This window comes from Parasteatoda tepidariorum, chromosome 3, assembly GCF_043381705.1.
Source record: "Parasteatoda tepidariorum isolate YZ-2023 chromosome 3, CAS_Ptep_4.0, whole genome shotgun sequence".
In the NCBI taxonomy this organism is placed as follows: domain Eukaryota; kingdom Metazoa; phylum Arthropoda; class Arachnida; order Araneae; family Theridiidae; genus Parasteatoda; species Parasteatoda tepidariorum.
Genome location: NC_092206.1, coordinates 49,743,517 through 49,874,563, shown reverse-complemented (window position 1 = coordinate 49,874,563; position 131,047 = coordinate 49,743,517). Strand labels below are relative to the sequence as shown.

The 131,047-nt window shown below is 27.6% G+C and overlaps 3 protein-coding genes across 9 annotated transcripts; 2 read left to right on the top strand and 1 right to left on the bottom strand.

The window, feature by feature from the left end:
• The first annotated feature begins 10,244 nt into the window (after window positions 1-10,244).
• LOC107455395 (Synaptotagmin 4) lies at window positions 10,245-59,085 on the top strand. Of its 2 annotated transcripts, none has more exons than XM_016072948.3 (5): window positions 10,245-10,621; window positions 46,814-47,315; window positions 52,791-53,166; window positions 54,432-54,555; window positions 55,680-59,085. In XM_016072948.3, the coding sequence occupies exons 1-5, from the start codon at window positions 10,582-10,584 to the stop codon at window positions 55,985-55,987; spliced, it is 1,350 nt and encodes a 449-aa protein (XP_015928434.2). In that variant the 5' UTR covers window positions 10,245-10,581; the 3' UTR covers window positions 55,988-59,085. The 2 variants fall into 2 exon arrangements, with proteins under 2 accessions (XP_015928434.2, XP_015928433.2); XM_016072947.3 differs by lacking the exon at window positions 10,245-10,621 and adding an exon at window positions 27,450-27,739.
• A 2,971-nt stretch (window positions 59,086-62,056) lies between these two features.
• LOC107455378 (Lon protease) lies at window positions 62,057-93,388 on the bottom strand. 3 transcript variants are annotated; one of them, XM_043047348.2, is made up of 21 exons: window positions 92,484-93,388; window positions 92,312-92,400; window positions 90,790-90,906; window positions 90,624-90,652; window positions 89,130-89,302; window positions 88,835-88,967; window positions 87,445-87,503; window positions 85,867-85,950; window positions 85,648-85,779; window positions 82,871-82,959; window positions 79,618-79,756; window positions 77,652-77,774; window positions 77,516-77,571; window positions 76,502-76,589; window positions 74,451-74,573; window positions 71,939-72,055; window positions 70,541-70,681; window positions 67,091-67,256; window positions 65,697-65,908; window positions 64,136-64,300; window positions 62,057-62,272 (listed from the first exon to the last, which is right to left on the bottom strand). In XM_043047348.2, the coding sequence occupies exons 1-21, from the start codon at window positions 92,934-92,936 to the stop codon at window positions 62,129-62,131; spliced, it is 2,832 nt and encodes a 943-aa protein (XP_042903282.1). In that variant the 5' UTR covers window positions 92,937-93,388; the 3' UTR covers window positions 62,057-62,128. The 3 variants fall into 3 exon arrangements, with proteins under 3 accessions (XP_042903282.1, XP_042903281.1, XP_071034716.1); XM_043047347.2 differs by lacking the exon at window positions 70,541-70,681 and adding an exon at window positions 68,485-68,625; XM_071178615.1 differs by lacking the exon at window positions 70,541-70,681 and adding an exon at window positions 68,485-68,625 and having other exon boundaries at window positions 93,054-93,156.
• Window positions 93,389-93,523: 135 nt separating this feature from the next.
• Window positions 93,524-126,532, top strand: LOC107455394 (RAS p21 protein activator vap). Of its 4 annotated transcripts, none has more exons than XM_016072944.4 (24): window positions 93,524-93,930; window positions 95,732-95,881; window positions 97,613-97,748; window positions 98,272-98,342; window positions 99,198-99,315; window positions 101,832-101,916; window positions 102,453-102,597; window positions 102,890-102,965; window positions 104,700-104,847; window positions 104,966-105,063; window positions 106,753-106,826; window positions 107,247-107,334; window positions 108,914-109,149; window positions 111,089-111,165; window positions 112,606-112,778; window positions 114,879-115,038; window positions 115,371-115,513; window positions 115,786-115,901; window positions 120,260-120,346; window positions 121,434-121,501; window positions 121,631-121,728; window positions 122,375-122,452; window positions 122,536-122,658; window positions 124,997-126,532. In XM_016072944.4, exons 1-24 carry the CDS (start codon window positions 93,755-93,757, stop codon window positions 125,072-125,074), a joined length of 2,802 nt encoding a protein of 933 aa, XP_015928430.1. In that variant the 5' UTR covers window positions 93,524-93,754; the 3' UTR covers window positions 125,075-126,532. The 4 variants fall into 4 exon arrangements, with proteins under 4 accessions (XP_015928430.1, XP_015928431.1, XP_071034717.1 ...); XM_016072945.4 differs by having other exon boundaries at window positions 93,546-93,930; window positions 115,374-115,513; XM_071178616.1 differs by having other exon boundaries at window positions 93,755-93,930; window positions 104,981-105,063; window positions 115,374-115,513.
• The last annotated feature ends 4,515 nt before the right edge of the window (window positions 126,533-131,047 follow it).

Genomic DNA, 131,047 nt, shown 5'->3' with positions numbered 1-131,047 from the left:
ATATATATATATATTCTTCAATGATAAGTTTTTATAAATACAACATAATGAACAGTAGACTCAAAGATAGAATTTCGTTCTTATGATTTAATTTTGTTTGCTCATCTTAGAATATTCTTCACAACGTAAAGACTTTAAATTAAAATCATAGATCACCACTGTTTACGGGAATTTCGTTAATCCGCCGTGCTCTAAATCTAGATGAAAATTCATTCAATTGTTGACAAAAAGCAAAATCGATTTTTCAACTTACGTCACAACATTTCATGAGTCGTCATCAGATAATGTGGGCGTAAAAACCTAATTATGTGCAACGATTTTCAGAATTTTTTGTTTCTTCCTTCTGACTGTGAATGTGACTAGATATAAATATTTGATGCCTAGTAGAAGACATTAATCATATGACATTGGGCATAAATTGATGTGACCACTTAAATTAGTCTTTCTGATAGATGAAAGTTAATTAGCGTTTCTGAACAATTGAAGCAAACGCGTTTACACTAAATAGATAAATAAACAAATAAATGAAATAACAAAGAACGCAGATTTTTTTAGAACACAAACACAGCAGAAAAGTTTTTTTTTTAAAAATTAAGAATGAAATTACTCGTTTACAAGAGCTTTTTTTAAAGTCTAAACTGAATAAAAGTGTCTATCTTAATTTGTCAATCATGTTTATTTTCATTAATTCATTAGTTTATTCTTTAAAAAAAAGACACTACTCATAAAAGAAGTTTGGAAAACGGAATCAAACGCTGTGTCCATTTTCGTAAAACATGCATTTCGAGCCATGCTCATTTTCTTAAACACGTATTTTAAGATTCCGAACTGTGTCCAGATTTAAAAATTTACCGACATAATGCTTTATTTTTTGCTCATTTCTTTTTCTTAATTTTTAAACGAGCCTTATATTTTTACATCTATGGATGTTAAAGTTGCATGTTAATGTACAAGTTCTTCTGTTAAATTTTTTATTAATAAAGTTTAAAAATAAATTAAAGTAATGAATTTATAAATAAGTTATAAACAATAGTTAAAAATAAATTTCACTGATACTTTTGTGAACTTTAATTAGTTGTGGACCTTTATACAATTAAATGAGTTGAAGCTGTATTGATAGATCGATTGATCTGTACCTTCGCCCATGACGTATATTTTTCGAATCCTTGTCAAAAAGGAAGTGAAAGTACACACAACTAAAACTCTACCAAAATCTTACAAGTTATTACTAAAAAGGCTATACTGGAAACATCAAAACATGTTTCATAGGTTTAAGAAACAGAAAAATGTTGAAAGGTGGTTATTAAAAACATCTATAAGTTTCTTCTGGTAGTCAAACTGGTTTTGATCCTTTTTATCACACTTTCTTTACATGTGATTTAAGAGATTTTGATTGAGTTTTTTTCTCTTAATTTTCTTTTAATTTACTACGCTTTCATATTTGATAAGGATTCTAACTGCATACATTAAGGGAGGACATTGCAGAACACTCTGTATACCTCAATTTGTTTTTTTAGTTCTTAACGGAATGGAAGCATTCTATCAGGTCCAACTTATTTTCCATTCGAAGAGAAACTGTTATTTTTATGTGAAGAATAAAAACGAAAATATTTATATTTTAGTGAAAATGTATTACTTAAAGTAAAGACTTCCCGCAACAGCCTACTGTGGGCCAGGGGGTTAAAGCTTTATAATTTCATAACCAATGGAATGACTGTAACGATGTGGTCAGCATTGCGCACTTGCCGCCTTTACTACCCAGACAGATTGGTTCTCATTGATCTGAAGCAGGTACAGGTTCAAGCAGCCATTGAAGGGTCAAACGTCAGTTCTTCACAATGTCATTTCAGAAATTTATTGCTTTATAATTTTAATTAAATATAATATAATGCAGTGATTCTCAACCACTGTGTCGCGGCACTTTTATGTGCCGCCGAATTCCTAAAATGTGCCGCCAAATATTAGAAATGATAAATTAAAATTATAATGCTTTTTTTTTATTACGAGTAAAGTTTAAATGAAAGAAAAGTGTATATAATATTATACATATATGTATACTTTTTATAATTTTACCACGCTTTAACAGCGTGAACATCTTTGTCGGCGATTGTCTTGCCTCTGATAATCTTAAAATAAGTTAAAATAAGAAGGAAGTGGTTAAATTGTCTTTGACACACAATTTTTAAAAATGTTGGAAATTTAATGACTATTAAAATTAATAATTAACAAAGGCTAAAGCAAGCTAAATATCAACTTTCAAACGGAAATAAAAGCTAATCATTAAAGTAAGCTATGCAATTAATAGTTATAAAAACAAATTAACAAAGGATAACTAACAAAAAAAAATAAGCTGACAATTAATAATAAGCAAAAAAAACTAATTAACAAGAAATCACAAAAAATAATGAATAATGTAAAAAAACTAACAGTTAATAGCTGTAGAAAACAAGCTGACAATTGATAACTGGCAAAAAAATAAAATAATTGTTGCTAACTAATGAAAAATTAGTCGAAAGAAATAATTAATCCCTAAATAAACGTGCTGTTGTAGTACATATAATTTTATTTCACATTCAAAATTATTATCACAAACTATTTAACACAGTGTATTATAGTTAAGTAAACAACATTTAAACTAATTTTTCTCATTGTGTGCCGTCAAATTTCGAAATCGTTAAAAGTGTGCCGCCACAAAAAAAGGTTGAGAATCACTGATTTAATGTAATTAATTATAATTAAAATGTAATTTTAAATTTGATAACAAAATCTGTGATATAAGTAATAAAATGATTTTTACCACGGCATTCTCGGCCTCGAGCCCAGTAAGTAAAAATACCATATGTCGGCCTTGTTCCATTAAGGCTTAATTTTACTACTAAAAGTACAGAAAACTGCTCTGAGACTCATTGCCACAAGTTGATACCCCTAGGTGGCGTATATGGATGCTGTGGTAAATAGAGCTCTGATTAAAGTTACTAACAAAAATTAGTCCATCAATTAGAAGAGTTTTTAATCCGAACAGAAAATATTATATTCTTATAACATAAATAAAGGACTTTAATGAATGCTAAATCAAACATCGAATATGTTAAATGAAAAGTAAGGTTCATTGCATTTAGTTTAAACAAAACCGAAAAATATAGAATAAATAAACAAAAAATATCTTAATTTTCTCCGAGAAGAGAAAAATAAGTTATGTCCTTACTTCCCCAGTATTGATTTTTGGTTTAAAATTCCTTTTTTACAGAAAAGAATAAATGGCGTTGAGTGTGTAAATACTTTTTATGCATTAAAGTTGAACCCCGTTTAAATTTTTATGTATGCTAATGAAGACGAAATGGTAAGTAATAAGCAAAAAATGTAAATTTGTTACTGGCATCGAAGCATTTTACCAATTAGCATTTTTATAAAAAATTGTTACCTGAGTTTTTTTTTTTTAATATATCTATTGTAGTTTTTTCCAGTAAGCAATTAATTATGTTCATCGTTGCAAATGTGAGCGAAAATGTCTACCTAAGAATTTGTAGAATTTTTTTTTTTGGTAAATATGCTAAAATAAAAGATTATTTTCAAAAATATTGATGAATTTGTGCATCATTAAGCGATTTTGTTAACAAATTATTTAGCAGGAAAAAAATTAATAATGTGCCCGAATTACAGACCGATAATATTTTTATGTCAAGTTTTTATCAGGATTTGTATTATTTCATTAATAATCTTTCTAGAAGCTTATAAGCTTTAATTAATAATTTATCATTATTAATTTCTCATCACAATGTTAACAAAAAATCAGTATTTCAGTTAAATTATGTATTTTTTTTAAATTGTTAATTATTTTATCATTACCGTGGAGCTTATGACTTAATTGAATTTAATGCAGACAGTTATTAAAAAAAAATCTTTTTTGTTTTCTGTTTGGACTTAGTAATAAAATAAGCCATTTATGTCATAATTGAAAATAAATAACATTTTGTGTTCTCAGATTAAATAATGGCAATATATAATTGGCTACATTATTCTCTGTCAAGTGTTTATAAAATGTTAAAACAATATTCAAGGAATAAAAACTACTCGGATATGAAAGATGATAAAATTAATTGTTTAATCTTAAATATTTTTTTAAAAATATTTTATGAATGCTTCAATGTGAATTATTTTTTTCTGTTAATAAAAGTTTGGAAAACGATACTACTCATGAAAGTGTGTCTAATGCAATTATAATTCTTTAGTTTGAAAAATTAAACAAGAAGACGCAGAGAAAAACAGATTTTTATGGCGCAGTTTTAGTTAATAGAAAACTAAACAATTCTTGAACACATTATCAGATGAAAAAAGATTTGTTTGAGGATATTTTCTTAATTGGCTGAACATTAATTTCTTCGTTTTGAGTGAAAAAAATCAAAATCTAATAAAACAAGCGATATATATACATACATACATATATATATATATATTTAATATAAACTTTTTAGAACACCACACGCATCAATCTTTTATTGACCCTGAACTGAGTAAGTATAGAATTAGCTTGTTTATCTGCACAAAAAATCAGTTTTCTGGTGTTATTGAAAAGGTATGTTGTTAAAGGTATGTTTAAATCTTTCTATACATTAAAAAACAAATCTGCACATATTTCTTTTTCTGAGCAGAAAACAAAATAGATTGTAACACAAACTGAGCATAGAGTTAACAGTAAGATTAGACTATAATAAAAAAAAAATCTTTTGTCCTAACCTTTTTTTTTTTTTTTTTAATAAAACTGGAAATAAAGAACAAAGAGTTAATGCATTATTTAACATAATAAAGCATAATGTAAAATGCTAGCAAAATGTTGGCTCTAATGTTGCTGAAGATTCATAAACAAAAAATGATATCTTGGAAGAAAATAAATAACTTCAGCCATAATTATTTTAATAATAGAATAAGGAAAAAATATTTTATTCCTTTTAGGTTCATTTTTAAAGCAATAGGTAAGGGACAAAAATTTAGTTAATATTGCGTACGATAAAAATTAAATAAAATAAATAAAGACAAAGCAATATAAGCGTAATAAATATTTACCCTGAAATCACGAAACTTATTGATTAATGGTTCGTGAGACAGAAATTGAATGTCTTTCAAGAAGTAATATGTTTTGTTGGTTGAGCTTTTCTTATTGGCTTTTCTTTTATTAGGTGGTTCCACAGGATATATTCCTTTTAAAATGCATAATCTCCTGTAAACCCAAAAATACATTTGTTATTATAGGTGTCAACATATTTAATCCATAATGTCNAGAAGCTTTTTATGTTACATGTATATATATATATATATATGTGTGTGTGTGTATATCTAAATAGAAAAAAGAAAATGAAAAGGTCGAATAATCTTAAACAATTTGAAGTAGTATGAGTGGAAGACACCATTAAAAATATTAAACTCAAGTGTCTACATTTGTAGAATTTTTTTAAAATTTTATAAAACTAAATACTCCTTGTTTTTAATCAATTTATTGCTGATCAAATTTTTCGCACAATAGACAAAAAAAATGTAATTGCAATAAATTTTGGTTTGCGTTGACACTTTTAAAAGCAAAGTACAGGTTGTATTTTGGGATGAAAACTTTTTATTTATTTATTAATATAGATTTCCCAAATGTGCGAGCTCTTTAGTTTTAAACTAGTAATCATTTTAAGTCCTTTAATAATTTTAAGTCTGAAAGTTTAAAAAGAATAGTACTAAAATATATTAGACAATGGATTAAGATTCAATGAGGGCCCTAAAGGATGGGGCTCATTTAATCGATCATTTAAAATTTACTATTTTAGCCGAAATCTTCGAGAAATTATTTTCCGATTTCGTATCCCCTTGACGCAAAATTTTAATTAAACTTATTTTTCATACTTTTTCCATTACTTTGTAATAATTTCGATCAAAATAAGCTAAAAATATTATATTTAGCATTTTAATAATTTATGGTTATGAAATACAGCATGAAACAGTTGTGTCTCTTTTCAGCATTAAAGGTAAAATCTTCGAAGCACGGCTCACTTCCAAACAATAATTTTTCAAATTTTCATTTATATTGCAGTTATTTAGATCTGAGAGAAACAGTTGAAATACCAAATCAAGAAACCTGTCAAGTTGACCACCCTTGTAAGTTGGGCACCTGCTTAAGTTGACCTCAATTATCAAGAACGGAATTTTTCCTATATAATATGAAAAAGCAAAACCTTTCTAACTTGACCACCTGTCTATCTTGTATATTGACCACTGAAATAAGTCAATTTTGTCTAGGAGTATTATGAAATTCTATTCTATAACCCTCATAAGTTGACCAGGAGAAAAAAATTCAGAAAATTTTCTATCATTTTGGCAATGTGTGTTAAAATTTCACTTGTTTGGTGAAATAGTGTAAAAAGCTAATCTAAAGCCTTTTGTGTGTTGACCATCAGGGGAAACTGTAAGGGGTCAGCTTTTGACCATTTCTTTCATCCGCTCATTGAAAACAGGTGTGTTAGTTGAAAAGTTGCTCTTCCAGTTGCAATAGTGAGCATTTGAATATAGTGAGTAGTCCANGGGGAAACTGTAAGGGGTCAGCTTTTGACCATTTCTTTCATCCGCTCATTGAAAACAGGTGTGTTAGTTGAAAAGTTGCTCTTCCAGTTGCAATAGTGGCATTTGAATATAGTGAGTAGTCCAGTGCAATAGTGAGCATCTGAAATATGCTTTGATCCTTTATTTATGGTCTTTGATCTTTAAGTGTAGTAAATAACTTTTAAAGTGTTCAAATAATTTTATTTTGTTAAAGTTTTAAAATTACATGTTTTCGTGTTCTGATATTTTAAGAAATTATATTTATTAAACATTTCACATGCATAACTAACGAAATAATTTTTTAAAAAAAAATTCGCTAAATATTAGAATTATATGTATCAAATTTAAGTTCATTCAGGTTTAAACACATTTCTTAAGATATTCATTTACATATTTTCTGAATAAAATTTTTAAGTCAAGTAAAAAAAAAATTTAATGTATAGCAACATGATACAGGAAACGAAAAAGTAAACAATGACCCACCCCCTCTATAAGTTGACCACTTGTCTAAGTTGACCACTAAAACAATGCACCACAAGTGGTCAACTTACACAAGTTTTACGTATTGATAAATTTTTAATATGAATGAAAAAATATTGTCATTTTTTGGATTTTATGTGCTTGTACAAATATAATTCTGATAATCTAACAAATTTATTAGGTTGTTTTTCATAATTAAAAGAAATAAGATATATTTTTATAATTAAAAATACCTAAATATATTTTTGCTTGGATAAAAAGCCACCGGTGTCTCCCATCAGCGTCAAGGAAATAAGGATTACATGTAAAAGTTGTTTTTCTGCAATCGTATGCTTCACGCAGTGAAAAAAAATCACATTTTTTTCCCGTTCCTTCTGCCTTTTCCTCAATCAACTGGGTGTGAAAATATTGTTACTTTCTTATAAATCAGACAACTGTAATATCTTTTGTTTAAGTTTTAAATCTTATTTAGATTATAAATTAACAGAAAATAATGTTACAGAAAGTGCAAATCTATGTATTTAAATTAATATTAAATGATTTTATTATTTTGATGAGGACAAAGTAAAAAATATGGATTTTCATGTGGGAAAACCTGATCATACTCCACATTTAGTGGATCTATTCGATGAGAATGCTCAGATAGGTCATCATTTTTAATTGATTTAATTATGCATCCAAAAATAATTTATTTTCTCATACTAACAGTCAGATGTATTTTTAGGGGATCGAGAGATATACTTTAAATATACAGATGAAATGATGAAATATTAAATAAATTTCTAATTTTTTTACAACATTCTTTTAAAAAAAAGAGCCATTTTGTGTGGAATACTATTACGTGTTGTTTTTTATGTTAAGGCTTTGAACACTGTAAACTATTTCCAAGATGCTCTTTTGTTTTCATTCAATCACATATTATCACGTGAATGCATTTGAGAGTCATATCTGAAATCTAAATATAAGATTTAATTATATAATACGCTTATTTCTTTAAAAAATATTTTAAATTGATTATTTATGATAAGTAATTATTTTATGAAAACTAATTATGTTTATATATAAATTATGTACATAAGGTTGACTTATGTTTTAATAATTAAGGATATTTATTCTGAACCTTTTTGTTTAAATATATAACTGCATTTTTTTTGTAACAATTAGCTAAATTTTTTATTTATATGAGAATTTTCTACCGAACTTTTATTTTTAATTTCATGAATTAAATTCAAATCAAGTTTTTTGTGTTACAGGTATTCCTAAAATTTTAAAATTAGGAAGTAAAATTGGTATAAAATAAAGTTTCTTAATTAAAAAAGAAACTCTGGCCTTTAAACTCAATTTAAATTGTGATTCAATCATCTAACCCTCATGACAACAGTAACTGCTTTTATAACAAATAAATGTAGGAAATTATATATATGATGAGAATTTAATGATATTTAAAAAATTTACTAACTTATAAAATGAATTTTAAGGAAACAATTTCCTAAAGTTTCTTTCTATTCAAATAACACTTAAAAGTCAGTATAAATTAAAATACTTTGCGCTCACAAATATTATTATGATTTACTTATAATGTTAATTCTTCTTACAATAATTAAAAATTATAATTAGACATGAAATCATTATCTACAGGGTAACAAAAAAGTATAGGGATCACTTTTGTGGCTATCTACCACTAAAGTTTTAAAACTTTTTTACATATATAGCTTACTGATCTAAAGCTCTGCTATTAGACTTTCAATTGCAATGGTATTTCATAAAATCACAAAAATGCCTTTGAAGAAATTTGACAAAAAGCTAATTGGTCAAGTACAAGCATTTTTAGAACTTCGCTGGAGCCACAGGATTATACAAACCCATTTTAAAAGGAAAGGTATTGCGATTTCACTCAGCCATATCAGTCACATAAAGAATTCGAAACTCGGATCGATGAAAAATAATGCAAAACCAAAAAGAAGTGGACGGCCAGGCATATTGAAGAAATCAGATTTGCAGAAGCTTGATAACATGACATCAAAACCGGATGCACCAACACAGGAAAGCATGGCTAAAGCTCTTAACGTGAGTCAGCAAGTTGTGAGCTATCAACTAAAACAAAAGTTGGGAAAAAAATGCTATAAAAAGCCTAAATGTCATCATTTAAGGGAGAGATTGGTGCAGATTAGGAGGCAACGTTCATGGCCCCTCTACAAGCTTCTCCGTAAGGACAGATGGCGAAAGTTCATTACAACTGATGAAGCTTGGATCTATCTATCTGATACCAATGCTGAATCTTAAGTTCAATATCTTAGTCGCGGGCAGAACAGGCGAGACTTGACACCATCAACCACGGTGCCTCATCCCAAAGGCGTAATGGTTTGGATGGGCATATCTGCCCATGGTGTGACCAAACCTCGGGTTGTGAAACCTGGGGCCAAAATAAATTCTGAGTATTATATACAGAAGATATTAAAGCCCTTTCTTAAGGATGATTACTGCAGATTGTACCCTAATGGTGATGCTGTGTTCCATCAGGACTCTGCCCCATCGTATGCATCTAAGGTCACCCAGAAATTCCTAACAGATCAGCAAGTGCAATTCCTGAGACCAGAATAATGGATTCCAAACAGTCCTGATGCTGCACCATGCGACTATTTCCTATGGGGACATCTGAAAAACAAACTGAATAAGCGAAGAATTTCTACATTGAGAGGCCTTCAAAGAGCTATTGGAGAAGAGGTGAAGAAAATCCCCCAGGAAATCATTTTGCGGGCTTTAAAATCATTGCCGAAGAGTTATAGACAAATCTATTATGCCGGAGGTCGACATATTGACAAGCATCGCTGAATTTATGTAATAAATTTTGGAAATATAAACATTCAAAAATGATCCCTATATTTTTTTGCTACCCTGTATGTCTTTTTTTTAAGTCTCGTTGTTTTTTATTGTTCAATACAATTATAAATTATCGACTTCACTTTCGATAACTGATTTGGTAAACAAACTCCTAAATGTTTCATATTTACTACTATCAAAATAATAGCCTTATTTTTCTGAATCGACAAGATTGAAGAAACACATCATCTCTTACTCAAAACCAGAAGTAATTACCATCTCTTGCGTTCTTCCGCGAAAGATTTATTTGGGCGTAGTAAAAGGTGTGTACATCAGACACCAAGGAGTCAGATTGGAGCCGGCCGCCCGTAACCATAGAAACGAGGCACACAATGATCGACCCTACGCCCCAAGGGCTGCTCAGAAGGCCACTTCTACATCAACCGGGCATATACCCTGTTTTTTTAGCGTGAGTGAGTCAGCGAAAGAAACAAGCAACTTTGGACTGGCTATTATTAACAAGAAACGTAATAAATCGCGTATAAGAAATCAATTGAAGAGCCATTGGATCTTCCAGAAGTGATAAACAAGAGAGAAAAGGTCCGATCTGACCATTTTTCTCTTTGTACGTAAGCCATTTCGCCCATATGGTATGAGTGTTACGTAAGATATTTTCAACAGTTTGTAGCGCATTCGTGAAAGATCATGCCTCCACCAGGTCCTGTTGATCAGATCCATATAAAAGGTGAGATTTATCATCCATGAAATTCGTGAAATGTTTTAAATGTGTAAAATGTTTAGAGTTTTCATAGGTTTAAAGCCATTTGTATGCTTTTTTGTGTATTTTTATGTTAGGGTTGATCTTTATATTACGACCATATGGGATCAAATTTATCCCTCTACTTTGCGGGTATAAGCATGATTAATGCTCGTATACACTTTGAAAAAATGTATAGTCTATACCTTTTATGTGTTTTAATTATAAAAAAATCTTATATTTGAAATACAAATACGTAAAAAGTGACAAATATTATTAAAATATTAATTCGTAAAGTTTAAACACTAAAAGATAAAATAACTGTAAAATTACTGTTAATAACTGTTAATTAAGGTTGCTGCTAATATTTTTACAAAAGTTATGATCAAAATAATTTGATTAATATTTTTTTATTGTCATTTTCAATTCATTGATGTAATATGGAGGGAGGAGGCATTTGATCATTCCCTTTGATCTCTTCTCCTTGCACCAAAAAAGTTTAGTATTGTTTTGAGAAGAAGAAAAAATATGTTCAAGTAAGAAAAACTAATGATAAATAATTAAATTTTATTAATAATAAATTACTTACAAACTAATTTCTTAATTGTTTTTTTCCCTAGAAAATAAAGGATGCGCACCTTTTAGACTTGCGTAGTTTAATGCCTCGTCCTTTCATAATATGATCTTTTTCTTCCTTTAATTTCGAATAGATCAACAAATATTGATGTTTTAAAATTATTTTGTAAATTATTTAAGAAATGGAATTGAAATTTGAATGATATAAATTGTTTATTTTTCATTGCATGAAAGTAAGAAATCTGTAGATTGTTTAGAATTTAGTTAAGTAAACATGATGTTTTTTGTCACAGAGAGTATTTATAATAAAACACTAGTCACGTGGTTGGAATCACTAATTAACACTCATGTAAGTACCCTTATAATATTAAAGTAAGAATCTTTTAACATTTTTCTCAGACATATTCAAAACTGTTTTTATGATTTAAATATCGTTGAAATTTATAATTTATGAAAAATTATGAAATTTGGATAAATACATAATGCAATGAAGATAAGTTTTTCGAGTCAAAATAAGTTTCAAAAACCACCATAAGGTGGCGTATCATAGCTGTATAGACACCATACACAAATAACAATCAATATTTTTCCAAACATTTAGCATCTTCTGCTTGAAAAAGATGCTCAAAATGATGGCCTCTATTGTTTGCAACTATCTAGGAGCATAAAATCGCGTTTTCAGTCGTTCAAATCACGTGTGTTGGGAATGTTACGCACATGGAATGCTTTGTTATCTTTAAGTTCTGTTAAGTTAAGTGTTATCTTTAATAAAAGTTTTTGAAGAGTCCCTATAACTTAAAGTCACTAAGATTCAAGTCTGGTGATCTAGGAGGCCAAGCTGTAGCTAATTTTCTTTCCCAGATAAAATTCCTATAATTTCATTATGCTAGTACCCGGTTTTCGTGAAATTCTGCTGCATATCTTTGTAAAGAGACTACAGACAAATGCTAACTTTTATCATGGACACCTTTTTAACGTATTACAATTACGATCATTTATTAACTCAAATTGTTAAAAATTGAGCCAAAAATAGGGAGAATTATCGTAATGTCAGAAAACTTTCGAAAGATGTAATTATGGCACATTTCATTTTTTCTATGCTAGATATTTATTTGAGAAAAAAAATTAAAAAATGCTGCGTTGAAAATATTTTTATAAATTTCACTTCAGTTATAACTAGAAATTAGAATTATTAATAGGTGTTTTATTTACAAACATGAAGAAAACTATTTTTATGAATTTACATTCGGTACAAAGTTATTCCTGCGGAAGATACATACTTACAAAATGTTTTTAATTAAAATTTTAATTATTTGAATGTGTCATGTGGGGAAAACAGTAAGATTGCTCATTATGTTAATTCAGAGATTACGAGTCAATATATTTTAATTTCGTTGTTAATCAACACAATTATCAATGTTCATTATTTCAATGTACATTATTTCAATTACAATTTTAATAAATATTATATTATTGAAAATAATGATATGCACTCAAAAAGTATCTTAAAGACGTTTGAAATTTATTTATTTCCCGAAACAAGTTTTCAATTCCTTGATTAAGTTTTTAATTGCAAATGCAAGATAAAAATATGATTGGGAAAATGCAGGATTTACAAGCAGGATATTCCATAATCAGCATCTTTGATAAATATTTTGGAACCCTTGTCAAGAATGGATTAAAAAATTATAATCATATTAGAGTTCATAAATTAATATTTAAGCGAGGGAAAAAAAGAAGCACTCTATCAATCTCTATCCAATCATTATAGGAAAAAGAAAGGATTTAAAGCATTAAAATGCTGTTTGCTTTTGAGGTTTGCTTGAAACAGAGAGGATTATACCCATGTGTCCATACCATGTTATACCATGTGTATTATACCAATCTTGTGGTGATTAATATAAACACCTTTAAGTTTCTACCTGCAATCAAACAATTTTTTAAATTTTTAACTCTGCCTTCTTCAATAGTGTTTTGAAACATTTAATTCCAAATAATTATTAAATAGTCTGAACTTAGTGCGCTTTTTGAATTCTTACTTTTTTGCGGGCTTTTGTTGATGCACGTCAGTTAAAATTGAATGATATTTTGAATTTATTATGATCATAACAAAAACATTTGTTCACGGACATGCAACCTACAACATAGTCAGAAAGCCAAATCGTGTAATTTTGGGAAGTTGTTAGTGCAATGTAATTAAGTTAATTAAGTTGGGATGTTGGTTAATACTAATATATAATTTTTACGACTCAGTGTAATTTGGGTCATTTTAAATTTAAATAAATTTTTGACAGTGTTCCTGATAAAGGTTACTGTCTCCAATGTTTTGATTTTTAAATAATTTTGAGTTATATTGTTAATACTTCGCCTTGTCACACTGCGACGCAAATGCTGCGGGTTGGTTATCCGCGGCATACCCATTTATATATGTTTCAAAGTAACCTTCCTTAATGTCCTTTTATACTTGGATGTAAAAGTTTCAGAAAATTTTTTAAAAATTCTCACTCTGAGTGTTCTCTAACTCTGATCTTTGGGTTTCCTAAATAACTTTGACTTCCACAAACATTGTTCATTTAGCAATTTGTTTTTCTTGTTTTAGAGATTGTTAGGAATCATTCACTATACTCTTCAGTTAAATCTTACGCATGAGCTTTGTTTCCAAAAATGAACATTTTGCTGCAAGGATAAAGTATAAGGATATTACAGACATTAAAAACTTCAGATTTGAAGAGCATTAAGAAAAGGACTTTAAATATTGGGAATAAAGCAAGACACATAAAAAGACATAGGTCAACTTGCACTTATGATATCCCATGATTATATGTAATTTTTATTACTGAAATAAAAGTCGAAATAACATTTTTAAGCATCCAAAGTAGTTTACTATATGCTTTTAGAAAATGTATATACACTATCGTGTATATACATTTCTCTTTTAGTTCATAGTTTACTGTACGCGTTTAGTAAATGTATGTACATAAAATTTCTATTTTAAAAATAACGTTTGTGCAATACCTTCTTAATACATTAGATACAGTAAAACTTCCATGTCAGTTTCCCTCCCCTCTTATTTAACGGTAATTAAATCCCCTGTTAATTGAAAATGATTTTAACTTATCGAGTAACAAAAACTGTGTCATACATACCACAGCACAACTAATATACAGTTTGAAATTTAATTTTGAGAAAAAAAATTAAACATTTTGATGTTGTCCCAGGATTGTTTTCCGCTTTGTTAGTATAATTATTGTATTAAATTATTTCTGCTGAGTGGGCAAAAATGAGTCCCATGGCTTTCTGGATGTTCTATTTTTAGATAAGATTGTCATTATTACATTTGTTGCATTCCAATAAGATAAATCAAGTATAGATTATTTACTTTCCCCTCTGTTACTGGCATAAGTGTTTTAAATATACTCTTTCGAGTGTTCTTTTAATAAGCGATAAGATCAAATTAAGAATTTTAGTTTTATAGAAAATTTTTTTTTTTCAATTGAACCTGTGTAAGTAAATTGATTTACAGTTTCACCTCTGTTATTTCCTTGTATTGACTTTTAATTTAGTATTTTATTATACATTAAGTTTATTAAAAGAAATATAGGTCGATATTAATATTTGTAAAATTCAGTAATTTGCGATGCAAGAGCATTTAAAATTTAACGCTTCTGTCAGCTGTACCTTCTGTTGCCTTTTCCCACTCAGTTACCAACCCTTTTTTGAGATTTATTTCTTCATTTAATTTAATAAAAAAAATTAGTAATTGGCACTGTAATTTTGACTGGAGAGTAAATTGTTTGTTTGATCTTTCAGGTAACTTATCTTTTTATTTAAGTACTTTTGAACATTGGTAACAAAAGGGAACTCAAGTTGATGTTTCATTTTTTAACTTTATGTTCCTAATCAAAAAATGTACTGATGTTGCAAATTTTTTAGACAATAAACATTTCTATTACAACTGAAATTTTTCTAAGTAGAAAGTCGAATATTTAATTTAAGAAAAATTTTAAAAATGATGCATATAATTTTGTTTCGGCTCTATAAATAAGAATCGTGCTTAATGTCTGAACACAAGAAGATACTTGTGTTCAGAAGATTCTTCTTTATAGAACTTAAACTATAAAATGTCCCTTTCTGTACCTTTATTTGTGTTTTATTCACATTTTGCTTTATTTATACATAGCACAAAGTACTCTATTTTCATTTAAATGTTTTTTCTGAAGATTTTACTTCAAAGGAATAATATAAATGAATAACATCAGGTGGATGTTATTTCGAAATATTTTATTTAATTAATTTACTGGATTTCTGGTAATTACAGTTCTGGAAATTAATAGATACACCTTATAATATCAGTGTTTTTTTATATTTAAGTATTTTTGTTACAGTTTGAGCTGTAAAAACTTAAATTTGCCTGTAACGAGAATTCGATGTAATAGTACTTTTCCTGCTACTGTGTATTTCCGCTATAATGAGCTTTTACTTCAAAAAGAAATCGCATTGAATTTAAAAATAGATAATAAAACAATAAAACTTTTTAACGTGAGCTCATTCTTTAACATTAATTTTTGCAAACAATGAATTTGCAATCGAAAAATAAAAACAATAAGAATCATTATTATTTCACTCTGGAAAACATGTTTTTTTTTTTCATTTTTAAGATTTTTTTCCTTCAAGAATTTTATTGTTCATTTATGGTTGATTAAATGTATTTACAGCGCCTAAGAGTCTAGCATTCAAGTTTTGCAGACTAAATAATGGGAAAAAATTATTATGTTTTATTTTCCTGAACTTAATTCAAAATATTTAATAGTTGAATAAACTCAAAATGATGTTTTGATGTGATTTCAAGCCCAGACATTTTAAATTATTAAATTCAGCAAAATAGAATTTAAAAAAATAAAAGAACATTTTATTCCTATAAAGGAAATCAATGCTCCAGCGAGGGAGTGGATGATAAAAGGATGAGAAACAACAGATGATGCCAACTGGAAAAAAGAAACTATTTGATTTTTCTTTTCGCTCAATTTCAGACGTAGAAAGTTTTGAAGTTTCATCTCGATAATCTTCCTTCTTTTCAGTGTTTCGAAACTTTTCAACCATTCTTTTTTCACTTTCGTGCAGCATCTAGCACTTTTTTCTTATTCCTTTCTTTTTTTTACAAAATAATTACATGTGAGCTAAAACGCAAGGAAAATAATGGATTTAAAAGTTAAGTATTCTAAGATGGAACGTTTTGTTTTGAAAACAAGAAGAAATTGAATTATTAAAATCTTAAATAAGGAAAAATTTATTCCAATGCATAAAATCGATGTATCAGAATTTAATGCTTCTTTTTAAACACTATCCTTATTCGTTCAAATGCATATTTATATATTTTTTCTTTTATCATATTAAAAAAAATCGCGTACATATTTTTAAACTGCTTTTATTTTCTTATAGTAAATCATTCAGGCAAGCTTCTTTTGGTATATTATAAATCATCTCTAATGATTTTTTAAAGAGTTTGAAGGATCCGTCAACCTCAAAAACTTAAAACTATCATACAAAAAAATTTCCTTTATAAAAAAAAAACTTGATAAATTTCCATTAAAAATAACCCGAAGTCAAGATGTAAGCGGACAGGAGAAAAACAGTATTACAAGTAATGCCAACTTCGGATTAAAGTTTTTCTAACCGAACTATCAACGTTATCGCTTTCTACTTATCTTTCGTTTACAAATGTGTACCCCCTTAGTTTACGCTCTACATATAAATTTCACTTCCTGATATTTACGTTGTTTGAGGTTTGCATCCGTCTGAATAATTGAACAATGCTTTGGGGATTTTGATTAAGAAGTTAGTTTAAATTCGGAATTTAATTAGAGTTTTTTTGACAAACTTATTCGTTAGCAACTTTAATGCATATTTGCTTGAAATTACAAATCAACATTTAATACAATGCTTATACCAGCAAGTATTCAATTAATTCGAATCGATAAAAACCACATTATTGAAGGACTTCATTAATTTGATCGCCTACTCTTGTTTGCTATTGAATTTTAATTAAGGGATTTTTACTTGCGGAAAATTTATTTGTTGGTGGAAAAATTCTTTTTTCGGTTAATATTTATTTAAAATTTTCTTTTGAGGGAATTTTGAAGTTTTATTATGACGGATTAAGACGGTAATACCAACTTCATACAACGTAATTTTGAAGATAACATAAGCTTTTTTAGAACTACAGATACTTCTATCATAATCTATTATATATAATTCTTCTACACAATTTCTACTTTTTCTTATTTACTGACCTTTATATAAAGTCTCCTTACTTTATTAAATGATAATCTGGAATATAGCTCATAATTCCAATTTATTTATTTTTATAATACTAGTTAACTAGCATAATTTGGGTTTATAGAAACACATTTTAAAATGGTAAGTATCGAGAGCTAAAATCTAATGTAAATTTTTGTTTTGAGTTTCCAGTATTTTCAATACATGCCAGTTAGTTAGCCAGTTGAGTTTCCAGTATTTCAGTATTTTTATTGTTATCTTTTATTGTTCAATGAATACACTGGCGGACAATTTTTTTTCTGTTCCATGAGAATTTTTTACAGATGTTAGATAATTTCGCATCTCTGATTTCAAATCTGCAATTAGTTTTTTCTCTCTTCAAGTTACAGTTTTCTTTAATCTATTTTTTTGTCGAAATGTACTAGTTTAAAAACGTTATATATTAAAAAGGGGTCGTAGAAATATTGTGAAAAATTTCTAGGAGAGTTAGAGCATATAATTAGGATTAAAATTGCATAGGAACCCCTTCCTGAAAATGTCGTCATACGCTACTGTGTATTAAACTGTTTCTTCGTGCTTCTGAACAAGTCATAATAGGGACGCGCACCTAGCTGCGTATGTCAACTTTTCGGGGCATGGGTTTCTATGGAGTTTTAATCCTACTGATGTGTCTTACCGCCCCCAGAAGTTTGCCTCAACATTTATGCCATCTTTATTTCATATAAGAATTTTGAACTTGCAGATTTCGACAAAAAATAGACTAAAAATGTCATTTTAAAATATCTGTAGCTCGAACAAAACTGATTTAAGATTTAAAATCTCCACATCCGAATTAGGCAAGTTCAAGTATTTGTCCCCAGTGTTATTTATCAGGCAATAAATTTAATATTTATTACTACATTAACAATTTTGATGAGAAAATTCATGAAAAAAATTCGTGCTTTTTTAAATGACCTATATATATATATATATATAAGCTAAAAAATTGAGAAAATATGGGAAAAAATACAAAATAATGACAAGAGAAAAAAATTATTAGCAATAATATTTTAAAAGAATTTAAAAGATCATAATTTTTAATACCTTAAAAAAAAAATTATTTAAAATTTGGAAAACAAAACTAAGAAAAGATATAATCTCTTCATCAGCTCACACGATTATATCCGCAAAAGGAGTGCTTTCTAATATTGTATTAATATAGCCAAAGCAAAATATATCAATACAACAGTGTGAGGAGCACTCAAAAAATTTTAAACGAAATTGGAACACATTAAGTAAAAAATATGTACGGAAAANTATATATATATATATATATGCATGTATATATATATATAAGCAAATAATATATATGTTAAAAAGCATACCTATTTACCTTAAAACAAATGTTCAATGGATAAATACTTCATTTAAGGATTTTCTCTGAAAATAAAAATCCTTAAGCAGAAATGAATAAATGTGATAAAATCATTAAATGTTTCTAAAGTAACATCCAATTTTCCTGAAAAAGTAAATAATCGAATACATTTCATTTCGTTGCAAAAGAAATCGAGAATCCCTCATTTGAATTTCTAAAATGAGTTTTGGAATCTGGTTAGCTAAAAGTAATTGTCTCAAGAACAACAAGATTCAACGATTTTCTTACGTTTAATTATTTCTATTAATGTGTTAATTAGGAAGTGAAGCCGCACTCTTCGAATCCTTTTTGCGGCAAAATTGTCGTGGAAGTCTCAATAAGACCCTCTAATCAATAGCATTAGCAAACAAATTGATTACAAGTTGAAACAATTTCAGCGTCTATTTTCGTTTGGATTCACACATTTGCAAGGAAATTAGAATGCTAATGTTACGAGAAAGTACTTTAGCTGAAAAGGAAAACGATACAAAAACTTACATTGGAAGAAAAAGAACATTCTGAAAATAAATGTATTCTTTTTCATGGAACAATACTTTTCGTATTTGAAAAGATATTTTCTCTTTCCTCAATATAGAGTACAAATTGTATCCCCGAATTAATTTAAACTTTGGGGAAAAAAAACTATTTGAAAAACTAAAAAACATAAAATCCCAGGATTGAACTTGTTTTTTTGGCAACATGAAAATAGTTTATTAATCAAATAACTGACTAAGGTTTTAAACCTACTCCTACACTTCAATGAAAAGCCAGTACTCTATTTCAGACTGAGAAAAAAAGTATGGTCAAAACTACTATATTATGGATAAATTTACTGTGTTTCTGTCTCTATGGGAACATCAAAAACCTTGGCAATTTTTAACCTAAGCGCTTTGGTTAGGATTTTGGTTAAATTAACCATAAAATATAGTATTATGATATGTGATAAAATTTAGTAATTATGACAAAATTTCATGATTTTATCATATTTTTTAAGAGGAGGGAATAAAAACCGTTTATTTGGTTAAATTTGCTCTTTGGTTTTTTTTTGTTGAAAATCTGTGTTAATAAGATCTACAATTTTGAAAACCAAAGTTTCCTGAAAACCATTACCGTATGAATAAAAAAAATTACCAAATGAATAGCTTATAAATATCATAGATTTTGGTTTAATTATCAGAATTATGATGTTTTTTACCATTACCATCATACAATACAGTAATTATACTTAATTTTTTTTTCTCAGTGCAAAACCACTCTGTATTTTATAGAATTCTGTATTGGATATTTCCTAGAGAGAACGTATAGAAATAAAATAAAAATTTGTAATACGGGATTGCGAACAGACAAAGAGAAATTAAATCTAAATTCTTGATTTTTTTTTAGTATAATATAAACATTTATTATGATTAGCGGGCGTAACTAAGAATTCTCACCATGGATTCTTTATATGCAGTTTCAGATATTTTAGTATATTAGAAGACATTTCTTTTTAACAACTTGAAAATGAAATTCATTGAAAACAATATTTTTTTAATCGTTTGCATGATTAATTTTTCAATTTTCTACTGATTTATTTAAAAATTTAAATGTAATGTAATTTCTGTTATTCGTAGAATTTTTCTTTTATTGACTTTACAGTTTTTGTTTATTTAAATAATAACAAATTCAGATTTCTGAAAAATTCCCTTCAAAAAACATTATTCTCCTTTTCTATTCAAATCTCCGCAGACCATATTTTTTTAACAGTAAATTTAATAAGTTTTAAGCAGTTTATACTTGTAGTCACTTAGAGTTCATGTGCGGTTTTCTATTTACAGCTTTCGAATAAAAGAATGCTGATTATATTATCAGAAAAAAAGTTTACATTTATTTATGTGAATGTTCAGAATAAGTAGTTTGACAAAAGTTGTTTGTTAAATATAAGATTAGAGTTTGTATTTTAGAAATTGTAGAATTCATTGTAGTTTTTATAGTACATAGATTGCTAATTAACCGGTATGGTCGAGAAATGCCTCGTTTCGAGCAAATGAATAACCCGCATAATCGAATTTATATATAATCTGATTAAAGCTTCTAAAAAAATAAGAGTAGTAAAATTATTATATGACATTAATAAATATTTTTTAATACAAAAGGAAGAATATATACTAGATATACATTTTAGTGTTTTATCATGTTATTCATAAATTTTGGCAATTCATTGCTGATTAAACCACAAAATCATGGTTTAATCAAAATTTTTATAGGTCTCGGTTTTCTTTGTCTTTTCGTCACGTATAATTGAGTTTATTCACAATTTAAGTAAATTTCTTCAATAAATGTCCTAAATGGCAGGGAAAAAATATTATACAATAATCGAGTTTTGAAAAATTATTATACGTATAATCGAGTTTATTCGAAATTTTATTAAAAAAAAATTCTTTTTTAAAATTTCTTAAATAGGAAATAATTTAAGGATTAATAATATAGGAATAATAACTGTTCAGGGAGATAATAAATCCTTATATAGGATATAAGTTTCTTAATAGGATAGGAAAAGTACTGTACAACAAGAAGAGAATGCACTTACATTTTGGTATTAAAGCACGTTATTTATGCATTTTGGGAATTCATTGTTGATTAAATCAGAAAACCATGGTTTAATCTAAATCTTCATAGGTCACGGTTCGTTGTCTTTTTGTCACATATAATTTACGTACCAGTACGTACCATGATAATCGAGTTTATTCGACATTTAATGCTAATTTCTTCTCTAAATGAAAGGAAAAGCGTGACTATGATAGGAAAAACGCTATTTCGGCATGAAAAACTTCTCAACTCTGTACAACTCATTCGCAAAGTGCATTTCCAACCATTATCCTATTCTTAACTTTTCTCCAGGTTTTTTACAAAAGAGTTTGAAATTAAATAGCATATTTTGATACATATTGATTGGCTACTCTTGTCCTGGCTCATTTCTCAACAGCTGTGAATGACGTCATTTCTTGAAATTCATTAAAAGCCATTTCCCGTTCCAGAAATAATCCGAGCTGCTGGGATGCTCTCCTTTCAAATCGATTAAGGGGATACTTTAATGGATTAAAATTACTTAGAAGATTTTAAGATTTTAAGAAAATTGTTTTTTTATAGCAATTTTGCATTTTTAGACAAAATTTTCTTTTTTATGGTTTTATTTGCTACATATAATCTGGCATTTGGTGCAAAAAGTACTGACATAACTTCTAAGAGCACACTTATTGCATGTTCTGGGTCTAACACTATTGTGCACATATTTTCAACACTAACGTTCTCAGTATTCTCAGTATTTGTGTGCACACACCACAATAGTAATTTTTTGGTATAATTTTTTTGGTATATCACACATCATGTCGGAGATGGGAACGTTAATTAATTCAACCACTAAAAAGCACTAATCAATTTATAAGGTTAGGAACTTGTTTCTTAATTTAAGCTAGATTCATTTGGAGGTTATTTGAGAATATCCTTACCTCACGTTATCCCCTTCTTAGCAGAGTTATACATAAATGTAGAAAATTAATAAGAAATATAAGCACATGATAAAATTTTTGACTGAATATAAAACAAAACTTATAATGAACCATAGTAAGATAATTACCTGAATAAAGTCGAAAACTTTTTTTGCAGTTGTAGTAGTTACATTTCGTTTACGACCAAAGTATTTTGATATTAAATCGAAAGATGTTTACCAATTTTAAATTCGAAAATAATTCAATTCAAATAGTTAAGTCATTGTACAATCCTAATTAAATTTTTAATAATAATGTGTATAATATTCTATAATGTATTCCAAAACTAGAATATGAAACATGTTACACGATTCTCAAATTTTCATTAATATGATAACTAGGCTGCTTAAGAGAACGCTGTGTTAAATCTTTCGCTTCCATAGATTTTAGGAATCTAAATGAATCGAAGCTGATGTTAAGTTAATAAAGAAAATGCTAATTTGTGACACAATTAAATTAGAAAAAATTAAGTGTTCTTTGTATCATTTAATTTTTTAGGTTTTTTGGTTTGTTTGGTTTTTTAAAAACAAAAAAAAATCAATTTTTGTTAAAATGTGAAACCATTTTAAAAATTACACCTTTGTCTGTTTTTCTAGATAATTATTACTTCTAGTAAATGCAGGCACTGTAGCGATTTCTGTACTCATATGTCATACTAGCTCCCCAATATGTCTACTACATCAGGAGACAACATTTTCACTTCGTCATCGTATCTGAATCAGGATCATTATTGACAAGCCAGTCATCTTGTTTATTTATGATGCGTTTAACATTTTTTTTAACCTCTTGTAAATCTATATAGTAGTAATTTTCAAAGCAAATATTTAATCCAGCTATTTTAATTAAAATTGTAAAAAGAAAACTTCGTCTGTATAATTTCTTTTTTCCTTTTTAGGAAAACGCACGTTTGTCTCTACCTTAATTATCCTTTGTATCACTTAAAAAAATGGCTATTTTCTTCCCATATTTAAACCTTAATATATTTTATGAAAAAGATGAAAAGACAATGAATAAATATTAAGTTTTTATTGACATTTATTTTTTGCCATCATAAAAACCATTGTTATAAAAATTTAAATAATCAATTTAATAATATTAATCACTCTCATAGAACTCAACTTTCTATTTGCGTGCTACAAAACTTATTTCTTAGACTGCTGAGAAGGCCTCAATTTTATCTAGGGTAATATATCACGTCTGAGCATAAACAAGAGCATAAAAAACTGTTAATTTCGCCAAATACAAATTTTCAGACTTCACAAATCTCTTCTCGAAGGACAATTTTATGAACTAAAAAGAAAAGTGCAGACATAGTCTTTCATAACATTTGCGCTGAATTAACTTTGAAAAGTTTAAAGACTCTCTGTTGTGTGTAGAGATGAGTATATCATATCCGTGGACATATATTATTGTCATGATGATCAGATCACTATTTAAATTTGAAAAATAAATTAGTGCATACTGTTACATTGAAAAAAAAACTATTATATTATCGTGCGAATTAAAGTAAATTTACTTAATATTGAAAAATTTATTTCAACATTTCAACTATATATATGTACTTGTATTTGGATATAGTCATTGTGTGAAAAAACAGGCAAATTATTGAATGTCATAAATAACAAGTTAAGTTCGAAAAATAGAATCAAAGGTAATTAAATTAATGGGTACGTGATCATTAAGGAAAGTGGCACGCTATCGTGGGATAACAATAACCCAATAGGTTCAAAAGGTCACAAAGTGTGAGGTTTGAACAAATTGGTATCACCAAATTTGGAATAAGGGTGAAAACTAAGAATTAATCAAAATTCAAGATTAAAAGATACTTACAGATAAATATCATTCTTATTGCATTAGCTTTATACTCCTGACAATATTAGTTTGATGATAATATTACGAAATTTAGCAAAGCTGAATATTTGTAAACATTTCAACTGTCTGTAAATGTTTTACATGCAATATTTATGCATACAAATTATTTAGTATTAATGACTCAAATTGATTTAGGTGTATACAAGCATTTATTATGAGTAGAGCCCGGATTTTGATGACCTGAAAAATATAAACTAATGCCCTTAAAAAGTGCAAAAAAATGCCCTCAAAAAGTGCAAAAAATGCCCTTAAAAATGCTCTAAAAATGCAAAAATTGCCCTCAAAATGCCTTATGACATGACTTGAATAAAGTAAAAATATTGAACTAAAACAATGTTTTACTCTTCAAAATTATTATGAGTCATTATAAAAAATATAAAGCAATGCAATACTTGTTCTACGTTCATTAAAGTTTGAAAAATATGTTTTATATCCTAAAATAACAACAAAAAAAAAAATGGAAAATGTATTGACTCCAAAACATTTTAATTTTGTATCGAAACTTTAATGAATATAACAACTTCCATCTCATAATATTACTAAATATCAGAATTACATTGGATTAGTAAATGATTTTTGATATTTTGAAATGTAAACGAGCGTCTCTTGCCTGGAAGTAAATTTTTGTAAATGGAGAAGCTTCTTTCAACGTCTACTGATGTTATTGGTGCGTACTTGAAAAAGACGGTCTCATTTACTGACAATTCTTCTTCAATTTGAAAAGATGTTGCTTCACCTGTTAATATCCTAGAGATTTTCTTCATTGTTTGGAAAACCACTGTTCTTTTCCAAAACTTTGTTCAATTTAGCTGCTACACTCTGTGCTATTTTTCCTTTTGCTTTTTGCAACACTTGACTCACTACGTCAATATGATTTATTGCATCGCAAAGTTCCAATTCTTGTTTCTCCAAGCTTGTAATTGTCGAGGATACAATAGCAAAGTTAGATTTGATAAATGATAAGTTTCCTTCGATTTTATCAAAGGTCAACACGTTTTGCGCTATCTTAATTGATGCAGCATCTTCTGAATCAAGACAAATTATAAGACAAATCTTGCATTTCATGAAATAAAAATGCCCCAAAAAATAATAAAAATTGGAAAAAATTAACAGTAACTTAAAAAATGCATTAAAATGCAAAATACGTCCCAAAATTTAAAAACAAATGCCCTATAAATCTAAAAAAATGCTCTAAGGGACAAAAATGTCCAAAAATGCAAATGTCATCAAAATCCGGGCCTTAATTCTGAGCAACATTTGTGTGATACTAGTCCATTATGACTCACAGAAATTATTGATTTTACTAGTCCGTAGACAATTTCACTGGCTCTTTTTCTAAACCCTATAAGCTTACAACTTAAATATTAAATAAATAAAAATGTTAAATAAAACTTTTAAATTGTTGTTAACTAATTAAAAAATGCAAATGAAGCTTTGCATAAATCGAAATTTTATTGCAGTCTAACCCCGCTATAATAAACTCGGGATGTAGTGAACGCTTTGTTGTAGTGAATGCCTTTTAGTGGGGCTCGTTCGAAATGTTATTTAACTAATGTCATTTCATACGGTTATTATTAACAGCTAAAAAATTAACTGTTCATTTATAGAAGATTTAAATTTCGTTTTTGCAGTTGTTTCAATAAATGTCACAAAATTGACTTTCAATTAAAAGTGAAGTAATACACATCATAAAAGAGTAGTTAAAATGAATTATTTCGCAGGAATAAGTAGTGCGAATGGTAGAGCGAATCGATCGCAAAGAAATTCCAACTTTTAAAATCAACTTATTTTTACAATAATTCCAGCTAATGTTAAAAATGAGCAGTTACAGTTAAAAATGAAAAATAATACGCATAGTAAAATAGTGTTCAAAATTAGTTATAATTCGCTGGAATAAATAATGCGAGTGGTTATAAAAACAGGCGAATGGTAGAGTGAATCGGGCGCACAGAAATTTCAACTTTTAAATTAACTTTCTTTTAAAAAACGTCGGAAATAAAAAACATAAGCATTTAAAAAGGTTCCAGAAATGAAGACAACGATAAACGGCCGAAAAATTCACTATAGGGGACAACCACTTCGTTATAAAGAGAATATTTTGAATGTTATTTATAATTCTGATTAAAAATAGGGAGAAATTCACCGTAATGAAGTTTTATGGCAGAGGGACTCTAAATTTTTTGTTAGCTAATAATTTTTAAAACAAAGTCTGTGCTATTGCAACCACTTTTTGCAACATTACTACTGCAATATACTAAAAACCATTTTTCCAAAGATTTTGGATATAGTGAACCATCATTTATAGTGGACTTATTGTTAGGTCGGCAGACAGTTCACTATTGCGGGTTTCGACTGTTTTGTGTTTTAATAAACTGGTTAAATGTCACATGTTTACCATTAGTTGAGCGTCGTGTTAAAAGTAAAATAAAAGTGATTAAAGTAAAATTAGACGAAGAAATACAAAGAATATGTAATATTATTCGCGGAATATTATACACGGAATATTATTTCGAGATGGTCCAAATCAGACATTAGTAGTCCCAGACCATCGTTAAATTTGAGCCCTGAAAAGTGTTATAAAGTAGTAATTTTCAANATTACTTTATATTATGTATTTAACTCTTCTTTTGTTAACATGGAAGAACGTAAATACTTTTCGTTCCGTAAAAGATCCTTAAAGGAGTATCTTAATTACACATTTTAGGTTTCTCAAGTCAGGTTTCGGGGCTTATTTAAACCACATATCTATTTTCCATCTTAAAAAATTCTATTTACCCTAAAATTAAAAATCATTATAATCACAGGAAATTGGTCGCCATCAGATGTTAATGTTTTTTATATTTATATTATAAGAACTTACGATGTAAAAATCATTATAATAATATGCTGAGATATTTGGGAAGGAAATATGATTAATAACCAGTTTTCCCGGGGAAAATCTCTTCAAAACACTTTAACCTTTGGGAATTGAACGAAATGCAGGTAAAAATGACGTTTGGTAGTCATTCTTCATAAAACTTCTTTCTTCACACGTAGAGAGAGTATCTGCTTCCACAGATTTCTCACCACGGGTATTTAGTAAGTCATGGCTAAAAGCGTACACTCACCCACAAATGGGAAAAAGAAATAATTTCCCATTGGTCGGCTGTTGCTATAGCAACCGCCTCTACGTACTTTAGCTGAGCAAGCGCAATGGGGAAAAACCAGTCAATTCAATGGTTCGATGGAATATTCCTTATCTTAATCGGAATATGTGAAGAAACATTAAAACACTATTCACAATTGTTTTGAACTAATAGGTTCTTCTAGGGAATATGTACGGCATGATTGGGTGTATGAGTTAAAAAACAAACAAACAATCGTGTTGACATTTAGAAGTAGATATAAAAACTGACATGCATTTACGAAGTATATTGGCAGAATCGAGAGAAGATGGCCCTGAAATTAAAGCAGTGGAAGAAGGTTTTTTTTTATTCCTTAATACTTTTATTATTTTTAAAAAAATTTCTTTTTATTTTCGAAAGCAATAGAGATATTTTTAAGTTTATCTATTTATTGAATATTTTTCGCTATAAGTTATTTAACTTGATGATTTAAAGTTAATGATATGATCAGTTGTAATAATAAACAATATAATTAAATTGAAGAGAAATTAAATACCTATTAAAGAAATCTGTTATTGTAAGAAGAACTATGCTATTCTTCTAAAAGCAAATTATGTTCTTAAAATTTATTCATCATGACCAAATATTATTGAAAATTTTTTCGATACTATGAAAAATATCATTTATGAAAAATATCATCGATTTTATGAAAAATATCATCGATTTTATTAAAAATATCATTGAAAATATCAAAATATCAAGTTTCACTTAGTTATTTTAAATTTATTATTTATCACAATATTATTTATATAGATTATTTTTTTGCTTATTACTTATTCAAAATTTATCATTTGGTTTTAATTCTGATTTAACTTTGTTAAGATTTTGAAGTTAAACAGTTAATTATTTATAGTATATAATTAGCAGATCATTTTATAAAATCTATTAAAGCTTATCTTTTCACGCTTAAAATTTTATTTCTAAAGCATGAGATTTCAGTAGTAACAGAGAACAGAGATAATTCTAGTCATTTATAATTGCATGTATATATATANATAGATATATATATATTGAACATACGACAATTTAACACTTACTGTATTTATATACTTACTTTATATTTAAAGGCGCAACTTTTTAGCGATTTTACGATAAAAAAAAGTAATAACTTAGGTAATAAGAAAGGGTTGAACCTCCCGTTGGGCCTTACCTGTTATTTTTACATAATCATTTTCGATTGTTGGTGAATTTTTTATATTCAATTAAAAATTTATTGAGTTAAATATCCAAAAATTTTAATTGTATTAACATAAATTTTGTTTAAAATATTTAGTTCCCTGTCTTATTTATAATAAAGTTTAAACTTTATTCACGAACTTCTTTTAAAATTCTTAATTAAATTTTGGTCGCAATAAGAGAGTCTTCGAATATTTTTCGCCGAATAAATTTTTAAAAATTTTGTAAAAAGTTTATTCTTAATATTCCTTTACTATTGGAAATTATTATTGATTATTCATCTTCTTAACTGCATGCGCTGATTGAACAAAGATTTTTATAAAATTTATTAAAAAACATACTTTATTAGAAAATGTTTCTGCTTCTTATTTATTGTTTAATAGTTTTAAAACATTACTAGATATCTTTCTCATAAAATACTGTATAATAAAATATAATAGCAGCTATCATTTTACAATATAATAATCAGAATATCATAATCAGAATAATCATAATCAGAGACGTATTAATAACAGTATTAGAGTTGCTAGGATTGGATAGCGTGGCGAGCTAGGAATGGAGCTCCTAAGTTTCTTTTAAATGTTTTTACATAAAGGGTACAGAAAAATTTCATTATAACTTTCATTAACTTTACGAAGATTGCAATCAAAGTTTTTTACATCTTCTTTGTGTATTAAAAATCATATTACATGATTTTTTTGACCAACGAGAATTATTTTTAAATAGTGTATATAAATAAATGTTTTTTAAAAATTGTTCTTTTTTTTTTGTTCGATAGTATAGTGAAGAAAATTATATCAAACACTCAGGGTAATTATCGTTTTGAACTTTATTAGCCTAAATTAATATTAAAAATTATCAAACATTGTTGAACGTATTTCTGATTATGCAAAAACTATCACTTTCCATTTAATTATAAATATACAATTGTTACATAAAGTAGCAAAACATAGTAACAATTACTTTTAAAACTAGTTTTGATGCTTAATTGTATGAGATCTATTTTAACGTATGGATTAGATTCTTTCAATGGTAACCTTCCATAACTTTTTGGGTATGAACAGAATTTTTAAACGATACAAACTAAATCTACCACTAAAATTAAATATGCGTTCAAAGCGTTCATTATTTTTTTTAATCAAATATTCATTTATAAAAATTAAAACAACAGCAGTAATTTTTCTATAATTTTTGATCAATAATTTTTTGCAGACTTGGTAGTTTTAAATAAAGTTTGTTATATATATTTGAAATATATTATCAAATCCCTATTTTTTCTTCACAATTATGGTATTTGATAGAAATAAAATTGTACTTTCCTTAATTCCTTATCGGATGTAAATATAACTTTTTAAAACTATACAGACCTAAATATCAGCTCAAATCATATTTTATTTTTTATCAAGATTTAAAAATAAAAATTAAAATTAAATTAAAATAATTTTCTCAACAACTATTTGAAAGCTTGATTGTTTTAAATTAACCTTAAACTAGGGGTGTTTTGGGAATATACGCATTATCAAATCATTATTTCCGCTATACAGTTTACGCATTTAACGGATATGAAACCACTTAATTTTTTACAAAGGCTTTTTAACAAATAAAAATTGTATTTAACTGTTAAAATAAAATAAAATATATTTTTCTGAGAGGGAGAACATTTAAACTACATTTGTCTCATATTTAAAGAAAAAATTATATTTTAAAATTAGCACAACTTAGAAGCTCGGGCAAATATTTTTAAGTCCACTTTTACAGTGAAAGAACTTTTTTACCCTATCTAAAAGCATCTTATTTTCCCTGCGTGAAGATATAGGTTGCCGTAAAACAACTTTTACGTGCTACTTTCGACTATTGCATTCATTTTAGAATTTAAATTATTTTAAATGTTACGGCCTACTTTAAATTTATTTCCCTGACGTTTCAATCTATCGTGATATATCAATACATTGTGAAACAACGATATTTTTAAATATTGCTATAATAGTATTTTTAAAAAGCATTCTCACTAAGGTGAAAATCTTGCATTACAGAAATAGAATATTATAATATTATAGAAGAATAAATTTATTGTTAATGAATAATATAGAGGCCACAATTATCAGCAATAGACAATTAAAAACATAGAATACGATAATATCGCAAGTATTATTAATAACATAATTATCGAATACACTATTGTGGTTGGTTTTCATATATTTCATTGAGATGACAAAAATATTAATGAATGTGAAAAATAATATAAATTAATTAAAATCGCAAACTCGCGATATATCGTTAAATATAGATATTTATTTATGATACTATATCAAAATTCCCATAAAGCAAAAAGTGAGAGATAATGACCGATAAATTATTCCTTAAAAAGTATTTTAAAGTCAGGATATTAGACATATTGTAAACCTTTTTATGATATAAAAGTCCATGTTTGGCTAGATTTTGAAGCACAGAAATAACCCTCACTTACTTGATTTCAACAGTTCTTTTATGGATCATAACACAATATTATAATCTTTATCATTCAAACAGAATAAAAGAAGAAATTAAAAAAATTGTTATATGACAACTACCGTATAAATATGTATTATTCTATATAGTTATTCTAGTAAATCATTCTATACAGTTATTAGTAAAATCTCATTCTTTTAAACTGAAACCAATTATCTATATTAAGATAAATATAAATCATTGTTTTTAAATTTATTTCTTTGCTTAAATATAGTTCTACGCAATTTATTCCTATAATTAAGCATTTTTTCTGACTTTAGCAATCTGCTAATTACTAACAATTAACTATTAAAATTTTTTAAGGAAAAGAAAGCTTTGCTAAACTTATAACTTTTTTAGTCTTAGTTACTTATATAATAACCCAAACTGAAATTCCATATAGTTGCAAACTCGACATACAATTTTAGCCTATGCCGACAAATAATTTTAGCCTCACCAGGTATATATTGTTTCTAGGATACATTCTTCATAACTGAGTATCAATTGAATTATTTGATAGTCATAATTTATTCCTCAAATTATCTTTTATTTTTCAAAGCAAATACAGTCTTTTTACTAAGAAATCTTTGGTGTGATAAGAAGAACATATCAGGGAAAATAAGAAGAAAATGTCAAATTTTTTTTACGTTTAAATAGCTATTAAGATATTTTTAATATTTCGTGGCAGAAATAATTAGGTACAATTAAGAGTTTTTTTAATTTCTTGTTTACCCACTTCATTATCCTTTGTTTCGAAAGAAAGAAAAATTTTATTTTGCTAACGGGGTTTAAAAATTTTCTTTATTAAGACAGAAATGACTTAAAGTCCTAAAAACATTTATGGAATTCATGGCTTGGAATTTGATAGAGTAATTACTAACTGCAGAGGATTGATTATTCTTATTCGTCTTTACCTATTATTATTGTTATGGATGAGTTTGCCTTTATTCGTTTTAACTTATTCCTTCTTATATAACAAAAGAAATAAAAACAGTTCTTAATAATTGAAACTAAGGGGATGGATGAAGAGTCTAAGTGAAATTTTAGTAAATTGACTTTAAAATTTATACGGCGAAATTACAAAATAAAGTTATGCATTTCCTTTTATTCTCCTGCACAAGTTTTCACTTGGCAAAATCTATAGTAGCTATTATTAACTCTTTTGAATAGCTCTTTTGAGCATTTAAAATAACTACCAAAAGACGGGTTTTATATAGTTACTCCCCTTAGAGTTTGATGCCAGATTGCTTAGAATCTTTTCAACTTCGAAATTACACAACTGTCACTTAGAACTTTCTCTGAGATTTGCAAAATTTCTAGTATTTTTTAAGCAAATTTATATTGTAAAGTTAACCCTTTGGCTACTAACGGGACTCATTTGTCTTTAGTATTAGTATTTACTATTGTCTTTAGTATTAGTATTTACTATTTGTCTTTAGTCATTAGTATTTACTCAGAAACTCACTTTGAAATTCATTGTAATATGTCCCAGTCGTAGAGTGGAACCAAGTATACGTGTTTCATGTGTCAAATATCCCCTAGATGGCCCTACCTAGATGGCGCTAAAGAGTTTCTTGCATAAAATAGCATTGTGATTTTGCGCTGGGACAGATATATCCCATTAGTATTCTTCATTGGGACAGATATATCCCATTAGTTTTCTTCATTGGGACAGATATATCCCATTAGTATTCTTCATTGGGACAGATATATCCCATTTGTATTCTTCATTGGGACAGATATATGCCACTCGTATTCTTCATTGGAATTGTTATGTCCATTCATATTTTATTCATATTTTCTCAAATGAACATAGAAAAAAAACAAAAAACAAATATGAGTTACCCAACGTGTAATGTCGGATTATGCAAAGATTGCTTCACCCTGTATCATACTATGTAAAAAAAAGTTCACATAATTTTTCCGGAATGATAGATGTGCTTGTAGTAAGTCGATCACTACAGGTGGGACACATGCATCCCACCATTAAGTACGGCCGGGACATATATGTCCCAGTCTCTAAATTGATAACCGCTTGTTAGAAAAATCCCAAATACTAAATTTGCCTTATTTGTGACCTATTTTGTCCTTTTGANATCATACCATGCAAAAAAAAAGTCCATATAATAAATTTTTCCGGAATGATAGATTTGCTTGTAGTAAGTCGATCACTACAGGTGGGACACATGTATCTCACCATTAAGTAAGGCCGGGACATATATGTCCCAGCCTCTAAATTGATAACCACTTGTCAGAAAAATCCCAAATACTAAATTTGCCTTATTTGTGACCTAATTTGTCCTTTTGAATAATAAACGGGACAAAAAATCATTTTTTAAAATTAGTAGTCAAAGGGTTAAATAAGATGAAAATAAGATCTTTTTTGGTAAGTCACAATTTTTTTCTCCAAAAAATCTCTCTTTGAATTGTGATATACTAAGTTTTTCCATTAGAACTGATTTAAAAGATAATATGAAATTCTTACAAAAATGTGAGTCATGATATTTTATGAGTTTTAATTAATAATAACCAATATACATTAGTTTATAATATTATCTCATTTTTCTTATGTTAGCTTACTTATTATTAAGGGATGAGAGAGGAATCCCAGCTATCACAAGAACTGCAGTTTTTAATAAAAAACTAAATATAAGCGTACAATATTCTTCAAAAAATTCTTCACTGATTCAATCTTTTTTCATAATCAAAAAATCCTAGAGATGCAACAAGAGAGGGTCATTTAAATTTTAAAAAAGTATTCGGGATATGCTATTTGAAAGTTTACTTTAAACTTTTCTTTTTGACTTTAGAATGCAATAGGAGTTTTTTCGTTCTAACTCTTTGACATTGCTCTACATTATAAAGGATTATTATTAATTTTTGTTAAAATATTTTAAAGGAATCACTGCAATTCGTCCCCAGTTGCACTACATTTTTAAAATTTTAAAATTTAAAAAAAAAATCGAAAAATGTGAAAATTTTGCTATGAATGAAGTTATTAGTTATTAGTACGCATAATGATTAGTGCGCATAATGATATTAGTACGCATAATGAGCGCGCCTTACCAATGGTGATTGGGTGAAAATTAGTTTGATATTAAGAAGAAACACGCGAGGAATCTTTTTATGAATTACGGCTAAATTAAATAATTTCAAAGCGTGCATTTAAGAAATCAACCAAAGGGGATAGTAGTCAATCTAGAAACTAAGAGTTACTAAGAAATACACACAAAATAACAGAATTTTAAATTTTTTATCGTGACTTTCACGTAAATGTAAAGATATCATTTACTTTTTGTTTTCCATGAAAAATTCGGAAGTAATATGTGAAATTATCATTATTCTTTATTAAAAAATAACATTTTTAAAAAATGGACAATTATAATCAAATTAAAAATCTATTTAAAAAATTTTTAATTTCCAGCTTTATTCTTTCTGATCAGTCAGATTAAAAAGGAACTCTTATAATATAGACTAAATGAAAGGAACGGTCTTCTGTTAAAAATATCAGAAAAATTGATCAGCATATTTTAGAAATGCAGAATTATAATGTGATTTTCTTATAAATCATCAAAATATTAATTCATTTTACATGTTTGTCTGGCGCATTTTTGCAGCCAAGTCTCGAGAGGAAAGTTTAAATAATGGCTTATTTGAAATATTTGTAATAACGAAATTCCCAAATTTATGACTAAAATACATGATTATTTCGGAATATGGAATTTCAAGAATGAATTTGCATGGAATTCATTATTACTGTATGTATTCTTTAATGTTCTTTTAAGGCTTCCAAAAGCTTCTAAGAATTTCGAGTTTTTTGTTTTCCCTGCGGAAAGATAACATTTGCAGAAAAACAACTTTTACATGTATTTTACTAAAGCACTCTGAGTCGAGGGCAAGCGTTAAGTGAATGAAAGTAGGGTATAGTTGACTTAATCCTATAAATTAAAAGTGCTTTTTAATAAAATCTAAATATTAAAAAAAGACAAAGGTTATGCGTACTTACATATTTTATTTTGGAGCTGATCAAACACTCAATTAATCAAGCTAAGCAACGTGAATAAGATACAAATAACATCACAAAAATGGACATAACCTCAAAAGACACTATTGCTGACCTTAACAGATGTGGTATTTATCAATTTTTTTGTTAGTGTAGTCCTCTGTATGTTGAACAAACCAAACGTATCCTTAAATTTCGACTTTTCATGGAAGATACTTTCAAAAATCAGGATGTTGAGAGCTGCTCCATCGCCCTACATTGTTGGAATTTCTATCATAGGTTTGAGTTTCCTTCTGCTAAAATCATCGACATAAAATTCTTAGCTATTGACCTTGACTTCTGGCTATTCTATTCCATACTTCTAAACTTCTAATATTTTAATTAATGATTTTTCTGGTAATTTTATTGGATTTTCTTTCTCAAGTTTGTTCTTCTTCCCCTATTGGTTAACAACTTGTTTATCTACCATTTTCTTCTGTCATTTTATGTTTTGTCACTGAGTGAAGTTCTTTTTTATTAAACCGATATTTGTGCTTTTTTTAAAAAAACTTTTTGCTCGTTGTTAAGATTTATTCATAAACGCGAAAAAAATTTACCCTATCTTTATTTGGAGACAATCGATAGATTAAGTGACATCCAATAATGAGAACAAGTTCACATTTTCGTAGACTCCCATAAACCCACAGTTGCAGAAATTTTGTTAAAAAAAAGGGAAATTATTTTCACCACAGAGTCCGTGTACTTGACCTTACCACTGAAAAAAAAAAGCATTACTATTACAATACCATTTTGAAGCGCGAAATCATTTTATATTCCTATTTAGTAAATATTATCATATCTTACAAAAGCAAATTTCTCCCAATACTTGATCCAGGATTTCCCTTGTCTTCTGGATTGGGTTCAAAATTACAAGGCTGCGGAGTTTTGCATTAGTTGTCATAAAAGCAAAATTGAGTAGGCTGTTCAATAACGGTTATGAAATAAAATAAAAATCTCTTGCAATGAACCGTGGTGGCTCTGGGGATAGAGAGCTCGCCTCTAATCAGGCGACCCAGGTTCGAACCCAAGTGTTTGATAGTTGCTATGAACTCTCACCGACCACAATGCTGGTGTAAAATGCTCGCAGTGATAGACAGATCGTGGATTAGAATCCCTTTGCCGTCTGGCTGTTCAACGCCGGTTCTAAATTAAATTCTTTTTTAAAAAATAGAAAGAACTTGAATAAATTATAAATTGAATAAACCAACACTTTTAATAAAATAAGTAAAAAAATAAAAATTAATTTGAAGTTTCATGCAAATACATTTAAGGGCCCTTATGATGTGGGATCCTCGGCAAGTGCCCTTCTGGCCGTGCTATAATCAGGCCTTGATGTTTTCAGATAGTTCTACAATCGACGAAGCTGTGATGGGATTCCTAAGCTATCGCTTTTAAAAAAATTTCCAAATTTATCTGGTACTTAAAAACATACAAATTATTTGAAATTGCAGTGAAAATGGAAAAATTTAAAAATAATAAATGTATCCCTATACGTGATCCAGGAGTTCCCTTGTCAAAATTACAAAGCCACGGAGTTGAACAATTAGTCGTGGTTAACTCAAAACTGGATCAGCTATTCAACGACGGTTATAAAATAAAATAAAATCTCTTGCAATATAATAATAGGTTTGAGTATAAAATATCTTAATTTATATTTCCGCTTTTTTTATAAAATGTAAATAACATCGAATTTTATTTTTTAATTTTGAATACTCAAATATCTGCATTTGAACTGTGCAATTTTATTTTTTCTTGATAAAATTAAACTTTGACTAAAATTATTGAGCACAAAATTGAATTATACTCACGTTGAGAATGACATAATTAGTTAAGCATAATAAGTTTTAAATTTTTTATACTAATATAAAACGAAGTTTCCCGCTTTGCGAATACACCATTCTAAGATATTTTCTACGAAATAATAATTAATATTGAAATAACGATTATGAGCAAACTCTAAGTACCTGAAATAGCACTTTCATATTTAAGTTATATTAAACAAACCAGATTTATGTATTTAAGCTTAAACCTTTTTTTTCAGAAAAAGGAAGGAAAAAAACTGAAATTGCAATTCAAACAAAGTTGTAAATGTAAATTATAAATGTCTAATTTATTAAAGTTTCAAATCGAGTCTTATATCTTTAAATCTTTATGGTTAACTCTTTTTTTCAACTGCTAATTAAGCAAGAATTTTATAATTAAGTTATCACTAAATATTAGGATGCGAAATAGTTCTTTGTTTTAATATCTAAAGTTATCTGGGGGTTCATACTCGACAAGAGCATCTGGAATAAAGTATAGGGGAGAGTCGGGTAACCCCGTCCACTTAGAGATTATTGCTTATATTTCAGTATAATATTGAGTAATAATCAATATTTTTGTATGTTTTTATTGTTTTATCATCTAATTAAATAATACAAAAAGAATAAACCAAAATAAAAATAATTTAACTTTAAAAAATGGAAATTTAAAAAAACATGTTTTTCAGCTCTTTTCAAAATGTGTCGGGTAGCCCCACCCAGTTACAAAAATTATGTTCTTTGACTGTTTTTTCAGGTGTAAGTGAAAATGATCAATATATTGACAATAGATAAACCTCGTTTATCATTTTTATCACAAAATTATTTTATTTATTACATATTTATATACTTTTTGAGAATTCTATCATTTAATAACATATACCAGCTGCATAAATACTTGAAACTTCGAAAATAATCTCTTTTTAATATAACAATTAATGTCCGATGGCCCATTGACTTGAAAAAATATTCTATACATATGAAATTGACAGTGGGCGGGGGTACCCGACACTCCCCTACAGGTTAAAAAAAATGAATATTTTAGTATCAATTATCAAAGAACATATGTGATTTAAACCACTTATGTTACTATCAAAGTGATCCTAGATCTAAACCGTCCGGACTGTATGGTGGTCAGGGAGCTGACCACAAGTCAGAAAGGCCCTTCTGTGTTCGAATCCCAGATTAGGCATGGGTGTCCTTTCCTTCTCTTCTCTGTATTATCTGTCCTTCTTACTGTGGGAGCAACGTTTGGCCCACCTAATATGATGCCCCTGAAGGAGTGTTAACAAATATAACCTTCTGATACCCGAATGACGAAAGTCAATATCCGGGTGTGTATTAGGGTTAAAAACAATGTAATTTAAAGTACAGGGAGCTAACCTAAAAATATCCTAAGTAATTTTCTTTTAACAGTCGGGGTTTTTCATGTACTATCTGAACTGCTTCAGTCAATTGAATCTTAATGGTTCAAATGTTTGAACTTCTTTGCCAATCGATCTGGGGGGATCACCCCTTTTTGCAATTGTAGTTGTTGTTGTTGAAAAATACGCAGTTGTTAACTTATACTTAAGCGCAATTCATTCGGTCCGCAAAGTGCTATATTAGTTAAATAGTGCTAATTATTAATTAATTGTTGAAATAAATACGAAAATATTATTCGAGTAAAATTAATTTTTTCCGACAGATTTGAAAAAATTTAAATTGAAAGAGGAGTTAGCTATAATCTGAAAAATATGGTCCCAATAGTTCAGTCGCGAGAGCTATTGAAAGTTTGGTTATACTAATGTTAATTTCACATGCAATCATAAAATTCGTTTATCTAACGCAATTTCATATAAAAGAGGATTTTTTATAATTATTTTTCATTTAATTGTAAGGTATACAAATTTTCATTATTTTAAATTATGAAATTTTAATTAAAAACAAAATACAAAATTTGTATTTCTTTTTAAATTTAAAATTACATTTGTACAAAATTGGTCGAATTCAAATTTAAGATGCGAAATTTTAAAAAGTCTTATTTTTAAATTTTTGAGTTCTCAAGAACTACTCGATAGATTTTATTCAAATTGTGAATTTTGTCATTAAAAACTAAATCGTTTAAAATAATGAAATCATTTGAGGAAATAGCAATTCAAATTTTTTTGTTATTACTAAATAAGGCAAAAAACAATCAATAATAATCCCAAACTATTTTTTGCATGCAATTATCTTTAGTTAAACAAGTTTTATAAGTGTATGCAAAAAGTTTTCGATTAGCTTTAAAATTAGATATGTAAAGACTATATTTTGATAGCTATATAAAGGTATATTTATTCAGAGTAAATATGTTCTTGTATCTAATTTCTTAATTTAATTGTTAACAATAATTAACTAGTATATTCGAGATCATCCATTTCAACCATTAAGATTTGCACTCAGTCCGTACGATTATTAAAATAAATTTTTAGTGATATTTAGATATTTTTCTTGATGAATCACTACGACCAGTCTGGTCAAGTAACTAATAGATTTCGATTATAACAGGAGAGAGAAGATCACAGGTTCGTACCCTGAAATCAATAAAGAATCTCAAGGTCAAATACACTTGATGGTTGAGAATGTTTGAAATGAAGGAAGCATAGTATTACAGGCTGAATAAAATTGCAGTTAAAGATTTCCTTACAGTGTTTATTATTTGTTTGAGGAATATATTTTATGCATTCCAGACTTTGAAAAACAGGAAAGAAATTGAAATTTTTCACTTGACATTTCAAACATTTCTATTAAGGAACAATATAATTCTAATAAAGTTTACACCATATTTTAATTCAGTTATTTACAAACTGTTCAGTTATTTATTACAAATGGAATGAAGACTGATATAATTCAGAAAAAGCATAATTTCTCCAACTCTGAAAAGTAATGATTACAACTTTTTTTTATTTTACATAAAATGCTGTTTAATTCAATAGTTTAGCTCTAAAATCGATTCCCCTCTTTTTTTTTATAAAAAGGAAAGTGTTAAATATAAGTTTTTTCCGATTTAATTATAAGCATACTCTTGTTTCATTAAGTTTGGTTTGGAAATTTCAGTTCTTTCAAACAAACAAAAATATTCTAGTTAATATAATCCTAGTTTGTAATTACAAAGTTTGCTCTTTTGTATTATTGCCATCGTGTGCTTTTACATACTCTAAAATTGACCATGAATTCTTGGAATTTCCATGAATTGGAAATTTCAATTCTTTCAAACAAACAAAAAATATCCTAGTTAATGTAATCCTAGTTTGTAATTACAAAGTTTGCCCTTTTGTATATTTGCCATCGTGTGCTTATACATACTTTAAAATTGACCATGAATTCTGGTAATTACTTTTCTGACAATAATATTTCCCTCAAGTTAAACAATGAAAAAAAATCCTAACAAACTCCTTTAGTTGTTTTATTTTTATGGTGCATTAAGTCTATATTAAATTAATGTTCAGTTAGTGTTGTAAATTTATGGGTGGTTTGATTTTTGTTTTTAAGATATCTGGCTAAAATGGACTATTTAAAAAGCTATTCTGCACCGTGCACACTTTCAATTCAATAGTATACATCTTATTTCTCTAAAAACTAAGTTATCTTTCAATCTCAGCAATACATTTTATTTTTTATTTGTTACTTTGTTTTATCAAATCATTCAAAAACACTTCTAAAACTTTTTTTCATTATCCAGTATTGAAAACTGCAGTATATGTTTTCATTTATTGTTCAGAAAAAAATTACAAGTAAAATTAAACTGCTAAAATATACCTCTTAAAAAGTTCAAATAAAAACACAAAAATTATGAAAAGCGATTTCCTAAACTTTAATAAAAAGCATTTAAAACAGCATGACGACTGATTCAAACATATGATTTTTTTTTCTTAGTAAACATTTGTTTTTTTTAACATAGAAGAGTTTAATTTTTATACCCAGCACACATCAACTGTGTTTTTATCAGCTCTCTCAGATCCATCTGATGAATCTGATGATTTGGGTTCAAAATATGGCCTGGATTCAAAATAATCCCACTCCAAAGAAGAACTTTGTCGTTCTCTTGCTGATGACGGTTTGCGTTCTGGTCTTGATGTTGCGGTCCCTGATTTAGGCAATGTTGTTTTTCGTTTCACTCGTCTAGCAAAATTCGTATTAGGTTGAAATCCAGAAACTATTTCACCTTCGTGTTGAGAAGGGTAAAGATTTTCATAAACAGAAGGTGTAGATTCAGGAGATTCGCAGAAGTGATCGTTTAATCTAGATCTCAATACAGATAACGGTATGTTCTGCGAATTCGAGTTTATGCCTGTATCATCATCATCATCATTCAGTAATGCTGCAAGATTAACAGCACCTGTACCTGAAAAACTTTCTCCATTCATAGTTTTAGGTACAGTTTGCAAAGTACTTTCCCTCAAAGTTTCCTTTGAAGTGTGATCAGATAGTTTCATCGGATTTTTCTTTCGTAACACCACAACTATCAATATAACAATTGCGATTATCAACAGTAACACGATTATAAATGTAATCACTACAAAAAACACTATAGTAAGAATCTGAATATTCGAAAACCCTTCGATGTGATTATGAACAACAATATGAGAATCATTTTGGCTCATAATTAGGAGAACGATAACTCAAAACATGACAAATTTAATTTAGCTACATAAGCTTTGCAAAAAATTGTCATTGTTTGAATACAGCACCATAATTTTCACATATCAGATACTAAAAGCTGTTGGGTGTAGTAACACAAAAAATTAAGAACGCATGCATATTTTCAAAAATCCATAATTAGGATTCTTATCCACATCTTTTAGTTCGGTTACACAAACGAAGGAGTTCTTTGAAAAAAACATGAAAACGCACTAAAAATGCTTCAATCAAATGTTAACATTAAAAGACTTAGTTAATTAAATAACAATTTCTATTATTAATTCTAATATTAATATTTATAAACAAATATTTTGCGTTTCCAGATCATGGTTTAGGCATAATACGTGTTGAAATTTTACAAGCTTTGCCACTTCTTCACAAAATATTAAAATTTAGTGGGGCCTACTTTTCTGAATGATTTTGCAAATCTACCAAACGTTCTTTAGCGTGGAGGTAGCAGGTTCAAATTCCACCGTAACCCTGGATGTATCTTTGCGATGTCCTTCTCTAATTTGTACCATTTGTTCTTTAATGTGACAAGGGCTTGCGATCCGACTTTTCCATGATCACACAATCATGCATATCTATATGCAACAATAAATGAATATCATTTAGTTTACATCAATCTAGAATAACATCAGGGTGGCTGAGAAACTAAGGTCTGAGACTTTAAAAATGAAGACCACAGGTTTGAGCGCTGAGCTTACAGTACACTCATAGCTTACAGGTGAATTACAAATAATTAGGTGAAAAAGGATCAACATCCACTTCGAGAAATATGAGTTTACGATTTCGAATTAAAATGAGAGTTTATTAAGTTCGTGTTCTACAATCTAAATCGTCTTAAAAACAAATTTTAGACGACAATTGCGTAATTGTTAAAGCAAATAAATCTTACAGTTTTTTTAATCGATTTCCAAGGTAATTAAAATTCAAAACTCTAAGAAAGATTATGAATTAGAGTCCCAAATTAACAATGAACTTTAATGATTAAAATTGAACCAGAAGTCGAAGAAAACTTTTTTCTATCTTGTCTAGAATCTTGGTTTTCAGGCAATTCTGAAATGTATAAACAAATTAGGCGAGAAGGTATTGTTTTTTCGTAGAGCCATGAAGTGTGAAAGGAAGCAGGTTCAATTCTCGTATCTCGGATGTATGTTTGTAACTTTATACAATTTGTGGTATCTGTTCTTAAATAAGCAAGTGTTTATAAGCCTTTAGAGCACACAAGCCAGAAGATTTATGTATAAATGGGCGACCCCTTGGGGCTTGTATTGTTTTTAGAACCGGAATGTACAAAGCACAAAAGCGAGAAGCAAAGATCCTCTTCATCACCTTCAGCTTAACTTTTAGAACGGTATAGTGAACAACAGAGGCATATTATAGAAAATACACCTCTCTAACTAAAATAGCTTAAAAAAAGCGATGCGCCATTGTTAGACATCTGGGCCTTTTCGCCTTCTCTTACTACTAGCACTGCGACAGTTTTTGCGACATTTTCCCATTTTTAATCATAGCAATTAAAAACTCGTACAGCTTAAGTTCTTCATTTGACGTATAAGCATTTAGTATTTGAGCTGAATACTCTTAGATGTATATTTTCAAGAGTGTGCATTTTCTAGAAATACCAATAAAAATTCGTCCCGCAGTGAACTGATCGTAATGACACGGTTCCCAGTAGAACACCGAAATCAAGCGTCACTGGCTGCGGTCAGAAAGTGGGTGAGTGATCACTTTGATCAGCCTGCGTAGGGACGGAGGATACGCTGTATCGGTCCTCGTTAAACTGTTCTCCCGTAAAGTGCTCGACTCCGCGCGCAGGTCGTTGGGCTACCAAAGCAGGGAAGCCATTCCCTCTTTAGAGGATCAAAATTGCGGATCATCCTCAGGGATGCTTCCCAGACCGTCGCCAATAGCCCATTGAGCAGCTCTAGTGCGACGTAAATAAAATAGCTATCTACCCACCAAAATAAGTTATATTTTCTGTACTTTACTTTCTATAAGCATCACTAGATAGCAGCACCAGTTACTACAGTTAATAGTTCCATAAAATTTTTAATTTATTGAAATGAAAGATATTGATCTATTTCACTATAAAATTTTCTTTTTTAATAAAGTGGGCTTCCTTTCAATCCTTCTCCCATGAAAAATGGTAAAAACTACTTTAATCACCCTTGAATAGCATAGAAAGCGACTTTTTTGCATTTTATTCTTGAGAGAAATAATGAAAAACTTTTATTTTTATCATTGTCACTAGATAGCAGCATCATTAGAAGAAAACGAGCTCGCTTTAAATTTTATATACCTTTTGAAAGGTGGAGAAGTGCCTTTTATTTTCTCCTCTTCGGTGAAGAGCTTAATTGTTGTCCATGGCTTGGACTGGGATTATATTCCCAGTCGTGAAAGCTGGGTGACTGGCAGTTAGATTGTCTTGGTTTGGAGTCAAATCTAAAACAGCGTCCAAAATGGTTGAATCTTCTTACTATGCATAAATAGTAAATGTGTGCTGCGTTTCCTCACTAAATTAAATTTACATTTACGAACTTAAATTGGAAAAGAAAAAAATTTTGAGTATTGAATCCTTTTTTTTTTTTTAAATTTTATGATAGAAATTAGAGTTTCAAATTAAAGTAGTTTACAATTTCTGGTGTATTTTTTTTAGAAACCACCTATAAAATAGTACTTTCACCTCATTGAAAGGGGATATATCAATTGATAGTAATTATAGGCAGGGAATGAAGGTTTGATGTCATATTTTTTTCGATAGTTAACTCGTAATAATTATTGTCTTCTACTGGCTGAATTCAGATTTAACTGTATTAAAAAAAAGTAAACAAATTTCACTTGACTCACTTTCTAGTATCTTATTTTGACGCATTTGCAAGTTTATTCTCTGGTGAGAAGATTAATAATTCAGTGATTATTTGTGCAAAATAATGTAACGCAACTAAATTTATAAAAATTTTCTTTTTTATGTTTCGCTAAGTTTAGACAACTTTTACATCCTCAATTAAGCCATCATTTAATTGCTGATGAGTACGTCTATTGTCAGTTTTATCAATTTTAACATGAAACCATGAAAGAATATTTTCTTTCTCATTGCCTACGCTTGAATGATTGATTATATATCATATACAGCAGTGTTCCCCAACCTTTTTATCATGGCGGACCTGCCAACGTTTAATAATTTTACCGCTGCCCGCTGGGGGGCGGGGGCGCTGATTGTTTACATTTTAGATTATTTTAATTTATTAATTTTAATTTAATTGTATTTAAACATGCCATCAAAATAAAATACAGTTGCACCAAAATATAAATATAAAGTGATTTAACATTTTAACTTACTAGAAGTTTTAATCAATGAGATCCCTGAGCTTGTTTCTTTGCAATGAGACGGTTCCATCTGGGGGTCATCGGAGACAATGATACATTACAAACTTTAAAATATTTATGTCACTACCTTCGGGGGCCACTTTTTTTTAAATAAATAAAATTTTAATGGAACACAGATATTTTTAATTTGGGGTATAAACCTGGGAATTTAAATTCATCTTCAATGGAATGGGCGGCCCGGTACAATTTGATCCACGGACCGGTACTGGTCCGCGGACCGGGGGTCGGGGAACACTGATATACAGCATCAAAAAATAAAGAGATATTTTAGAACTTTAATTTTCAAAAAAATATTTAAATGCCCATAGTCCATATTATTAAAAAGAACAAAATATGCCACTGAAGCTGAAGATGGCCATTATTTGCTTTAGCTGTACCAGCGATTCAGAATGTTGTTGTTGTACACATGCCTAAGCTGTGTTCACGTTATCAAAAAGTCTTTTCTTTTCTGATCGAGTGAATGTAATACTACATTTCTTTAATTCCAATCTGTAGCCCTATTTTAAAAAATAAATTAATTTTTACAATGCACGCCATGAAGTTCGATCTAAAATAAAGTCGAATAACAATTGTAATCGGAGGATATACACACAATCACACAATTTACAAAGCCAATATGCAACCTAATCTTATTAAATTCAAATTTGTTTATGACCCTAACACAATCAGGTAAATATTATTATTATTGAAAAAATTAAGCTTAATCTAGAAAATAGCACATGTAAGGTATAATGAATCTACCTAGTTTCAAAAATCAGCACATATAAGGCAGAAAAAGTTTAAAAGCAAAAAATCATGTTAAACTTTATTATTAAAAATTCTGTTAAACTTTATTAATAAAAATTCGGTTAAACTTTATAATTAAAAATTCTGTTAAACTTTATTAATAAAAATTCTGTTAAACTTTATTATAAAAAATTCTGTTAAACTTTATTAATAAAAATTCTGTTAAACTTTATTATTAAAAATTCTGTTAAACTTTATTATTTTTTTATTCGCTTGTGGATAATTTAACGGAATAAATGAGATTTAAAATACGAAAAAGGGGGTCTAAACGAGCAACTGGAGTTTTGAGAAATTTAGAATTTATTTCTTAAGTATTTCTTGTCCTCAGATATTTTTTTTCAAAACTACAATTGACTAAAGAGCACTATTTAGAATTTTTGAAAATAATAATTTATCCTTAGATTATATACCTGCAGATTGGTAAACAATTTTTGTTAAAGAACTGAAACAAACAGTAATTGAGTAAGTTCAGGAATTAAAAAACTATTTATGAGTCTCTCCTCTTAGTAATTTCTTAAGCTTGTTTCTTATAATATTTTTTTTAAATTTTAGTTGCAAAAATTCTGATGTTGAGATAATTATTTTAAAAATCTTAATCTGTAAAATAATCTGCTGATGCTGTTATAATCTGATGCTGTTATAATATCGTCTGTCGTGCTGGGGGGATTCTGCTATCGACTTATGCATATCTAGGATATACCTAGGGGATATACTTAGTAGTTTTTATCAGACTTTATCTTAAAAATTTATGCCACTTCCCATAGTTAAATAGCAATTAAAACTTGCAAAAAATTTATACAAAGCAAATCGTTTTAAAATTCGTGTAGAAATGGATCGTGAAGTGTACACAAACTAGTAGAATAAGATTTACTGTCTCAACTTAAAGAACAATCTCTACTCCCATTATTATGAATTTAAATAAACATAAGGATCAGGGCTAATAAATATGAGTTATGAATAAAATCAATATAAGTGCTCTATAAATCTATTTATTCATGTTTAAAAAATAATTTAAATTTTCTTTCAGTTACAACACCTGCTTTGATTGGAATATGCCTCGGAAGTGCTTTCTTCCTCGTCACACTCGCAGCCGTGACCTGTTTTTGTTACAAACGTCGATCACCAAGCGCATCGGCACAGAAGCTCAGTTCAGTCTTCAAAAAGCACCACCCTGATAAACCTCTCGTTTTGCGAAAGCCGACAGCGGTTAAAAGCCCCAGTAGTGGTTCGGTCAGTGGGTCAATCTTAATTAAGAAAAGCCCCAGTCCTACTCAGCCGAAAATCTCACCACCTGGCACCAGAACTTCACCAAGTGGAGGAAACAAATCACCTTCGAGCAGAGATGCTGACAAGTGCTTGGTGGGTTCGAATCATTCGTCAAGGCAAAACTCACCCATCACTGAAGACAAGAAATGCATTGACAGCGAAAATGAGAAGTTGAAAAACAACAAAAATGAAGAGCTGGATGAGTGTAAGGAAAAAGAAGTTTTAGTTGAAAAGCTATGCAAGCTAGGACAATTACATTTCAGGTAATTACACTTTTTCCTCTTTGAACGTTTTTTAACAGGTTTTGAATTATCAAATACTTAAAAAAAATGTTTTTTTATTTAAAACTCGATTTCTGAGGTACTATGAGACCGATTGCATTCAAATTTTATATTCTGTTTTATAAAATTGCATATTTAGAATGATGTAAAAACTTGTATACCTATTGTCACAATTATTTTTACTACTATTTTCAAATATAAAAAAAATTATTAAAATCATTTTTTGCATGCTAAGCAAACTGAATAATTGCGCGCAAAATTTTTCGAATTGCTTAAAAAGCTCTCACAGTGAAATTAACATTAATGGATTCAAACTTTCGACCGCTCTCCTCACCAAAACGATTGGGATCATATTTCCCAGATAACGGCTAGTTCCCATATTTTAAAGATCAGGAAGGCCGGGATAGCCTGGTCAGTAGGGCGCTGGGCCTATGTCCGAGAGCTCATGGGTTCGAACCCCGCCGGCCGAAGACTCCCCGTGTAGTAAAGTGACTGATGCACGTTAAATCTGTCGAGTCACAAAAGTCCTCCATGTTCCCATAACAAATCAATACCTCTGGGGGTACTGAATTAGAGATCGATCGTTCTCTGATTCAGGTCAAAATTGCGATCTGTGGATGAATGAAAGGATGTATGAATGGGTCCGCCCTATAAACGGGTACGACTTATGGTGTGGCAGAATTCGAATTCTTGGCCATAGATCGCGCCACTGAAAAACAAGAAACGCAAACTCTCTGCCTTACATTTGCTTGGCTTTCACCAAGCAGGCTTGTCCGTGTGGCAAGTGGCATTAGAAACAACAACAACAACAAAGATCAGGAGGCCAAGTCCGTTGAAAGAAAGACGTGTTTATTCAGAGAAATATAATTTCGTTACTTAAAATATCATCTGTACGAATTAATTAATTAGAATACTTGAGATTACCTCTTCAAATCATTAAGATTTAGTACCAGTGCGTGAAGATCCGATCACTAGATCAAAAGTTATTCAGGATGCTTCGTTAACAAACTAGCTATTGAATAACGATCTAGTAACAAATACTATACTATTTTCAAAATTGATTACTTTCATGTCTGAAGAGTCCTGAGCGGAAGAATGCATCTCAATCAATGCTCAATTCCGTGATCTCCTTTGCTTCCCACGTATCAATATCCTCTTCCTTCAAATAATCACCTACCCTTTCTATATTGTCTGGCGTGATGTAGCAGGAAAATAATTGGGCTCCCTCAACTCTTCGGAAAAATAACACTTAGGGTTCAGGAATCACAAACAAAGAGCGAGCAGCATGAATATAAAATGCTTTTCGTTTGTTCAATAATATTCACGCCCACACAAGGATGAAAGTCAGAGCTTAAATGGCAGATGAAGCTAAAAAAAATTTCAGTGTGAAAGTTTGTTGAAACTCATTTTGTGTGAACATATGGATATTCCTAAGCTTCTGAAGCTTAAAACTAATGAAGAAATTAATTGGATATTAAAATCATTTCCCCCTTTTTTTTCATTTGAAAATGAAGAGGTGTCACTTATAAAATCAAGTAATAACTCTCTGAATTCCGATAATTACTATGGCAACCATTCTAGTTTTTCCTTCATTGTCTGGAGCTTTACATCTAACACTTGAGGTGTCATAGTTTCATTTTTTGGAGATACTTTTTTCATGGAAGATATGAGAACAAAATAAAGTTAGAGAAAATTCTATTAAAAACTGACAAACTTTCAAAGTCATAGCCTGCTTATGCTCCTTAAATACTATATCAAGCTATTTTTTATTTCCCATGTGTTTTTTATTTTCCATGGTAACAATGTTTTTTTTTTTTAAATACATTTTGGAAATATTTTTATTCATTTTTTTAAATCAAGTAATTACACTCAAACTATCATAATCCATTTATTAAGTTCCACTATCAAGCAACCGTTTGAATGATAGGAGGCCCCACCTACTGGTGGATCCTCGGAAAAATTATTTACAATTAAGTATTGTTAATCATTATTCTAAAATTATTACAAGATATGGCGAATTCCAAAATAACTGAATTTCGTAGTTATTAGGCAAAAGATAATTTTTTTTTTCAAAAGCAAGCCCTAAGAATAAAGGATGAGACTAATACGGTTAGTTCAGTTAAGCGTATTAGTGTGGGCGCCAGAGCCAAAATTTAGTAAGTATCATTGGCGGTATACAGATTAATCTGGTTATTTTAACTATACAGTAATTAAAAGAATTTAAAAACATATATCAGCCTAAAATATAAGCACTATAAACCTTTCAAGTGTCTCCAAAACAAAAAAACACGATTCTATACATATTATAAAATTATGCTATCGAAGTTTTTCAAAATCAAAATACAGCGTTACGAAACTATAGACTTTTCCTATATCAAAGTTGGAATTTTGTATTATCACTAGGAGTCTTCACCCCTTATTCACACCACTAACCAACCCTCATGATTACTTCACATTTATCATTGATAAAAATTATGATATATTTCGCGATAAACCAAACAAATTGTATAGAATTTTTATCTTAATCATAAATTCGAAAAGACCTTCTGCGTAACAATGTGCAATACTTATTAGATGTTTTGATTTGTAATACTATCGATCTGAGTTTGATTTATATCTATTCACATAATTTAATTTCGGATAAGTACGGGCAATATATAGCTGGATCCTATAGCTTCGAATAATCCTATATACAGAATTTTGATACATTATTTATTTACTGGGCCAAATTTTTGAAATAACATTTTGTGTCTTTAAGACGAGCATTATTTATGCAAAGGAGAAAAAGTATTTTTCCAATTGTAAGATATGGATAATAAAAAAAAGAACCCAATTATTTTTTAAGAGAATATGATATGATAAAAGCATTCATCCAGAAAAAGAACTCGTTTAAGTTCTTTTAAAATATAAAAATATCTATGAAGGAGATTAGAATTTTTTATATAAGCAATTAGTTTACAGCAATAGATACTTAAAAGAGCATTTAAATGAGAACTAAGAAAATTGTGAAGCATAGTTGAGGAATTCGTAAAAACATATTTTCATAAATAGCACAATTAAGAGCAAAAACAAATATTTGAAAGAAATATTTTATTTACTTTCAAAATAAAAGCTTTAATAAGTGCAGTTTTAATAAATTACCCTGTTTCTTTTTCAACTGTTTTCCATCTAAACATAATCTTGCTTCAAAATTAAAGCCAAATACAAAGAAAGCCATTCTTTTTCATATAAAACGTTCCACAAATAATAGTTTTAATCATTATTTAAAGATTCGAAGTTTAAATAATTGTTAGGGAAGAAATTGCTGTATTTTAATCGGTAAGCTTTTGTTTTAAACTAAAATTTCTTGAGATTTAACTCAAATTTATTATTTGTTCAACAAGGAGAAAAAGAAAATATACAAATTGTTTGAACAGCTTTCTGTGAGGATGGAAAAAGTTATTATTCATTGTCAATTTATATTCCATTAAGCTTTAAATCTAGAAAGTATTATCTTAAAGAATCTTTATTATGCATTTAAAAATAATCGTAAAATAAACTTTATCGAATATTTTATGTACTATCTTTAGAAATTTGTGTTAGAGCAAAGCTATGCATTTATTACTTTAAAACCATTAGAATTTAAAGAAGATAAATACACTGGTTATCATAAATTAAGGAAAANCATATGCAAATTTTGCACGGTTTGGCTTACTTTTGAAAGAGTTATTGCTATTTTTGTGATTTTTCCTTAATTTATGATAACCAGTGTATTTTATAATCATAAAAAATATGAAAAATTGTTATTCGTGTATGTATCCGCCAATTGCTTAGAAACTTCATTAGAAATAGTTCATTTTGCCAACTGTTTTGTGTTTTTTTTTTTATTTGTGATAGATCATAAATATTTTTTTTCTTCTCCTTTTTTTAGAAATAATCGTGTTAAAAATACTTCTGAAATTTTTTGAACTGATTTATGAACAAAATTTGCTGTTTTAAAAGTTTTTCGCAAGTTATACTTTTGCTTAGTGATGAGATTCAATTCATTCAAGAATCGCTATTCTTATATGTGTACACATTTCTTAAACAAACCGGTACAATTAGGAAAATTTTGACTTCGCATGTTTTTATTTTAATTGATTTATAGTTTTATCTAATTTATGTTTTGTTGTTTAACACTATCCTTTCGAAAATTGCAGCAAATGACGTTTTTCCCCCCAAAAAACATTGAAACTGTTTTTGAATTAAAAATGGCTTCTCTGCATGCAATGAAATCGCAAATCCAAATAATTTGCATGTTTTTAAGTACCAGCTTTAAATTTGGAAATTTTTTAAAAGCGATGCTTATCTATTAAATCCCATCACAGCTTCATCGATTGTAGGACTATACAAATTTATAAAATATCAAGGCCAGATTATCGTATGGGCAGAAGGGGCACTTGCCCCAGGATCTGACATTGTAAGGGCCCTCAAATGCATTTGCATAACATTTCAAACAAATTTTATTTTTTAATCATTTTATTAAGAATTTTGTTTTATTGAAATTAAATTTCAAGTTATGCTTTTCTTTTACAGTTACATTTTTGGATGTTTTATTATATGAAGAGACTTAAAACTTATTTTGAGATACTTAGATAACTTTTTATCAAATTCGAAGCAAATTTTTCTAGTATAATTGCTCTTAATTATTAATTATTCATTGAGCTGTCTTTTCATCACTTAGTAAATAGTTTAAAGCTTTAATAATTGCTATTCATGTTGTTGTTTTCTTATTTGCCTTGCATGTATTTTTTTTTTCTTTGAAAAGAATTTTATTTTATCTTATAACCGGTGTTGTACAGCCGACCCAATTCTGAGTTTATAAGTCCCAATTCTAAGTTTGGACCAAACATCGGGTCAAATTAGTCTTCTTGTAGGACTTTTTCGATGGAACTAACCAGCGTTTGCATTACATAGAGAAGAAAGCTACGAAAACCTACCACAGTTACACAGATAGAGAGAGAATTCTAACCCGTGATCCGCCTACCACTGAACATTTTTTTATATCATCACTGTGGTCAAGGTTCATATCAAACAGCTACTTCTGGAATTCGAACCTAAGACACCTCAATGGGCGGCGAACGCTCAATCTCCTGAGACACAGTGGCTTTTTGAAAAGGATTAAGAAATCGGTGGTTATTTAAGGGTCCTCAGTATTCTGAATAGGGCCTCAATCTCTCTTTATCGGAACCTAAATAACATTATTGGCTTAAAGGATCACTAAGTTATTTTCTGTCTACAATGTACTGTGTCTGTGTCAGCGGCAAGGAAACAAACAAATTAGAAAAAAGGGAGATAAGAAATTATCTTGCGTAATTTTGTAAAATTCTTGTAAAGAAATTGTTGTTTTTTCAGAATTATTTTATTTTTGCATATATTGTAATTCTATAGTTAACAAGAAATTTATTTCTTCCTCCACTTAATCAATTTTCTCTGCAGGTTGAAGTATTCTTCCGAAAAGCTATCCCTTCAAGTCAATATAGTTAGATGCTCAGATTTACCTCCAAAGGATTCAAACAACGGGTCTTCAGACCCTTACGTGAAACTTCAACTACTTCCTGAGAAACAACATAAAGTGAAAACGAGGGTTCTCCGAAAAACCCTTGACCCTGTCTATGATGAAGATTTCACGTTCTACGGCATCACCCCAAACCAACTACAGGCGACCACTCTCCATTTCGTAGTCTTGAGTTTTGACAGATACTCCAGGGACGACGTCATCGGAGAGGTTATCTGTCCCCTATCTGGAGTAGAAATAGAAGATTCCGGGAAACAAGTGGAATTAGTTAAGGAAATCACACCTAGAAATCTTAAAGTAAGTAGTGATTTTTAGGAAATGTTTTTTTTTTCTTCCTTTCTTTTTTTTCATAAACCATGCGTGAATTTCTGCAAACTGGATTCGTTTTGACATGTATTTATGATTTAGTAAAAAAAAATTCCTATGTATTAATCTGTGCTTTTAAATATAATAGTACTAAATGTAAATGTCAATTCATATTTACAAAAAAAGAAAGAAAAAAAAACTTGTATAGAAAAATTAGAATTGAGACCTAGTAGTTAAAAAGTTATAACCAACATTTTTATAGTTTTGAGATAAATAGATTTTCCTTTCATAGGATACAGCAGAGATGTATGGTTTCCTATAAAAGCGAACTAGTATAGTGTTACCGTGCCTCGACAGAGACTCGTACAACTTGAGAATGAAAGCTCTTGTTTATTATTTAGGGTAGAGAATTTTATTCCTGTTTGTTCCTAAAATCTTTAATTTTCGCATTGACTATTCAAGTCAATGTTGAATTTCGCGAAATTACCTAAATATGTTCAAACAAGGCTGGTAAATTTATTCCATTCTATTTGGGCAAATCTTCCAGGAAGAGAAATGTTTTATTCTAGAAGCAGAAACTATTGTTTTATCGCAAATAAATACTCAATACACATAATTTATTTCTAACCTACAACCATTAATTAAGAACAATATTCTTACGCGTTAACTGTTAAGCGACAGTAAAATAAAATAATTATCAGTAAAGATAATTTAGTTATTTTATTAATGTTTCAGTTTTGCATAAATGTATTCTTATTCATCAAAATGTCTGTATTTATAAAACATAGTACCTTGAAATGTCGATAATAGAAAAATTTTCAAATTTCCCATGCATTATTTGCGTAGAAAACTTCTTTTTAATTGCTATATTTGTGTTAAAATGCCGCCTCTAATGCTGCAACTGGTACGGACTGAGAATGTAAGCTATTATAAAGCTTATTTACTGAAAAGTAAGAGCTTTATGAGATATAGTTAAAAAAGAACCATGGATAAAAAAATTTGAAGAAATTTTTTGGTCCGAATTGTCATGTTTCGTGAGAATCACCCATATATTAAAGGCGGTGATTAAGGATTACTCTATATATCAAATTTGACTAGGGTATATTGCATATTTTGAGTTAGCACAGTTTTCGTATACTTTTCAAATTTTAAATTTTTATTTATTTTTTTTCCTAGATCATTTATGAAATAAAACTTTTCAAGCAATGAACATCAAATGAAATGTGAAAAAAAAATTGTCTTTATTATTTTTATAGATCCGATACCAAGGACGTGGTGAACTTTTAGTTTCGCTGTGCTACCAACCGGCGGCTAATAGACTCACAGTTGTGGTCTTAAAAGCACGTAATCTTCCCAAGATGGATTTCGCTGGACTCTGCGGTAAGAAAATGTTAAAATATTTTTTTAACTCTTGCAAAAAATTCCCTGATGCGCTCAACTAAAACAGTTGACAGCAATTCAGTGTGAAGCGTTAAGAGCTTGATGCCTTTCAGAAATCGGAGCAATATTTTTTTCCGTTTCTATGACACGTACAACAAAGGTTTTATTTAATTTTTTATTTTTATGATAATTATCTACCGACGCGTACAGATGCTTTTGTCGGCTGCTGTGGCAAAAGCCACAGCGTGCCGACGTGCACAAAAGTCTTGACGTGCGTGACACGTCTTTCAGATGCCACAGGTAAGGATATATGTTTAAACAAAATCTCATTTTGATATAAGTTAAATCATTGACGAATGTTTCGAAAGACATTTTCGTGGGATTCTTATTTCTTTATGTTCTTAATTAATTTAATTCTTCTATGTTATATTAACTTCAAAAAAAGGGTTTAATTAAGGCTGTGGATTTGAAAATATAAACAAATCAATCCTACAATATTTGTACTTAGTTATAGTCATTAGTTTCTTACAAAAAACTCATTCCTTTTTCACTGATAACAAACAGCTCGTATTCATGAAAGCGAACTACAAGTTTTGGAGTGAATTTAAGTTCGCATAATAGCTGTAGGAGGAGATTTGTATAAAATTCTTCCTTGTTGGGGCCTAAACAATCCAGTATGTGTCAAAAAAATTCTGCGTTTATTTTAATTAGCGATGTTTCAGAAAATAAATTAAATGTTCCCTCTTCCAAAGACACTAACCTTTTTGTGCACCAGCTATTGACTATGACCGGACATTTTATTAACGCTTGAGATCTAGTTTATAGGCAATCTTCAGTCGTGACGCTTTTGCACTAGATTATGTTCATTGAGCTATATCTGTTAATGCAGTACAAGAATAATTAAAATAGGTGATTGTCTCTATTTTAATAAAGTTAACACAGTCGAAAAATTCTACGGGTATTAAGTCAAATGCTCTTTCTGGGGAAAAAAAATTCTGTTTTATTTTCTTAAAAACCAAAATAGCAAAGCACACCAATTATTATAATTTAAAAAAACTTAGATTCAAAGAAATATTTTTGTACTTGAAAACGTTGTTTTAAAAGCATTCTATTTACTTCCTTAGATCCATATGTAAAAATTTATTTGCTCTACAACAACCAAAGGATTGCCAAAAAGAAGACACATGTAAAGAAGCGAACTACCAGCCCAGTCTTCAATGAATCTTTCGTATTTGAGGTTCCTTACAATGAGGGTCTCGAGAATATCAGCTTGGAGTTTTTGGTTCTCGATTGGGACAGAGTCACTAAAAACGAAGTTATTGGAAGGCTAGAATTGGGCCCAAAAAGCGGAGGCCCCGCACAACAGCACTGGAATGAAGTGTGCAATGCTCCTCGTCGTCAAATAGCAGAGTGGCATAAGCTGAAAGAATGATAAATCCCAAACGCAAGAGAACTGTTTGAAATGTAAATATGTATATGTGTTTAGTGTAAATGGTGCACCATTAGCATCTGATATTATTTATGTCTGTTGATTGTTCGTGGTTTATCAGGGTCAATTTAAAATTTGTTTCATGTAGTTGGTTGTAATATGAAAGTAGGCATTGAACAGTTGAGGATTTTAGTGGTAAAGTCTGGAAATTGTTGTGATGTTTTTGCGGAAGAAAAAAAACCCATAACATCTTTGTTGAAAACTCATTCGATTGAATATTTAACCATTAATCTTACATTTATACCATATTTGCGTGCAATTTTTCCAAACCAGTTATTTGCCGAAAACAAATGTGTTTTAAACTGGTAAAGGATAGTGCTGTATTATTTAATATTAAATGTTTTTATTTTTAATGCTAATTAACAGTCTGTTTGAATAAAAAAAACATTGCAGACGTTTAAGTTACTGCCCAATTCTTTTATCATGAATGCTTCATATGATTCTAACATTAGTGTTTAAAAAAAATAAATTCCAACCAAATTGAAAACTGAGTAAATGTTTTTGAGACTCAGTTCAATAAATATTATTAATTGAGTTAATGCCATCCTGTAAAACAAAAACAAAATAAAACTAATTTGGATGGGCAATGAAAAAAAAAATAATAATTTGATAAAGCTATAGATTTATACCGTTCTTTAAAAACACAAATTACTTTAAATTTTATCTTCCTTTTTTGTACACATAGATAAATAAAATATACTTTGAAGTACTGAAAGTTTTTTCAACGAATATATTCAAATAGCCAATTTCAAAAAAATTAATATAGAACAAGTAAGCTATTAATGACCATTAAAATTTTTATTTTGCTATATTTTCAAAGCTAAAATTATAACGTTCAAATATAGGTTAAGGTCGAAAAATGTGAACTGGTGATGGCAATTTCATACTTCAAATATTACAGATATAGCAGTCGGGAATTTTATGTTATGTCCACATTATGCAGTCTCACTTTCATAAAAAAATAAATAAAGTGTGCTCTCTTTCAGACTAAAACAGAATTTGATTTTCTTATTATTCATTATTTTGTAACTTTTAAGATACACTTTCATACGTTAAAAACATGGTTAAAAGGATATCTTCTATTCATAAGGGTTTACTTTTAGCAATAAAAGGAAAGCTTAAAAGTTACGATTTTAAAATAGTATGATACACTTTTCAAGGTACCTTTTATTATCATGTACCTTGTTGTTGGACTAGCTTCACAGCTTAGTTTAATTAAAAAGTGAAGTTATACTACGTGTGTGCAAACTTGTAAGTGAAAGCAACACATCATGATTGGGAATGTAAAGCAGCATCTATTACTAAATTGTGAATATTCTTAAAAATATTAAATGTACTGATCCTTCTTCAACAAACTGTTAAATTTATAATAAATCTATGCAAAGCGTTCATGAAGAAGCTAATCAAATTAGAAAACTAAGAAACGTCTTTATAAGTAGGTTACGAATATTACATTACTAGCATGATGAAATGCAAGACATATTACGAGTTAAACAAACATAGTGTGTTATTTATATCTTTGAAAAATAAGTAAATATTATGGCTTCTGGTGCACCTCCAACACTATGTATTGAACAAGTTTAGACTCTCCGAAATGACATGTTTGTCTTTCATTCTCAGTGGCTTCTTTATAAAAAGAAATATGTTTTATGATATATTTTTGTTTCATAACCCTTGAAAATGTTTACAAATTTAGAACAATGAACCCTCACTTTGTCTCACCTCATGTGCTTCGTGAGAAAATAATATATGAATTACATTTTGCAAACAACCTTTGAACAAAATGAACAATTTAATACCATATTTAATAAGTGTACAATGTAAATTTTTGCATGTCTGGACTATGGATTCCTCCGGCATATATGTGCAGTGGTTCATTTTGTAAGTCATAGAGCTTGAATTAAAATTTACTGCGCTGATTAATACTATTTTCAATACCATTTTTAGTCTATATGATGCAATGTTAGATACTCTTTCCCCGTTACTATCATGTAAATGTCAACCCGCATTGTTATCTAAGCACCTACGCAGTGTTTTGGTGAATGTGAGAGCATCTAGTGCAAATGAGTGCAATACTGAATGTATCAAAAAAAGTGTTCGTGGGTCTCGTTACACAGCGATGAACAGTTTAATGATAACATTATAATTCATAATTGAAAAATACCCCAAAATCCATTCTTAAATTCCCCCTTAATATTTCTAACCAAATTTTTTTAAAATTCAAATCACTTAATTTTGAATTTGCAACATATTTATCAATTATGAAAGTATTTTAGAGAAAGAAAACAACAAATATTTTTAAAAAAAATGATAATATAAAATGTTATAGAAATTAGAAGGTATACATTATTACAAAAGTTTTCGTTTAATGCAATCAACCTTTAGAAAAAAAAACTTTACAAAGAAACATTTAGCTTTCAGAATTTATCAAATAAGTAAAACATTTTTAAGCATTCAAAAATGTTAAAAGTATTACTATAAGACTTAGCTCTTTTCAAAATAGGAGCTTAATAATGCTACCATAAAAATTCCTTCAATTACTTAAATTTATAATTCTTTTTATTCTGGTTATCATCAACTTTATTAAAATATCCTAATTTGATTGCAGTGAAAGCAAATGGAAATATAAAAAAAAAAAACTAATATTTAGTATGTAGGAATAAAGAATTACATATGTTGAGCTATAATGAGAATGATAAGGTATGATTATAACTTTTGTTTTTAATTTAATTACTTTTTACTTTCAAATAAACTAAAAATATGAAATGTAAGGTTTTTTTCCCATTCTGGTCTATGCATGAATGTGTGCTTGATAAAAAAGTAGGCTTCAAGTTTTAAGTTGCTGATGTTCCTCGCATTTTTATTATTATTTATGTTATGGATACTATATCTAAAAATGTGTAAAAAGGAAACAAGATTGTAAATGAAAAGTGTAACAATGCAAATAACTCATGCAGAAGGGGCAGAGAAATCAAAATGAATGTTGATATAACTCTGCCTTGTAATTTTAAAAAGTGAATAAAGAAATTTGTGATGATTCATTTGAAGTGGAATTTTTTTTTTTTTTCACAAAAAAGTTTAAACATAAGAACAGATCTAGAATTCATCATGGCTATCAACTATGTGATTACTTAAATCTTTAAACAGCATTAATTAAACTTTAAATAGGTTTGATTTTTTTAAAAAAGCTTTTTTATATAAAAATAGTGAATATTGGAGGAAAATTTTATAGATTAATTGTACGATTAATAATACGATTACTAATAATGTATTAATAATACGATTAGGGCAGCAAAATATAATGGAATTTGTGACTTAAAATTATTTCTAAAGATTATATATATATAAATATATTTCAATGGCAGGCACTTTGGTCTTATTTCCCATTGGCCTCAGAATTGCTACTTTCTTATCGTTACCCAGTGGGCACCTGTGGCTAAGTCACAGCGGTGGAGTAGCGACCCCCACATCATACAACAATGTAACCCGTTAATAGGGCGGGTTACATTCTCACAAAAGAAAGGATATAGAACAGAGAGAGAGAGAAAGTTACATCCATGCCTACGGTGGAATTCGAACCCACAACCACTGGCCCTGTAGTCCAGTACAGTAACCACTAGACCATTGATCGGCTTCTAAAAATTATATAAACCGTTTGTAATTAGTTTAGTATATTAGGTTATCTTTTTGCCAACATAGATTTTTTTAAAGCTTCCTCATGAACTTGGTGTTTTTTTTATTTAAACGATTGAAAACTCCTCATGCACCACAAAGTATAGCACGAGGCTTACAGAAGTAAGTAGAAAACAAAAACAAGAAAATTTACATTAAAAACAAAATTCCGCAAGGCAGCAAGATTTTTGGTAGTTTTGACCAGTTCTAAAAAAACAGGCGGCCAACAAATAGAAAGACGCCTCAAATCAGTCTTTAATTTAATTCAGGCACTCACATACAGATTGCAATGAAGAAGAGTGTGCTCAGCATCCTCATCAACATTGCCGCAAGCACAAATTCCACTGGTCACCAGATGGAAATGAAATAAATATCTCTTAAAAATTCCATGTTTTGCTAAAATTTGGGTTAATTTCGGCAAGTCACGTGTGCTATATTCTTTCTCCGTTAATGGAAAAATTCATAGGCGTTTTTGTAACAATGGATTGGGGAGAATTTTTAACTGTGACTTTCAAATTAGTGTCTGCTTGCAGAGTTTCCGTCTTATCAGATATACGTCTGTAATCATCTGAAATATTACTTAAAACCCTTTATATATTTCAAAGCATTAAACAACATTTTTAAAAATATTTTTTAAAATAGAATTGAATATTTTGATTTACAAATTATTTTTAACGATTTCAGATTCAATAATGAAGAGTTTTTATTTTAAAGATTGCATTATTTAAAATTTCAGGCTCTTATGATTACATATTTGAAATTGTTACAAAATGACCCAAGTACTTTTAAAGATTCCTCGTGAATGACACTAATTTGAAATTCACAACGCGAATGGGGCGTAGCCACTGAAAGGTTTGAATGCTAATGTTTACCTCATGAGTAAGGTTAACTCCAAAGCAAGGGCAGTAGTTCAGTCATGTAATAAACTCTTCTCTGTGCATGTTGGTGAAAGGGAAAACTTTTTTGCACGCTTACGTATCATTTTTTGTTTATATTTAGAGCAATGATGAAGCAGCATCACCAGGAAAATATTTATGTCTTGGTTTTAAGCTCTGACAACAATTAATTTAGCCACCTTACAAAATGAAAATTTGCCCAGCTGCCTATCACAAATCTTTTTTACAATTTCGATATATTTATGCATCAAAAAACACATCTAACCTGCTCATGAAACATAAGTCCGTATAAAGAGTATTTCTATAAAAACAGTTAATAGATAATATAATTGCAATTACCTTGAAAAAAATTATAATTAATTAAAGATAGTGGATTTATTTTGAGAAGTAATAAATAACAAACATGAATTCAAAACAACTACTGATCAAACTGTAATCATAGTTTTGGATTTCAATCCCAAAATTACTTTATAAATGCTAATGAGTAATTAGCAACATCTGCTTTTTTAATTAAAAACCTGTATACCATTGTTCAATTAGCATATTATATGTAAGAAATCATCATGGAGAGGTTACGAACACATAACCAAGTTTTTTTTTATCTTCTTATGCCCCTAGTTTCTCTCCTCTGCTGTCATTAAACAGAGAGAATCTGCTTTGTGATTAGTCAGAAATAGTTCTATCAAAATTAGCCATCAAAGAGAAACTATCGCACTGTTCGCATGATAAAAAGCATTTGAAATGTTACAATTGAATCATGAAACAGACGTTTTTTTTTTAATAAATTGAATGGAAACCAGTAGTTCAATTGAGTATTGTTGCGGTTGCATAAGGGCTAAAATAAGCATAACTTTTATATTTTTTGTAAACCCCAATTTGTTAAAATGCAGAAGATTCACTATAAAATTACTGCAGAAATTACTTAAAATTGTGAAGATTTTTATTTTCAATTTTAATTCCTCATTCAAAAAATTTATAGTACAGTTAATCGGGATATAGTAATAATTATATTCTAATATAATCATTTTAAATAAACTTGAAATAGCTAAAAAAAGTGTTTTTTGTATTTTAGATGCTTAGCATCATATATTTTACATTAATAAATGATTTAAAACATTGGTACAGCGAAAATTCAAGATGTCAACATTTGAGCCAGGCAGAGAGGCTTGCTCAAAGTAAGTTCTAAGAAGGTTAAAGTTTTAAGATACATTTTCAAAACAAAGAAGATTTTATTCTCATTGTAGAAAATGAGGCATAAATGCAGAAAGCTTCTGTAAAATGTAGAAGAGTTGGCAGCTAAGCACCCAAAAAAAATTTTTTAATGAACTTTTAGAAAATAAAAGCATCTCATTTTATTTTTCGATAAATTGGAATCAAACAATTGTAAGAGAATTTTCGTCTGCTTTACAAATAAGCTTTCAGGAGAGTAAATTGAACACAACAATGAAAAATAAATAAATATTTATTAAATAATTATAAAGACCTATAAAATGTAAACATCTTAAAATTCCATATGCTATTCAAATACAATCTTGTAAACATCCTTGTAATGTTCCACAAAATGTACATCCAACCCTTCAGTTATGAACTTTGCTAAATCAGCAAAATCTTTTTTGTTTTCAGCTGGCATTATTAAAGTAGTAACTCCTACTCGTTTAGCCTATAAAAATATAATAAAATATATGAAAGTAAACCTGCAAAAGTTAATGAAGATTAAAAGTATAAAAAAAAAAATTTACTTGCAAAATCTTAGGATAAAATAGAAAATTAAAGAATGCTTATTTTTTAAAAAAAAGTTACAAAATAGTAACACTTTGCTATAAGCTCATGAATTAACAATATAAAATACACAATTAAGAAAGCTTTTTAGTTGTTATTTTATACTATAAAACAGCAGTTTCCAAATTATTTTTTTTGACAATTTAGCCCTAAATGATTGTCCTTCTATTCCCAGAACCCTGACTTCATAAATCAAGTTCATTAGCAATTATGAATATCTAAATCAAAAAAAAAAAAAAAAAAANAAAAAAAAAAAAAAAAAAAAAAAAAAAAAAAAAAAAAAAAAAAAAAAAAAAAGAACTACCGCTAATTATTAAGATATGTACACTAACATTTATGAATGAAAGTTTTTCATTGTTTTATCAATAATAGTCTTTAAATTATGTTTTACTTCAAACAGTTGCATTCACACCCAGTCTAATTCTGAATTTGAGTTAAGAGTATGCACAAATTAAAAAGAGCTGAATATTTATACTTATCATAAAAGTATAAACATAAAAGATCAGTTATAAACGTTGAAAATAGTTATCAAGGAGTCATTTTTGTATTGTTGAGTTTAATTATTTTATTTTTAATTGAAAAGTGAAACGGAAAATACAAATCATATTTTTCACAAATTCATATTTTTTACATAATTTAACCAAAATAATGTTATTAGAAAATATCTATAATTTAAAAAAAAAAAAATAGATTTATTTTCTTACTGGCATTTTTACTTAAGTAATTTAATAAAAAATAACCATAATATTAAATGAATAATGGATTATCAAATAAATATAATATAATTTCGTATTTAAAAAAAAAAGTCTAAACTCTCAAAATCCTTGTGACCCTTCCACGAAACTAAGGTTCTGAGGAACATTTTTTTAAAATTGCAATAAAGTGTAAAAGTATGCACTTATTTTTCACTCTTTTATACTAGAAATAAAAGTCAATAAGTGAGATTCTGAAAGAAACACCTTACTGCCTAAAATAAGAAAAGTAAAACCCCTCAAAATTTTATATTTTATAAACTTCTGCAAATTAAAATTTTAAAAAAAAATGTATGATTAATCAATTGTATGCAGAATTATTGCATAAAAAAAGAAATGATGTTATTGCACAACACTAAAACAACCCTACAAATGTATAAAGAAAGAGAAAATATGTAGATGTTTCCTGGTTATGTAAATTTATTTACCTAAAAAGGGTAAACCTTTTAGTACAATAAGGCACATTGTGTATGTTAATAAATATATGAGATACAGGGCTTTGAAGTACAATGACCGTACTGTTTTTCTTATCTTGTCTAATTTGAGGTGCCCTCTGTTTGACAGCAGAAATATATTGAAGGTGTACTAGTTTTATATTAGGATACTTAACATAATGTGGCAAATGTATACATAATGCGGCAAACTCTATTCTTTTTTCTTTTTTTAAGTAGAACTGGTGCACTATTCAAATGAAGCCTCAGTGTATTGTAATGTTGGCCATGAATTTAATAAGACATTTATTTGTTATACAACATATATTATGTAATTGAATCTAGTATGTAAAAGAAGCACAGTAAATATAAACAAAAATGGAATTTATCCTTAGATTGCCTGTACTACTTCTTTACAGCTTTATAATGAAAAAAAAAATCTTGTTTCAATGGTTATTTTAAGGCAATTTATAGAATATGTTAAAATAAGTTTAAGGTAAGCAATGAATAATTCAATCACAACAATAATCTTTTTCAAAAGAAGATAATTAAAAAACTTACAGCGATTGATTTTTCTTTAATACCTCCAACAGGTAAAACTTTCCCTGTGAGTGACACTTCACCAGTCATTGCTGTATTTTGTTTTACAGATTTTCCCAGGGCTAAAGATAATAATGCAGTAACCATTGTGCAGCCAGCACTAGGTCCATCTTTAGGAACTGCACCCTGTAACACAGAAGTTTAAATTTTTTTTAAACCTTATCTTTTACATACATAAATTAATATTTTTTCTCGATATCACATTAAATAATACAGACTTAACTTTTAACTGTATTATTGGGTGTTATTACATTAATAGATGTAATTAATTTTACAAAAAGAAAGTTATATTTCTATATATTCATCAGATCTACAATAATGAAATAGTTCAAAATATTGTGATATTGAAATACGAAAACTGAATTTAATATTTAAAGTACAAATTGAAATTTATCTGCTTGAGATATTAATTATACTTCTATGCAATGAACCTATAGCTTGAAATCTATGAAATAGGCAAGGTTTCAAAGCTTAAAAACCTCTAAGCATTATGGAATCAGCAACTATGCCAGGTGAAATATACCATTCCAATATATTATTGCTTTCTAAGACATGAATTAAAAAATTACATTACATTTTTAAGGGATTACACAACGCATTAGAAATTCGATATGCCGTTTCGTGTCTGAATTATACTTCACAAGGTCATAAACTGGCCATAGATATGAACAGCATGTAATTATTGCTAATGGGGTTTTTTGTAAAGAAAGTCAAACTTTTTTTTCTATATTTTTGACTTTGTCCTTCTTCCCTCTGTCACAACGTAATAACACTTCACTATAACCCTACTTGCTTAGTCACAAGTCATGCTATATTATAAAAACGTATCTATCAGTTCAGAAATAAAACACATGTTATAGATAATATTTAAAACTCATTTTTTGACAATTCATTGACAATAAGTTCATTATTGTGCTTTAATGCCATTTGTGAGCATAACAATAATGATTAGATATGTACCTGTTTTAATGAAAAAGGTGAAAAATAATTTTAAAATATTTAATTTGCTGATTTAAATATTTAGATTTGAATCAACTTTCACAATTTCCATAACCCCTCTTCACTAAGTGTGTCATCGTTAATGACTGCCCAAAATATGCACATATTTCCTTAAATATTGAATATAATATTATCATAACAAAGAACTAAAATACTTAATATAAGAAACAATTCAAAATATTACTTTTTATGAAAATAGTGTAACTATAACATAAAAATAAATACAAAACCTGATTCATTTCACATGTTAAAAAACATATATACCATTAATGAGAGAAGACCTAGTTTTTATCAGCAAAAATAATTCAAGTCAAATTTTAATGAGGAGACGATATGGAAAAACACTTTCATCTATACAATATGGGTCTTGATCAAAAAAGAACTCTAATATTTGCTAAAAAAATTTAAGAACTTGTTTCAATATTTTGACACTCATTCTTGTATGAAGCAAAATAATTTTTCAATAAGGGGTAATTACTATTTTTCTACAACTGAACTAAGTTTAAATCTAAAGAATACTTACTTCGGGTACATGCAAATGTAAATGAGCCTTTTGCAAGAACTCATTTTCAGGTTGTTCTTGAAGCAAGAATGACTTAGCAACAGAATATGCAATGTTTGCACTCTCTTTCATGACATCCCCTAAATGTCCAGTGATCTGTAATGAGCCTTCATATTTCTTTTCTTCAATTAAAGGTTTGTACTTAGTAGTTTCTATGTAAAGTGTAGATCCACCTTTAATAAAATGCAATCATAAATGAAGAAAGCACTTTGGACACAACAACTAAAGAATAAGCATTAATAGGAATTCAATAAGGCCAACTCATGTATAAGTATTGATACTGTATTAAATTTTAATTGCATTCTTTTAAGTGAAGGATTAAAAACATTCAAAACAGTTTTTTTAAAACATGTTGTATCGTGTTATGCATTCACATATAGTAACATTATGTAAATTTGAATTACAAAGTAGAATTTTTGAATACAAATTTACATTTAATTGCTTTCAGTTTAAAAAGAAATAAACTGGCAATATAACTGACAAATAAACTATATGAAAAGCATCTACTGCCCTGCTAAAGTAAAATAAAGCAGACAAGAATAAAAGAAACACAAATAAAAAAGTTAAAAAGCAGAGATAAAATATTTTCTTTTCTTCAGTCTATGTCTTGGCACTAGAAAATAATACTAGTTTCTACGACAGAAATGGCAGTTTTATTTTTCATTTTTTTATAAATAAATAAATAAATTATTTTAATTGTTCATCTAAATTTATTATTTGCATTATTTTTTTTTTACTCTTGCAATAATTAAATTTAACTTCTGGTGCATTATTGAAATACTCCAAAGAATGGTGATAAAAAAAAACTAATAAATAATAATAAAAGTGCGATAATAAATGTTTAATTTCATTATGGGAAGGAAATAAGCATGAGGACAAAACTGCAATAATTGAATCACTGCAACAGTAGAAATTTTTTTTTCTCTGTACTTTAAATTTAATTCTGGTTTAATGTTCACTGGTAAAAGTATTTATACCATTCATTCATAATATATATGAATGGTATTAATAATATCATTCCATAGGAATTCATAAAAGTTTTTTTAACTTGGAAATTTCAGGAATCATTAATTAATGTTAAATGATAATATCTACTAAAGTAAAAAGTTGTATTCAATTTAAACAGTTAAAAATTGATTATTAAAAACCATTACAATATTATTAATTCAAATAAAGAAACCATATGGATAAATTTTAAACGTTTAAATAACTAAAATGGTTTAATGCTCTCACATAATACTTAATAAAAATTTATGCCACAGTTAAGAAAATAGAAAAATTTATAATATAGAGAAAATTTCATTTCTATTGAATAAACTTATACTGTCTAATATAAATGACTTAAAATTTTATACCCATAGCAGTCCAAGCCAATCCCATCACAACACCAGGTGGAGTACTTTCATACAATCGGTCATGTGTAAAAACTGGCTTGCCAACATAATCTTGTAGGTTTTGATCAGTAATCTCTACTGTAGAAATTTCTTGTTTAACTATACTATATGCAGTCTTTCTAAGAATCTGAAAATGAGAGAGAAACTTAATGCAATACTGAATAATTTTATGAATTAAACAATTAAAATAGGGTTGTCAGTAAAGTACAGTGCTTAATATATGAATAATTCTCTATAAAAGAAATGAATATATATTAGTTTTTCCATAAAAAATAAAACATAAGCATTTGACTTTTTAAGTTGTGAAATTTATAGTAATGTGTTGGGAGAGATGTTTTTCCAACTCAATGCAACAAAACTGGAACTGAAGTAATATTCACAAGATATAAGTTTAATATCATTCATAATGACAAATTATTTAGCGATTGGTAAAAATTATATAATAGTTTTCTTTCTTATAAGGGAAGAAGACACCATTAAGCTGTATTCCAACTCACAATATTTTTTTATTCTATAAAGTGAACAATTTTACAAATATAAAGATGATATGATTTAATTTATGGAATAAACAATAAGTAAATTCAATTAATTCTCTATAAATTACTATGCATTTAATAAACATTATTTCTAAATATTACATGCTAAAATAGAAGGCAATTATGAACATTTTTGTTCTAATTTAAAGTAAAAAATTGGAAAAAAAATGAGAGTATACAGTTGTTTCAAAATTATCAAAGAAATATAATGGATGCCTCACTGATCACATTTGCAAATTTATGGATAGTTTATGTTTTTTTCATTTTTGTACAAAAACATGGCATCAAAATGAAATATATAAGGTAGAAAACATTCTATATTTGAATGGCATTCATTTCAAAGACAGTTAATTGGAGAAGTTAAGATATTTAACTGAAAAATAATTTCTGGAAGAAAAAAAAACCAAAAAGCTACAACTAATTATTAAGTACATAACATTTTTTTAAAAAAAGAATAGCATTTCTTTCATTGTTTCTATAATTAGTTGAAATAAAATTTTTAGTTGATAAAGAACCAATAAGATGAATGAATCTAATGGAAAATCTCAACGCTTGCTTTTTCATGCTTTAAAATTGATAAAATGCTAATTAGGTACAACTCTTAATTTAAAATAACGAATTATATGGATTACTAATAGACATTAAAAATTTGGAAATGGCTAGAGGATCATCAGTTTAAATACTATTGAGTTAAATGCAAAAAAAAAGAAAATTCTTTGAAGCACACTAAAAAATAAAATAAAATTTAATAGATGTCAAATGAAATGCATAATCTACATAACACACAAACTTACCAATTAATAAAAAATAGTTACTCACTTTTTCAATATGTTTTTGTAAATTTCTAACACCACTTTCTCTACAGTATGCTTTTATTAGTTTTTGCAAAGCATCTTTCTCAATTTTAACTTGTTCATTAGATACACCAGTAGATTCTCGTGCTTGAGGAATAAGATAATTCTAAAAATGAAAGGTAATTTTATCATTATGGAAATATAATTATATTTTCCATAATATAACTCTGCAAGCACTAATATCTGATGGTTACTAATTTTTATTTTATAATAAAAGAATATGGAATATTTAATTTTCTTAACTTTTTAATATTTAAAACTTTAAGTATATATATATAAAACAAAAGATTATTCTCAAATGCCAGAAGTAATGAAAGCTAGGGGAGGGAAGCAATAATAACATTCTATTCTCTGCAAAAAAAATAAAGTATTAAAGAAAGAAACATAATATGATGAAAAATGTCTACATGATTTTTTAAAGAAACAGGAACTCAAAAATATTTCTTTGCCTTCATTTTTAAAAGAGGGTGAAAAATAGTACGGCTGAGAAAAGTGGAATAAAATCATACTTGCCAACATTGGAGAAATAAAGTAACAGAGACTTTACTAGTGACATTTTTTAGACTACATGTATAATTTTGATATATCATGCACAAACATGTAAGTAAAAAATAGAAATGAAAAATTGGAAATGATATAATCACTTACATTAAAGGCAATAAAAATATGTACATAAATCTCAAACTAAAGAAGATTTATTTAAAGCATAAATCATTATTTCTTATACAATAAGCGCTCAATATCAAAATAGTTTTCATAATTTTTAATAAGTTTTATTTTATAGAATTTTCACATATTCATGTTTCGAACATAAGTAGCTGATTTGGCTCTGATTAGGAAATTTTTATTAAAGTTATGTTCATAACAGTTACCAGAAAAATTAGTTTTTATAAAAAGCAAGCTTACAAGCTTTTTATCAGAAAGTGATAAGTGAAACTGGGAAAATGTCCCTAACATAACATCCCTAACATAATATCTGTAATATTTTGGANGAGAGATGTTTTTCCAACTCAATGGAACAAAACTGGAACTGAAGTAATATTCACAAGATATAAGTTTAATATCATTCATAATGACAAATTATTTAGCGATTGGTAAAAATTATATAATAGTTTTCTTTCTTATAAGGGAAGAAGACACTATTAAGCTGTATTCCAACTCACAATATTTTTTTATTCTATAAAGTGAACAATTTTACAAATATAAAGATGATATGATTTAATTTATGAAATAAACAATAAGTAAATTCAATTAATTCTCTATAAATTACTATGCATTTAATAAACATTATTTCTAAATATTACATGCTAAAATAGAAGGCAATTATGAACATTTTTGTTCTAATTTAAAGTAAAAAATTGGAAAAAAAATGAGAGTATACAGTTGTTTCAAAATTATCAAAGAAATATAATGGATGCCTCACTGATCACATTTGCAAATTTATGGATAGTTTATGTTTTTTTCATTTTTGTACAAAAACATGGCATCAAAATGAAATATATAAGGTAGAAAACATTCTATATTTGAATGGCATTCATTTCAAAGACACTTAATTGGAGAAGTTAAGATATTTAACTAAAAAATAATTTCTGGAAGAAAAAAAAACCAAAAAGCTACAACTAATTATTAAGTACATAACATTTTTTTAAAAAAAGAATAGCATTTCTTTCATTGTTTCTATAATTAGTTGAAATAAAATTTTTAGTTGATAAAGAACCAATAAGATGAATGAATCTAATGGAAAATCTCAACGCTTGCTTTTTCATGCTTTAAAATTGATAAAATGCTAATTAGGTACAACTCTTAATTTAAAATAAAGAATTATATGGATTACTAATAGACATTAAAAATTTGGAAATGGCTAGAGGATCATCAGTTTAAATACTATTGAGTTAAATGCAAAAAAACAGAAAATTCTTTGAAGCACACTAAAAAATAAAATAAAATTTAATAGATGTCAAATGAAATGCATAATCTACATAACACACAAACTTACCAATTAATAAATAATAGTTACTCACTTTTTCAATATGTTTTTGTAAATTTCTAACACCACTTTCTCTACAATATGCCTTTATTAATTTTTGCAAAGCATCTTTCTCAATTTTAACTTGTTCAATAGATACACCAGTAGATTCTCGTGCTTGAGGAATAAGATAATTCTAAAAATGAAAAGTAATTTTAATCATTATGTAAATATAATGATATTTTCCACAATATAACTCTGCAAGCACCAATATCTGATAGTTACTAATTTTTCTTTTATAATAAAAGAATAAAGAATATTTTATTTTCTTAACTTTTTAACATTTAAAACTTTAAGCATATACATTTAAAACACAGGATTATCCTCAAATGCCAAAAGTAATGGGAGAAATAGGGGAGAAATAATAACATTCTATTCTCTGCAAAACATCTCTGTAGTATCAACTCTGCAGTATTAAATGAAGAAAACAGACAATACGATGGAAAATGTTTACATGATCCCACACTAAATTTAATTCCGTTCATAAAATTTTTTTAAAAAGAAGGGACCGAACGTGGTTCGGATAATGAAAATATCGGATAATTGGAAAGTTGTTTAAAATCTAGTTTAAATGATTATTATTTATGCACTAGCTTCCCTTCTCATTTTTTCCAAACTTAGGTTTGGCAGTACTATCTAAAATAGCTCTGGCGTGTTTAAAAGTATTCTTTTTTTCAATTTTGAAATGTTTTTTATTTATAAATTTTTTTATTTTGAATTTTTTAAATCATATTTCAGCTTTTTATAATTTTTTTGTCAATGACTGATTTTACCACATTTTTCTTTATTTTCCATTGCAAAAGAAATCCAGCAAAGACTTTTGTTTCAAAGAAATGCTCTTTTTTTTGAGCAGCTATATCCCTTATTCTTTTTAAATAAATCAACTGAACTGGATCAACATCATTTTGACTTTCTAGACTTTCAAATTGAAGTTTGCACTCTTGGAAAATAATTAAGAGGGGTAAAGGGGTAAGTAGGTTTAACTGTATAATAATACATGTATAAAATGGCTACTAAAACAGGTTGTAAATTAAATATGGTCATCAAATGTAGTGGATATTATTTATTCTTCTAAGTATAGAAAAATTGTCAATAATTTAAAAAGTATTCTAAACTTTAAAAAAAAAAAAAATTAAAAAAAGAATTCGGACATAGTTTGGATAATTGGACGTTCGAATAATCGGCGCTCTACTGTATATGATTAAATTGCTGCTATAAGTCTACAAACAAAATATATATCATTAATATTTGAATATGAAAAACATTTATATATTTTTATTTTTTGCAACACAGAAGAGAATGAAGATTGGTAGAGAAAAAGCCCCCATAAAGATAGACAAAATGCCCCACACAGAATGGAATGTTCGCCCTTGAGAATATCAACAAGTTTCACCTCAGCAATGGATATTTTTTCTTCAGCAACATATCCTGAAACTTCAATCATTTCCATACGGTCTCTCAAAGGTTCTGGAATGGTATCTGTGACATTAGCAGTACAAATAAATAGGACCTAAAAAAATTTAATGTTATTGTCATTAGTTTAAAAAAATGAAATGTTATATTTTTAAAAATTATATAGTAATCTCTCTTTAATGCGGTGTATTGCAATTAATATGAACTCATAGAAAAAGGTATTATTGTTTGACGTATCCAAAGTTTGAATAAACAAAAATATCCAATGATTAAAAAAATAACGATAATTACAATATCACAGAATTGTATTTAAATAAGATATTTAAAAAGAAATAGACCAGTCATAAAATGACTTAATTTTAATGATGATCTACAAATTGGATAATATTATAATAAATTAGAAATTTATAAACTTTATTGATAACAATTATATATGAAGGGTTATATAATTTTAAGTTTAGACACAAATTGACCTAAAGAAGGCTTTTAAGAATGATAAAAACATGATTTTTATAAAGGCAATAAGAAGTTTCTGTGTATTGTGCTGTTATTAAAATTATAGAAACTTCTATAGAACTTATCAAAAATCAATATTGAGGATTAGATTGTAAAAATATCCCCATAAATAACAACTTATGTCTTTAATATATGTGCTTTTTATCTAATTTTTATTTAATATAATAATTTTTATTTTATTTAATAATTTATGCACTTTATATTGACACATACACTGATGGAACCAAATAAAAATTAGTGGTGACTGTTTACTTAAATTGGTTGAATTTCACCTGATTTCTAAAATCTTGTGATTTTAAAATTAACAATCTAAAATAAGATTTTAATTAGTTTAGAAAGCAGAAAAATTTACTGGTGTCCTCTAATTGGACTTTGAAGCAACCGAAATTGTGAAAAATATTTCAAATTAAAGATGAAATGAAAACTTTGGTATACATAAGAAATACTAAAAGATTAAAGTCACATTATATACTCAGTCACACGTGCAATAAGGCATTTACTCAAACTTATAATGATGAGAATTAAAAGAAACTGAGCAATTATAAAAAAAGAACGGAAAATTTATTATTGGGGCAATCAATGCTATAAATGTGAGAAAAGAAATGTAAAGATATTTATGGAAAAGAGATTTTAAAAATTGTTAAAATAAGTGGTTATTATTAATATGAAATAAATTTTACATGCATTGCAAAAAGGTATCTCAAGTCATTGCATACAGTACAAATATTATAAAAACACTGCCAAAAAATGCAGTTTAAAAATTAAATCTTAAAAATTAGTTTACAAGATTTTGAATCTGCCCTATTTGGAACTTTATTACATTCATGTAGCATATTTATAATTACATACTTTAATACATTGAAAAGTAAAATCCTTAAACTATAAGCTGTGTATAGTACATAAATATCTTAGTAAGTTATGATACAGAATATTTGTAAAATGAACTTTTCTGTTTTGTTCTATTGCATGAGATTTTTAAATGGATCTTGAAAATTGTCACATCGCTGATTTCAAATCTGTAATCAGTTTCTCTCCATTAGCTCCAGTATTTTTTCAAATAACATTTTTAGTCAAAATGTACAAGTTTAAAAACATTTATAACAGGAGGTTGCACAAATGTTGCGACAAACTTCCAGGGGAGTTAGGGCACATTAGAAGGATTAAAATTGTACAGGAACACACGCCCTGAATTCCTATCGTATGCCACTCTGGATTTTTCCTATTACTAGCTATTTTTTGGGTGCTTCTGAACAGGTCAGGAAATAACAGGCATAAGGAAAGGGCCCCAATCTACATAGGATGACATTTCTGAGCATGAGTTCCTATGCAATAATAATCCTGATGATGTGCCATAACTCTCCTAAAAGTTTGTCATAATATTTATGAGACCTTCCATTAAATATGTTTTTAAACATACATGTCTACAGAAAATAGACTAAAAATATGATTTAAAAAAAATTGTAGCATTAAGAACTAAACTAATTTTAGATTTGAAGTCCCAACACCCAAATCAGGCAAGAACATAAGATCAAAGATAGTAGCATAAGTGCAACAAAAAATTTGCTCTCCAGTGTTATCATTGGAATTTTTTGAGAAGGGAGATGAATGGGTAATTTTATGTTTTTTATGCATCATTTCCTATATTAATTTAAATTTTTCTGAATGTGTTAGGTTACTTATATTTTATGACATGCTTTACACCTTCAGTGCATTAAACAAAAGTTAGTAAACATGTTGATATAAATGTGAATTATTCCAGTTTGCAATAACGACATTCACAAACATTAATATGAAAAGTAATTTTCTTTAAAAATTATAATTATTTCAAGATTATTCTATAGCTGATAATGAAATCTGCAATCGGAAGAAGATCTACAGATTCAAATATTGTTTTCATAAAATTTAATTTAGGGATTGGGTATTGTTTTAAACATTTGGGGGAAAAAGTTAAGGAAATAAACATAAGCGCAGTTTACTTTTGATAAATCTACAGATACATCCAAGTAATGATCTAAGAAGTTTGAATTTTGTTCCGGATCTAAAACTTCTAATAATGCAGATGAAGGATCACCTTGATATCCCCGGCCAATTTTATCAACCTAAATTCAGATTAAATAAATAATATTAACATAAATACAATGCATAAAAATGCAAAATAAAAGTATAACTCAATAACAGAATTTATGAAAAATAATATCAACAATTTTCAAGTCAGTCTGAAGCAAACTTTAAGCATGACATTTTCATACAGAGAAAGTTTTGTTCCAATAAACTTAGAGTGAAAACCTGCCATGCTAACCCCTTTTAAGTTGAACACCTGTTTATGTTAACAACTATTATCAAGAACTGAATCAAACCTATATAACAAAAAGGTGCAAAATCTTTGTAACCTGATCACCCATATTGACACCAGAAAAAAAAAAAATTCAGAAATTTTCTTTATCATTTATGCATTAGAATTTCCTTAAATTCCTAAAACATTACAAAGGAAAAAAAAAGAAGAAAAAAAAACACAAAAGGATTATATAGTACTACATAAAAACCTTTGGGAGTTCATCTTATGGAATATCTATTAAGGGCATTTTTACAACAAATATTATTTTGCATATATATATGTATAAAAAAAATTTAAAATGTTGAAACACACATAATGTTTGCTAATTTTTTATGCATTCTTGTGCATTGACATATTAAGAAATTATTTATAATAAAAAACTGGCATTCATTATCATCAATTAAAAAAAATTTAATCAGTTCAATATTAAATCTATGTCAGTTTAATACTAAATCTATATCTGTATGCTCCCGANCATAAAAATACAAAATAAAAGTATAACTCAATAACAGAATTTATGAAAAATAATATCAACAATTCTCAAGTCAGTCTGAAGCAAACTTTAAGCATGACATTTTCATACAGAGAAAGTTTTGTTCAAATAAACTTAGAGTGAAAACCTGTCATGTTATCCCCCTTTTAAGTTGATCACCTGTTTATGTTAACAACTATTATCAAGAACTGAAATAAACCTATATAACAAAAAGGTACAAAATGTTTGTAACCTAATCACCCATATTGACACCAGAAAATCTTTATCATTCATGTATTAGAATTTCTTTAAATTCCTAAAAGAGTACAAAGGAAGAAAAAAAGAAAAGAAAATGCAAAAGGATTATATAGTACTACATAAAAGCCTTTGGAAGTTCATCTTATGGAATATCTATGAAGGCATTTTTATAACAAATATTATTTTGCATATATATGTATAAAAAAAAATTAAAAATGTTGAAACACGTATAATGTTTGCTAATTTTTTATGCATTCTTGTGCATTGACATATAAAGAAATTATTTATAATAAATAACTGGCATTCATTATCATCAATTTAAAAAAAACTAATCAGTTCAATATTAAATCTATGTCAATTTAATACTAAATCTATGTCTGTATGCTCCTTATTGCCAACTCCTCAACCCTGAGGAATTCACAGCGTCGCGGCTTGACACTAACCTAGCTTCCTCCAGCAGCATTGCTTAAAATTTTTGGTTCCCCTTCATTGACTTGGCACTTTACAGCTCCTCATTGATTATTCTCAAGCAGTTAAATGAACAATTTCAACAACAGAAATGGACAATTTCAGAAATAGAAATTGGGCTGTGTGCAAAAATCTTTTAAGTTAATTCAAAGGAAATACTTGAGTACTGAAAAATCATTTTAAAAATTCAAATGAACACATAAAGATGGACGTGTACCTTTATTTCAAATTTTAAAAGTGACCTTAATTTAAAACAATGTGTCACAACTACACACTAACTTTTTGTTTTAATATCTGTTCAGACTAATTTTGGTTTTATTTTACTCAATGTGTTGAAAATAATAAATTTTTGAATAACATTTTACAGTAAATATGTAAAATATTCTCATATCTTTAACAAGTACAAAATAATTCAAATATACACATAAATGAGCAAAGCATAGAAAAACACAAGTAATTTAAATCCATAGAACAACTAGAAATTAAAAACTCACTTCATCAATCAAAATAAGGGGATTTTCTGTTTTAGTTTTCTTCAAACATTGGATAATTTTCCCAGGCATTGCACCTATATAAGTTCGTCTGAAAATAAAAGGGTGTGTAAAAATAAAGTAGTTAAGAAACTTAAAAGGAAGTTTCTAAACTATGGGTGCATAACACAGATCTTAACTTTGAATTTAATTAAACATTTTTTAATTAAATTTTTAAAATTTACAGATTTAATTAATAATCCTGCCTAGTGACAGAAATAAATATAAATTATTGCAAACGTTTTCTATAAATACCTCATAAACATTATTTTTCCTAATCAAAAGGACACCAATTTTGGGTATGGAATTTGGTATGGGTATGCAATTTAGAATTGGAATTGATTCTTCATACATACTATTAAATGAATGAGAATGTTTTTTAAATAATATTTACATGTGCAAATAAAAATAAGAAAATAAAGTTTCAATAAGCTGATTATTTGATAACAACCATAACAAATTTCTTCAATTAATTGTTATATTTTACAGTGAAAAAGATTTTTAGAAAACATAATCTAGAGTTACGATGCATATCCAAATTCAATGATCCAAACAGATGTATTATTTTAACAGAAAATAGATGAAAGTTAGAACTTTAAATTTATTTATTCAAATAATATTTGAAATCTTTTAAAACATTTTCTAAGGATTTAAAAAAATATATATTTTGCAATAGAATGCCATTTTATCCCATATGAAATAGCCAACTTACTGAATCATGTAATGAACACAAGGCAGATAGTTTTTCCCCTGAATTTATTGTTTAAGACAATATGTTGTTCTACAGGTCAATAAAAAAAAACTGCTATAAGGTAAACATTTTTAAATTGAAGAATACTTTGCATAAGTAATAAATATTTAGCACATATAACATAAATATTTATAGAATTTAAAATAAACTATAGTTAATATTTATAGAATACGCCCCACTTCTTTAGATGCACCCAATCTAAAAAAATAATTTAACTAAAAGCATACCTATGTCCTTTTATTTCAGCAATGTCAGTCATTCCTCCTACACTAAATCGATAATACTGCAATAAAAACCAGAAAGTTCACCAGAAATTGAAAATCATGGAATAGTCACATACACTACATTTTAAATTTTACTTACATTTCTATTTAAAGCACGGGCAATAGATTTAGCAATACTTGTTTTACCAACACCTGGAGGACCATGGAAACAAAGTATTTTACCTTGGGTACTTCCTCTTAGTTTGCTTACAGCAATAAATTCCTATTGAAAAAGAGAAATGAATGAAACTCTTATAATTAATAACAATAGAAAATAATACAGTAATGGATTCCCAATGAAAAAAAAAATTATTCAGTATTTATTAAAGTATATAAAACCACAACATTTACTAATCTTAACTGATAAACAGTACTACTTTCATAGTAAATTACCTTGTCACAACCTGTAATCATTAGCTTGTTATAGAATATTTGCTATAGATGCATGTATAAAAAAATGAAGGAAATAACAATAAGAACTAACCCTTAATTGCACCATATAAACAGCATGGCCCTATTAAGTATTTGGTAAAATACTTAATACTTAATAATAATAATAATAATTACATAGTCATATTTGAATTTTTTAAAATTATAATTAATAATTATATTTACCTATCATAATTAATTAATATACGAGAGCATGTACTTAAGTTTTTAGAATCTGGAAACAAAAACACAGCTTTTTTCAGCACAGTCAATTTGTTTATTAAAATTCAAGCATTTACGCGATCGTCTGCATTTATAGAGCATCAAAAGCTGTGAAATTCTATTAACTGAGATTTTTCAAAAGACCTAAGTGTTAAGTAATTATAGAGATGTCGAAGGAATTTTAGAGCCAAAATTTTTCATGAATTTAGACAAGGTTTGACACACAAACAGTGTAGCGATAGAATGAAATTGACGTTTGGCAGTGAAGCACCATCGAAAACAACAATTTACAACTGGTTAAAAGAATTCTCCCGCGGTCGTGAGGATCTCAGTGGTTGAGAGGATCAACCAAGAAATGCTGTGACTCAAAAAACATTGAAGCTGTGAGAAAACTAATTGCTTCTGATTGTCACATGACATATGATGAAATAGAAACATCTTTGCACATTTCAAGGACTTGCGTATATTGAATTTTATATGATCATTTAAAGGTGAGAAAAGTGTGTTCCCACACTTTATTTCACGCTCAAACAGATACTCATGTGAAATGATGCCAGGAAAATCCAAAAAAATTCAACCTCAGGTGCCTCTAAACATGTGTACGATATCATAACATGTGACAAAACCTGGATTTATACTTATGACCCTGAAACAAAACAACTTTCCACTGTTTAGGTATTTCCAGATGACCCAAGGCAGATAAAAGTTGTTCGGTCAAGGAGTGCTTCCAAAAAAATTATTGCATCTTTTTTTGGTAAATCTGACTACATTGCAACCGTTCCTTTGGAGGATTGTAAAACAGTCACTGCTCTTTGGTATATCACAATTTTCTTGGCTTAATTAGTTACAGAGGTAAGAAAAAAACTACTCAAAACGTCACATCATTTTGCACAAAGACAATGCAAGCTCACACAAAGCTTCGCTAACTATGGATTATTTGAAGCACAAAAAAATTGAATTGATGACTCATTGTCCGTATTCACTGGACTCTGCTCCAAATGACTTCTTTTTATTTCCGTTTACAAAAAATAAAATGCATGGTCAACGTTCTAACAACCCAGAAGAGGCAGTTGTGGCATACAAATGCCATGTTTCTGCTGTGCCACGTTCAGAGTGGCATAAATGCTTCGAGAATTGGTTTATTTGAATCCAAAAATTTATCAATGCTGCAGGAGAATACTTTGAGAAGCAATAAAACATATACTTTCAGTAAGAAATTATTTCTTGTATTACCTTCTAAAAAAGATACTCATAGTATCTGATGGGAAGTAAGCATGATATATTTCTGGATCATTAAGGGTTAGTACAAGAATTTCTCAATTTTTTTAAAACTTTATTTCTAAAAAAAAAAAAAAATTGTGAGANATGCCTACAAAAAAACATAAGTATATTAAACAATTGTAGAGGACAGTTACCAAAATTCTTTTCTTCACATCTTCCATCCCATAGTGATCCTCTTCCAGAACTTGAGATGCTCGATCTAAATCCATATTTTCTTCACTAGTTTTTCCCCAAGGTATACTTGTCAACCAATCCAAATAATTGCGAGTAACCCTGTTATTAAAAAATGTTTAAAGATAACGCTTAGAAAGTTTTCTTAAAAAATAGCTTTTTTTCTATAAAAAATTGTCTAATATTAACTTACTATGATATAATAATAATAATCTAATATTATCTATAATCTAATGTTATCTAGCATAATCTAGTGTTATCTAGCATAATCCATTATTATCCCTACACAATAACATGCCTATAATCTTATATTAACTTACTAACTAATAGACATTCTAATATAAACAAATAATTTACGATTTTGCATAAATAAATGTGGTATAATAACAAACTTTTTTAAGTAAGTTTTGTAAATTTAGTAAGAAGGGGATAGAAGGACAGAATGACACAAAATAAAATGGCATAAATAATTGAGACAAACAACATGCAGTGGAAAATCGCAAGTCAAAAGTCGTCTAAACTTCAACTAAAAGATATTTTTCGTATAATGACCTTTAAGGTATATAAAAATCAAAACATGCGATATACAGCTGAAACGTAAACCTTGGTGTTGTATAGAATTTTGTGTTACATCAATCATTTCTCACAACATTAAACTTACCAGCTAAACATGTTAATATATGTCTGAAACAGTCTATTATTAATGCTTTAAAATAATTTTTATATACAAACACAGTAAACTTCCGATTATCCGTGTTCACGTTTTTTCTTTTTTGGCAATGTTAAACAACATAGGATTTAGAAATGAGATTAAATAAATTCATCGAGATGGAACTATTTTAAAAGTTTTGATAACAACGTTCTAGCAAACATTCATGTTCATTGCCCAGGGTCTACATTTAAACATTGTAGCTTTAACAGCAATACTTAAGTAAAAGCAAGCATTGAAAGGGTGAAAATGACTAGGCCAGTGATTCTCAACCACTGTGCCGCGGCACTTTTGTGTGCCGCCAAATATTAAAAACGATACAATAAAAATTATAATGGTCTTTTTATTATGAGTAAAGTTTAAATTAAAGAAAAGTGTATATATATATATATATNTTTATAATTTTTCCACGCTTTAACCGCGTGAATATCTTTGTCAGCGATTGTCTTGTCTCGGACAATCTCGAAATGAGTTAAAATAAGATGGAAGTGTTTAAACTGTCTTCGACACACAATTTTAAAAAAATGTTGAAATGAGTAGGAAAATTAACGACTATTAAAATTATTAATAACAAAGAAAAGCAAGCTAAATATTAACTTTCAAGCAGAAATAAAAGCTAATCATTAAAGTAAGCTATGCAATTAATAAACAAACTAACAATGGATAACTAAAAAACAAATATATAAAAAACAAACTGACAAAGGATAACTAACAAAAAAAGAAGCTAACAATTAATAATTAGCAAAACGACTAGTTAACAAGAAATCACAAGAAAATAACAGTTAATATAAAAAAAACTAACAGTTAATAGCTATAGAAAACAAGCTAACAATTAATAACTACAAAAAAATTTTAAAAAAAACTGTTACTAACTAATAAGAAATTAGTTGAAAGAAATAATTATTCCTTTAATAAACGTGCTTTTGTAGCACATATTATTTTATTTCACATTCAAAATTATTATCACAAACTAACTATTTAACACAGTGTATTATAGGTAAGTAAACAACTTTTAATCTAATTTTTTTATTGTGTGCCGTCAAATTTCGAAATCGCTGAAAGTGTGCCGCAACAAAAAAAAGGTTGAGAATCACTGGACTAGGCATTCATAAAAAGCCAGGCAAGATGAGTCATGATTTACAGTTGAACTACAAGGGTGGGATGAAGTTCAAATTTCAATGAATAGATTCTGCACCCGTCAAAGCAGTTTCTTCTCCTAGATCATATTGTTGCTATTCAGAGCAATGGTATTTATAGTAATTAAAGAAATGTAGTTTTTTTTTTTTTTTTTTTTTTTTTTTTTTTTTNTTTTTTTGTTTTTTTTTTTTTTTTTTGACTTGCTTTCAAATGCTGAATGGGATGAGCTATCCTCAGTTGTTTGTTTAGTTCACATGTAACACATTCTTGGAACTCTTATCAGTTATAAAATTGATAACTTACAAAAGAGGGTGGTCCCCACACAACACTCATACCCCTGAAGGAAAAAGAATGACACAGGGCCTTGAATTATTCATGGGCTATATGCATGATTTCAAAATTGTTGTCAGTTGTTTATTTTAAGTTTTGTTATTGATAAGAACATCTAAAAATCATGTTTGCACAGTAACTTATTATAAGAACTAATTTATGTGTTCTGAACATCGTTTTGTACATTAATTTTTCAATAGTGCATAAACACCCAAGTTAAACCATACGATGATTCAATTGTGATGCAAATGATCAGGGAATAAAACATTTAGATCACGCTAAGAAAAAAAAAGTTATGATACAGCTCTATCATATATGGAAGGACTAATTCAATACATAGAGAAACTATGCAAAGCAAGAACAATAAGCAGTTAAAAACTTCCCACTTGGAATTCGATAATCCTACCACAGGCTGCTTTATTCCTCCCATCTAAGTTCAAATATGGGACTTGGTATTGTAATAGGTTAGAAAAATAATTATTTGTCACTTTTCATTTCAGTTCTATTGCTTATAAATATATTTACCTATCCCTGAAAGCTGAAACTCTCACATGAGAAAATACATGTTTTACTTAAATCATAAATTTTTTAAAAACTAAAAAAGCTAAACTGTAGAATTTTCAATGCATGTCAAGACATAATTTGTACATGCAAAAAATTATAAGAGTATTAGAAATCCATGAGAAAGTCAACATATTTTAAGAAAAAAAGGAAAATTCCAAACAAAATAATCCAATAATCTTGATATAACATTGAATACATCTGATTAGAAATAATCATTTATTTATTTTTTACTTAAGTATTATGTTTATCTATAAATACCAAAGCTAAATAAGTCTATAATTATAGCATTAAACATTTCTAAAATTTCTATAAAACAAAAAATCTAAAAAGAAAATTTTTTTACGACAAAAATTATGTTGATTTTAAGACACCTTCAGTTAAAACACAATTTTATTTATAAAATTTGAAATTGTCTACAGAATATTAATTGAAAAAATGCATCAATTTGAATTAACAAAACAATTTATTAACCATACCCAAATTCTGAAGAATGGTTGTCTAATAGAGATAACTTATTGAGCTCCTCATCAATTACTTCCATAACTGCTTCTGGCACTGCCAAATTCTTAAAGAGAAAAAGTGAAACTTTACTTAATTTAGTGGTCTTTTTGAATCAGTAAATGAGATTGAACAAAAAAGTAGAACAAGTTCATTTAATTCTAAAAACAACTTAAATTTCATTTACTGCATAGATTAACATGGTTTTTCAAAGCTCTTTTGCCAAGGGGAAAAAAAAAACACAGATTAAATGCTTGAAGCAAAGCTGTAATAAATTGCACACGCCATTTTGCTGTAAAGATTTATTTGAGTCTTAGAACGGATAAATAATTAAAATATTTTAAAATTACTAAATGTTTTAGAAAATCGCTAAAATTGGTGAAATTTGTCTACCTAGATGAAAATTATCAAAACCAATGGCTTATTCCAATTTTTTTGGAAATTTTTATGAGCCCTAATGAGAACTTTCAAGCAGCCTTTGTGTAAGTTTTTAAATATTAAAAAATTAGACCACAAACCCATTTCTCGATACTGTAGCTTTTCTTTATATTGATGTTTTGTGCCATTTTCAGAATAAATATAGAGGATGCTGACTAATGATAGGCTAAATTTGACCTAACAGCCATGAATAACTCTGGGAAACACAAATCAGTTATGAAAATAACATATTTGCAAGCAAAAAAAGAAGAAAAAAACACAATTTCCCGTGCTACTACAGACCAGGGTTGGGTTTTTGCCGTCAAAAACTGGTTTTTGACATGACAGTGGTAAAAACCGTGATTTTACCGGTAAAAACTGTCAAAAACCTACTGTTTTCTTTAATTTATGGCATATAGCGGACAATATATTATTTTAACTTAATTGCCTTTATAAATGAATGTTGTAAGCAATTGCTATTGATTTTGCAACTATATACATGTATTCTTATAGAAGGATATACATTCATACAGAAATATTGTAATATACTTATTGAAAATAGTGATAATTAACTTTTATCATTATAGCTTGATTTGCAAAGGATTAAAAATTTTGCACTTCTTAATTGTTAGAAATAAACAAACAAACAAAAAAACTTGGAACTATTAATAAATTCAAGAATTCAAGAGAAAAATTTAAAATTTGGCATTTCTTAAATATTAGAAATAAGCTAAACAAAACTTTCAAAACTTGTAACAATATCAAACTCTAAGTCAGGAATGACTTGACATTCTTCAGTAATGTAATATGACAAACAAAATGATGCTTGGAAATGTTGAAAATTTTGTTTAGTATCCTAATATTTTACTTCAAATAGTATGTTTTGATATAATCATGTTGGGAAAATGCAAAAANATAGAACTGGTTTCCCACCTGTGTGTCTAACATGTGTTGGTCTAACTCTGGAGACAGGGTTTTTTTTTTTTTTTATACCGAGGATGCATACCGATTTATTTTTTGCGTCCCAATTTTTCGATTTGATTAAAATGTTTTGATATCAAAGATTAAAAAGTCGGGAAATTTATAAACTTTCTTCAAAAATTTACGCGTCCCGCGGGACTCGTAGCGATCATTTTTTTGCGTCCGATTTCAATTTTTTGCGTATTTTACGCGCAATAGCGCGTAAATGTCTTCCCTGTGTTAAGAAAATATGATGAAAGAAAATAGAATATAACATATCAAAAATTGTTTTTGAAAGGGGTAAATTGATACAGAGTTATTGATATTTATCACATTATTTATAAAGCATGGATATTTCTCAATAAAAAAATATCCAATTTCATTGCCAGCATATAAGTCACTTTTCTGATTTTCTTAAAATTTTGGGATTTTGAAAAGTCGACTTATTGGAATTCACAGTAATAATAATGCTTAAATAATAATAATTTAATTTAATATAGTAACTTCACATTAATTTCTCAATTGAAAAGATAGAATTATTATATAACGAACTTGGCCTAGTATATAGCTTACAGTTCCTTGACTATATTTTAGGTATATACTGTAGTTTTTCATTAGAAAACATAATTATTGGTATTTTAAGTTAAATGCAAAGTTTTGGAAGAAAAAAATATCGCTAAATGAAAATATGTATTGTGTGAAAATTCCAAAATACTGAGAAATTTTTAAAACATATAATTGTTATTGATATTAGAATTTTTTTGTAACTTTATGGTAAATTACTGTTACTACAAATTCCAAAATTAGCCACTTTACAGATTTGTCATAAGTGACTTTTCCATTAAAGAAAAAGAAAAAAAAAAAAAAAAAAGNAAAAAAAAATAAAAAAAAAAAAAAAAAAAAAAAAAAAAGCTTTTATATTTTATTTTATTTTTTCGTGCAAATTTTTAATAACTCAAGGTTTTCTTGATTTCTCTCCCTTATTGGAGCACCTTGTTAATCTAAAACATTTTACACTTCTTATGTTGTAAAATATTAAAATATGATGATTCAATACTCTAATCAGTGAGCAAAATTATTGATTAAAATAATTAAACAAGAAAAATTAATTTTTTTTATTACATAAGATATAATTCTCAGAAACAATCATGATAAGATTAACTTTTCAGGTATCAGCTTTTAGCATAGAAATATTTTAAAATACTTTTAAATTCATGAAACGTTTAAATTTTCTACCATAAAGAAGTATAAAAAAAATTTAAATTATTCAGGTTCTTGTATGATTTGAATAACTTTACTGGAAACAAAGCTTACGGCAGTTTAACTATTTCAGAAATAAAATTTTTTTCATGCTATTTTAAATTTAAAAAAAAAGCACCTTTAATCTTTCACGAAATTTTTCTTCAATAGCATCTTTATCCTCCTTCTCTAGACCAAGCTCCTTTTTAATAGCTTTTAATTGTTCTTGAAGCATATATTTCCGATGCATTGTTTTAACTTTTTCTTCAACCTGGTATAAAAATATAGATTCAAACATTATTTATGAATAGCTTCTAAATTATTGATAATGCAAAATTTAAAATTTTCTGAATTTTACCTCTTTTCCAATTTTTTGTTGTAACTTACTGAGTTCCAATTCCTTTTTTAGCAATGAAAGAGCTAAAAGAAGTCTGTTAGGAATCTGCAAGACATTTGGCAAATGAAAAATCGAATTTTATAACCCATCTGAATTTTATAAGTCTTTTAATTACCCCAAAAATAAAATGACACAAATCCAGACGCATTATTCTAACCCTGCAATACTATTCAACATTAAAACATTTTGCTACTTTAAATTTGACCAGTGGTCTTCAAAATTATAGTATTTAGACAATTTAGCAAAACTATGAGGATCTTTTTCGATTTATATACAAATACAATGCAAATTATTATTTTATAAACCACTAATAAAAAATAAAAAAGATACAAATTCAAATATGAAATGTGTTTAATGGTTTTATTCATTTAACAATATATTTTTTGCTGTCATTTTTTTGTTCTTTTGTCCCCCATCTTTTGAAGTAAACCCTTCATACAACAAATTTTGCAAAGAAATTAATATTTGCTTTAAGTTTATTTTATATTAATTTTGCCTTCTGCTACTAATGAAGATCTTACTTTTTATTAATTTTAAAATAAAATTACATTACTAATAGTATGCTTAAACGTTAATGATAAACTACTATATGTTAAGTATGGAGCATTCAAAACTAAAATTGTTTGTAAAGCAAATTTTGTTACAGTAACAAAGAAGTAACACAGTTCACGCATGATTTAATCTTGATTTAAAGTTACAAGCAAATAAATACTATTAATATGTTTAAATAACTATCAAATACATGCTGTGTGGTACTATGTCAAACATCAAAGAACATTTTGCATTAAAGATAAATTAAAACTAATACTTTCTTTTTTAATTTTTAATGTCTAACCTGAAACAAATATTTGTACTACTTGCAAATAGTTCAACAAAAAACACCTTAAAAGGTCAATAATAAAATGGTGGGGAAAAAAGTTGGTTTTAATGAGCTATGATTTTAAAAATCAAAAGGATTCGATATGTAGCAATTCTTGCTAAAATAACAAAGAATTTCATATTCAAAAACCATGACAAACGAGGTACAGTTGTTATATTTAAAAGACAGAATGAAAAAAAAAAAGAGTTAAAAAAAGAGTTAATAGCTATCATTGGAAAAATTTATCAGCTGTTACAAAATAATATCAAACTTATATTTAATGTCAAAAATAACTAAGCTTACAATTAGAACATAAAAATTATTGCATCATGATGTATTAAAAAAGTTTTTAATATACATCTTTCGTACCTATAAATAAAATCATGATTTAAAATAGAATTGAAATGGAATACCTTGAAAAAATTTTCGAATAACTATGAAATATTTATGTATTCAATGGGATAACTAATAAATTTTTGAATGTTTACAAAAAAAATATTAAATGAGTCTTTAAATAATGCTAAACAAGACTCTTCCTGGAAACTTTCAATACTTGCATGAAAACACCTATATTTGTCTAAAATACTGAAGAGAACTTTTAATTTTTATTTATTGTGGGAGACAAATACCCACCGCCCTAGTGTAAAAAAAAAAGAAGAAAAACAAACAATAAAGCTTACATTTGTTTCTTCTATAATCTGTTGTAACTCATGAGGTTCAGCTCCAGTTAAAGCAGCACCTACATATACGAGAATGACAATACATAGAAAACGAGATGGGAATAAAAAAGAGAAAAGACAAAAACTGGATGTTTCATCAACTATTCATGCAAGTAGCATAAGTAAAATTAACAAATTTATTATTTATAACAGTAATTAAGTCAACTAAAAAAACTAAAGCTAACAAAAACCTGTACTAGCTAAATATATATATATATATATGGGTCATTCTCACGAAAACTGTCATTTTNATATATATATATATATATATATAGCTAGTAATATGTATAATATAGCAAGAAATTCCTTAGTTTTTACACATAAATATTTAAAAAAAAGAAAATCTGCCATGAGAATTAAAAAAAAATTTTAAATTAAAAACTGTTAATCAGAATTAATGCTGAAAAGCTAGGTTTTATCAGCATACTAGAGTCCAGTGGTTGTTTTTAGGAAATTGTATTGCTGTGAGATAATTATAATAAATTTTTTTTAGTTATATAATAATCTAAACTAAAATAGCAAGTTGAAGAAACATCTTGGACAGGATTAAAATTATTATTTAAATCTGAAAATACAGAATGACCTTTGCAGAATTCTTTACAATTAAACAAGTAGCCATAATTTTTCAATGTAATACAGGAAAGGATTACGAGCAACCACAAATTATACAATATTTTACAGAATGAAATCTGTATAAGCTATTTCTGACCAAAAAAAAAAAAATTATGCGTGATTCTCAGAAACTTTACAAATTATTTTTTAAAATATCTATTAAAGGTCTGGCTTTATTTTCATAAATAAATGCATGTTTCTACTGATAGGGCAAGAAAAAAAGAAAAAAAAGCTTACTTTAGAGCATACGACACTATTTTAAAACCTCACATTCACAGTTTATGTACAAAACTATGGAGAATATAATTAAAATTTCTTGTGTTCAACATTTCTTTAGGAAAATTCTAATTATTTCAGGAATAACAGATTTTTTTAAAGGTTTTTATTCAAACAAACTGCTGTAAGTAAGGTGATTTTAAAAAAAAACAAAACAGCCTTTCTGTTGTACATTGTTTAAAAAGATGCCCGAATAAATTTTGTTTCAATAAATTCAAATATTTAGTTAATGTGTTATCTCCATTGCCTAAAGAAAATTCCACATTAGATATGGTGATTTTAAAAACTTTTAACTAGAATGCGAAATCGATTAAAAAAATTCATTTTTTCAAACACATTAAAAATGTTCCATAGAAATGCATTAAATAGAGATACAATTGAAACTTTTAAATCTTCCCGAGCTGAAATTTTGAGTATTTTTATGATTTTAACTTCAGTATATCTAATTCCATAGATACTTTACCTAAGTCAGATAAATATTCAGGATTATCGATAACTCTTTGTCCTGCTTGAATCATTTGCTGAACAGATTCTCTATATAGCGGATTTAATGCTATAATTTCTCTAATTGTTTTTACAATTTCTTGTTGTAATGCCTGAAATGAAATAAAAGGGTAGTTAAAAATGAAATAAGAATAAAAAATTTCCTAAAATAAATAAATAAATGAAAAATGATGACTTTGGTTTAATTATTAATTTAATATTCATTGAGAAAAGTTACACTGTATTTTTAAAAATATAGGAAAATATCTAAATACCTTAATCTCTTCTGTAACTTCATATGGTTCATGCTTCACATTTTCAACTTCAACCATTAAAACTGAACCCAAGTTAATCGTTTCATTGCTTGTTGGTACATTGTTTGTTGGTTCATTGTTGATGATTTTCTTATTTTTACGTTTTCGTCTTCTATGAGAATCTGTACCATTTTCTAAACCATAAATAGAAATAACGATGAGTTTCTATTTGAAACATTTTACTTAATAAAACTTATATTTATATTTAAACTATTACAAGCATATGTCATGACAATAATAATAAGAAAAAAAATGCTAACTTAACAAACTCAAACAATAAAGAAAACTTTCACATATTTTACCAAAAGAATTTCATAATAATCGTGTTACCACAAAATTAGAACTTGATTATTATGGTCAGTCCATGTAAAACTTGAAATGCATAGACACATAGAGTGATAAAAAAAGAAGCAGTATATGGTTTAAAAACTTTTTTATTTTATCTCCTTTATAGTCTTTATCTTTCGAAAATATGAAATTAGTATAAAGAATTAACAATAGTTTTTGACAGCCATGTAAAAAAATTATAGAATAAATTAAAAAAGAAATTTACAAAACATTAACAATGAGCTTGCATTAAGATAGAAATAACTTTTTGGAAAAAAAATGAAAAAAAGAAAGAAAGATTAAGTGTTATCTCATTAAAAACCAACTAAAATATCATTATTTAAAAAATACATAACAAAAAGAAAAAGAAGAAATAGATTCAGGAAATTTTATGTTATACCTATACATGTTATTGTAGTTGTTAAAAATGTTAGTTACAAGTTTCAAGGGACTTGTCGAACTTATAAACTTAAATCATTGCTACAAGGTTGCTTTGAGTATAAAATACTTTGGCTCCAATATGATCTTGCATCGAATGATAGTTTGGGAGGTTCAAAAATGTTTATATTGAAGCTAGATCTGTAAATATGTTATATAAATATTCATCTGAAACTTCTTACATTTTTTTTTCTTTTTTTAAGTGTTAATTATAAAAAATATATTTTCAATAGAAAGAATAATTTTCATCTTTAATTATTTTCCGAAAAAACTCCCAAGTTAAAGAGTGGCATCCTGAACATTCACAACTTAAACAATTGTTTAATTTGCAATAATGTAAAAAATAGTGAGGATATCTTTATTTCTTTTTTCTTAAAGAAACATTTTTTAAGGTTATAATTTATGCAGAAAATACAAAAATTTAAAAAAGATTTATGTGCTTACATAAATAATATATGTAAGAAATAAAAATTAAATAGAAGTTAAATCTCAGTGTAACCAAATTCTACAAAAAATAGAGAGTATAATTCATCTTATTCTAAAATTATGATAATCACATTCTTTAGTTTTCTGAAAGATTGACAACATTATGGAATTAATAATTCCAACTGGACCTAAGAAAGCATATCAACTAAAAATAATGAACTATTTTAAAATTTAAGCCTTAAAATTATTTTAAAATCTACTTACCTTCAGATACTTGTTTAATTATTTTTATTCTGGAAAAAATAAAAAAAGTTTAAATCAATTTTTTTTTATAACAGAGTAAGGATTCATAAAAATATGCAACAGGAAATAAAATGAATAATAAATTAAACTAAAAAGAATATAGGGCGATAAAAAAAAAAAATCTTACCTTCGATAGGCCATGACTATGATTCTTAAGCTATTTCCTAAATCTTGCATTTCATGTATTTGAACGAATGTCCCAACATTATGTAAGTCACTTAAGTTAGGCACAACTTCAGCTTCACTGCAAACAAGAAATATTATATAAATTAAAACATTTTGTTACGCTCATCCATCTTAAATTTTTATTAGAGCATAAACAGTGTATCTAATTAAATCTATATTTAACTGGCAAAAATTTGTACATTTAAGACTTGTGTATCAAACAACTTAAGAGATTTATACACTGAGTGGAATGCAAAAGCAATTTTTGGAACAGTTGAGCTGATTTTTTTTTTTTAATTATCAAGCTCCACAGTTGACAATAACCTTGTCTCTTTTACAAACATGCCATGGAAGAGATGTAAAAGGAAAGAAAAGATGGGCAGGGCAATTAGCTGAAAATAATGATACAGGTGAGCATAGATTAGAAGTGGGTATTTGATGTTAATTAGACAGATTTGTAATTATGCAGATGGAAAAATCATGCAGGTAGTAAAAGGAAGATTAATGACATAATTGAAGTTTATCAGTGTTTCAAATTTCTATATAGTTATTTCTGGAGATTGTATGCTGTGTCGATTTTTTTCATGCACTGCAAATATTATTATAACTACTACCCAGCCCAGTAGTCAGGGCCCAACTTAGCCTAATTGGGGACCAGGGCAAAAACTTCTTTTGGGGCCCCCCTCTGCTTTACTACTTCAGTAATGAAGATTTGAACTTTATATACGCATTTAAATTTTTGCCCTTTTTATACATAGGTAACGAGAAAGTTGACTAGAACCTAAAATAGCTATTAAGTCTCCTTCTCCAATGGTCATACGAAATATCGTTTTGACCATTTTATTGATTTTCTGACAATTTTATGTCTATCATGCCGTTTTCTGATTGTTAACTTTGTCATCTACCTGTGAAAAATTCTGATCCTTGCTGACATTAGGGCGTAATTTAGCAAAATTTTCGCAAATACGGTGACTCAATTAAGCTAGTCAGAAGCCTGTATTTTTGTAAACATATCGAGCTTTGTAACATGTAAAAATGCAGGTTTTTGATTGTCCAAATTTGACCATCTTAATTGCGAAAATTTAACTGAATTCCGCCCTAGAAAGCCATGGATTTACGAAATTTATTTTTTGTGTTCATACGATAGATTAATGAAAAAGTTAAAATAAAACTGCCGGGTTTCACACTGTACTAACATTTTGTTTAAAAGTTCATTAATGAAGGAAACGTAAAATAAATTTTCAATTCGATCTGGGGGCCCCCTCTGATGTGGAGCCTGGGGCAGCTGCCCCGTATACCCCTGCCTTTGTCAGGCTCTGCCAGTAGTCACCAAAACTTGGTGCCCCCCTGAAACAGAAATCATCTCGATTATTTTTTTTAATTCATCAGATTTTAAAAAGTATATAAAACTTAGGACGAATTGCTTTATTTTCAGTAAGGCAAGTAATTGATCACATCAAAATTGTTTAATTTATCAAGATTACCTTTCAGATTTTTTCATAAACACCCCAGCATAAGGCTGATTCAATTTAACTTTTCTACGAATTAAATCAACTAAATTTGGATCTGTAACCTGCAATAAAAAAATATGATATACTGAAAATATCATACACAAACATGAAAATTTTACAAAAAAGTATATTTAAAGGAGTATACATCAATAATTTTGATAAATTTCGGAAACACTGGGTTACGGCTAACAGCAACTACAGGAACCAGAGGCCAAACTTCTGGGATTGTCATTGAAGTGAGGGCACCCATATGTTGTGAAACAGGACCTGATTCAACAGGTGGTTCGGGAGGGCCATCAGAATCACTGCCGTCGTCTCCACCGCTGCTGGAACTACTCCTATCATTTTCGGGATTCTTGTTTTGAGTACAGTATAAAGAACAGGATGCCAATTGAAAGTTATTAATGCGGTGATATTTATGTTTTGAAATGGAGCTCAATTGTAGAGCAGCTACTGATGAAATTCGATGAAAATTACAGTAGTTGGATGGAGAGAAGACTTTTTTTGTGGGATTTGAAATCAAATATGAGTTAGTGTTTTTAATTATACTAGTAAGTTGAAGCTGACGAAACTTGCTTACAGGTAAGCGAAGAAACATTTTTTTACCATTTACTTTCGTTAGAATAAGAAAAATTGGAGTCCTAAAGGACCCTTAATTAGTGATAATATCTGTTAAGAAATAATCAACTAATAGTGTTTTTGATTAAAAACATACAACTTTCACTCCGAAGTACCACATTAGTTTCATGCATGTCAAAAATGTAAACACAAGGATCACATGAAGCATTAGCCAATCATCGTTCAATTTGCCAAGTTGCCGGTTCCAAATTTCCTTTTCGTACATAAAATATTGGTATTAGTTTTTTCTTGGAAATATTCCAAAAAAATTAATCGTACCTTTTCAGTTTAGTTATACTTGAGAATTAAAGCAGAAAAAAAAGTTTTTTCTTATTGTTTGCAATGTTTTATTTTATTCAGAAGAATAAAAAATAAAATTTCGGCTTTCAACACATCTCATCAAAATTGGATACCTTTCTGGTATGAAAGTAAAAATGTTTCAATAATTGAAAAAATGAAGTTTACAGTACTCATCAAGTTGTTTAAAGTTTATAAATCCTTTTATTTTGGAAAGATAATCTCATTCATGACAGTTACTACGGTTTGTCATAGTATTAACCGCCAGAAGAGTCTGTGAATGGAAAAGTTTGATGGATTTTCGATCGAACGAAGTGAGGTGATTCCAGTGCATTTAGATCATCGATTGCCCACTCTGTACAATGTTTCCTTTTAAATTTGTATCCAATGCAAAGTATTTTCTATGACTTATGATGATTATGCATACTTTTTATTCTTCAATGTGACTTAGCTCACTAAAATCATGTTAGTATAATCCTGTTATGCAGACACTGTACGATCATGGCAGATCATAGTAAAGAGGAACTAGAAAATCGTTTACGAAGACACAGTACTCCCGGTAGTCAAGAAGATGTTCGAGAGACGAGTATTCAAGAAGAGTTTGATCCTTTCTTGGGAGAAGGCGATTTCTTTGAAGAAAATGTTAATATTTCCCTGACGGCCCCTCCTCAATCACAGTGAGTTCTGCATCTTCGTTTAATTTCTTAAAGATAAAAACACTATGTTTTCTTTGTTTTTGTGTTCTGATAAGTTGCTTAAATTGTTATAAATCATTCATTTGTTGATGATGTCAATTTCTCAAGCAATTTCACGTAAGCTTATGTTTTAGTTTTTATTTAACATTCCTGTTTTATAACTATTTTCTGTTGATGTTCTGTATTTTCCTAGATTTTTCATTAATGTAATATAAATATTTACTTCTCTTTACATTCAATAATTGTTAATAAATTACCTTATGTACGTAAGCATCATAAATATATCATGAATTTTATTAAATTAACAAGGTACATTTTAAACTATATCTCTAAATTTTGAAACTTGCATAATATTATTTATGTTAAATCAATGCTCATTAATACACTAGTAAAAATTTATTTAGTCTTATGAAGTGTACCTTGGTAAAAATTTACAATAGTTGCCTCAATTTTTGATATTTTCTATGTTTTATGTCACAATAGTTTTTGTTATATTTTGATTATACTATATTTTGTTACAGCAACTAATGCACATTTAATTATATAATCTTTATTTTAATTTACTGAGCAATATTTATGTTTTCAAACTTAATAAATAAAATGCAGGTTTTAGCCAAATTGAATGAAATTCGCCACCATTTTAAGGAGCACCCAATACTTCACTCTAATCAAATTTTTAAATTAACCCAAGTTTTTTTTTATATATTGATCTTCATTTGTCTCAGGAGAATCAAAAGTCTCCTCAAAGTCTAAGCCTTAAAACCTGACATTTATGATATTGACTGAATTTGGTATTAAGAAATAAAGACTAGTATTTCTTGGTGTAAAGTTTCTTTTATTTACTTTTGCTGAGCTTTTTCTGAGATATTTTTTTCTTAGAAGCAGAAAACAAAACATAGGTTTTCAAAGCATGTATATTGATTTTAAATCATTTTAACCAATAAATTATTAAAAAAATCAAAAACTATAACATTTGTTTTATTTATTTATTTACTTTATATCAATGAAATCAAAATCTGTAATTTATTCTTATTAGGTTGAAAAGTTGGTTGTTTCTTTCCAAATTGTTGGGATTGATTAGCTGTTTCAACTTACTAAAAATTTTAAATATAGATATAACATAAAAATTCATTTGGAAGTTTTTCAGAAGCAGTGATATATAAGAAATGATATGGGCTTAATCTGAAAGCCCTCGACCTGGTCCAACATTAGCTCATTAATTGAGGGAAGTTTTCCAGGCTTATAATATAGTTTTCTTACACTTTCTTCCTTCAAATTTAACAGTTATTTAAAATTCTATTATCTATTTTATTCAGATATTAAAGATAGGCAAGAAATTAATAATTAGGAAGTACAGTCAATTTATGGTAAATATATACATGTAGGTACCTATGTTAAAAAAGTGATCTAGTTTTTTTTGTTAATTTACAATAAAATAAAGCTTTATAAAATTGGTCAATTTGAGGGGTTTAACTTAAAGTCGACCCCATGCAAATAAACAACTAATTGTCTTTTAAAATTTTACTAAAAGAATAACTCTTGAGGATCGTAGTTTATACAATCAGGTATTGGTATAGAAATATCTCTAATTTATAATGATTTGTAAACAGATGGAAATTTTTTTTCACTGTATGTATTAAATTTTCTATTTTGTTACTGGAGAGATTTCCTATATAGAAAATCTCTAGTAGACATATAACTAAACCTATATAAGTCTTTTAGCTTAGGAGTTAAAATTTTATTTCTGAGAACCCAGGAATACTTAATACTGATTTATTTTTAGGTGGTATCATGGACGCCTTGATCGTTATAGTGCTGAACTTCGCTTGCAAGCTGCCAGTAAATTGGGAAGTTATCTTATTAGGGAAAGTGATCGTAAACCTGGATCATATGTGTTATCCTACTTAGGCCATACTGGTATCAACCATTTCAGGTATACCTATTTTTATTTACTTCATTATTTTATTTAAAATTGCTCTGAAATTTTTAATAATAGTTTTTATTTATTTGTAAGATTCATGCCAGTATGATGACAAATGTTCTATGAATGTTGCTAAAGTCACACACGCGGACGACAAATTTGTCACCTGTAAAATATGTTAGGAAATTACAAAATATTAACAAAAAAAGTTTTTCCATCAAATTCCATGCATTTAAAAAAAAAAAAATACTAATTTTATTCTTCTACGCATAGTAAAGAATTCAAATGTGTGGTATTTTAATGTAATAATTGAAATTGTAGTTCAAAAACTTTTAAAATTAAATAGAGAAATTTCAAATTTGCATGTTGTGCTGTGCTTTGCATTTATGTACTGACAATTTAATACCCTTCTTGTCATCCCATTCCATACGTTTGACATTCTTATGGTCAGTGTTGCATGCCATGCGCTGAAGAACATGATTGAATTTTAATTTGTCGCTACTTCAAATCCCGCGATTATTTTTTATTTCTGAATATTGCTAAGAGTTGGTCCAACTTATCCCACTTTCATCACAATTTTCATAGTGAGATTTCTTGCCTTGAATTAAAATAAAAAATATTTTGTACTTTTCTGTAATTAAGAAACTGCTCGCTAACAAAAATACTTTGTAGTATTTTCGAATTAGGATAGAAAATATATTAATTTTCAACAATAATAAAAAATTTTAAAAAATTAGGTCGAAATATTGAAAGAAAACCCGACAAAATTAATTGTTCATCAATAAAGTAATATTTTTTGCTCTTTAAGAATTCACTTTTTTGAAAAATTTAGAATTTTTAGGTAATTAATTTTAACAGTGTGAACATTGTTGATTTTATCTTGTCTGGGACTTACCAGGCAGGACCTGGTTCAAGCTCTCCTGCTGGTTGTAGACTTTCGTAGAGTGAACGAGCTCATGGACCTGATCTAGCTCTGCTGGTCATGGGGATGAGAACAACATATTTTATTAGTTCTTATTTTCTCTGTTTTCCTCATTTATTTATTTATCAGCATTGTAATCTCTTTTTTGAATCTATTTACTATTCTATCTATTAATTATTGAATCTATTATTTATATTATTTTATCTTTTTTTCCACATAATTTTTATAAATATACAAATCTTTGAACATTATAGGATTATGAACCAAATTAGTTTTAGGTGTTATATTGGGCAATAAATGATATTTTATGTGTACCGTTACATGAATTATATGATTGTAAGTTGTAAGGCTCCGTTTTTTTCTCCCTTAATTAAGTTTTTAGACCACTAAATGAATAGCTAAGTAATCCTATTGTACCACTTAATTTTCATTGCTGGTGTGAACCCTATTTATTTGTCTTATGCTATTTTTTTATAAAAATAAAATAAATTAATATTCTTGTTCAGCATCCAAATCTTGCTACAATTCCTTAAATCATACTAGTAAAAAGTATTTAAATTTAGTTGCATGTATTTGATAGAATAGCTTAAGTTTGTTTTACTATAGTAGCACTACCCATAAGAGCTGTACTAAATTTATTGTTAATGTTAAATAGAAGATTTTTGCTGGGCTGCTTTAAATGTATAGTTATTTGTCACTTTTTTTGTAAAAATTTGTACGTCTATTATTATCATTTTTAATGGGTGTTAATTTATGCTTGTTACTTTTTTAATTTTGGTTGTTTGTTATTATTTTATTTGCCAAAATTTCTTTTCATATAGGATTACTGCTGTGTGTGGAGACTATTATATTGGTGGTAGGCAATTTGATTCACTGTCAGATTTAATTGGTTATTATACAAGCTGGTCTGATTTGTTGAAAAAGGAAAGACTTGTATATCCTGTGCCACCTCCAGAGGTACATTTGCTTATAAAATATAATTTCAAATCTGTTTAAATAATTAATGTTTTTAAATTTTTTTCTCCACCTATTAATATTGAATTATTAATTGCTTTTTCATACCAAATTAATAATGTGTACACAAAAGCTAAATCTTTGTATTTTTTAAGTGCTCTATTAAGTTATTAACTCTTTAATTATATATTTTTAAATATATTTTGCAAATTTTATTTTAAGCATTAGCTTTTTTATTGTAAAAGAATTAAGTCTAAAAAAAATTTTTTTGGATAATAAATATTTCTCAGAAGTAGTTACTATATTGTACAAAGTGCGAAAGTTAATTCTAACATAATTCTAAGAGGTAATTTTAATGCAATTTTAACAGAATTGAAGACACACTTCGTTTTTGTTTAGGATTTTTTTTTTTTAAATGAATCAGTTGTAGGTATAGATAATTTTAGAAGCTTTTATTTTTTTAAGAAATTTGTAAATAGTAATTAACAAACTAATTTGTATAATGATATACTTTTTTGTTTTTCAGCCTGTAAATGATAAAAAACGAGTTGTTGCAATACTACCTTATAATAAGATGCCTGATACTGATGAAATTAGGTATTGTATTATTTTTACATTCCTTAAAATTTAATTATGTATTACCTTTGAATATTATAAAATTCTTGTTTTAGGTAAATATTTTGTCTGATGCTCTGAATTTCTTTAATGTTATGATATCAATGATGAGTCAACAAGAATTTTTAATCTTTCTTTATAAAACTGATGAACTTAAATTTTGCTTAATTCTTTTATTCCTTTTTTTTTTTTTTTTTTTTTTTTTTTTTTTTTTTTTTTTTTTTTTTAATAATATAAATATGTGAAGAGGAAAACATGCACATTAATTATTTACCTTCCTTACTTAAAAGCAATCTGGAAAAATTCAAAGCAAATATGCTTTGAGTTTTTGTTTAGGGTCTTAACCTTATTGTTTAAATGTAGTTTTTATAGTAAATTGATGATTATAATATAAATGCCTTTATTAAATGATATATTCAAATATAATTGTGAATTTGCTTTATTGTGTATTATTGTCATTATTTAGTTAGTATAGTACAGTTAAATCTTAATATATCAATCTTGAAAAAAGTGGTGAAAAATTTAAAATATCTAAAAAAAATAAATATTATCAATAGCAGAATAAATAAATAAATCTTTTTTACACAGTTTTTTAAAAAGCAAGCCATTGTTCAATGAAACAAACACTATGTAATAGAATATATTTTTTAAAAAAATCGATTGTTTTCTTGATAAAAGTACAATATTTATGAAAATATCCACTGCGACTAAAACTTTTTGCTGGTTGTAAAGCACAAAACTCAGCTTGTACAAGTGGCTATTTATGTATTTAATTATTAAAAAGAGCATAATTTCTTTCAATTAAGTATTAAAAAAATTATCTCAATGTAATTTCAGTTTCCTAAAAGGGGACATATTTATTGTACACAATGATATGGGTGATGGTTGGCTTTGGTGTACTCTGCATCGTACTCAGGAAAGTGGTTTAGTATTCAAAGAACTTGTTGAAGAATTGGTAAATAAATATTTTTTTCACTTTTCTATTAAACAGATTCAGGTTTCTTATGAAATGCACTCTCTTTAAATTTAAATAAATAAGTTGATAATTCTTTATGATAGTTGTCTCAAATATTATTTTTTCCAATGTACCAAATGCATAATCTAAAAAAAAGTTGTTTGACTCAAATACTTTTTCCGAAAAATATATATGTTTACATAAAATTATTGAATATTTTTTTTTATACTTCCTTTAGTGTGTGTATGTTAGTTTTTAATTAGTTTAATTGTCAGTTTTTAATTGAGTGGAAAAATTTTAAATGCATTTAAGGCTCTAATAAATATGTATTGCATATAAAGTAATTTATTTTCATCATAGTTAAAATTTTTATCCATCTTTTTTTAGTTAGAGTTTTATTAATTTTAAGTACTAAGTTTATAAAAAAAAAAAATTCTGTTTCCTACACTTTTTAATTCTAAATCAATGTTCTAATTGTGAAAACTCAATTAACTTCCTTTTAAAATCAATTGAAAACTAACTGAATTGTTAAAAAAAATTTCAATTATTAATCGATGTGTAATCATTAAAAAAAATTCTTTCATCCAAACATGTAAATGAAAGATAATTAGAAGTGTTTTATTTCTTTTTACATCTTTAAATTTGTAAATAACTCGTTTTTAAAAAAATAATATTTTTTTGGTTAAAAGCTCGTTATCCCCCCCCCCTTTTTTTATGTTGAATGGCTATATCTATTACTGCTGATAGTTAAAAAGAAAGCATCCAATAACTTCTGATTATGGTGATAGAGATACAATTTTGATCTAGTTCTTGCCATTTTTTAATTGTATTTAGGCAAGTCAATTTATCATTTTTTCAACACTATATTTTAAAAATTGAAATCTCTTTTTGTTTACTTTCTGTTTTAACTAAAGCGAAGCTTGTTAAGAGTCTTTCTAATAGACTGTATTATTTTATTGTTGCTTTTTCTCGTACGGTAAGACTGATAACTAGTACAGAAAGCTGCGATTCTCAACATTAAAGTTATATTTCAGAACTAAGATAAAAAAATTTATAGTTCCTCTTTTGATTTTTTTTATTAACTTTTCATTTTATAAGCGTTTTTATTATTACAGTATCTTTTAAAAAGCGTTTCTAATGATTGTTATTCTTTTATGATCACTTTTTTATAAAAATATGACAACTGGAAAAAGTTAAATTAAGATTTTTAGCATTAAATCTTTTATTTAAAATCTAAGAATAATTTGTGTTTTTCTTTCTGTCTTGGTTTTTCTTTTTCAAAAAAATTTGTTTCTATAGACATTGTTATTATGACGGTGCAATTTAAGAGGGTTTCTATTAGACTTTAATCTTCACTTTTCCTTGAAAATATTCTTTCAAAATAAAAAAAAAATGAAGATATTCTTTCAAAAATAAGATGAGTTTTTATTTTTGTGATTAGCTTTTGAATCTTTGTTTTTATGATAGTGCTGCATTTTTAAAAACGTTTTTGATAGACATTTTCTCTTTTAATGTTTTATGGATAATTTTGTTCTGGAAAATATTCTTTTTCACATTACAGCTTTGTTTTAGGAATTACGGGGACATTTTTCTTTCCAACTCTACAACTTTGATTTTTTTTAATTGTTGCTAGTTAGTTTTTTTACCTAAAATATTTTGAATTATCTTAATATCTAATTATCTTTATTAACATAAAGATTCCTATTAAACAGGGTTGGCAGGTTTTTGACATGTNTCAGTTTTTGACATTTTTGACGGTTTAAACCAGTATTATACCCTTGTCATGTCAAAAACCACTTTTTGACGTCAAAAACCCAACCCTGCTATTAAATAAAGTTTTTTTTTTTTTTACACTTGCCCCATACCTATAATACAGGCAAGTTTTGATTATTTTTCAATAATGACTAAACTTATTTCGTTATTAAAAATATTTATTAATATTTTTTTAAAAAACATTTTGCTATTCGGCCGTCAAATGTTTGACTATTTTGCCAAATCACTATTCCTTATGTCTCTATTTGATACTTCTTTTTTGATTATACTCATATTTTTAATCTGAAATACTGCTTCTGGGTAAAAGATGATAACTTATAAAATGATTGAATTTATTTTAAATAAAAATAATTTCATAAATGCTTTAAGTAAGCTGCAAGTAACATACATAAAAGCCAAAAGTTTTCAAAGTATATATATATATATATGTTGAAAGAAAATATATGGAATAAATTTATACTAATTTATTTTGTCGTATCAAATAAAATTAAGTCATGAAATGATATATTTTTTTTTGCTGCACTCCTAAGCAAACTATATTGAGTGACCTTGTATATTTGCTTTAGAAACATGTTTTTATCTTTTAAGAAGTTGCATTAAATTTTTTCTTGTTATTTATAAATTAGTAACTTTGCCGAGCATTGCTCTTCCAATAAAAAATGGTGTGCAAGTCTATGAGAGCAATGTTCAAGTTTGTACTAATCTTAAAATTTGCCTCTATTAAATTGATATTGATATTTCAGGATGATGATGTTGATCCGAATGAGATTTATCCTTGGTTTCATGGAACGATAAGTAAAGAAGCTGCTGTGGAAAAGCTTGCTAAGAGTAAGTCATTCCATTTCTTTATTTGCTAGATCAAATAAATACTAATCAACTATGTTATTTTATTTTCCATTTTTATTTTGTGCATTTTCATGGGCTTTGGACAAATCCTGGTACTTTTTATCATCACAATATATTCGTTACCTTTTTTTTTTAAGTTGATGCCTTGCCTATAATGTTTGAACACTCAAACTCCTAAATTTTATTTCTGAGTACTTCTACAATTACTAGCTTCTTTATATATTTATAAAGAGAGCCCTTTTTTATCCGGTAATACACTTCTCATTCCCATTAGACCTATTACTTGTTATGTGTTATTACATAAACAGAAAAAATTGTGTGAATAATTTTAATTATCTTAAATGCATAGAAAATATTAAAAAAAAATCAATTATGATTAAATTTCAATAACTTAGTATTAAAGCATAGTACTTTTTTTCAGATGATGTTTATTATCTTAATATAATTTAACTTGTACATTTAACATATCTAATTTTTTCCCCCTGAAAGTAATTATTCATCATTTTTTATTTATACAGTGGGTCCTGGAAGCTTCTTAGTGAGACCTAGTGATAATTCCCCTGGAAACTACTCACTTTTCTTTCATATTAATAATACCATTCAACGCTTTCGCATCGAAAAAAGAGGGAATCGGTACATTATGGGTGGACGATGTTTTGATAGGTATTTATATTTTGTTTTATTATGGACATTTAAATTTATTTCTTTATTAATGGCTAATTGATCTTTTAAATGTATCTGTAGTCATTGGTCATGCTGAAACTATATTAGAAAATATATATATATTATATATCTGGATTGACAGTATTAGTTTTTAGCAAAATATAATTGTTATTATGATTAATTATTATATAGTTAGTAGCCACGTTTTTCATAGTTGAAAGTGTTTTAAAATTATTATTGTTATCATTACAATGGTTAATGATTATTTTCTAAATTAAAAATGTATTTACAGTCTAGAAGCTGTTGTGAACAGGTATAAAGTTGAGCAGATTGTAGAAGGCCACCATCTGGGTGAACCTGTTCTCAAAGTAAGCAAAAGTTTTATATATGCGTAATATACAGTTCTATAATTGTTTATATTAAATTATTGTAATTAATTTGTAAATTATTTATGATTCTTTTATATAATACTTAGCTATGTATGATAATTCATTACATTACTATTAGTTTTTGTTCTGCAATATTTTCTCTTCCTGTAGCAACTAGTAAATCATAATTTTTTTTATTTTTTTGCATTTATAAATCATTTATATTTAAGTAGTTAATATTAAGTAAAAAAGTTATATTTTAGAATGGCATTGAAAAAAGTAATCGTATAGCAGTATCAATTGTAGAATTGATAAATTAATTATTGTCACTCATGGTGAACATGCAGAAATTCTTTTTCAACTACTTTTCCCACCCCCTCAATCCCATAATTCTCATGTGATATGTAATTGTTGTTTAAAATAACAGTGAATGTAAGGTATTTTTTACTCAGCCTGAAGTAGAATTGTCCCATTTATTCTTTCAAAATGATGAACGCTGTCAACTTAACGAAAACTATAAACAATGGTAAAGTTACCTAGTGTTTGTGATACAGTTAAATTTATTTCCAACCAAATCATTAGTTCTGGTGTAGGGTTTATCTGAACGAATTAGCTTGGTCGATATTGCAGATATCATTAGTCATTTTTACACAAAATGAATGAAAAATTTGATTTTACATAGCAATTAATTTGCTGAATTTTTGTTTACTTGTTAGTGACTCTTATTGCTATGCTGGTTCTTTGATTCCATGATTTACGTTTATAATACTTAAGTTCGTGGTGTCCAGGGAAATTACTATTTTTTAAAACTTCTGCACGATACATCTAGTAAGCTGGCATTGTTTTTGAAAAAGTGTGAGCAAACTGTCATCCAGTTTCCTTCATAGTGGTTCCCAGCAGCAGTTCACTTAAAAATATTTTTCTCCTCTTCAGAATTATCGGATTTTCATATTTCCACATATTTTAATCATTCTCAAATTTAATTTTAAACTTCACTTATCTCTTTCTTGGTCTTTCTTTATTCAGTCTTTGTTTTTTTGCAAGGTAATGACGTTTCTATTCAACCATGGCATAGCTATGATTAAAAACAATAATATCAACTTGCAAGAGTAACTAGTGGAAAGGATGTACTTATTCAGTATTGATTGCACTTATAAATTTGCTAGAAATTGTAGTGTAGGCTTGATTGGTGTAATACAGTTCCTTAATATACTTTTTTTAATTTCCCCTAATTGCTTTAAATGCTTTATATGTTTTTGATTTCAATTGAATTATTTTTAATTGATTTATTATCATTTATTTTATTTTTGTAAATCTATGATAAGTTTGGTTGAAACTGCAGTTCATATAGTAATGCTAAAATAACGCTAAAATTTTTACTTTATATGAGAAGGCAAAATAAAAATGTGTCCAATTTAATTTGGCAAAAGTTATTGTCCACTCACTATCCTACTATGCTTAAGTTTTTGTGATAAAGATTTTAAAATTTTATTCTAAAACTATATTTATGTGTTTTTAGCTAAGCTAAGATACTTTACATTTTGATTTTGTCCCTTATCCAAAGAACCATCAATGTATTTCATTTCTCTAAAAATCTTAAAAGTACTGAAAATTTTGAAAACCATATTGTTTTTTTACTACAACTAATTTTTATAAATTGTGTTCTCTTAATTTTCCTTTTTTTTTTACAATGTTTTAGTTAAAATTATGTGTAATGTTCTTTTATACTTTCAGGCTCCTTATGAATCCAAAGAACTCAGTAAAGCTGAAGAGATTCAACAGAAATCTCATGATATTTATGCAACACTGAGAGAAAGTCGTGAATCTGGAATTGCCAAGCGCAACAAAGGAATTCGCATGAAGGGTTACTTGAATAAAAAGAGTAAGTACATAAATAAAAACTGAATTTTAGCTCAAAGTTCTGCATTATATTGAGTTTGCCAGTGATCAAACTTTATTATGTGTTTGATCTAAACTTTTATCATAACTTTAATTCTCAGGTTGTTTTAACCCAGGTCAAGGGAATCGCAAGTGGAAAAACTTATATTTTGTTCTTAGTGCTAAAGAACAACAGCTACTCTTTTTTGATAACCCTCGTGTAAGTACTTGCTTTTTCATCTTTAATTTCTTTGGTAGATTATCATATTATTTTCAATTAAATTAATACAATTAGATGTAGTGGAACACTCGTGAAACTAAATTTAATTTTATTAATTTGAAATCTTCCTTGTAACTAATCAAATTTCCAACTTTTATGATGCATGTTATTAAATTATTTACACAGTATCTTTTTTCCAAGGTTTTAGTAATTGTTTTATTTGACTATAATTTATTATTTTTTTAATAATTATATTTTTACATTGTAACAATATTAGTGAAGAAAATATTTAGCTTAAACCTTTCTATGTGTGTCAGCTTTGCCATTAAAATTGTCAGTAGTGATACTACAGGGTTCCCACGGTCCTTGAGAGTCCTTGAATTTTTTTTTTGCTAAATTTAGGTCCTTGAAAGTGCTTGAAAAACGTCTTAGGTCCTTGAAAAACTGGAAAGGTCCTTGAATTTGTTCAATACTGCCGGCGGCCCTTTTTATAAAACTCCCGCGGATCTTTCTTGTTCTTTCTGTTTTGCTCCTGAGCTCTCTCACGTGGTTTTTAACGCCACCGTTTCTAACCGGGCCTAGCGTCTTGGTGTCTGCCAAGCGCGCGGAGCACAGCAGACAATCAATGCGTTCGGGGCGAGACTCCACTTCATCTTCTGTCGCATATGCTNGTTATAGATTGTGCTGAAAATGATTTTGTGAATTAATATGTAAAACCAGTAGGGTTGTTTTTATAAAAATATAAATTTAAGTCCATAATACATATACTCTCTTCTCTCTATATAGGCAAAGCATTTAGGTATTATATTTAAAATTAATTATTGCCACAACAAGCATTGTTGCTTCTAGTAAGATAGAAGAGAATAATTTTTAAAATTGGTCTTAGATTAAGGTCCTTGAAAATTTTGTTGAGGTCCTTGAGAAGTCCTGGAAAGTGCTTGAATTTCAATCTCATCATAGAGTGGGAACCCTGTACTAGATTGGAGTTTCAATTACCTACTCCCACAGATGATTGTGCTCCGGAAAAATTCCGTTTTTTTTTTTTCACTAAACGCAATCCGGAAGTTTCCAGAAATCATCGATCGCATTTACGTATAAAAATTCTTGCATATTTTATTTAAAAATATTAGAACTAAAATTTATACTTGGCATCTCTTTTATTTGTAAATATTTTTTCTGATAAAATAATAAATGTGATTAGAGATAATAGTAAACTTACACATAATTATTCATTTAAATTATGCTGAATATAATTTATTTAGAATTTCATGTTTTGAAAATATCAATTTAAATTTATAACGACATAAATTTTTTGAAATGCTTCATTAATGATTTTACTCGAGAAATTTTCAGGATTTTTGAGTTGGGCTCACAATCACCCATGCTACTCCTATTTAAAAAAAAAATATTTAGTTATTTTTTGATTGAGATCTCTATTTTCATAATTTGTTTATTCCTTATATCTTTTAAAAATGAGACAAATAGTTACTTTCTTTTAAGTAAGTTACACTTTTCATGTTTCCCCAATCCCCCAATAAAAAATATGTTTGTTTTTTTATATATTAAGGTATATGCTGCCTTGTTTTTGTTTATTGACACCTTCTATAAATAAATCAGTTCTGCTTTCATTCCCTTAACTTCAGTTATTGTTTATGTATGGAACTCAACTTTTTTTAAATCAAATTTTAGCGCACTAAGCCGAAAGGCTTGATTGAATTGAGCTACACTTACTTATACATGGTGCATGACAGCCTCTTTGAAAGGTAAGCTATTTCTATCTAAAACTGTTACATACAGTTTTATATGTGAACCAAATTTTATGCCATCTAAATATGCTGTCGTTAGTTGAAAATTACTCTTAAATATTAACTCGATTTTATCAAGCTATGTACTATTAAACTTGTTTTTTCTTCATTGAAAATATCATTAAAATTTTTTTGGTTTATCATTTTATAGAACAAGAAAAATACAAGTTTAGCAATCATTGATAATTAAGCTATATCGTATTAAGTATTGTGATTTACATTTCATTCTTCACTTATAAATTATATGAAGTAGTTTCAATATTAAGAAGAAAAAGTAGTGTCAAAAATTTGCTAAGTATTCAGGAAATATAATTATCTGGTTTTAAATTTTCTGGAAATCTAATTATTATTATTGATTTATTTTTCTATTATTTTTAGACCAAATTGTTTCCAATTGGTGGAACGTGCATTACCTTGTATAAGTACAATATACTATTTGTGTGCTAGTTCTCCAGATTTAACGCAGGTAATCTACTCTTTTACTTATATAAGTTTTAGTATCAAAATTTCCGTTCCAAGTTATTAGCAAATCTAAGATTTTGAAGAGATTTTTTAATCTAAGATTCTGAAGGGAAAAAACATTCATTTGAGAGAACTTTTAATTTTTTTCTAAGAATTTGTAATGAATTTCCATTTTACAGGGGAAAATATTATATTTTACATTTTTAGGGCAATTCAACTAAAATAGCTTTTTTTTTTTTAATTTTAAGATAATTGTAAAAATATTTTCTATGTGTTCTGGTCATGGACAAGTTAAATACTAAAGAGACTAAATGTTAACACATTAACAATCACTATTAGTTCAACAGCATATTTAAAACCGTCTAGCCATAGATCCTTCCTGGCGACTGCTCTTTGTCAGTTTTTTATCTTACTGTAGTATGTGGGCTCTTTTTAGTTCAGACAAAATTGGGCGCTATCTTTTATAAGATAATAAAATTTTATATTTTCTTTATGTTAATGCTTATTGTTTAATTGTATTTATTTATTAATCATCAGATAGTTTATTAATAAGCTATCATCGGATAAAATGTTAATTGAATTCTTTTTTCCAAAACTACTTTGTTTGAATTATTATGTGACATGTGTTGGTAGACCTGAATATTAATCATTCTATTTCATAACTGATATTATTCAAAACATTCTTTTATAAAGCATCATATTAAAATAACTTTTTAAAAGTCGGTAAGAAGTCTATGTGCTAATTATTATTAGGTCTCTGTCTATGTGCTTAAGTAGTTGGAAAGAGGGTCAAAGTTAATAAATATTTCTCCTCACTGTTAGTTTTATCCTTTCACAGTCCACCTCAAACTCAGTTATCAGTAAGAAATACCTTTTAACTTAGGAAACTAATTTTTCTTTATGTTTGACAAGATTAATTTTAAGAAAAGTAATATGATTTAACTGTTTATTTTACGATGTCTAAAATATTCTTCATATTTTTGCTGCATATAACAGACATTTTTGGAACTCAAAAATTTCAAGTGTGCTAAATTGTAGAAGTCATTTCTTTATGGAGGATGTAATTCATAATTGTTAATTTTCTAATTAATTAATTTTTAACATTATTTTTTGATGATATTGATATATCTTTAGAATATCATAATATTAGTTAAAGCTGAAAAATTTTGGTTAATTTTAAACATTTTCCATTATTTAAATTCTGAATATGTTATTCAATTATAAAATAAGCTTGTATCCATAAATGTTAAAAGTTTTTTCTTTATTATCATAAATAGATTATATTAGTCTTATTAATTCTCTAATTGTGTACCTTTCTGTTGACCAATCATAAAGACATAGTAACAATGTGAAAGATATTCTTGTCTAAATAGATGACTTTGGGAGTTCCCTTTTCTCTAAGTTAGATTTAAAATGTCTGAGTTGTACAATTGATGACTAAAAAACTATTGAGTTATGTATGCATAATGAATTAAACTGTAGTTCATTACTGGCAACAAAAAAAAAGTTCAATATTAAGAAAAGAATTTTTTTTTTCAAGTAACTATAGTTTTTTTTAAAAGATATATGAAATATTTTTTTAGGAATGGATTCAAGCTATCAAACCATTATGCTCTCCTCAACTACCAAGAGGACGGGCCCCTACCCACAATGTTACCGAGGTTCGAAGTTTACACCTGACTCTACTGGAAGCGCACCGTTTACCAGTGAGGCTTGTACCCCACCCTTTTTGCATAATTTCACTAAATCAAGTTAAAGTTTGCCGAACTCAAGTTAAGTGCCCACCTGATCCTATATGGGAAGAAGATTTTATTCTTGAGTACGTTTGTTTCACAAATTTTATGTTTTCTTTTTTTTCTTTCTCCTTTTTGATAATCACTACTGTCATAGGTAGTGGAAGGAAAATTGCTAAATTATTACCTTTGAAGGGGTGGAAGAAGTTCTTCGACGTTATTCTGGTCTCAAAGATTTAAGAGCATAGTTTAAAAAATGGAACTTCATAAAAAGTGGGCACAAAATGATGATTAATTTAACATCTTTATATAAATTTCCTTATCTTAGGTCCTCTTTTAGAATATGACACAGGGTTACAGATCCTCCATTTCCTCTGGTCTCAATTTGCTTCAACAAAGGTAATGAAACTCAATGTTAAAACTGGCACTTAAGATAAAACCATATATTGTGTAGCAGTTTTTTGAAGTGTTCATAGTGATTGATTTAAATCACTTTCCTCTCATCGGACATGTTACTTTCCCACTGAATTCGCTTTTTTCGTGTAATTTTTCATTATTAACTTAACATTTCTAAAATTGATATTGAAATTCAAATTGTACGAAAGTGATTTGAGTATTTTATTTATTCAACCCAATATGTTTCTGCATTGCAATGATTTTTAAATAGCGTTATATAAAAATAAAAACTGACTTTCTATTTAAATTTTATAAGAGTGAATTAGGTTTCATACACTTATTTGCTATTTTTAGTAAAATTAAATCTTGTTGGATAGAGAGATAGGTTGTTTCAGAAATTTCAATTGTTCTCTTTATTCAGTTTATTTAAAATGATTTAATTCAGGCAACAATTCAATCAATATTCATAGAAGTTTTAAAAATAATAAATTGAGTTCAATTAAAATATTAACCAAATTCCATTTTTCCAAAGAATAATAAATATTCAGATTGGCTGTTGGTAAAAAATTATACCAATTGAAATTTTAATAAGTTATTTTCTTTTGAAGCAACTAAAAGAAGAATCTTTAATTTAGGAGGGAATAAACTGAAAATATTTATAAAAGGAATATTTTTTATTCAGTTAGTATCTTTTTAATTATAATTTGGAAAGCCTGATCTAAATTTTAGTTACGATGCCAAGTTCAAATTCTATTTTTTTCCCCATTTCCTAAAAAGAAAGCTATTCAAATTATAATAGTTCTCTTAAAAAATGGTTTATCACTAAGAACTTTAATTCTTCTAACAATAGTTATAAATGGAAAACTATTATGTAACTATTTATATATTTTATATTGGACAGTGTCTTCTTGCCCAAATGAAGGAAAAATGAACATATAAATTAGGAGATCGTAAAAAACAAGATTTTTGTTGTTTAGTACTTATTTTTAGTAAAAGCCTGCTTTTTTAAAAATGTTTTATAAATGTTACTTTCTTGCAAACTTAATTATTATTCAAAAAATAATAAATCAAAACTACTTTTCTTTGTTCTTTAGTTAAACAAAACAACATAATCGAAGAAAATTTTATGTTCATATTAGGTAAACTCGGGCCAATTCACTTAATTTGCAATCCGTAATTAAAAGATTGTCCTATTTTATCTATCTATGTATAAATTCTTATAAATTTTTTTTCATGCCTGTGCTGCAAGGACTGTATTATCAAAAACTTGTTTCTGCTATTTTTTCATATTGTATAATAAGGTTAAAAGAAGCATTTAGTTCAAACTAACACATTAGAAGGCAAATTTTTAATATACATTAGCAATATTCCCATATGCATCCTCTATAAATGTTAATACTTTTGTATAATATCATTTAGTAGCATGATTAAGCAGATATATTATTTCTACTGCAAGGAAGAAAAAAAAACCTTAACCCATAAAATATGTGTAATCCTTGTTTATTAAATGCTAATTTATTAGAATATGAGAAAAATATAGTTATTTGTTTTCATACCATTTTCTTTATTTAAATTATTATTAATTGCGTACGTAAATGTCAATTGCATAATTTTATTTTATACTTTTAGAGACATTCCATCTGATATAACATCTTTTGTCATTACTCTTTATAACAAAGGGAAGCGTTCAAAAGATATGGAAATAGGTACTTATTTCTGTTTTAATATCATTTTTTAATACACACTAAACTCATTCCACATAATCTACCTAACAACTAAGAAAAAACATGATGTTTATGAGGAATCATTTTAGTCCGTTAAGGCCAATTGTTGGATAATGGATGGTTAACTGTCTAAAGTTATAACAAGAGTGATGGGGAAAAATAAAGGTGTGTAAATAATTATTTTAACTCATTCGGGTTTGTAAATAACATTTTCAATAGTTTATGGTGCATCTATGAATGAAAACAATAATCATTTTAATAAGGAGAATGGATTTACCCGAAAATGGAATTTATGCAGCACATGCCTAAAATGAATTTTAAAAAAAGTTTAATCAAGGAAATCAAATAAGCTTATATTTCTTTAAGAAGTAAATGTTTGAAAAAAATTACATTCTTTTTATAAATTAACAATTCTGACAATCCATAGTTGCAATCAGAGAGAAAAGTTTGATCTTACATCTCTGAGGAAAAAGAAGAAGAAAAAAAATGAACAACTTCACCTTTTATAAGGGAAGAAGTCTGCCTGTCATTGTCTTTAAAACATATTCTCAAAAGACAGATTCTGCGTTCTAACAACTATTCATTAGTCATTAGCTAATGGCTTATCATGTCTCTCTGCCAAAATCAATTCAAAATCAGTCAATTTCAAAAGAGAAATCAGTATGTCACGAAATAATTACAATAACAAAAATTTAGTCAAAATTATTCAGAAACTAATGTTATTTGATCTTTTTAAACTTTATTATATATACCATTTACAATGGTGCAATAAGTAGTAGTTTTAATTGTGAGCTTCAAATAAGTTTTATTTGCTTACTTCATCTAAAGGCAGTTAGAAGCCACCTGGCTTAAAGTTGGCGAGACCGTCAGAACTTGCTGACGTGAATGCGCCAACATCTAACATGGAAACACGGCTATCCAATTCCAGCTTTGACATTAAAACAAATAATGGGTAATAATCATAGGTAAATTAAAAATTCAATTTCTATAATAAAATGCAATATCTATTTTGTTCTGTGTTGTTTTAAGAGTCTACTTATTTCAAGATATTACAATATTAAACATGCTCACACTTTAACTCTTGACACAATGTCTATTGTCCGATTTTAGAAAACTTTTTATGTTTTTTTTTGTTTAAGTATCCATAATTATCAGTGTTAAGTAACCTTTTTTGGAGTACTTAAAATCTTTTTATACACTAAATAAATGATAAAACTTTTTCAGTTATATATCATGACTCTTGTATTCTATCTCAAACTTTCAATTTTTATTTTTACTTAAGTATTCTCACATGTCTAATTGAAAAACTTATCCCATGGATGTTGGTTAATTTTTAATATAATAATATATATTATTTAAATAAATAAATGCTTTGAATTTATTATCTGTATGTACTAGACAGTTTAAATTTTATTTTTTCAGCTGATGTTACAGTTGAGCTAGAAAATCTAATAAGCGGAGAGGAAGTGGAAGACTGGTTTCCCCTTGGTGGTTTGACACCTCCTATTAGAGAAGACTGGGGCTCATTGCGTGTCAGAATTAGATATATTCATGAAGTTATAATGCCATTAGCTGAATACAATGCTTTGAAAGAGGTATAAATTGTAGTGTAAATTTTAATTTCTTTATATTTATTTGCATAGTTTAAATTCTGTATGCTACAGAATTCAAAGTGAATTAAGTTTAAAAAATTTTTAATGCAGATAAAATTTAAAATTTTCTAATTTCATTTCGTTTTAGCTATTTCAAACTAAACTTGGTGAAAAAAAAATTGTAAAGAGGGTAAATGTTTTGTAGAATTACAATGTAAATGTATGTATATTTTCATATATAATATACATTACCCTACAATGATGGAAGAGACACTTCGGTTTTTGATATTATTTTGAATTTCTCAAGAAATACTTACACCCTATGCCAGAAAATCAAGCAATAAGCTTGTAACTTGTATCGATTGCTTTGGTTGTTATTTGCAATGATTGCATAAAATTTCATAAATCTAACTTAAATATTCATGGAGATATGAACATTTTCTTCAAATACTAATTTTTTTGTCTCATGTTTTTTATTATAACTTTAAAAATATTCAGTAAAACTAAAAAAAAAAAGTTTTTAATGCAATTTAAAATAATTATTTTTTCTCCGTAATTTTACAGTGAATCATGTTTGGCAACTAATGGAAAAAATATGATTTAAAGATCTTAAAAACGTAAAAAAGTTTCAAGCAATTTTCTAAGTAATTTTTGTACTTTTTAAATGTAAGTTCAAAACGAATGGGAGTTTTCCACATATTTATTTTGTTCTTGCTGTCCATTCATTATAAGGTAGTGTAATTTGCAATACAGCATAATAAAATTAGTGAAAAAGCCCTGATTATTTTGAGCTTTCTTTTGAAAAGTACAAAAATTGTCTAGAAAATTAATCGAAATTTTTTAGATATTTAAATAAAAAAAATTTTCCTCCATTAGTTGCCAAATACGATTCACTACAAAATAATGAAAAAATAATTTTAAATTTTTTCAGAGGGTGCACAGTACAAAAAAACTACTTTTAATACTCATATCTTGCATGCATTTTTTTTAAATATTTTTTTTTTAAATTTAAAAACATTAATTTTGTAATTGGTTTTAAATTGCTCAAAAAATTTTGTTTAATTTTTTTGAATATTTTTAAAGGTATAGCAAAAAAACATAAGACTAAAAAATTATTTTAGATAAAAATGTTCATATCTGCATAAGTAACACTAGATTAACGAAATTTTATACAGTCATTGCAAATAATAACCAAAGTAATCAGTACAAGCTTATTGCTTGATTTTCTGACATAGGGTGTTTATTATGAAAATATTTTGCAGTTTATGAAAGAAAATTTTTAAATTGCTTTATGTAAGATTTTATCTCATGGCTCTTTTAAGTTAGCACTTGTAAGTTCAGATAATTATTTCCTTTTCAGATAACAAATTTAATACAACAAAGGCTGTATTTTGGTGGTTGTTTCAAATTTGCTATCAATTTTTATTATTTCTCTTTGTGGTTGATTTTTGCTGTTTTGGTTCAGAATTTTAAACTAATGAAAATTATGAAATGAATAATTGAAAAAAATTACTAATTGCATGGTATAATTTAAAAAATAGATATTGAGATAAAATTATAGGTTAAAAAGCAAATGAGATAAGCTGGCTAGGAATTTTGTCCAGAAAAAAATAAATAAATAAAATAAAATGCTCTATTCATTGTCTAGCACTATATATTGTAAGAATAGTTGAAATTTAATAGAGTGTTATAAGTTTTCCATGTCTACTTCATAGGGCATAGGGTGTTGAAAAATATTTGCTTTCTTTCATAATTTATTGTTTGTTCCACTAACCTCTGAAAACTTAAACTTAACTTACATCATCTTATTACATAACATGAAAAATCACATGAATTAAAAACCTCAAAATGCCAAAAACTAAAAGTTTTTTTTCCTGAATATTGTAGTATAGTGTATTTTGATAAATTTAATTTAATTTTGCCTTGAATTTTAATATCTATATGTTATAATATTTCTGTTTGAGTATTTATATTTAACAAGACTGTATGTAAAGTAAACTAGGTAGTTTTATTGTTATGTACACGACTGTTTAGAATATCTATTTTATACTTTTTCTCCCTACAACCTCTATATAAAAAATCTGCAATTAATTATTTAAATAGCTTATTATGGAAGAAGATTTGGAGGTTGTTAGTGTCTTAGCTGATCTGTGCCACAGAGATAGAACGCCATTAGCCAATGCTGTTTTGCGAGTATTTAGGTATGAAAAGAAAGAAGCAATGCTCTTGAAGACAATGAATGATAGAGAAATTCAATTTGAAGGTAATTTTTTCTTTTATAGTTCTGTCCTCAAATCAGATAGTTTCCACCAAATCATGTAATTTATGCCCTATGTAATTATGTTAGTCTAGTTGTGATAATTGTATTGACTTTATTCTGTGTTAAAAGAAAAAAGCGAATATATTAAATATGCTGAAATATTCTCTTTTTTGTGTGTTTTGTATAGCATCACTTTTTTAAAGGTCTTCATTTGTTTATATTTCTCACTACTATTTTCAAATTGTTTTCTTTCAATTTTGAAAACAATTTAACAGAAAATATATTTTTATCTTTAGTAAAAATAATTGCTTGACTTACGTTTGAATTTGTTATAGAAGATACTACTACTTTATTCCGGTCGGCCTCTCTTACAACAACATTAATGGACCATTATATGAGATCAACTACTAATGGATTTTTACACCAAGCTGTACAAGATTTTATACTTAAAGTGATGGATAGTCGACAGTCTTGTGAGGTTTGTCCAACAATATATTACTGATTTTTTTTTCTATTTACATATATATACATGACTTTTGTTATATACCCATGATATGTATGCATGACCAATTAAAAGTAAACAAGTTCCTCTGTCCCTATTATACATTTTTGTTTAAAAATGTGAATATTTTGGTTATTAGCATTTTCTACTAACAAACACAAGCTGTGATATTTTTCATTAACTGAAAGTGCAACTGTAAATATATGAATGAAGGTATATCGTTTGCTGACCTTATGATTCTCTTTCAGTTGAATCCAAGCAAACTTGAAAGCCCAATTGAAGCTTGCACAAATGCAGAAAATATGTTGGGCCTTTTAGATGAAGTTATTGAATCGATATTTACCTCTATTGATTCATGTCCAAGGTACTATACTTTTTCCGATTTACTTTGAACTTTTTAACTATATTTCTTTCTCTTAATGAAATATAGTATATATAAATTATTTCGCTTAATTAAAATATATTAAACAGTACACTCTGTATTTGCCATTTGGTGCAAAAACTACTTAAAGTTACACAATAAAAACAATATATTCTGCAAACTGAACATAATATTTTCTCTACATCCTTCTTAATTTTTTAAAAATTAAAGTTGTACCACAACTTTAATTTTTAACAATCTTTAATTTTTCACAATCTTGCTTTAATAAATTCCGTCTAATTTTTTCAGAATGATTTATTAATAAATTAACATATTAAATAAAATACTTCGTAATATTAACATTTTTCTTGTACTCATCCTACACTTTATGAGAAAGCAAAAACATGCTGACCTGGAATTGGTATGATTTTTACCTGGAAAAATCAGGATAATTTGAAACCTGATTTGAGTGGCCACCCTGCTTTCAGAATCAGCTGTCGAAAAATAAATATATATCTTATAGGTTACTGATTCTCAACGGGGGCGGTGAACTTGTTTTGGACAGTAGGGGGACGGTGAACTTGTTTTGGGCAGTAGGGGGGCGATGAGCATTCAAATTCATTTTTAAAACTTCTAAATAAAATTATTAAATTAAAATTAATGTAATAAATAAAGTAAATCAAAAATTAATATTAACGAAAAATAATTAAATTAATATAATAAATTAAAATTATCCAATACACCATTTGTACCAGCAGTAAGACGAACTTATACGACAACTATTCTCCAATCCGAACTATCGCAGGGCATGAGTGAGTTGTTTTTGCTTCTGACTTATTCAAGCCATTTGGCAAAAATTGAAGTCCATGCGCTTTCAGAATGAATGTTTGATTCGATCAGTGTTTCTTATGATTATTTTCGTTCACTCCCTTTCAGTTTTTTCCCCAGTTTGATTCAATTTCATTGATTATTTGACCAGGTACTTGCGCGAATTTGTTCTTCAGCGTAAATTATCTATTAATTTTAAGATGTAGTTTATTTTCTTTCCTCTTTTGTATTTTGCTGCTGCCTACAGTGTCTGTTAATAAAAAAAAGTGTCGTCAATACAGTGTCACGTACTTGAAGTTCGGATTCACAACAATACGGTGTTGCAAGGGATTGATGAGGTGGCTGAAAACATTGAAGTTTCCTTATGCAAACTTTTGATGTCCAACGTATTTCACTTCAAGTTGATGAGTCAACCTTGAAAAATAATGAGGCTTTACTGTTGGCGTACTTCCGATTTATGAAGGAATGAAAAATTATTCAAGAGATGCTTTTTACAAAAAACCTGATTAAAGATGCCAAAGGTAAATCTATTTTTAATGCTGTCAAAGATTATTTTAAAGAGAAAAACATTCCTCTTTCGAATATTATGTCTGTTGCCACTGATGGAGCTACTGCAATGGTTGGTTGACATCGTAGATTTAACCCCGTTTAATTTTGAAGAGAGAGGTACCCCTCCCAAGACAGAGATACCTAGAAAACTCCTCCCATAATTGATGGCCAAGTACCAGATATTTTAGCTGTCCACTGCGAGATTCACAGACAGCATTTAGTTGGAAAAAATCTCAGAGACCATTTGCATCAATCATAGCAATATGTCGATCTCTGCTGTGATGAAAATTCGCAGTAATACTCTCAACGATTAATTATTCAGAGAGCTGTTCCAGAAAAACGATGAAAAATTCAATCACTTGCTACTACACACTGACATTCGCAAACTTTCCAAAAACGCCTATCTCAATAGGTTTTGGAATATTTTCGACTCTGTGCTTGAGTTCCTTGAATACATGACGGATTTATTTGTAAAATTTAATGCTGTTAATTTACAATTTCAAGGCGGCGAGCTCAATTTGATCACTACAAAATTAGCTATTTCTGCCTTTCTAAAAAAAACTCATTTTGCGGAAGCAGAATTTTGGTAGGAATAAGTTTAGCTAATTTCCAATCTTATCGAAATAAAGAATGGTGAAATTATTTCTGATGATACACAAGAATATTGTAATCACCTTGAGTCTTTGTACATTGAATTTTCTGACATTTTAAAGATGTTTTGCCTCTGGAAGTCCCTTAATGGGTTACAAACCCTTTTTTGAATATTGAAACAGCAGAGGTTCAGATTCAGAAGGAATTGGGAGAACTTTCAACTAATAAAACTTTGAAATTTTACAGAATTAACAGAATTTTGGCTTCAAGGTAGCATTTAATAGCCTTCCCTTCCTTCTACCTTGTGGAGCGAAGATTCAGTGATGTGACGTATCTAGTCACAAACAATTGACTCAAATTGTGCAAAGAGGGGACTTGCGTCTTCACCTCNCAAAAACGCCTGTCTCAATAGGTTTTGGAATATTTTCGACTCTGTGCTTGAGTTCCTTGAATACATGACGGATTTATTTGTAAAATTTAATGGTGTTAATTTACAATTTCAAGGCGACGAGCTCAATTTGATCACTACAAAATCAGCTATTTCTGCCTTTCTAAAAAAACTGATTTTGTGGAAGCAGAATTTTGGTTGGAATAAGTTTAGCTAATTTCCAATCTTATCGGAATAAAGAATGGTGAAATTCTTTCTGATGATACACAAGAATATTGTAATCACCTTGAGTCTTCGTACATTGAATTTTCTGACATTTTAAAGATGTTTTGTCCCTGGAAGTCCCTCAATGGGTTACAAACCCTTTTTTGAATATTGAAACAGCAGAGGTTCAGATTCAGAAGGAATTGGGAGAACTTTCAACTAATGAAGCTTTGAAATTTTACAGAATTAACGGAATTTTGGCTTCAAGGTAGCATTTAATAGCCTTCCCTTCCTTCTACCTTATGGAGCGAAGATTCAGTGATGTGACGTATCTAGTCACAAACAATTGACTCAAAATTGTGCAAAGAGGGGACTTGCGTCTTCACCTCATTGAAAATATTGAACCGAACATTAAGTGACTGGCCCTGAACCAAGCACAATCATCCCACTGACATAGTTACTTGATTGTTTCATTGATACTCCTTTTTAGAATAAGTTTTTTAACTATCTTATTGAGAATAAATGACTCTTATTATGCATAGATTTCTCAGGTGTATTTTTTTCATTTCCATAATTATTTTGATTATAACAAATAGATTGCAATTACTTGCCTTAAAAATGTTGCCTCTTTTAATTCAGCGCACATCCCCCCCCCCATGCTCTAAATAACTGGATTTTTACAAAGGGGGGCGTTGAGATTTTTTCTAATCCTTAGGTGGGCCGCAACGTAAAAAAGGTTGAGAATCTATGTTATAGGTTTTCTTTAAATCCCACTCTCTCCTTAAAAAATCAATAAAAATGAGTATCAAATCAGTAATGTATGTTTATAGAAATCAGTAATGCTTTAAAGGCTATTGAATATTTATTTTAGATTATGTTCAATATTTGGGAGTCAACATTTTAGATTTCTCAATGAATGACGAAAAATAGCCATTTTTTTTTGTATTGTAAAGATTGATATTTAAGAAATATCACTAGAGTTCTCCTAACATGTTTTGAAATTACAAATACATGCTTAAAATGTGCTAAGGAATTTAGAAGTATGAATACTAATATATATATATATTAAACATATACTTAAAAGAAGAAGAAAATTAATAATTTATTTTTAAAAAATATTTCAATTTGTGACATGTATCAGCTGAGAAATTGTATTTTTAAAAGTATTGTGTGCTAACTTTTTATATGATATAATATCTTAAAAATTACAAAAGAGAAAAAAATAAAATTTGTGTGCTTTTGTAAAAAAATTTTGTAGAAAAAAATAGGCAATTAACAATACTGGGGAAATATGAAAATATACACGTCTTAAGCAAATTTAGAAATCTGACCCCTTTCAAATGTATCAAAAAAAAATTTATTAAAAATGCAAAAGGTGACCAGGATCTTGTTAAGAGTATAAATTTTATCAGCAATATAATAGTATTATATAACCAATCAGAACTAATAATTTTAATCTGAGAAGTCAAATTAATTAAATCTGTTTTTAGTCATCTCCTTGGTGAGAATTTAAACAGGTAACGGATAGCTGATCTCATTGCAATAAGCTCAAAGTTTTTACGGTAATTAGAAATTACTAGAAACTTTTTTAATTAGCCTGGAAGAGTGGAAATATACGTTCACTAAAATTGACCAGTAATTTCAGCTTCTTGAATTATGAAATTCGGTAGTAAAATTTTTTCTTTTAATCTCATGTTTCATTTCATTGTAAAAGAGATCAATAAGTTTTATTGTCCCTGCCTTACCTTATACTTAAAATGTATGGTTCTGGTAATTTTGCTAATGTTATGAATATTTTTAGGACCTTGCGTTACATTTGTAGCTGTCTCCAAAAAAGTGTGATGGCAAAATGGCCTAATGATCCTTTGGTGAAAACTAGAGTTGTGAGGTATAGTAATGCATTTATTATTTAATTTTGAAAATTTATACATATTTTTTTTTCATTCATAGTTAGTTATTGAAGTTATTGATTTATAATAGCAATGAAACAAGATAATAAAAACATGTTACTGTAGATCTTATTAATGTGACATAATACAACTAAAGTTCTTCTGTTTTAATTTTTTCTGCTATTTATTATCATTTAGTTTTAAATTTAATATTCTTTTTCAAGAAATTGAATATCGATTATCAATGACTAATTGTTACTTGTAACAAAATTTCTTGAATTTGTTTGCAATTAAAATATCCTTTAACATGCAAAGTGGTTTACAAGGACATTTTTCTATCAAAATTTTAATGTAAAGAAATTTCTTACATATAGAAACTTGTTTGCTAATTGCTTTTAGTCGTAATGGGGATCTGATAAATGCTTCTTAACCCTTTCGCACCTAATGGGACACATACGTCCCAAGCGAATTTCAAAAAAGTCCTTTGGGATAGAAACGCCCTCTCTGTCTAATGGGATACTTTCCCATCTGTCCTGCCAATATTTTTGAAGGTATTTTCTTTCACAGAACATAGATGACTCTACCGTACATAATGCTGCCCTACTCATAGTTTATGCTACCAAAATTATACTGTTGTAAAAAAAACTCGTCACGAATGGGTTAAATAGATATATTCATTTTACATATTTCGAGCATTAAAAGGAAAGTAAAAGGAAAATATTTTGTCTCCTATAAATTATCTATCTTGGGAAGAAGATGTAAATGAGAAAAATATGGTTTCACGAGCTTTGTAGAGTGTCTTAGATAAATTTTTGATTAAAAGATCTTTCTTAATTTAAATTCTGTTATTTTTTTGTCTAAAGAAGCATAATTTATTTTGAATTCTATGTAATGAATTTATATTAAATGGTTTTTATAATATTATGTAATAACCTTTTGACATAGGTCTGTTATTTACACAACTAAGTGATGTGTTCAATCACTGATCACTAGCGTACTTATTTGTCATAATAACAATATTATGTTAATTGAATTATAAAATTCTTCCTCATGTATTAAATATGAGTACCTGTTCTGTATTTCCAGTGGATTTATATTTCTTCGATTGCTGTGTCCAGCTATTCTCAATCCTCGCCAGTTTAACTTAATTAATGGTATGTAGAGTATATAATATTTTTTTTAATTGTTGTTTTTAACTTATATTCATATTTGTATTGCTTTTTTGAAGTTTTCAAAGGCATTTAATGTCTATTTTTTCTTAATTCCTTTAAATCTTTGTTTAGATACTCCATCTGAAATAGCTGCTAGAAGTTTAATATTAGTTGCTAAATGCTTGCAAAATCTCGCAAATTTGGTTGAATTTGGAGGCAAGGTAGTAAAAGTAAGTAGCCATTTGTACCTATTTCTGAGAGAGTTGAAATTTCATCAAGTTTACTTATTTAAATGGTAGTATGGTAAGTTTTACTGAACCTGAGACTAAATGTTCTACTAAATGAAATATATATAGTTATGCGTGATCCTCCTTAACCAAGCAAAATATAGAAACATACAAATTTTTTATTCGTATTCTGATGGGTGTGTTTTTCAAATTTCACTGTGAAATCTTTGGGAATCTAATTTGCTAAACTATATATTGCTTGATTCAATTTGAACTAAAGAAAAAAAAACAAATGACTAATATTTTTTTTAGTAAAAATGACAATATTATGTATGCTAAGAGTGAAAGTTTTAAAAAATGTTTTCTTGAAACTATTTTATAAAATTTAACTTTAAAAAAAAAATTTTTAGAAATTGATAAAATAAAATTACTACTGTATAGTGTTTTTGAACTTCTTTTTTTTTCGGTAATTAATTTTTCATTTATTTTATTTTTCCTCTCTGATCCATCTTATATATTGCCCTCATAGTTTCTAAGTAATAAGTATATTAGTGCTGAAAAAAAAAAATAATATGCGCCTAGATTAATAAAATTTTACTATTTGTTGTTTTTTTATTATTTATTAAAAAATGTATTCTATTTATTGTAGGAGCCTTGGATGGAAGTGATAAATCCTTTTATTCTAAAAAATAAGAACAGAATGATAAAGTTCCTTGATGATATATCGGTAATATTTTCCCCATTATGCTTATCTAACTACTAGTTATGCAACTAGTTATTTATTTTAAAATATTCTCTTTTTTTCTAAAGAATGTTCCAGAAAGACCTGAACCCGAGGAAATATTTTCTGGTGATCCATCTAGGGAATTAGCAACTCTTCATCATATTTGTGCAACTCATAAGGAAGAGTTACAAAATTTAAGCTTACAGCGGGTATGTCTAGAAATAAAGAAACTTTCTGTATGAGAGAAGACAATATGTAGATTTTGTATTATTTAACTGAATATAATTGTGTTGCATTAAATTCGCACTAGGTACCTTTTTTTAAGTGAATTTATCAGGGCTGCCATTGGCAACTACAAAAGTGACTTAAATGATTATTTTCTAGGGCAACTAATTTTGCAAAATATCTGCAAAACAACTATTTTGCAATCAATTGTAAAAAATCTACTACTTTTTTTACCAATTTGCATCTTAAAAAACTGATTCGCAATTTTATGTCCCTGTTGCAGCACAATTTAGAATTGGTTTCTTATTTGGTATGTCTGTTATCTATATTTGCCCTCGTGTACAAGTGTTTTTTTGTTTTGTTTTTTTCACTCCATTTGACCTAGTGTGATTACAATAAGATATTTCATTCCTTTGAAGTGTGATACAGCCTTGGACTATTGCAGGAATGAACAATCTTTGATCCTGTTGTAGTTTGTTTATGACGATTGCATGTTAATGTCAAATATACAGAATTCAACATTATAAGAAATTATGCTTCAATTTTTGTAGGATTTTTTTTTTTTTTTTTTTTTTTTTTTTTTTTTTTNTTTTTTTTTTTTTTTTTTTTTTTTTTTTTGTGTTAACATGATGTTTAGTTCATATGAGTGTTCTTAGCTCATTGTTTTTAATGAGGAAGAAAAATTTTAAGAATTGTTTTTTTAAATAATAAATTATATATTTAGTGACAATGGTTTNTTTTCCTTGTACTTCGGGTTCGATAAAACATCGATTAACGACACTTTTTGGTCGATCCAGAAAACCGGGAAATTCAGATATCCGGGATAGCGATGGTCCCAAGCATCCCAGATACTTGGTTCTCTACTGTATTTCTCCTTTGAAGTATGATACAGCCCTGGACTATTGCAGGAATGAACAATCTTTGATCCTGTTGTAGTTCGTTTTTGACGATTGCATGTTAATGTCAAATATATAGAATTCAACATTATAAGAAATTATGCTTCAATTTTTGTAGGATTTTTTTTTTGTGTTAACATGATGTTTAGTTCATATGAGTGTCCTTAGCTCATTGTTTTTAATGAGGAAGAAAAATTTTAAGAATTGTTTTTTTAAATAATAAATTATATATTTAGTGACAATGGTTTAATTAAAACTTATTTATTTTCTACGTGTTAAATTTTATTCATCAAGTAAAGATAACACATTAAATATATTTTTAGTTACCTAATTTTGACGAATCATTTATTTCACATAATTGTATTTAATTTAGGAAATGTGCTCAATATGATCCATACCATAATTTAATTTTACCAAGATCGCTGTTTTACTATTTTAAATAATTACTAGCATTTTTTACTAGCTTTTTTACTTTAATAATTACTAGCATTAATTACTAGTGATATTTATTTAAAAGTTCGTAAATTACATATTTTACTATTCATGCAGGACCCATCTATACTTTACTCTGAATGAGTTCTACAATTCAAGCTGTTATATTCTTCCCATACCTCCAACCTGCCCTTTCATACATAACTTTATTAAACTACTGAGTTTTCATTTTTCTGTGGATCCCAGAATTTCCGATTTATTTATTTTTTATACTACTCTTAGATTTCTTCTGAATATCTCTATTGCATCATTATTCTATCCTTTCCCACCCACAATATGATGGTCAACATTCATGTTAAACTTATTTTAATACAGTCTAACAAATTAAAAAGAAAGGAAGTCAAATTTTTTTGCATATTTAAATATTAAATAATAATAATTGGTGTTAATTAAAATATTTAAACTTCACATACAGTAACATAAGGACAGTTTTCGAACACTTCATTGATGGGAAGCAAGAAGGACTCTATTAAATACTTATGAGATATGTTTATCTTAAAAAAATGGAGTTGTTTAGCTGCTAATAACAAATATTAATGAAACTGTATTTGAATGATCTATGTTGAAATGAACATATGAAAAGAATCAAACAGTTAACTACTGACCAAAAAAATTCTGTTGCTCTTAATTCAATTTTTATTTTGGTATTGGAAAATTAAATAGTTAATAAAATATCAGTATAGTATTTAGCATAGTTTAAAAAGCATTGAATGTAATAATTTTGTTTTCTAGAACTACTTTTTTTAAAAGGTACAAAAGAATCTTGAATCTGAATCCTATCATTTTAATTGAATAAAAATTAAGTGAGTAGTTAAACTACTGTCAGATTTGCTAACATTTGTGTGACCAAAATTTTTTCTTGCTTGTTCTAGTTTCATTTATTAATTTTTTCTTCAAATTAGTAGCATTTCATTTATTCCAATTTTATTTACAGCCTATTCTCAAGAAATTGGTCACTGTTACAGATATGCTTTCCAAGCATAAACAGCACTACACTGAAATGCTGAGATAGTATTATCGCTGCAGAAGTAATTCCACCATATGAATTTGAATAGATCTGAAGGACAACTGTCTAGACTACATTTCTGTAGGGGAGAAACAAAGGAAGAAAAAAGTAAATAAACTTTTCTCAGTATTGCTTAGTTCTCTCATTATGTGGCATATTACGACCAATAAATGCCAGCAGGATCTGGCTCGAAGAGAAGTGAAGATTAATTTCCTATCAAGCCCAGCTTCTCCAAATGCCTCTTGCTAAAGGATTCAGACTGGTTGTTGAAAAGAAANAAAAAAAAAAAAAAAAAAAAAAAAAAAAAAAAAAAAAAAAAAAAAAAAAAAAAAAAAGAGCTTGCATCTTCCTTACATTGGTAATTAAAAAAGACTGTATGTAAGTAATGCAATAGCTCTTTCTCATGGTGCTGTGTTGTGAATGCAAATGTAAATTTTTGACTTCCAATACTGAGCCCTGTGCGGAAAAGATTCACATTTTTGTATTATTGACTTTCAAATGGCCCGGTTTCAGTTTAGTCATCTGAATGTAATAAAACCTTTTACATTATCCCACCAAATTCCAGGTGATTACTCAGGTTGGAAGATGTGTTGTACTGAAAAACATATTCATATTTTGATGTTTTATTTTTGTAAAGTTCAGAGGGTTGCAAGATTTTTTTTCCTCTTAAATGTTATTTAATTATTTTATTAACTATTTTTAGTAGTAAATCAAAATCTTTTAAGAAAATCAATGTTTTTAAATGGAATCTTTTCAAACAATCTCAGACGTGTCACCACATGAGTGGATCTTTTATACTTGTTAAGAATTTAATTGTTAAGAGAAAAAGATCTTGAAAAACTGCTAAAAATATGTGATTTCTAATTTCAAAAACTTTTAATGCTTAGAATATATATATTTTTAATATGCTTTAATTAAGATATAATTTTAGTGTGTGAATTCAAAAGATACAGGTTTTTCTGTTGTCCATCTTTAATCTAATATTTAGATACTTCAAAATAATAAAGTAAAAAAAAATATTTATACACATTAGGGATCCCAAATTATTCTTAAACAAAAGTTATTATCGAAATCAAGGAAATCACTATTTGAGAAAATGGAGATAAAAGCATCATAATCTGTTTGATTCTTCTTCTTTGAAGACTCCACAATCCTTTGTGGGCCAAGGTTTTCTTCAGAATCTTTTTTCATTCTACTCTCTTCCTCGCCAGGGTGTTCCAGTTGTTCACTTTTAGTGCCTCAAATTTTCCAATAAAGTAGTCAACCCACTTTAGTCTGGGTCTGCCTCTGGTTCATGTTCCAGCTAATTTAGAATGAGAAACTAAGGCTGTTAGGGAGGGTAGGTCCATTTAGCGGATGTTATCAGCAAATTTGATGTGGTTTATTTAGATTGATAATTTTTTCCTCTCTATACAGCTCATTGTATCTGTGTCTTCATGTACCATTGTTATTCGCTGCACCCAAAATCCTTTTCATAACTTTTCTATCAAAGATAGTAAATTGTCATAACGAGGCTTCTAAACCATATATGAGCAAAAGTCTAATAATTTTATATAACATGATTTTTTTTTTTTTTTTAATTTTAACTCATTTTGATTGTAGAAAATTTCTTAATCCATTAAAACAACAATTAGCTGCAACAATGCCTCCTTTTATTCTTAGTATCTAAATTGTTATGTCTGTTCACATTTGATTTAAAGTAGTTGAAGTCATTGATAGATACAATTTATAAGGAATTAAAATTAATTGAGAGGTCTTACATACAAATACATATATTTCGTTTCGTTTTCTTTAATAATTCTGCGTATTTTTGCTGTTGTTCTTTTAATAACAGTATATATCTCTATAATGCATTTTTAGCTAAAGCAATAGTGACAATATCATCAGCATAGCCAAGAATTTAAATAGTTCCTCCAGTTTTAATACTAGAAACCCAGATAGACCATTTTAAGGCAGATTGAAAAGAAAACAACCAAATAGCGTACAACCTTGTTGTACACTATAGCATTTGCCAATTAGTACTACTATAGGCCGCTTTAAAGTCACTAAAAAGATAGTGTGCAAATCTATTCCATATTCTCTAGATTTTTTTAAAAAAACTGCTGTATTGACCAAGAAAAAAAGGCAAAGCACACGGCAAAGGTCATCGTTAGAAATGACTTTAAGTTTTAACTGATATTGTTACAGGCTTCAATATTCATCTACCTTCTTCAAAAGTTATTAATTGCATTTTTATTTATCCTATCTTAAATATTAATTTGTGATCCCCAATGTGTATCTATATCTCTGTTTTACTTCATTTTATTCAATGATTCTAAAAATTTATGTAAGGATTTTATATTCCCTGATAATTAAATTTTTTTTAATTATTTAGTATAAAGTATTAAAATTGGTTTTACCTATTCAGACCTGGCAAATTTTGTAATTTCTGTACATAAAATTTTAAAATTTCCTTTAAGTAATTCAGTACGTTTACAAGCAGTTTTGAGGGTTTATAGAGCTAATTTCTTTTGCGAACTAGATGAGTATCAGATTCATCTGGGCAGAGTTTAACAATCTATGCATTATTACAGGGTTAGTGAAAATATGTGAAACAAGTTTTCCTTCTTTTTTTTTATTTTTTATTTATTTATTATAGATATTTTGTAAATACTTAGATTCTTCTTTTTACTAGTATCATTAAAATTGATCATGGGAGTTGGATGTTTTATTTATTATTTTTTTTAAACTATCAAATATTTCATTAATATTATTATTTTGATGAAATATCTCACAGTTATGTTTAGAAAATAGAAATGTATTAATTCTAAATTTCTTAATTGATTTATTGATTCACCAATTTTGCAACTATCTAGATGCATATTAAGTCAATGAATTTAAAATGTTTGTTTTTAACCTTATTAGGAATGCTTATAAATTTAAATTGTTTTGTATGTTCTTTAATTATTTTCCATATTAAAAAAATCATTAATTTTAATAATATTTAAAAATATTAATAATTCTATAAACAATTCTGTTATATTAAATAAGGTGTAAAATTAACAAACAATTGATTAATATGTAGCATAAAAGACTTAAGAGTATAACCAAACAATGTAAATTAAGTGTCTTGTGCATTTTATTCCAATATGTGCATGTTGAGATTGTAAAATAGATAAAACTCATAAATTGTCTCTTAAGCTGTATAAAAATTGCTAATATATCTAATTTCAAATAATTGCAAATGCTATTAAATATATTCCATTGTTATTTTGTTTTGACTACATTGTTCATTTGATGAGCTTAATATTGGGTAAAAACTAAATGTTTTTGTGTGTAACATAGCATACATTAATCCTAGTTCATTACCCTTTTATTCCTGCTTTTAAAATATGTTTTAGGTTAAAAAAAATTTTTGTGTATTTTAAATTTCATTGAAGCACCATGCAGTTAAAAAAATATATTTTGTCCTAATTGTGCGGTGTTATATATCTTTGTTTAAAGTATGTGTTTTTAATGTGGAATTTAAACTTAAGGTTTTTTGTGAAAGGTTTATCAGTTCAAGTCAGCAATTGTTGTGATACATATATGAAAAATAAAAATTTGTCTAGCTAAGTAGTATGCAATTGCCAAAATAAATGCACAGTAAAACAAAATTTCATACTCCTTTCCTCTCTGTAGCTTAAAGAATCAAATAATTTTTAACTTTGTATAGAATTATCAATTTGCTTGCATAAAGAAACGCAATTAATGAGTGTGAAATATTGAATCTATGTATTTGCGTTTGAAATGAAATACTCTAATTTAAAATCTACTGATTCTTTGCCTATAAATAACAATTAATCAAAAATTGTATGCTTGTACTCCAAAAGAAACAAAAACTTTCTAAAATTTTAAGAAATTTTATCACATTACATAAATTTTTAAAATCTTTCTATGACATTTTTGTTTGTTACAAATTGCCTATCAAATTCCATCAAATACAATAATTTTAGTGACATGGCAATTATAAATTTTCAAACTAATTAGGTAACATTTCCATTTTTCCCCTAATGAGTTCTTTTTATATTTTGCATCAATATAATTTTTGAACTGAAAAGTGTATAAAAAAAAACTCTGGAAGTCATTTCATAAAATATACAAGTACTTTCTTTTGATTATCATCAAGGTAAGCTAAAACTTAATTTATATTTTTTTTAAAAAGGTTTTCATATTAATTTTCCTGTTATAGATAATCAAAATTACTTTTCAAATATTATTTTATTAATAAATAGTTCACAAAAAAAAAACATTAAAATTCAAGGTTTATTAAAAAAAAAAGTAAGAATTGTTTTCTTAAGCATTATGTTTTTGCCTTGGAAATGTTTTTTTTTTTTTTTTTTTTTCCTTTTGGATTTCTAGTTACAGTTTTTTTATTTTTTTTTATTGAAGTACTTATGCTTGTTTTTACTTCTAAGCTTTGAACTGCTTTTTTTTTAAATTTATTTGTGATAATAGTAGCAGTATGTAATTAGTCAAATACTATAATAATAATAATTTTAAGTATAAAATTTTGAAGTACATATCTTCACAGATCATGTCATAAAATACTTGTTTATTTAAAGCTTTCTCTAAATTCAATAAAAAGTTATTAAACTACAGAGTTGTAACAATTGTACTAAAAACACCTTAAAACTCTGTAACAACACTGCCTTTAGGATCTATGCAGACTTGTTTTAAATATGCCTTTAAAAATTTAATAATAATGCTTATTTAGACTGCTATGTAATGAAAAAATAATTGCAATAAAATATTGTAGTGAGAATCTAGCAAATTATTTTAGCAGTGAAAATCAATTTAATTCCTTAATATTTAACTTGCCTTTTAAAACATTAATTTCATTTGTTATTGTAAAAAAAAAAATTTTATCATTAAATTTATTAACATTATGAATAACTTTTTTCAAAAATTAATTTTTGTATCCTGAAATTTTCCTCTTTCTAGCTACAATTCTTGTGTTTGCTAGTAATATTTACCAAGTACAATTTAGATTAAATGCAAAAGATAATTTTACTATTTAATAAAATGTTTACATTAAACGCAATGCCTTTTTCACTGTCACTCTTTATTTTTTGAAAGTTAAGAACTGCAGTGCAATGCATCAAAAACAACGAATCGTATTCTGTTTAGTTATGACTTTTGTCTTGTCATGTGTTTTGTAATAATGGGTTGTAATATATTTTTCTATGCCTGATACATCTTGATTTACTTTGTGATAATTTAAATGTCATTTGTACCTAATCATTTAAAGTATTTCATGTGAGTGCCATTTTCTTTCTATATGAAAAAACTGCTCAAAAAATAAGCGCACCATCGTGAGAATCTAAAATCTTTTTTGTACAGGGCTCTTTCATTTTCACCTGTAAATACTTGTTTTATTTGCCAAACATTGCTAATTTATTTTGTTTGCCCAGTTTTAGAGACTTAAAGTAATTTTTTTATATTAATGTACATTTAAATATATATATATAAAATCACTGTCTAACTACTCATTTGTACTATCAGACTTAAGAGTATATATATATATATTAGATATTCTTGCAAACTTTATTTTCTACTATGTTTATTTCTTCAAAATTTGCAAATGTTATTGTTTTAACAAATAGCTATCTATGCATTTTATCATGTTATGTTGCATTTTTTAACTGTGCTTTTTTCTTGATCTTGAGAATTGTTACTTAATAATTTATATGAAGTGGCTTACTCTCAGAGTGTAACTGCACATTTATAAATATTCTTCATGTTCTGAATTTCATTTTTAGTTAAAATGTTAAATATTTATAGTGACTTTATAAGAATATATGAGCATTTGAGATTTGTATATATTGTATGACATACAAATTTGTTACTGTAGATGATGTATTTCAGATCAGACATTTTACTTAAAGCTTTTCCCTTAAGTGAACTGAATGTATCAATTATATCAGGGATGGCCAACAAGTGGACAATTTTTTTCTATCT

Bases quoted from the DNA above. Each gene is read 5' to 3' on its own strand.
- LOC107455394 (XM_016072944.4), top strand. From the start codon at position 93,755: ATGGCAGATCATAGTAAAGAGGAACTAGAAAATCGTTTACGAAGACAC. The intron at 104,848-104,965 runs GTAAGTACATAA...TTTAATTCTCAG, and splicing joins GGGTTACTTGAATAAAAAGA to GTTGTTTTAACCCAGGTCAA. The intron at 111,166-112,605 runs GTACTTATTTCT...TTATTTTTTCAG, and splicing joins TTCAAAAGATATGGAAATAG to CTGATGTTACAGTTGAGCTA.
- LOC107455378 (XM_043047348.2), bottom strand. From the start codon at position 92,936: ATGTTTCTTCGCTTACCTGTAAGCAAGTTTCGTCAGCTTCAACTTACT. The intron at 88,968-89,129 runs GTATTTAGATAT...ATTTCATTTCAG, and splicing joins AAGTTACAGAAGAGATTAAG to GCATTACAACAAGAAATTGT. The intron at 62,273-64,135 runs GTAAGTTTTTTA...ATATTTTTATAG, and splicing joins TTAAAGAAAAATCAATCGCT to GCTAAACGAGTAGGAGTTAC.
- LOC107455395 (XM_016072947.3), top strand. From the start codon at position 27,673: ATGCATTTACGAAGTATATTGGCAGAATCGAGAGAAGATGGCCCTGAA. The intron at 27,740-46,813 runs GTTTTTTTTTAT...ATTTTCTTTCAG, and splicing joins AATTAAAGCAGTGGAAGAAG to TTACAACACCTGCTTTGATT. The intron at 47,316-52,790 runs GTAATTACACTT...TTTTCTCTGCAG, and splicing joins CTAGGACAATTACATTTCAG to GTTGAAGTATTCTTCCGAAA.